Source organism: Solea senegalensis, linkage group LG6, assembly GCF_019176455.1.
Source record: "Solea senegalensis isolate Sse05_10M linkage group LG6, IFAPA_SoseM_1, whole genome shotgun sequence".
Lineage (NCBI taxonomy): Eukaryota > Metazoa > Chordata > Actinopteri > Pleuronectiformes > Soleidae > Solea > Solea senegalensis.
In genome coordinates, this window is record NC_058026.1 from 23,269,667 (window position 1) to 23,413,845 (window position 144,179).

The following is a 144,179-nucleotide window of genomic DNA, read 5'->3' on the forward strand; positions in this document are numbered from 1 at the left end:
CTGTGTTGTCCAAAACAAGAGTATGCCACTAACTGGATGGGAATGTTTTGCGCTACCGGAAGCATGTGCAATCAGGACAAATGGAATCAAACTGGAGGTGTGCACAGAATCAACTGCACAGATGGTCAGATGATGAAATTTGGACCTGAGCAGACCGCTAAGCACGTGGGGTGGGAAGTATGACCTAGCTCTCACACTACAGTTCCAGCGTGGACTGCTTTCAGTCACCATGCGCCTGACAAATTATGTATGTAAAAAAAAAAAAGGAGGGGACGATCAAAATTGGTATTTGATGACCAATGCTGTACTTGACAGTTATGTAAAACATAAGCCAACTTTAGATTCATGATAATCAAACAAATTCTATACAATAGTATCCTCAGGCTTGACCCTCATTCAAACAAATCACATAATACTAATTAAAGAAGGTCTAATGAATGCATGTAAATTAGGAGCCCAGATGAGGAAAAAAAACTTTTAGAGCATCAATTTCACTGTGTTAGTCTGTGCTTTCATGTCAGGACATTAAAGTGTGGATCTTTGTGCAGCACTGCTGTCATATGTAAATGATTTCATCATTTGGCTGATAGATTGCTGCAGGAATGATGTGGGGTTAGTAAAACAACTTTCCCACAAAAAAGCTAATGGGGATTAATATTATTAATATTGCAGGAAATCAGCTCTGTGACAAACAAAATGTACTTATACTTCGATTATATGATCACCAAATAACGCAGCATGCAGCCACTAACAACTTTCCTCACAAAACATCAATTTTAGAGCAAAATAGTGTAATTATTTCCGTGTTAGATGTTCCATTCCTGCAGCACTTAAAATCTTTTGAACAAGTCTATGGTTTGTGCTCTTAAAACAAAAACTGTGTCCAGAGAGGTATTTATAGAAACTAAAACTGTATTTTTAAGCTCTAAAGCAATACACATTTTTATTGAGTATTCATGGTGGTATATGGAACTGACTCAAAAAAGGGGGAAAAAAAACCACAAAGCTTGTGTTTATATGTACAACCAGCTAGAGCTGAAACGATTAATCGATGAATCGATTATTAATTGATTACTAAATTAATCGACAACTATTTTGATAATTGATGAATCGGTTTGAAGCTTTATTCATGATTAAAACAAGATTTTCAATTGTTTAAACTTCTTAAATATGAATATTTCCTTCATTTCTTTGCTCTGGATAACAAGTAAATCATTAAATGTCAATCATTTTGATTTGTGGACGAAACAAGACATTTGAGAACATCATCATTTCCAGGTTTTAAAAACACAGATCAACATTTTTTAAGGTTTTCTGATATTTTATGGACCAAATGATTAATCGAGAAAATAATCGACAGATTAGTCGATTATGAAAATAACAACCAGCCAATCCTTGTTAGTTGGAAACCCTCATTGTTTGTTTCTGTCTTTCTGTGTAATCTTTTAGCTTTTTTGAGTTTCACTGGATGTGCAAAGTAATCAATAAAATATAACAGCAGGACATAGTGAAAATGTTCTCACAAACCATTTAAAGTATGTCCTTATTTATTGAGCATAAGGCTTAGAATTCCGTTCACCCAGAGCACATACATTTATTATGCCTTATGGGACCTCAGCGCCATCGCACTAACAATCTATACAAGCTTATCAGTGCTGCTAACACGTCCACATAAACCTCTCTCCCTCTCTTTCTCTAACCACTCCTGTTTCCACGGCGATAATTAAGCCATCAAAGCGCGCAACCATGCCCATCCTCCGTCTCTAAGGTGAAAATACAGGCCCACATGTCAAGTGGAGCGCAGCCACCCGTGTGTCTCTTTAAAGGGGAAGACACAAGGGACAGGCAGAGAGGCGTGTGTGTGTGTGTGTGTGTGTTTGACTATCACCACGGCAGCTGCAGTGGGCTGGAAGACAGCACAGTGTGACGTAGGGTGGATGTGTGAAACCTGCTGCCACACGATGCTGGAGATCCACAGAGAAGTGAATTGCCTTTAGCTTGGAGTAAAATACAGCCAGAACGTACAGGTGTGATGTACACACACACACATCAGCGGTATATGCTGGTCTTTGAAGCAGGGGAAGCTCGTTTCAGGACAAGTTGTTTTTACAGAAACGTAAAACTGAAACAAGGAAACGCTCTAATGTTTTTACAGTGTATAATATGTAAAAACAAAGATGGGCTATATCACTGACTTTGTAGACTTCACTCGCAAAATCCGCATTGGGACTGAGACAGAAAAGACTCCAGTGCTACTGTCACTCAAAAAGTGGTTCCGCCTTTTAGGCAGTTCTTCCAATCATTATACATCAACCAAGCCGTGTCCACCCACTGCTCCATTGACTCCCAGAGAAGCTGAGCTTCCCTGGAAGTGATGTTTTGGCCACATTTGTCAAATCAGCGTCTCGCTCACAACAGTGGGAATGTGCAATTGAAGCTGAGCTTCTGCATTTCTTTAATATGTCGTGCTGATGCTGGGATGTATGAGAAGAAAATGGCGTCAGACGATCGTTGATAAACAGCTGATGCCTAACAAACTAGTCACATAGTTGATTGCATTTTAACGTACTGTTAGTAATGAAGTGTGAACACTACTGTACATATTTCACATTTTAAAAGGAGCACAGCTTCCCTTGCTGTCTTAAAGCAATCGCCTCTGTCTGACACACATACTCTATATCTCCATCTTTGTATTACACACAATAACCTGTCCCAATGTGTTTATAATGCACTTTCATAAAATTCCACCGACATACAGTATGCTCTTGCACCGCTGTGTGTAATCAATCACTAATGTTCAGTTCATCACAGAACTTGTATTTTTATTTCCTTGGATCAACAACCTGCCTTGTCTTTGTCACAGGGTTCACATGTGTATAAACATGACCAAATGCCATAATGTTCCACATTACAAACACCTGACACCTGAACACTGACATCTACTGAATGCTATAAGCACCCATTTATGAACCAACCATACAGTCGAGTAATCAATGCAGATTTTTCACTGTGACCTGTCTCTATTGTCAGACTAGCAGCTTGTTAAGGCTGAATTTAGACTAGACAAAGTTGAAAACGAAGTTAAAATGCTGTTTATCAGTGACCTTGGTCAATATCTTAGTTTGCACTACTAAGTACTGATTAGAGGTTGATCCCATTCAGTATTACCATTTCTAATGTTGTTGTTTTTTGTTTTTGGCACTGTCACAGATTACATACAGTCACTGTAATGCCATGGCTTGGAAAACAATGTCTTAGCACTGTTCACGCAACTCAATTGAAATACACTGGTCAAAAAAATGTAGGGAACACTTAATAATCAGTCTTTTTTGTAATATTGTATCCGGCCCCTTGGCCATGTTACCTCTTCAAACATGCAGTACCTTTAGTCACAGAGAGCTTACCTTGTTAAGGCTGAAATTTAAGGGTTGAAACACTTTCTGTAAATGACTAGTGGTGAATTTAACCCGGGATCTCTTGTAGACTAAGTAAGAATCATACCCCTAGACTAACAAGCCTCAAATTTTGGTACGATTTGGAACACATGGCTTCTAATTCCTTGTATTTTCATGAATCTGGCGAGTTGAAATCTACTTTAATGAGCACGACTAACAATCCAATCTCTTGGTTTGTTGTAACATTAATTTCTTGTCAAAAAATGTCAGTAAAGATTTGGATGTCTGATTTAGGTGTTTCCTTAATCCCTTACAGTTTTTGGAGCAGTACATTTGAATGTTGTGAAAGCCAAACGGTATTGGGACTGGGACAGAAATGGTGGAAAGAAATACCCTCCCTTTCTCCCATTTGCAGAAGCGAATGGATGAATATTCAGGAGTTGTTTTCTCACATTACTCCAATTGATAAAAGTATTACTTCTGGTTGGGTCATTTGTTTTTTTACTCACGAGTGTCTGTGCAAACTCCAAATTGCTACTGAAACTGTAAGTGTTTGCATTCATTGTATCTATTTACTGATTTGTCCAACATAATAACAGTGTATTAGCAAATAGCAAATGAAACTAACAATAATTAGATTTTCAAAACAGTCTCTTTTAATTTGAATATTCAGCACTGCTTCTGTGTGTGCCAGCTCCTTTTACCACACTTGTTTTTGTATTCAATGAACAGGTGCACACGTACAGCTCAGAACATCAGGAGCAGATCCAGCAACTCACCTGGCGTGTTGCCAGGTAGGTAAACTTCACCCCCATCCCAGCTGTGACACATCAGAGGGGACACAACCCCAAACAGCCTTCATATCCAGTCAACTACAGGCCAGGCAACAAGGGAACCATATGAAGACAGACAGGACATAGACACTGACCTCAAAACCAGGCCAAGTGTACAACGCCTGAACCAGGGTCTGTGGAATTTGTGGCAGACACAATAACAGAGCAAATTGCAATAAAAACAATTACACAGCAGTCTTGCTTAAGAAAGACTCCTTACCTATCTTTAAAACAGGTAGTTTTCATTTCTAAATGCATCAATTTTATTGTTTTTAAAAAAATGGTATTAGTTACGATCAGATCTGTATTTCACCACGTATTGTGCACAGAATGTTCACCTCTTTTCCCAAGGAGTGGGATGCTAAAACATTTGACAATGGCCAATATATAATTTTTATGTTATTTTACTTCTATTACTATTATCAAGTTCAAATTTATCTCTACAAAGAGCATTTAGCACTTGGGTGTGTTCCCCGTAAAGCCCAGGGGATAAAGGGAGTAATGGTGTAAAATAAAATGGTGCATTTAAAAGAAGAAAGAGGGAGACGAGGTTGACAGTATCCAACAAGTTCATTTTCAATCATTTCAATTAACTTAAAACAATTTGCTTCACAGGTAGCTGTTCAGCCTACACATACACAAACGATCAGGCAGTACTCAGCCAAAACAAAACTGAAAAGTCTATAGTGGAACCCTACAGAGAAGAACTGTATCACACAGAATATGTTGATCGTAGGCTAAAAACGTCAATTTTCTAAGGTCGTTTTCACACAAATAATCCGCCAGAGTCCATTGGGGAAGATGGAAGAGTTGCTGGTATGAATGCACTAAGCTGCGCACAGGATCACTGATCTTGGGCTCACTGGCTCACAGGCACTAGTCCCAGTTTCCCCCTCTCATTTTATCCGCACAACCTGATCGTGGCATGGGAGGCACCTGTGGAAAATCAACATGGACGGACCCATGACCCACACAAACTACAAAAAAAAGGGGCACAAAACTGCAAAAACACTCAAGAACAATACAATACTCTAAATAACTGATATTAAATCAAGATTTGACAGAACAAGACAAGATGAATGTGGGTTTTTATTTGTTAATATTAAATCCCAAGCGCAGACCTGAATACACTATACTGTACATGCAAACCTTGACAACCAACAAACCTGCAAATGTAAACTTCAATTCACAAGCATGTCTTCCTGGCTGCAATCAGAAAGATTCAATACTCAGCTTTAAAGATGTTTACCTGCAGTTCAAAATGCTGAATGACACAAATAAAAAAGTAATTTCAGGTCAAAGCCACAAATGATTTTATGTTGTTTTCAAACAGTACACACACACAAACAAACAGTCTACGTAAACTGTGGTAGACTCCAGTTTACTGGTTGCGTTCCCATGTTACTGACAGCTTCTAATGGCGGTGGTATACCTTGTGTAATTAGGCGACTGTAGTACGCCTGCCATTACACCTGTCTTTCAGAAGCCAGTTTTCCCTCATGTGGCCCCCCACACACACACGCGCGCGCACACACACACACAATGCCTCCTCCTCATTGCCCCCTGAATGGCTGCCGTCTGCTCTCCCTGGCGCAGTGCCCCCAATGGCAGTGCGTCTATGGTGTATCCCTGTGTTCCAGTACCTGGGGGATGTAATTATCGAGATGAGCAGCATGACTGAAGAGGGGCTACAGTTTGTTCGAGTGTGTGTGTGGATGTGGATGGGAGAAATCCTGTCTGCGTGTCTAAATCCTGTAACTCAGATATGTCCCATCAGGAGCCCGACACACGCAAGAGAAGATTTAGTTTTATTTCACTCCGCCCTCTCCATCTGCTTTGTCTCGCATTGCTTTAGTAAAATTTCTCCTGATTTAAGCACAACCATTTTCACTCGCCTGTCCCACCCCCTGCATTACAACAAAGACATGACGTTGCTTTACACCCAAATACCACTTTATAATTCCACCCTAAGGATTGGCATCAAGTGGTTTCACCAAGATTAGGTAATGCCTGATTTACAGAGAGGGAATAAAAGACTGGTAATTATTCTCATGGTATGGGTGCTCACACTCAGGGCAGTGGGCTTGCAATGCTTCAACAGAGAACAGGAGAGAGATGAGAAACCAAAGGTGAATGAAAGGAATTACTCACATTTCCAGGCCAGGCCATGTTCACTTCTATTGCTGAAGAAAGCAGCAAATAATGGTAATGATTACATCAAGAAATTTTAGGTAGGCATCTTAATATGATATCATTGTTTTCTCATTTGTCTCTAGATTAAAATGGTAACACGTGATGATTTTTTGAATAATTAAGGTCATCAGTGTGATAAATGGTCCACTACACGGGCTGATGATATGGTGATAATAGAGCAGGTTTGAGGTCTTGAGTCAACGCCTAGTGGTCTTGAAGGAGAGAGATATAACCTTTGTCTCAGGGACAGCAGATATACGAGGCAGGCAAGCGCCAAGGATTATACACAGAGGTCCTCGCCCGAAGATGGAGAGGGGGAAAAAAAGCCTGTGACCGTGGAATAATTTCAGCCTCCCTCCCTCCCCTGAGACCACACGCTGTCTGAGCCAGACAGCACCATCCCTCCACCCCCACCCTGCATCTCCTCTTCCTTCCTCACCCCCACCACCAACCGCCTATATGCCTGCCGATGCCGGATGTCTCTTCTTTTCCTCTTTAACGTGGAGGCGAGAAAGGCGGCAAGGTGATGTGCGAGGTGCGAGGTGGGCTGTAGGTGGCGGGGGGCAAAAACTAGAGTCAGGTTCCTGTGCTGTTAAAGCAGCAGCTAAGTGTTGCAGCAAATCATCCCTGTATTGGGAGTATGAGCAATTAGCACCGTGGCCCATCCACCCAGACACACCATGCACACGTACAGTATATAAGCACATACATATGTGTACTACCCAAGATATGACCTTTCACATCTCGATGTAAATCCTATGTGGCCACTTAGTGATTGTTGTTGTATATGTTCTTAAATTCTGTTTTTAATTACACAGCATAAAGAGGCAAAATTAAACACTGGTTGTTTAGTTTTCACTGATATTTTCTGACAATACTGACCTCAAAAACATTCACAACAGCAAAAACCTTTAAAATAATGCCGTTCAAATCTCAAAAGCATGTAGATATTTTTTTCCAATAACCACCCTTTAAACAATCCCATTAAATCTATCAAACTAACGTGTACTGTATATGGAGGAAGACTCAGAGCAGGAGTTACCGTTCCACCTTAAGAAAGGTACCTTAAAAGATTATCTCGGTTATTTCACCGCCACTGAGCCGGCACTAATAGTCCAAGGCAGATATTGAAGAGCAGCGCAGGGCCGCAGAGATCTATTAGAAATTCCCATCTACGCGCCTCATACATATTGATTTCTGACACCAAGCAGCAATGAAAGGCCCAGGGGAATAATATATTTAGCAGGGTGTGCAGTGAGGAGGTCACAGAGTGCATAAAGATTAGCTGCACAGACCCATGACAGGACGATGTGTGAGCCCAAATTGTAGACAGACAGGGACGCACTAATGCATGCAGCCAGACACACACCTTAAGATGCACATGCAAGCACACACAAATGGATATTTAAATGCATCCATCATGGGGGTGTGTGTGTGTGTGTATATCTATATATACATACATATATAACGTGGAAAGATTTTGTGCAATAGGGCAAACTGCTGCTGCTATACTTTTTAAAACTGTTGCCCTGCATTAGATGAAGAAACAACTACAAGAAAAACATGTGCTCTGTGTCAAACCTCAACAGCGCAAATTGTGATGACGCCAATAATCCATCTGGGGGTTTGCTTTCAATCTGTGTGTTTGTCTGACTGATTGTTTTTGGACCTATTTTTGGCAACAAAATGTTTCTGCTGGTCCATGAGTTTAGCATTTGCTTTGGTGATTTTTTTGTTCTGAATGATGGAAATGGCCAGAGCTTTAAATACTGTAAGAGATATGTGGCACATGTACAAGCACATCATATGTAGTATACAACATTCAGCTTTACAAGATGCTTCAATATGCAAAATTGCCACATTTACTTCAATGGACATTTGCATCATTATTTGCCAAGATCTTGTAATTAAGGTCTGAACACTGTGGTGGTCAAACCATGTGTGAAAATTAAGTCTCATGCTCAATGAAACAATCGCCACTTTCACAATTTGAGCTTAATGAATCCTGTCATTGTCATCTTGGAGTATTGAAAATACCTGGTCATACAGTATATTATGGTCAGCTGAACTAAAATGTTAGGTACATAACATTGCTGAAATTAGACCAGACCGATTGAAGCAACCTTAGATCGTAACGTTGTCCACAGGGTTGTACAAAGTACAAAGCAAAACATTAGTGTATGTGACTTTTCTTGTAGTACAAATGTCTTGAGCAGAGAGGGAAGTCACATACCTTCTATGTGTGTAGTAAGCTTCTGTTTTGGAAACTAAAAAGTGTGCCTGTTGCATTTGGGTAGCCATTAGAACCATTGACTTGTGTCATATATACAAATATGCTGTTTTCAAATGGAGTTCTTTCCCATGTTGAGGAGCCAATTTTAACAATGTCACAATGGTAACTCATACAACTCGGGATATCCTGTACATGACTTCCGATGATGCAGCAATTGAAAGTAAATGACCTAATTGTTGTAGCAGAAAAGCATCCATGTAATGGTAACAAGATCATTCTTCAAAAAGGAGAGATAATAGATCATTATTATTACTGGCATTTATGCGATGGAGACCCCAAGAATCATGAAAGGGCTCGATCTAACTCAGAGCTAACTCTTCTCCTCCTGGACTCATAAATAACATGAGGCATAATGTTACATATCTGTTTTTCTGGTCGGTTTTCATGTCATGCATAATTACGATCACACTTGTTTTGGTCCGACATGCTAGTGCTCAACTGTGTCGCTTACGGTTTGCATTTCACTTGTTCTGACCATACTGAATCACTGTTGGCATTGAGCAAAAGTAGGTTTCACTTCCTCACTGCTGGCTAAGCATACCATCACCTCAGATATGATACATAGTCCGTTACTTCACCATCAAAAGCCACAGAAACTGTCTATATTCTAAAAGCTTCCTATTGTTTATTTCTACACCTCTGCATGTGTCCAAGTTCATCTACATCAGCTTCTTCACTCGCTTGGCTTGGTTGGAGACCCATGTTACCGGAGTGGAGGAATGGTGGTGGTGATGACCAGAGTGATTCTGTGATGAGCTTGTCCAGGTGAAAGGGTAATTGCTTTAGAGAGGGTAAGACCACCGAGAGCGAGGCTGCGACCAGTGAGAGGGAGGCCTCGACTCTTTCACGAGAGCACTTAACACTGCCTCCCCATCCATCCATCTATCCTCCACACCCCTCCCTGCTCTCACCAAGCTCCTGCATGCTCAATGCCATTGCCATTACTGCCTTTTTTTTTTCTCCCGTACTGCTCTCCCCTTTTTCCTCCTTCCCTCCCACCCTCCTTCTAAGCACCACTCGGCAGCCTCTTCAGAAATTACAATTGCTCAGGGTTTAGGCAATTTTGACCAAATGCAGGGCCTGCATGCAAGGATTGGGAAAGGAAGGAGGGGGCGGTGAGGACTGCAGGGTGAGCCTTGGGGGGACTGGAATGAAATTACCAATTCAATGGCTGAAGCATCGCATGACAGTGGCAAACTGAGGACATAAAATGAGGATTATCCGGTTTAAGAAGGGGGCGAAAAGCACCGCAATGAGTCCCAAGTCCAGGAGAGCTAACGCCCCCAACTTTGTTTTGATAACTGTTGAAACCAAAATGTAAATTTCTGACAAAATCCAAACTCATTTTTGTGAAATTTGTGAGAATATTGTTCCTTGGGAATCTTATTCATCTTCCAATCCCAAGGAGTATAAGATTGTACTTGAATTGTTATGGGGAAGTGAGTAGGCAGTGAGAAAAATCTCTTTCTGGCTGATGACATTCGGCTATTTCAGGAAGAAATATAAAACAGAAGCAATGCTCTTTAGCTGGATTTCCACAATTCAAAACAGTGAAAAAAACCAGATCGTTATGGTGGGAAAATGTCTAAATTCCAAGATAAATGCATAACTTCCAGTGTAAAAACACAACATTCAATTCCATATGACACATACTGTACATAAAATGTGTTGCATTATGCCTGAATCATACCTGGTTCTCCATTCTATGCAAATAGAAAGCCTAGAGTCCAGAGTCCATCTCACTTAGGCATAAAAAAACTGGAGACAAACATATTTCCATCCAAAACGTGCAACAACATTTAGGCGTACACTGATCACAGATCACAGATAATATTTGTGACTTTCCTAAGATTTATAGCTTTGACATTGGTACATAATTGGAAGAATACCCCTTAAATTCAAATGTAGTAGACCATGGGGTTGTCTAAAAGTGCCAAGCAGAACCTAAATAAATTTCTGTCACTTGTCATTACCCGTCAAGGCAAAGTATGACAGTGTGATGAGGCCAGCCATCACACCTTGATGACAAGCCTCACAGTTCGAATGTCGTGAAAAACAAGCATAAGCTAATCCTAATGCAAACCTATGAATTTGATGAATCACAATCATTCTCGGTGCTATGATGAATGGCGATGATGCTAACTACAACCATTCATCAAGCCACCATCAGTTATCCTAAGGTGGCTTAATGTTTCATCCACTCAGACCTCAGAGAGATCGAACAGCCATCGCTCATCACAGGCAACGGGGGAGAGCTCCACACATATTTCAATCTTGTCTTGTCATCTCTGCCTCAGGTGCAGACACCCTCACTCCAAATCATCATTTTTATCAGCCCCAGTACACCTCGGACCCCAGAAAGCATTGAAAATGCAGATTTTTATGGACTAGAGAAAAATAAAAACTGTTCTACCTGAGTGAGCCTGGTCTGTTTGTGTGTTTATTTTTGGTGGGAGCAGTAATGGGGGACGGGCAAGACAGGGGGTAGCTGCAATGACAGGAGGTCTTTCAGTGTGTTGGTTACAGTAAATTAGCATTCGAGCCACACTGCGCGTTTAGCACTTTGCGATTGGGTTCAGCAGAGGCCTCGCCCAGACTGTCCCTGGGGGAAACGTTGGCAGCAGTACAGCGGCACGATGGGCGGGACCAGGCTGTCAAAATTAGATAATAAAGCACCAGAGCGCTGGCGGATAAATGCGTGTGAGAGGGCATCCATCTTGCAAGCGTGTTGCTGAAGAGGATGCTGCTAAATGACAGTGAGGGCTTGTGTGTGTGTGTGTGTGTGTGCATATACTTGCATGAGGTAACTGTGGGGAGTCAAAGGGAATCTTTTCGTTTTTGTGGCTCAGTTTAGCCTTCTTTAAAATCCTCATATAAGGAACTGTGATCTAAGGCTGAAGCAAATAGAGAAACGGAAAGGAGGGAAATTGTTTTGTTTTGGGGTTAAAAAAAAAGAGTGATGAGGGAGGGAGAGCGAGAGAGAGAGAGAGAGAGCGAGAGCGAGAGATGGAGGAAGGAAATGAAATGATGGCTTGGCACTTAACCTTTCCCTAATAATGTGTGGCCTGCTGAACCAGCAAAGTCTCTGATGTTTTATCAATACTCCTAATTAAAGCACAGCTGCCATATTTCTGACACTATTTATACAATATGGCTGACTAATATGATCGATAACATTCATATTCATACTCTATATCCACCTCACTTTAAAATGTACAAGCACTTTACTACCTCAGCAGTTGTGGCAAGTTTATCTGTGGTGATATTTTTTTTTTTCCTATGTAATTTAATCCCATGAAAGACCAAACCCAATGATGAAATGATCCCACAAACAATTCCAATCGTTGCACATTGCAGTGGGCGACATGACACTTATTTGTTGTAGCTGTTTTTGCTTATTGGTTCCAGAACAAAAGGATTCGGAATGACTGGGGTCAAAATGTGAGGGGAGTCTTTAGGATTACTGGCTGAAAACAACCCAAAAATTTGAATATAATGAATATCCACCAAGCAAAAAAAAACTCAATTTGAATGGAATTCTATGACGATTTATATAGGAAATGAGCATACTACAATAGAAAATTATGTCAAATGCAAATTACAAGATAAAGTATGGCATATACATGGACACCAGTGTCATTAATACCTACTATTGTCCTATAGGTGCCTGGTTGCAGGTGATGTTTGTGAATTTCCATTTGCAAAATTTAAACATGATGCCGTTAGATTGTGAATCTTAGGACTTCAAAGACTGGAGATAAGATTCTTATTGGTGACACGATGACAAAAATGATTGTGTGCCATAAACTGATCACTGTCCAGTTTACATAAATCTGTAGCTGGTCTTTTTTGGATCAGTGTGACTTGAAAATAAACCCAGCTTTATGTCTCTCTGTAGGGTAATAAAAAAAAAGGCTGTATTTCTTTTTGAAATTCCATTCCTTGTAACTAAATAATCAAAGCCCAAGAAGAAGTTTATTGTGTAATCAAGTCTGGCATTTACATGATTATTGGCAACACTGGAGAGACAAGTTGTGTATTAGTTCAAAACACACCTGCAGGCTCTTTAAGGTTATCAGGCAATTGTTTAATTTGCATCAAGATGTGGAGGTTGAGGCAGGAGGGAGTTAGTACAAGCAGGTTTAACTAACCAGCAGTTCCTACTCAGCGTAGAATTAAATTATTACACATATTCAATTTTCAACTGCAGGCCATCTGCCTGTGGACCTCTTCATCAATGCACGGCTCAACTGCGGTGACTTCGTTTTATAAGCGACACACACCCACGAGTGACTAGTGACTTTACACCAGACTTCTGTAGTTGTTGGAGATTAACCAACGTCTTTAGGATTGTTAAGTAGTTTTAACTTATCTACAATTCGGCACTGTTGGGCTTGATTTCTGTCCACACGTCTCCAGAGTACAGCCTCCTACTCCACAGACGGCAGCGGTCTGTGATGCCGCTCGCGATCGCCAGCGCTGTCCCTAAATACACCACTCCACTTTAAGAGACTCCTGTTAAATATAGAGGTTTCCCTGGTAGTTGTTGGAGATTAACCCACATTTTTAGGATCGTTAAGTAGTTTTAAGTGGTCTACAGTTCTGCGCTGTTCTACTGTTGTGTGTGAGAAGTCTCCTCCTGTGACCGGACTCTGGCCAGTCGGCGGCCAGTAGTCTGATCAATCATCGCATAGTACCTACTTAGCACAATTAGAACCTCGCCGGAGCAGGTACTAAAAATAGTACCTGGTACCAGGTACTATGCCAGTGAAAATGCTACTTAAATGGTGGCGTGGCGAGGCGAGTAGAGCCAGCGGAAATGCGCCATATGGGAGTTTGTGTCCATTCATTCTGTAGAGGACTTATGAGATCAGGCACTGACGTTGGACTAGAATGCCTGACTCACAATCTCTGTTCCAGTTCATCCCAAACTTGTTAAACCACATCTTTATAGTCCTTGCTTTGTACACTGGGACACACTCAAGTTGGAATTGATAAGGGTTTTCCTCAAAGTGTTGCCACAAAGTTGGAAACATAGCTTTGTCCAAAATGTCTTGGTATACTGAAGTGTTAAGATTGTCCTTCAGTGGAGATAAGGGACCTAACCCAAAGCCTGATGGAAACACCTGAATCCACTACTTAACAGGTGTGGTCAAACACTTTTGTCCATATAGTTTATGTTCAGATTTACCCTGTACTGACCTGTGAAATCAGAGTGAGCATACTGAGAGGGGGACTAATCCAATGTTAGTTTTGGTCTTTTTGTAAACTTTTATGACCATAAGATAAATGGTGAACATGAATATATTGTAAAAAAAAAAAAAGCTTCATTGTATAAATAGGCAGTGAGTGACTAATGAAACCATTTAAACTCCAAATGAAATCAATCAGTCTGTGGGAAACCATTCTGTCTCAGCTTCAGAAATCCTTATTACCCACTTTTTGGGAAAGTATATTTGAGTCAAGTTGTCCAAAACGTAGATGGTACTAATACTGTCTCTATATATTTATTTATCTGCATAAATACAACCACCATGTATAGTGTTCCAGCAGCATCTAGCCCAAAAACACACATTATAAATAAAGATATCTGTCATTTAATCATCAGTTGTTCATGTACTTTGTGCTTGCTTTTGCTTACCGCTTCTTTTTGATTAACTGATTTTTCAGAGGGGTGAAACACAAATTGATCTCCGATATACCTGTAGTCCACACTACCCAAAAACTTCGGAGTTGATGCAGATGGCTTGGTTAATTTTACTTTAAATTATTTTCTGCAATATGTTCACAAACCATCTTGACTTCACAACAACACTTACACAATTTACTTGCATTCACTCCCTGACTATTAGCTGTGAACAAAAAGCTCCATTAACACTTACTTTTAGTTTCCCTTTTAGTTATTAGTTTGTCGTCAGTCTGATAAAAGAAGTCCTAGCTCTTATATTTCACCATTGTTGTGTCTTGTTCACGTTCTGAAACAACTAAATAAAGGTGAGAATCAACACCTGAGTGGCAAAACTGAGCTAAGACATTCACCTGGACGTAGGTCATTTTTACCTGAAAAACAGTTTTTAAACAAAACAAGTAGAAGTATGCATGAAGCCTAAGTCCTTGTGTCCTCATACACAGGTTCTTCAGCTACAGCAGGCTTTCTACCTGTGCACTGATATGTCAGCCCTGCATCCGGATCTTGTGGTGATGCCTTTGGCACTGACATTGTCATCACGACGGTATCTGTACAACACCCTTGACCTCTTCAACCACTAGGGTGAGTTTGCACATTTGACCCCAAAGTCCTCTAGGGATCTTTTTCTTCAGCACTTGCTCTTCTTTCCCTTCTCAAATGTAAGATCTCTCCATCCCTCCTGTTGGGTGGTGTTCTAGGTGATCCACAGATGCCCGTCATCTTTTCTGTGCCTAAGTGTTTTCTGTCAATAATTAAGGCTGTCATGCTACTGGTTTTGTCTTTTGGCTGTTCCTACTTATGGCCCCTAAGATTCTGTCAAAGTTTTGGTCTAGCTGTTACTTACATGAGTTATAGTACCATTACCAACCAGTGTTGGCACAGCAGGGGTTCTGACACAAATTGATCAAGCTGAACACCACAATGATGTTCAATCTGACTGAACTTTTACAGCAGCATTACACAGCTTTACTGCAAAGCTTTGGCCAATCAACTCCACTAAAACACACACTGTATTCCACACTTACTGGATCATAAATCTCTGTTCAATCCATTGATATACTATAAAATGCCAGTGAATGGTTGGAAACAAACAATGTTTCCCACATTGTCTGTCAATAGCATTATCACCTGATGTCCTGGCTAGCTTCCTTACACAAATCTTACATCGGTCTTTTGTACAAATGTGGTAGCATTCCTCTTAGTTGACCACACTTGCAACCGTAGCTTATAACTTGCATTAGTGGAATAAATACTTTTCTCACCAAGGCTTCCGAGTTTATTAAAATACAATAAATAAAATATTTGTGAGAAAAATGTGGCTCCCATTTAAGACACAGCGGACTATAAAACTCAAAGAACCTCTTCTAAAGCCTTCCCAGTAACAATCACTGCTGTCTAAATTTGTCTCCGTGTCCTTTCAGTCCTGTTGTAATTGCAGACATCTCTGAGATAATGGCGACCCCTGACTCACTCATTGATTTACCTCATCTGTTGAGTTGTGACGTTTAGCCTGTGACTATCAAGGGCTTATGGACAATATTCTTTAAAGGTTGCTGTGAACAAAAACAATAACTAAAAATACTCTTTGTAACAAGGTTGTGTTGTAAGTTATTACCAGAATTATGGGAATATGAATTTGATTGTGGCAGTAATGAAAATTTGAAGAACAAAGCATAACACAATCTCACACTGTAGTTTCTCATTAATAATTTTGCCCTTTTGTGAAAATAACTTAAAGTGATTCAAATATTGTGTGGACAATACATTTTTAAGCAAGTGGTTTAAAATACCATCGTTATCACATGGTTAAATACATTGGATCAACAAATGAAGGTGTAAAATAACATGTATAAATTGAGGAATTGCTTTTTTTGTACAGTATGCATGAGTTACACCTACAGCCTCTGTACTGGTATAATTTTAATAAATAATGTTATCATATTTTCTGCAATATGTTTACAAACCATCTTGACTTCACAGAAAACAAAGAAAACCACATGTACATAGTATGCAACCACAACGGTATAAAAATAAAGGGAGTGCACAATAAATTCTCTATTTCTCAGTGGCCACAACGCCGGTGGCCGTTCATTTCTCCATTTCCATTTTGTGTGTGTGCGTGTGTGTGTAACAGGGGAGGTTCGGGTGGGCATATCGTTAATAACGGAATAGTGATTCATCATTTAATTATGATTTGACAAATGCTCGCGCCTTCCCCATTCTCGGCATCCTCCTCCCTTTCAATTCTCCGCTCTGCCAAACTGTCACGCACTCCCCCCGTGGGATTAATTCGAGCTGTCTGTCTTTGTGAGGCTGCCGGCGCTCTCGGGGCGGCGGGTGCACGACACTGTCAATGAACAGAGAGCCTGACACTTCCAGAGGAGCCGCACACAGACGCACGCTCCCCGCTCCCCTTGTTATTGTTTTCACCTTAACCCCTTCCCTCCCTGCTTCACCGCCTGAGTGTATGCACCATGTGCACCTTCCTCCCCTCCTATCTCTTCCTTTCCATCTCCTGTTTTCTCCCCTGGCTTCTCCTGTCTCTCTCTATTCTGTCTCTCTTCTTTCCTGTCTACCGCTCCTCATCCTCCCTCCCTCCCTCCTACTCACCCAGCCTTACAGAAAGAGGGACAACAGCACCAGGAGGAAATACGACACAAAGGAAACAGTGGCTGTTGCTCCATTGAAGAGACAAGGTGAGCAATATGGGAAAAAGTCAAATAAGTCAATTAAAATGCTAATCTACAACTATATAAAACTTCAGGGAGACATTATCTACATTTTAAGACTTTGTAACTCGCCTAAGCATGTGCAGGATGGAAACTAAAATTCTGTAGACGCTCTCTAAACCACATCAAGCTGCCTGGTAACAAGTAATGCTAATGGGAGGTCATTAAAACAAGGTGGGTTTGAGTTGAACTGGAGTGCCTGTGTAGCCAAATCCAGCAGGCCTTAGCCCCAGCTGGAGAGATAAGGTTTAATACCAGGCACAGGGCCCTGCCTTATCTCTTCTGCTGATAGGGAGAGCAAGGAGGAGGGAGGAGAGAAGAGGAGAGGAGAGGAGAGGAGAGAAAACAAGAGGGACAAAAACAAGTGTCTTGCAGGGACCCTGGCTGGCTGGCTGCGTGAGTGCGTCCTCCCGCCGTTGGCATAGAAACTAATCCACGTTCACATTTAGCACCTGATTTTTTTTTTTCTTCCCTTCCCGCTATCTGTGTCCGTGGTGTAGTGGGAGTTAGAGGGAGAAAGAGAGGGTATCCATGAGCTTTCTCCCTCTCATAATGAGGCCTGTAGGAGGTGGGGGGAGGTGGACTTTGAAGGAAGGTGGGTGAGCCGACTGGCTGACACTATTGGCCTAGAGAATCCAGCTGTGTCCCTCTATAGGACACATACATGCTCGCACACCTGCATTCACACTGCCACCACTGCTGCTGCTGTTCTGTATCCTCATGTTACACACCTGAAGGACAGTAGACGGTATCAGGAACAGCATCGATTGACCAGGCTAAACACACATGAACTAGCAACTGGGAATCATAAATTGGTTTTGAGCCAGTGTTTGATTTTTCTCCAGTGGTTTGTTTATTTGGCCATGTCTCACATTTATTCATTACAAAACACAGTAGGAATTGCTCCCAATCCATCTACTGTATTTTACACCCAACTTCTCTTTTTCTTCTCTATTCACACAGATGAAAGATTATTGTTGAGAGATGGATGAAGGTAATGGTTCAAAAACGGTACAAAAATTGCTCACAGTAACTTGATTTTCTCTGTAGTGCAGGTTCATATGATTTGTTTATAATCAAATAAATGTCTGAAGGTATATGTGGTAGGTCTTATTACTGCATAGGAATTTGTGTCAAAGTTGTGAGTGTTACACGTAGGGGTGTGCGATATTGATGAAAATCAATATCCCAACATTTCTTGGGATTTTGCCAATAATGATAATTGGCGATATTTTACAATCCTTCAAAAATGTGTTTGTAAAAGCATTGAAGGCCTGTTGTACCAGCTGGCTCTTGTTCATAGAGTATTAGATGTTAATGACGATAATATTGACAAAAACGACTTGTTCAAGAAAAACAGGTCTTATTTATTACCTTAAACCTACTTTATAAAATATTGCACAACGACCAACAAAAACAATCATGAGAGCATTTCAAACTGGCAATTCCCCCAATGTAAACAATACTCATCATATATGAACTACAAGGGATTAAAATGAAAATGTAGACACACATTTAACTGCTGCTGAAGTTTGTTGAGTACGTTTTCTTGACGGTACCTTAGCTGGCTGGTCTGTGCGGTGGTTAATTCACAGATGGTGAAACTAATTTGTTGTCGAGCCGTCTTTGACGGCAACTGCTTTATGTTATTGTTTGCAGATTGCCGTCTTTTGAGTGACATCAGTGTTTTCAAAGCGAAACCACCTCCATGCGAGTGAGGATGATCCACATTTAGCTATTAAATTTAACAACGTCGATTCCAAGGCTAGTAGAGTTTGTGTTTTGTCTCCTGGTGTTGTTTGTTCACTCCACTTATGTTTAACTTCAGCCATACATGCAGCTACATTAGCTTGGTTTGTTGTTGTAAAGCGTGGACACAGCATGTGTTCTCAATGCACATGCGCCTGCCCTACTAGGGCGCATGCAGTACATGTGTGGCCTCTCAAAAAGGCGTGTTTTGATTGGTTCTTGCAAAATGATTTCGACATACTCGATATTGAGACACATCGTTAACACAACAATTAAGATACTATCGTAGACGTTATATTTCGCACACCCCTAGTTACACGTCTTTGCAGTTTAATACAACCTCTTACGTTTAAAAAGGACTACATGCATAACAAATCAAGCTGCAATACATACATTGGTTGCCTTGACATGGTATTCTTGACCTCAATCATAACTCAAAATGCTGGACCCCAAACTTAAACACAGTGCATCTTGTCTTCCAACAGATTTTGAAGTTTTATGCTGAAAGCAACTTCAAGATCAACTCAACTTTCAGTCATTTTTAAACAAATTAGTCTTTAGGCTTTTTCACATCAACTTCTTCATTGGCTTTATTGGTGTAACTCTGTCTCTGATGTGAAAGCTACATTGACTGGAAAACATATGGAAACTATTAATAACATGCAAAGCAAATTGTAGCCCACCCACTCAATTAAGGACTGTTGTAACTAGGGCTGAACAATTGCAGCCTACAGCAATTTTCAAATCGAAGGAGGTGCAATATCTGTTAAATCCAAAATATGTGTCCAAAATGCAAGTTTAGATTAATTACTGTCTTGATCTATACACGTCTTATTCTACAGACTGAAGAGAACATCTTTCTTTCTCACAGATATCACACAGTAATCATTTTAAATGTGTTTTTCAAATGAAAATAAGAATAATGATGTAAAAATTTCCGTTCCCTCTGATATTGCAAATCAAATCGCAATCACAATTCCTGTCAAAATAATTGCAATTAGATATTTATTCAAAATCATTCAGCCCTAGTTATGACAAATTAACCTTTTTAACAGCTTTTGCATGGGAAATGAATTGGTGAGAGCAACAAAAATAGTTCTGGACAACTCTAGGCATAGAGGTATAATAGTGATCTCACTCAAGTGCAAAGAGGCCAAGTTGAATATAACTGTACTGATATTAAGTGTAAACTCCCAGGCTTTAGATTTAACAAACACTATAGTCCTTGTTTTAATCATTATCATATGAATTGCATTACTTCACACATTAAATAAAATAGCTGGGATCGTTATAGTTCAATTTTGTTTGGTACCATATGTTGGCACAAAGCAGGCGCTCATTTGAAATCTCAAAAAATATTCCTGTACTCACTGTTTATCTGGAAAGTAGAACGTTGTCAGTTCCAACTCCAAGAACTCCAGGGACCAAAGCAAGGCCATTAAGCACGACATGGCAGGAAAACGTGCCTCAGACATTCAGTTGGCTCCTTGTTAGCCGTCTCAGCTAGCTGGCTAACACTAGCTCGACAGCTACGTTAGGTAGTCAAGGCACCAATACTAATTAGCATTACTTAGAACAGAAACGTCTTTTTAAACGTGGCTCTTTCGCACATCTATACGGAACACAAACTCAAATGACTCACGGGATATTAACTTTTATGAATCAAAGTAACTGAACTGAAACTATTAACATAATTAACTTTTCTTTCAGTTTTACTGTCGCTCCCGTTGTCCAAGCGCGCTCCGCGTTTTAGTCCCACCCTTAATAGAATCTGGTTGGCTTACAGGATTGACTCCACCTGTGCTCTGATTGACTGCTAATGTCAAGAGTGACACCTGGTTAGCCAATACACATACGCGGTCAGACTGAGAAGTTCAAGGCCACTCCAAAACATGGGAAATTTCACCATTGTTACATTTCTCTTACCCATTTTTGCCATGGTAGGGAAAATAAGACTGTCTGCCATTTGCACTTTGTGAATTGTGAACTGAAATTAAAGACACAATATTAGTAGGGTACTACAAAACTGTGGTTTCCACACCAAGCTTTTTCCAAGTAGCTGGTATAATAGTCTCGAAATACGGATATTGTGCAACAACAAGCTATGCAATTTGTACTAGAAAAGACAGTGTGCTATCTTCTGTGGAGCTTTGTATTGTTGGAGTTTTACATTGTTCTATTTACATTGTGGTTGTACTTGTTGTAGGTGTCACTGTGTATCACTGTGGAAATTTGCCAGTGGCTAAAATCTGGCACGTTTACATGACAATGTGTACTGTCCCTTTAATAATTTACTGAATAAATTCAATTCAATTTAAAAAAAAAAAAAACTCTCAAAGCACTAATTTGTAGTGTGTCTGGAATAAATGGAAAGTGAAAGATAGTCTGTGTAGTATTCAGGATACAAAAATAATAATTAATTTTTGTTCCATCAACAAATATAAGCCTAGTTTAAAAGAAAAAAATGCATGGCTCACAAATGGAGCGAAATCTGCAGCTAAAATTGATGTGTCAGTCCACTCCTGGTTATAATTACATTCCCAGAACACTTGTAAACACAGTGCCATTTCTGCCTTAAATGGATCAGAACTGTCCAGTAGAATAAAACAAGTTTAAAATGTGAGTTTTAGATCAATTAGTGCACCTGAGGCAACATTTGTCTTTCAGCACTCTCCTCCTGGCACATGGTTTTATCGTCCGTCACAAAGACATATTTTCAAGTAAGCTGAAATATGGCAGAACAGAATGTGTCACTCACATAAACATACACCAATTTCATGTTGTGTATATACAACGGTAAACATACACACATAAACACACAGTCACAGCCTGATGGGCTTAGCGAGCAAGGTGTTTATTTTCTTCCCTTGACGTGGGTTGCACTCTCACGTCACTCAGTTTTTTTTTTTTCTTCAGTGGTGCAGCCCCCCACCACCACCACCACCACCACCACCTCCCCAGTCTCCCTGTGACATCAGTCAATGAGCTGAAAGAAGGAAGAGACAAGAAGAGGCAGCTGGAGCGCCATCTCGCTTCTACCCCCTTCTCCGTCCCACATCTTTTTCATTTGTATGTGTGTGAATACCCTGGTACGCTCACACAACAGTCTCTTATGGCTTTTGGAGGAGGCTGTGTGAGAGGAGTGTGGGGTGCGTTCCCGGGGCTGTCCTTCAACTCTCCACTTACTCCCCCCAGAAGAGCACTCTGCTTCTGTGCTGTTCATGTCACAGCCATTGTCCCTAATTAGAGATACAGGACGCAAACCCATTCAATTAATAGGTAGCCACAATGCACCACAGCTTCACCCTGCTCTTCACTCTTTCACCCCCTACCCCACTGTAAAAAGCCCTTTCCACCCTCTTTCTGCGAGTCTGGAATATAAAGAGCATCACTTTTGAGAGTACAAAGATGGTTTTAATACATTTCAAGGGCCAGCCTTGTGAAGAACAAGATTTCAAAAATGCTATATGTAAGAAATGTATGAAATGATTATGAGAGTCATTAGAAATTAAGGAAACATGTTTGAAATATTGGCGTCACTGCTAACAATGCTGCAGCCAGTGGCGGTTTCTCTAACGCTGTGTTCACACCGAACTCGTTGTGCCGCGTCACTCCGCACCAATCATGTCCGTCACGCTGCGGGGTTATTTTGTACATTTAGTGACGCGACGGGAGCGAGTCATGACAAGAATCAAAACCATCATTTTTAAACACCATTACATCAAGCATACATGGCTGCTGTCCACAAAAATACACGGTGGTCTAGAACAACAGAAAAGCTGATGTGTCGATGCATCGACGTCCACAAGTCAACAAGTCGAGTGAGGAGGTGACAAGTCGTGTATTTCTGTGTGTGTGCGCTTGTGTACACAACGCAATCTATCTCTGCAACCTCTCTGATTGAATTGGGAGTTGGGTACCCGGTCGGTGCACGGAGGGAGGCTGGGTCGTGGTCACCTCGCTGGTGTTAGAGGTTCCCGGTGTGGCAGCGGGCGAGTGTGTACCCAGGGGTGGAGGCGACACCATCGAGTCCATCGGCCGACGGGGACACTGAGCTTTGGTGGCCCAGACTAGAGCCGGGTGGGATAGAACGTAATCACTTAAAATGACCTGAAAATTCAAGGTATTGAATGTTTTGTTGCAATGTATTTTTAAAAAAGTGCGTTGACTGTTAATGTTACAGAGAACTTTAATGAAAATTGCTCAACGTTGTGTTTCCCCGCTGTGTCAATGTGATGACGTCATCAAACAACAAGTCATTATCAGCGCATCGATATGTGACACGATATGCAACGCACAGCGCGTGGCATGTGCGAGGAAGTATCAGTGCCTTTAACGCTAAATGTCACGGTTGTATAGGCTTTGCATTTATCACCTTTAAAAAATGGTATAGAGGTAAAACGATAAACGATAAAAAAACGATATAAAAAAAACAATAATCATGACTGACTGAGGAAAAAAAAGGGTTTAATTGAATAAAATCATCACCAATCATGCTTCTCCACCTGAACTGAAGGAAGATAATTACTTTGTCACATTTGTCACAGTGCATGATTATGACTTAATGAAGAGGACTGATCTGTGCAGTCATACTGTATTTGCATAAAGGCAGCTGAAGCCATGGGAGCACAAAAACTGCTCAGAAAGAGACAAATGGGCTCATATACAGTACATTACGTCACCAGTTTAAGTACCTGGACTGTTTGGGAAAATCTGGACAGGGCAATGAGAGTGAAAAGGTGCCCACAACTGCACCTTGCACCTGCCATCATTCCACCCTCAAGCAAGGCACTTAACCTCCAGCTGCTCCAATAGCGTAGGTCCAGTTTCATCCCCATGACTACAGTGTCATATGAAAATTATTATTTTCTTAACGGAGCCTCTCATTCACAGCTCATAGTGAAATGTGGTAGATTAGAACCAATAAGGAGGTGAATGTGTGTGTTTCAAAAGGTCTGCATTTTCACCCACACAGGCTAAAACACAGCACCGGGGGTTTTTTCTAACTGTAGCAGTATTTTAATACTCCTCCCTTTTAGGGACTCGGTGGTAAACGCAGTGGTAGTGTGGACAGCAGGCGTATCAGGAGCAGAATTTATACATTTTAAAAAGAAAAAGAAGAAGTGTGGATGTAGCCTACATTCATTTACACGCACAGTTTAATCACGCTAAGGCCATAGTCCGACTAAGACAGGCAATCGGACATGCAGAGTCTGAGTATAGTACATGCGGAGGAGAAAATCAATTCACATTTGACTGTACCGCTCTATAAGCTAGTGCATATTGAATGCAGTGACCTTTATGTCACTTTACGGTGAGATGACCAGGGAGATGGAAAGTGCTGTGGTTCTGTGTGTTTCATACCTGTTGTACTGTACATCCGTCCAAAAGTGGGTCTTTTCTGTAGCTCTCACTCTAGCCGGCACCATCATGTTGTTCTTTTATGGCAAAAGTACTGCAGTGTCTACGTCAGCTCCTTCGACTAACTGTTAACATGACATTAAGAAAACCTTAATGTTCCTTAAGCAAATACGGGAGTAAACATTAATATTGTATTATTTTAAATTCAAAGTTAATTCAAAGTTTCATGGGTGAGTTGAAGTCCAGCCACTTCTTATTTAACCCGTTCCTTGAGAGAGCAGGAATGGTTATTGAGTAGTAAAGATTCGCACCACAGTTTACAGAAAATCTTAAAATGTCAATATCCTTGAGATGTTGTCAAATTTAGCTATCGCAACCTGTGGTACGTGTACAACCAGTGGTACATGAGCTTCCTCTGGCGGTACATGGAGGTATATTTAGAAATACTGTTCTACTGGAAATACCATTTAGTCAGAATGGAGTTGAGGAATTTTGACTGCTGTGCGTAGAAAATGAAACAAATAATACATTATACAAAATGATGAGTTGAGACCATTGTCCCGACTTTTTTGTTCATCTTGGCCTATGACAAGTTCCAACCAAGTATTGTAATTTTGGCTTGCTCCGGCCCCGTTTCACCTTAGGGGGCGCCCTAGTGCAATGCATGGGCCTGAGCACTATGACAATATCGAATTTTTGCCACACCTGACCTCCACCTCCTTTTTATGCATGTTAACCCCCTCAAAAATGACCGGGAAACTAGAGACATAATAGTAATCTCAAGGAAAACAATAGATTCCTCGCACAAATTCGTGCCAGGAGCCTTTTTGGCATAATAATTTCACTATACCAGTGTGTGAAGTATATGTGAGGAGGAGGAGGAGGAGGATGAGAAGGCAAATGATCTTATAGGGAATAAATCTGCCTCCTGTGAAAAGTCGGTAGCTGACTGTATTTTAACGTTGGTGATAATGGTGTTAATTCGAGAGATGGTACTTGGCATAAAAAGTTTGAGAAGCACTGATCTACATCATTTAGAAGGTACAGAGAAGCTACAGAGACATTTCAGCATGGCGTTAAACAAATCAATATTTGCTAAACCATGGAATTAAACAGGTCTATACACTATTAGCCAAAATATCTCCTTTTACAAGAGTTCCTACATTTAAGTCTATTACCACAGCCTCCCAGACCCTGTGAGGACACAACCAACTGAGTGATACTTATCTTTCTTCTGTGTCAAATGATTCAATTATTTGCACTCACCCAGACAGGAAATTAGGGATTTTATGTATGAAGTATTTTGCAGCAGCAGCACCAGGCGTGAGCAGAGTTCTTAATGAAGCAAGTGCCTGGCTGAGGCCAAGATGAAGATATCTGAGGAGTGCGAGAATGACTGCAACCTGACGTGGAGACCTTCAACACACACACACACACACACACACACAACTTCAACCACAAACTTGTGTTGTTGAATGATTCTGTGATGTTTGAAATGATGTTATTTGTTGGATTACTCTTCACTTACAGGTAGCCTTTAATAAATAAATATAAATACATTTCACTGGGGGAAAAGAGACCAAACTGATGCATCCCACTGCTCTCTCTCCTCACAGCTCTGGAGGAAGAAGTGGTGTGAGGACAGCTTTTCTGAAACTGTCCGAATCACCTGTAACACACACTGTAAATACTAAACATGCTCATAATGACGTCAGCAAACCATTGTTGTGTTTGTTTATTGGCTTAAAGATAAGCCACACACATTAAAGGTACTGACTTAGTTACCATTTGTGCTGATCGGCGTAAGACCCCATTTTTTAACCCCAACAGTAAATGTTGTTTAATGAAGGCCATGAGCCTTTAGCAGCTGCTGCTAGAGGAGCAACAACATGCGGCTGTGTTTGCAGAAGGACCTTCAGCAGCACCTGTGGATAACAATGGTGCTGCGGAGAGTGGAGAGCGAGGAGACGAGGGCACACAATGAAACTTTACAGCACATAGAGACTAATCATGGGTTGGTTGACTGACTCAACAATATGTAATAAGAGAAGGTGATGATTAGTGTGTTAGCTAAGCTACTCTGGAGTACAGCAAAAAACTAGGGCCATTTATTTTGGTTTTATTTGCTTCACAAATAAGGAAATACCTCGTCTTTTGGTTCAGCAGCACCACGTTATCCTCAGCATCAGGACTTTGAAAAGATTGAGCAAGAAACTGAGTCTGTTATGAAGAAAGAATCACACAGACTTGGAGAAAATGGCTGCTAGTGGTTGACTGCAAGGATAACACTGGTTACATCTGTGTTCTGTTGCCATTTAATAATAATATATTAAAAAAATCTCATAATATTACGACTTTATTTTCATATTACGATTTTTTTATACTTTTACAACTCTTTTCTCATAATATGACTTTTTCTCATGATATTATGACTATAAATTACTATCATTTTATGAATTTTCTCTCATTATATTACAACTTTATTTTCACTTTGGCCCTAATTCTCCGTTGTACCCTAACAATGTAGTGTTTTGCAAAGTCGTGTTGAAAACATTACAGTAAAACAACTTCTGCATACCTTGTTCTCCTGTTACTGTTCTACAAATGTGGGTAGAATGTAATTATACCTGAAAGGCAATATCTTTGACAGCCAAGTTTTGTGTGGGTGTTGATGGACAATACATACAAATGAAATGGAATCATCCATGAATTTATGTATTTAAAGCATTTTTCTTGGGGTTGTTTTGCCCAGTTCTTTTTAGACAGTACACCACTTTATCAGGGAACACAAAATCATTGTAGATCACGTAAAACTAACACATTTCTGTTAGTGCTGTCAGTTAAACGCGTTATTAACAGCGTTAACGCAAACCCGTTTTAACGGCGTCAATTTTTTCAGCACGAGATTAACGTTCTTTTTGGCCTAGCAAACTTTGTAGTTTTTTTCACATGCTGTTGGAACAACTAGTAACGTTAGAAAAACTACAACACCACACCGGATCTAGCTAGACCGGAAACAAAACAACAGGTACACTGCACACACTCGTTTGGGCTTGCGAGCTGGCCAAAGAGTCGTAGGCTAACGTTACGTTTTGAGTGGATGGCGAGCGCTGTGCGCTTCTCCGTCTCCAAGCAGGCTCGCTGTATCCAACGCAGCCTGGATCATTTCTCGACGCACTCCCCACATCCAAGTCATGATGTATGCAGTGTTAACAACCAAGCTGGCAGACCCCCGAACCGTAGTAAGGAGACCTCCGAAAACCGCTAGTTCCTTTAGCTCGGATTAGCTCGTTACGGCAACAACACATTAAACCATGGGACTACGTTTGCGTTGAAGAACAGCACTTTATTCACAGCACTGCAGGGTGATACACAGCCTCTCTTATTATTAGGGATGTCCCGATGCAACTTTTTCACTTCCAATATGATACTGATATTGCAGCCTTGAGTGCTGGCCAATACCGATATCAATCCGATACGATATCAGCACGAATCATACACACTTTAATTACTTATTTCGTAGTGTGGAATGTTAGAATAGAGATTAATAGTCAGCAATAGTAGGTATGAGAAAAACGGACCCATTTATTATTAACCAGTGGGTTACATACATTTTAAACTTCAACATAAGAATATTGGATTTTTTGCCACATACTAATTTCATACTGTCTATGGTTAATTTCATCAGGAGGAAAGTACCAAGTGCTAATGGGGGTGTTTTCAGAGCACCCTTGTTTCACAGGTAACAGCGTGTCTTCAGGGAACATCCCCCTTGTTTTCACTATTATGGATTAGCCCAACCCACACAGGGTAAGTGACTCGTCCCGCAGGTAAACCCGGAGCCCGGCCCCGCAGACGTGCTTAGCTCTGTGTGTGGAGCTTCAGGACACATTTAAAATACAGAAAGTTCTTGGCATGGCTGGTTTTTGGGCTATAATTAACAAACGGAGGCTGTTGAAAGTGAACAGGTGGCACTGGTTTATGAAATAATGTTGTTTTAGCAGCTCTCCTCAGGATGAGCTACAGCGTGGTGCTAACGGCTAACTCGCGCTCGCTGTGCGGCCTCGTAGCCTCTGATTTCAGAGGTTAAAGGGGACATATTATACCGTATTTCCCCAATTAAAATAGTTCCCTGGTGTCCTAATGAACATGTCTGTGACATGCTTTGGTCAAAATACCATAAGGATGAAGCACCATAGCAGTTCATTCAATAACCCTGCTAAACCCGCCCCTTTCAGAACACTCTGTTTTGTGCGTAGTCCCTTTAAATGCAAATGAGACACAGGCAAACACACACCCATTTCCTAAAGGAGGTTTCTGAATAGTCCTCTTTACAGTGCTCACTCGCTCAGCTCCTGTTCCCTCAGCTCCATTCCTCTCCCCCTCCCTCCACTAGTTCTCTGACAATATCAACATGGTAGTGTGCGCAGAAAACAGCGAGATGCCGTCACAGGAAGAGACGTCCTACACAAGGATCAAGCTGAACACTGCATAACTGTAAATCAGTTAAAAACACTTAGGGACAGCACCGCTGATCGCCGGCGGCGCGCGAGGAGCTGCATAAACTGCCGCTGTATGTGACTGTATCAGACTGAGTCTGTGCTCCACACTGTGCTCCACTGTGCAGCCACGAACAGCAGACTTGTCCCTCCGCGTTGACATAATACTGCTCTTCCTCCCTCGCCTGCACTCTCGCAGGGACAAGGTGGAGCTAAGGTGGAGCTAAGGTGGAGCTAATGTGGAACTCTCTAAGTAAACTTACTGGCAAAAAGTTGATTTTGCATAATATGTTCCCTTTAAAGAAAAATGTTTAACCTCTCAAATAGCAGCAGCACTGCTGGACTGAAGTGCTGGAGCGGAATGGACCGCTTGTATCTGAGCTCTTATATCTGAGTTTTTAAAGGCAGTCCGATATAATCCGATTGTTTTTGGCTGATATCGCCGATATCCGACATCAGTATCGGATCGGGACATCCCTACTTATTATTGTGCGGCTCTCACAACAAGAGGAATAACTCAAAATATGCAGGGTGACAGAGATATTGTCTCAATACAAAAAAAATAGAAGCCGATCCACTTTTCTATGTTGATAAGAACATTAAAATGAGAAAAAATAATGTGACAAAAAGAAATCAAGGGACATTTAGAATAGATAAAAATGTGCGATTAATTTCGAGTTAACTACAGTATGACATTAATGCAATTCACGATTAAACATTTTAATCGTTTGAAAGCACTAGTTTCTGTCCATGTATAAGTGTTCCCAATCCGTCACAAACGTGTCATCTATCCATTTGCAAGGACCGGCAAATGTGCGACTTTATACTGAAGAGTCCTTACGTTTATTTGGGTACAGAGAAATGTTTAAAAGTATATTATTTGTGGCGATTTTCAAAGGCAAAGACAAAGGCAGACATGCTCCCTGTGTGTACAAAAGAAATGCACGAGATACCGCACATCAGTGACAAAGCCATCACGCGCCGCACACACATCTATTACTGGCAGTTTTCCCATTGTCTAAAATTAAATGAACTCTGACCATTAAGACTAAGGCCTCTCTTGTGGAAGTGCAGACAGAAACGTTCTCATTATACTTCTTTCTGCTCTGTTTGAAGAAGCGAGTGCCGTCTGTGTCCTTGTAACGTGTGACCATTATCAGCCTGTAGACACGTCTGCACGGACGGATGGATGGTAAAGATTGAGCCCTGAGATTCTCGGGACATGATAAACGCTGGAAATCAACACATATCTGCCCTCGCACATGCTCGGCGAGTACACACACACACACACACAACAGTGGAAACCACAAGTCAATATCATGAGTGGTAATTATGCATACATCAAAAGTCAGTACACGGCTATCGGAAATCAGTGGTGAAAAGTGTAATGTCAGCACGCTGAGTCCAAATTTCAAGTGTATTTAAATGGATTACAGCGGAATCTTTGACTAAAATATATTAAAATGGTCAATAATAAGCTTTATAATGAAAGGTGGAGAAAAACTCACCTCTCTCCTCTCATTTCCTTTATAAATACATGCCAACAACCTTATACTATACTTGAAAGTCTGAATGAGTTATACTGAGCATTTACTGTTTGCCGCCTTTATAACAATTAAAAAGGTTGCAGTAAAAAGGTCATTTTATTTTTCATTTATGTGTCGGCTTCGAAGACATCTTCTGCAGTTTTGATGTTTGTTAACCCTCAGTGCTCACGCGGCACGGATCTGTGCCGCAGGTGCACCCTTGGTAATTTGCCGTGGGAATAATACACAACTCCTTATATGGACATTGTGATGGCGTGTGTGCTTATAGGTCACATATTCAAGCTTTAAAAAAATGTGTTTTTTTCGTCTTCTTAAGTGTTATTGAATCTTGTTATGGTTCATTTAATGTCGCATTTTTAGTAGTGATATAAAGTAGCACAAATAGACCGTTTTTCTTTTCTTTTTGTTCATAAAAACGAGCCAAGTGAACTTTCCAAAAGGTATTTCCAAATTCCAAACTCAAGGTGTGTTTATATAGTTGTGATAGTGAAAAAAAAAGGATATAAGACTCTGTATTGCACTATATTCTCTGTATATACTGTATGTTTAAACATAGTAATGGGGAAAAAAAGCAGCTGAAATGCTTTGTGTTCTAAGGGTTAAGTTCGAACTGAATTGAGAAAGAAAAGCACTTTTTACAGTCTGATCTTCAAACTTCAAACCTTAATAACCCTAAACATGTTCAAAGCACTATTTAAGATTTGAGAGTCCAGGTTTTCTATGAGAAAGTTTTAATCGTATTAATTTGAGCGTCTCTGACTTTTACTGTAACTGTGCTGCTGCTAATCTTGGGCAGGTTTCCCTGATAAAAAGAGATCCATGATCTCAGTGGGAGTAACCTGGTTAAATTAAAGGTAAAAAAAAACAAAAAAAAAAACAAGCCTATGCATTATGCATTACTTAAAAAAAGTCAGTGTGGAACATGAAATATCCACTGTGTGCGGCTTAGTGTAAATACATGGCAGCTTTTCTGACTTCTACCTAAATTTGATAGCAAGCGCTGCAAAAGGGAACATGGCAGAACGTACAGTGTGTCCTCACAGTCATTACATTTTCCAGCTTATTTGTTTTGTTTTTCGCCATCTTAACTAGGAGAACTAATGGCTTTATTCTAAGTGGAATATATTTATCCATCACAAATGTCAAACTGTTGTTGTTGTCGTCGCAGGGCCGTTGCTACGACAGCCACGCGGCAGGTGTGTGTGGCAAACAATTGCCCCATGGGCATATCACACGGAGGCACATAGGCGCGGAAACAGCCACGCATGCCCGCACTCAAACACACCTGTAAACATATAGCGTGCGTTGGTATGTCATCGACTGTCTCCACCGCTCATCACATCCATATACACACATCTCCTCCTCCTCCTCCTCCTCCTCCACCCTTCAATCCACACACACACACACATACAGCCTCCCCAGTGTTGTAGCCTGCCCGTGACAGTAATTGAGGGAAGCTGGACGGAACAGTGCAGTTAGTGTTGGGGGGGAGGGGGGGTGAGAAGAGGAAGGGAGGGGGAAACCATTCATCTGAGACCCATGGATGTGGAATGGCATATTACAGGTCTAATATGTAATTAGATAGATAGGGAATAAGGTCAGTGTGCCCTGAGATGGGGGGAATCGCTGTTGGTACAGTGCCATCTAGTGGTAAAACGGGAAGCCTATCCCCATTCTCAGGTGGACAGTTGTGAAATACATTCAGTGAAAATGGACCAAATCCAAAGTTAACCCTTTAACGCCGACTTTTTGCTTATTTAATACATGCCTTTGCCCATTTTTCCAGTTATTTACTGCACGTTCAAATGGTGTATTAACAATTTAAAATGAAGAATAACCAAAGGTTTTATTTAGAAAAAAAACACCACTGTTGGACACCAGATTTTGCATGTTAAATTTGAAATAAGAACAGTATAACACATAATTAAAGTAACATTGGTTTGAGTTTTTGTCTCAATGTCCAAAAATGGGCCAGAAAAATGGAAACGTTTTTCCAACTCTCTCCTCTCTGGTGACAAAGACAAGTCAAATTACCGTAATAACATCTCAGCTGATGGTGTCGTCTGCGATTAATAATCATTAATAGCATTTTCAAACTTTATCCAGCAAAGTACTTTTGTTTAATTATAAGATTCTTGTCATTTTTTTTTTCCCGTGTAAAAGAAACAAGCAAATACGTATTTTTTACTTGAGGCGCGACATTGTTGTGTGTCTGCCTGTCTTTGCTTGTGTTTACGTGCCCGTTATGACAGCGTAGCTGTCTCTAATGAGGGATCCACACTAACCCCTTCCTGCTTCCTGACAACAGGTGTTTGGAGACAGGTTGGTCACATGACAGGAAGCTGCTGGAGCTCAGTAGTAAACAGAGAGAAAACGACCATCCTGAGGGCAGGGCGTCATTCACTCCCTGTATTTACCAGTCCCATATAATCTATGTTTTTGCAGCTCTGTCTGCAAAAGCTACTGATAACGTGTACGTTCAGAATTTGTTTTTTAAATTGATTTATTTGTTTGTTTGTTTCACATAGTAGTTTTTGTTTAGGCATCACTGCTGAGTGTGTGGACTGTGGCGTTACTTCACAGAGCTGATTTGACCGCGATGTTTACTCATTCAAGCATGAAATGTGACCATTTTCTTACTGGAGTTTGACTTTGTGTTTCACTACGGTACTTTCTGTTTCCTAAAACAACATGTGCTCACTCAGAAAATAGGAAAGTAAGTCGTAATTAGTAGTCACACTTTCATCTGCAATGCCTTTATTGTGGTGAAGTAAGAATACCTATACTGAAGAGAATATTGTTTTTCAAAATAAATAGACAAATAAAGTGCAGGTTGCAGTAATTAAGAATAGTGTTCAATGGATTCCAATTGACTGTCTTTTAAGATAAAGCAGAAAGCTCCCACTGAAATAAATGTTCATCATTTTAGTTCATATAAGAATAATAATAATAACAATAATAATAATAACCAGTCAATCATAGTGTGTCGTGTGTATCTAACTCTTTTGTCTCTTTTAAACCAATAAAAATTGTAGATATTTGCGTTGTTTGTACAGTAGGGTTGACAATATACCAATACAGATGTCACCTCGGGGCTCTAAAAAAATGTCCTATAATAAATTGTAATTAAAAAAGTAAGCGTCCAGAGCATTTGTTGCCTGGTCGTTGTGCTTTAATCATTTCCTGTTAAGCTGTATTTGCTGTGACAAAAACTTTTTTTTCTCAGCCAAATTAAAATAACGCCCCACACACACACACACACACACACAATATTTCTGACACAGACAAACAAAAGAAAGAATGTGATTATTGACGGCAAAATTAATGTTGGACTTTTGGTGTGTGTGTGTGTGTGTGGTCATGTGTGTGTGCCTCTTCATGTGTTGGCACACTCCTCTATCGTTCTATTACATGGGCCAGTGACTGCGCCATCTCTCTTGTTTCACCCCTCTGCTCTCCCAGACGTCTCATATTGCCCCGAGGGAGGGTGTTGATGTGGGGGAGGCAGGAGGAGGCGAGTGACTACACACATTATCTGTCTGAGAGCAACTTAAACTGCACAGCAGCAGCAACCTCATACTGCTCGGCCCTGACTTCAGTGCCTTCACCTTTATTTCCCCCAATATATCAGTGCACTGGCAATCATTCATTCTTATTATTAGTATCATTATTAGTATTAGTATTATTAGATACAAGTATCTGTAGCTCACATGCTTACACTACACTGCTTTATTTTAAATACGCTTCAGGAGGTTGACACACTTTGTTTTTGTACAACAAACGTGCATGTGACTGCTCAAGTGTCCCACAAAGATTCTGCTGCAGATTATTACATGATAAAAATTAACCTTTCTTCTCATTAACATATTATTGGTTTATAAAAACAAAACATACATTTACCATAGATGCAAATATTCTGTAGAGTGCACACAGGTGGTGGAAAAAAACTCTGTCTCAAGTTTAATTTACAACCAATCCTGCACCCTGGTGGTCACATGAAAAAGTCCACAAATTCAAATATAGTTGAACTCCAGGTCGGATTGGGTTTACTGCTGGTATTAAAATAATCAAGAAGATAATTACCATGTAATTACTGTTGTAAAGGCGTTTTGTGCACGTCTAGATGTGTGCAAAGGTTGATGTACCAGCTGTCGCCGTGTATGATGACTCGTGACTTATCATGTGTTTTTTTTTTTTATTATTTCACATTGGTAGGTTTCTCTTTTGGTTCATGTTGCTGCACGGCAGTAATCAGGTAATGAAACATAATGTCAGGTCTGATAAAAGCTGGGGATTGCAGTTTTTGGAATATGGTTGTGAGACCGTATTTCTATTTCCTCTTTTATAAATCTCTTTATCATCATCATCATCATCATCATCATCATCGTCCTCGTGATCATCTAGTGAGTATTAGTATTAGTAATCATTCTAAATCTGTTCAGTATACACCCACCACACACTTAGGAACCACACATACCATACTTGTGTATGCGTGGAGCTGGATTTCTCAGATCAGAGTCCAAAGTCACAGTGAGAATAACTGACGTTTCCTGATCATTATTCTAAAAGCCAGAGTGTCAGAAAAAGAAACTGTTGCTTATTTTTATTTATTTATTCAAGTAAAAATATTAAAAAAAAATAATAATAATAATAATAATAATAATACACAACTCCTTATATGTACATCCTGGTTGGTACCTAACCCTAACCCACCAATAAGCTTTTTAAAGAAAGGTGGAGAAAAACGCCCATGATTCATGTCTTTATTTACATATTTTTGTCTCCCTGCTCATTTCCTTTATTTATAAATACACAAACATGCCAACAACCTGGTATTATACTTGAAGGTTTGAGTTATCTGTTTGCTGCCAAAGTTGCAGTAAAAAAAGGAATATTCATTTAATATTTCTTTTATATGTCAGCTCTGAAGACATCTTCGGACATCTTAGCGCTCACGTGGCACGGATCTGCACCCACAGTAATTTGCTGTGGGAATAATACACAACTCCTTATATGGACATCCTGGTTGGAGTGTCTTTGTAGGTCACATATTCAGGTTTTAAAAGAAAAAAGGTTTTTTTGTCTTTAGGTTAGGGTTCAGGGAAGGATTAAGCACTGGTCTATGTGAGCAGAGAACTCATTGCAGCACAGTATGTACTTGTTTATTTATTGTAAGTCACGTTGTGTTCGCCTGCATATTATCTCTCCAGGCTATTTATTTATTCTGTGTTTATTTCAAAGTGACAGAGCATATTAATGAACTCCAGTATAGAAGCCTCAGCTGAAGCTGCTAATGCAGCAATACAAAACAACAATTCACATCGACATATTCACATATACGAGAATTTATATATAATTCAGGGTGTGTAATGTGAAACATAGCCTATGTTTTCTTATGTCTCTAATAAAGGATTAGAATTAGGCCTTACAGAAATGTGGAACATGGTGAAATCATGCACTTTCAGCTGCCTAATAAAGCTGTTTTTCTTGACTGAGCATGAAGGCGTTTTGTCTGCCCACACAAAAACCTGAGAGCAGACATGACTGGCATCGGCCGGAACTCTGATCTGATGTAATAAGCTGGAGATCCGTAGGACTGCGGAAGGAAATACTGGTTCCAAGCACTGCACTGATTTAACTGTGTTTGTGAGCTATAGCTATAAAAAGCAGAGGAAAAGCAGTAAGGAAGAAAATACACCTTGAAAAAATGGCATTCAGGCCACACAGTAAAACACAAGGCTAATGAAGTGTTGAGCCAACCCTAACCTTTGCTTTGACAAAGCTGTGTGATGATTCTCTGCTTACACTACAGTTTGGCCTCATGGATCTGTGACGCTTGTTCCACTATCTCAAATAAAAACTAAGAGAGCACTGTACATAAGACACAGGACATAATAATAATTTTAAAAAAAAACAAAGTCTTTTCACTATAGGTAATAAAATGCGATAAAACCACCACTTTTGTTTGTGTAAGCACAAGTTCAGGTGCTGCCAGTAATCGATGTCATAATAAGAAGCGATGATGTCACCTGCCAGTTAATCATTATCCATAACATGGAAGAACTACCCAGACTGGAGGTCTGGCTATCTGTTTCCATCCAGTGTCTTCATCTTGGAAATAAATCAACCGTGCAAAACATCTTAGTTTTTACTGTATGTCCCAACTCCGACCAACAGATTACGTCGAAGCACAATAGACTCCTTGTTTAGCATAAACTATTCAGCTGAGATAAAATCTTAAAAACGAAAGAACAACACTTGTTTTCGCAATCTTTCAGTTAGTCAATCCAATTCAGCACTTGTACAAAAGTGGCAGGGACAGTCATACAGTAATGTAGGTGGGTGGTGGCCGCTCCATGTGCATGTGACCGGCACAACAAGAAAACAGCAGCGGAAGCAGAGGCTGAGCACTTTTGGCTTCCTCCCACCACGCTCTGCTCATCTGCAGACGAATTCCTAATGTGGCCTCATATAACTCTGACACATTCACGAGCAGCTCATCACACACGCCCTGATAAAATCACAACCATACACCGGGATTTACCGTGCTTTTCATGTTTGACGAGCAAACGCTGCACAAACTGTACGAGTGTAAATACTATGAATTATTATGCATAAAAACAGTGCAGGTTTTTGTTTGTTTGTTTAAAAAAAAAATTAAACCTATTAATATTCAAGAAAGGATGACAAACAAAAATACAGCAGCTACCCATGAAAAAAACAGGTCAAACAGCTATTTATATACAATCAGAGACATTAAGGATTAAATGTACTAACAGCACATACACAGGACAATATAGGCTATACCAACATATAATTCAAGCCCCCAGTGGATCATAAGTTATTCGCTGTGATTTACACACTGAATTATCAGGCTGATTAGCCATAACGTCTCTCTCAATTATCATGTGATGAGAATGTTCAGCATGTGAAGGATCAAATTGAATTTTAATTAGACCAGTTTGTTTAGAGAATAACATATGACTGTATTTACAAATGCACTGCTTGTATATAGTCGTCAGTTACACCTAGTTTTGTATTTAGTAGGAACATTTTCAAGAGTCCAAAGCAGTAACCAGTGACAATGTCTCACTTTTGTCAAACAATAAACAAAACAGCTCCGGGTTTCATTCAGTTGAAACGGGATTAAGAAGATACGAAACAAAGCATTCACTGATCAGTGTAGATGAAGACACTTCCTCATAGACCAATAAAGCATCTTTTATATTGGTGTAAAATATTACATAACAATTGCTAGGGAAATTATTATTATATATTGGCTTAGACCTCTGGTACTCAAAATAAAAGCAATTGTAAAATTGTAAAAACAAGAACATTTTAATTTCATTAATTTTATTTATTCTTTTTTTGAAGGACTGCTTTAAATAAATGATAACATTATTTGGTTAAAAAATAAGTAAGTAAGGAAGTAGCACATTTTATTTGTATAGCACCTTTCCCAGATCTGGAATCACAGTGCTTCACAGGGTAAAGTAATATACATAAAATACAGTCAGGCTACATTATAAACATAGCTTTGTTTAATCAAACACAAAAAACACAATACACTTGTCTAACTAAAAGCCTTAAGTTTAAAATGTATCATTTGTAGGTGGTAAGACACTAATTATCTGTCTGTGTTTTAACTTTGTTGACATTTTGCACAGCACTTTGGGCAGTGATGGTTGTTGTGAACATGCTATATAAATAAATTTGACCTTGACCTTGACCTTGTCTTAAAGGAAGCACATATAAAAAGAAATAGTACTGGGCCCACGAAAGAGCCCTGAGGTACCCCACATGTAAGATGTCTCCATTTAGACATTAAGGGGTTATAAAACCTGGGTCAGTGAGATGAGCGTCATGCTTAAACCCAACCACATCTCAAAGTCTATTCATCAGAATCTTAAGATGGAATGTTGAATATTTCTAATGTGATTCACTCATAAGCACATGTGTAAGGTGAGCATTAGCTGCCTGTTATGACTGAATGAATATATTATTATGTGAACATTGAGAGAGTCACCTCAAATATGAAACAAAGCCTTCCTTCTGTCTGTCTGGCTGTTATGTGCCTGCACATGAATAAGTCTTCTTACCCAAGTGCTTCAAAGCAAAAATGCTAACATAGCAAAGGTTTTATCTGCAATACAGTACACTAAACTATGTGTGCTTAACCTCACGGTTTGTGATGTGCCTTTGATGTAATGTGCAGTCTGCAAATAGTGGAGGAAGAGCTGGATCAGTGCGAAGGCCGTCTCGGGTTACATGAGTCAAACTCAACCACAACATGGAATTTCATTGAATGCTGAGCAATTAATCTTGATGTGAACATCGCAGATGCACCACCAGTTAAAATTGTTTCTATTAATCATTTTAGTTTGCTGGAAAATGTCACAGAGGGATAACACATGCACACACACACACGCAAATAACGCCAGACAGACACAATTAAAAATAGGACAATGTGAAAGGGCAGCGTTTTAGTCGAGGGAAGGGCCTCTGCTCATCACAGCACAGTGAAATACCACACGCCGTGGAAAATTGCTCAGCAGCAACAAGAGGCGATCAGCAACCTTTTTTCATTTTGTGTGACACCACCAGCTGGAGACCAAACAATTAATGGTGTAGTTTCCATTATGTTTGCTGAATTTGTTCTCATACAACATCACCCGTCAGTGTGTGTAAACCTGAGATGGAGTTTTGGAGATGTATTAATTACTCTTTATTTTTTACTTCAGTGCAATAGAATGTAACTGCAGGCCAGTAAGTATTTAAACAGATTTAAACCCCTCCATTTTTTCACGACAGCGCCACTTAGTGCCTGGGCGGAGTAATTGCAGCAGTTTCAAGCCCGCAGAATTAGGCCCCTGCATTTGTTCACAGAGATAGCTTTGCTTCGTCACTTTTCCATGGATATATATATAACAACATTGAAGTCAACAGTGGAGCACAATTCCAATAATGGTCACACATTTGCAAACAAAAAAAAATTATATGTATTTTAATAATTATTTGAATTTAGACTGAATTTAGACTTTAGACAAGAAAAACACAGATAAGTATAATATGAAAAACAAAGCCACTGTTTAAATGACTTTACACGTTCACACTGTGACAATAATATAAGATATATTATAAGGCAATTTAGGTTGCTGCTATCAGTAATGTCAGTGTTATCTTATCAATAATGTGTAATAACAAAAGTGAAATAATGATTAAAAAATAACTGTAATTCACTCAGGGGCTTAATTCTAGAGGCTTAAGCCCGTAGCTACACCCTTCTCCTGAGCGTGAGCCCTTTATATCAGGAGCCTGGTTTTGGACCATCATGTTTTTACAATAGCCCATAATAGCTACACAGGTTCTTCAACACCCTTGGAAGGGAAAGGAAGACAAGGGAAGAGAAGGGTGAAGGATTTTCAGCTACAACAAACAACATCACCAATAAATGTCTCTTTAGAATCTACGTTCCTTTCATTACTTTAAGATTTCTGAGTGGCCCTCTGTGTGGTATTCTCGTACCGATCAGGTGTGTTTTAAAAACGAGACCTTGTGTCTCAATGAGTTTATGATTCATTTATCCTTCAAGCAGTCACAAGAGGAGACAATAAAACCAGACCAACAAGTCATAAAAAGGGGATTTCAGATGAGCAGTCAGTAGGGAGGACATTGTATTCAGCGGGAATCATAACATAAGTATTCCTCTTTCTCTGCGGTTTCACTAAAATTGACTCTTTAAGTGAAGTTTGATGAGGAAATTTTAAAAAAGCGACTGCCAAATCAGGGGAAATATTTCATTCATTCTTAAAATGATTGTGTTGTGACATCAAAATACCAAGCGTACAACTGCTATTCTCTGTAAAAGTCGTGTCCACATTTCAATCGACCTCGCTCCTCCGAACGAAGCAGCTAAATTTAGCAATGAAGAGGAGGACTTTGTTCCTCAGGCATTTTTCTGACCAAAGGAACGTTCCACATGCACTGATGTCATCAAGTCAAGACCTACAAAGAGAAACCGCCGAGCAAACCTTTTTTTTTTTTTGATGATGGTCTTGGTTGTTATTAAAAGCGAGCTTTGATTGTCCACTACAAAGTCTCGCTTTTACTGTGAAAAAATCGTTTACTCTTTCATACTTAAAACAGAACATAAAAAGCCATAATGTCTGTAATCACACACACACACACACACACACACACACACACATGCATGGGCACACAGGGGACTTCCAAACCAACACACCTCCACCCACACTCAGGCCTCCGTCGCTGCAGGCTGTGAACCCCCAGACAAACACACATTCCACACTTGTCTTCTCACCTTCATGAAGATAACCTGAGAATTAAGACGAAGCGCACATGCACAGAAACACACGCACACACACACACACACACACACACACACAGCAAAACAGGAAGCACGAGAGAAAATACTTTAGTGCTGCAACTACGTTTGAAAACTTTATGCTAATGACAAGTCGGCACAGAGAGCTGGGAAGTCATGTGATGATCGACATTTGCATAATGCCGCGCACACACACACACATGCAGTTGATTGGATGGACCGGATCGAGGCAAAACAGTGTCCATATCTGACACATATAATATTATTATTATTATTAGTAGTAGTAATTTGATATAATAAAATATTTCAATAGAGAACTTACATTGTGGGCCACACAGTGGTACAATGGCTAGCATTGTTGCACTGCTGGAGGAAGTTCAGTGGTTCAGATCCTGGTTACACCCACAAGCTGAAACTGACATCTGTACTTTATCACCTGTACCACATAGAGGTGTAGGTGTTTTTTAGCTCCTCCCACACTATGTAGATTGTGGAACTGGACACTATAAAGCAGAGGCCTCAAACTCACGGCTGGTGGGCCACATGTGGCCCCCCATTCAATTTCATGTGGCCCGCATTTTAACATCAAGTTATAATGAGGTTGTTTTGTTGTTTTTTTTCATTTTGCATTATTATTTTTCCATGTCAAAATAAACGTTTTTATTTTGAACTTATATGAAATATGACAGGGGCAACATGGTTAGCTCTCTTGCCTTTGCCTTAGCACTCTTAACACTTTCTGCATGGAGTTTGCATGTTCTCCCCGTGTGTGTGTGTGTGTGGGGTTCTCTCCGGGTTCTCTGGTTTCCTCCCACAGTCCAAAAACATGCAATATGGGGATTAGATAAATTGGACTGAAGGATAAAGCAGGAAAAGATGGATGGATTAATCAGATATGACCGTAAATGTTATTATTTTGATATCTTTTTCTCAGTTTGGACTTTTCTTTTTCACTTGACTGGCCCCCTGCTGACCAAACTGGATGCTCAGTTTGAGACCCCTGCTATAAACTGACCACAGGTGTGAATGCGAGACTGAATGGTTGTTTGTCTCTTTAAAGCCGGGAACCTTTATTACCAGGAATTTATTTGCCCGGGGGAAAAGAATTCCCAGTTAATCTGTGTGGTTTGCCTTTCCACCACACCTCAAAGTTACGGGAAACCCCACTCGGTCGTTTCGTGTCTACGCCTCAAAAAAATACGCTCAAAAGAGCCTGGACAGTGTCGTCCGTCCACTTGTCGTACGTCCTTTTCTTTTTTGCTTCATATTTCTGAAATGACCGATTGCGAAATGAATAAGTTCTTCTTTCTTCGTCTTCCTTTAAAGGTCAGAGTTGGTGAGCCGCACTGGCTTCAAAAGCTGCAAAATATGTTCCACCAATTGTTCACACACACAGCCCCGCCCCTCTAGAGTTCCTGGTCATCTGAAAAGTCCCGAGTCGCGAGTAAGTCCTTCTTTTGGTGAAAGTTTGGAGTCAAGGGAAAGTTGTTCCCCGGGTAATTTTGGTGGAAACGCGACAAGGTTTTACAAAATCCCGGGTAAATGAGAAAACCTGCGGTGGAAAATAGGGCTCCTGTGAACTCTTGAGAGAGTAAAGTGTGTTTACTTTTAGAAAAGGTTGGAAGTGCTTCCACTGCTGGCAAATAATGAATAAAATGGTAGCCTTCAAGACTTTAAGGATTTCAATTTGAACTTAAAGTGGGTTGAAAGTATTTTGGTATTTTATATTTTTAAGCGATTCATGGTCAGGGCTGAAAGGTTTTTGCTACATTCTAAAACTTAACTCCTGGCAATTCCAATTTTGTTTTGAAAATACGATTTTGGTGGCTGATTCTGTGCTTGTTTTTTTTTTTTTTTTAATGTTTCCGTTTGGTTATGTGTCAGCCTGAAAGCAGCATCACTCATATAAAGAATAAAATCAGGAAGCATAAGCCACAGCCGTGCTGAAAAATCATAATAAAACCTACGTGGAATCACAAGACTTTGTGACTACACACATGTGTCATGTGGACTTTTCATATTCCTCATAAGAATGAGTGTGTCAGCTTGTTGGGACAAAAAAGAGATAATAAATAACATGATAGGAAGACAGGAGACTCAAACAAGTGCTCATGCTGTGTGCGCAAAGGCTCGCCATTTACTGCACAAGCCTGTGCATGTTGGGATACAATGGGATGCTCACATTTTTGTCTCAAATCAGAACAGCGTTTAATCCTGTTTTAATTTAAAAACCAGGGAAAACGTCACAATGAAATATGTCAATAAATAGCCTTAAAATTCCAGCCTAAGCCCAGAGACATTCTCCATTCACTCCGATGACAAACCTGATGCGTCTTATTTTCACCAAGCATTGTTCCACCTACGACAACGCGTCTATTTATCCTCACCTCAGCCAACACAGGCCTTATTTACTCATGAATTATTGGTGACATTCCCAACACAGGCCTTGAATACACGGCTTGTATGTTTGTCTCTGCTCCATCGTTTACAACAGTCGTTAAGGAGTTTAAACGTGACATGAGTTTCTCTATGACTTGTCAACAGCAACATTTCTGATTTTTTTTCCCTTCCACTTACACAAATAGTGGCTGTTGTGTTACACATAACTGCTTCCATCTTGACGAGACACACCACCCAGAATCTCATCCTTCTGTCCAGCTGTCAGAAACAGCTGACTCAATTTATTTTTTGTCACTAATGACTAATACGGTAAAACAGTGACTCTGCTTCATATTTTTTTTAAAGAATGTTATCTATTATTTTGGATATTTATTCCTTTGTATTTAGTTTAGTGTTATCTTGAATCTAATTTCCATCTGTTGTCCCAGGGAAGGAAGCAGAGAGCAATATTTCCACTCACAACAAAGTCACAACAAATACAAAACATCAGAACTAAGAGTAACTTGTTGTAAAGACAACATTTCTTGTAACAAAGAAAGACAAAGAGAAACTATATCATAACAGAGTGAAATTTTCTCGTATATAAGAGAAACTTTCTCACAATATAGAGAAACTTTCTCGTATTAAAGTGAAACTTTCTCATAATAAAGTGAAACTTTCTAATAATAAAGTGAAGAGAAACTTTCTCATAATATAGAGAAACTTTCTCGTATTAAAGTGAAACTTTCTCATAATAAATTGAAACTGTCTCATAACAAAGTGACATTTTCTTGTATATAAGAGAAACTTTCTCACAATAAAGACAAACAAAAGTTTCTGGCTCTGATGTTTTTTCTCCCCTGCCTGCTTTGCCATCTCAGGGAGAAATAAACGTTTCCACAGATTAAATCATCTCCAGATTATCTTTGCATTATTGAATTATTGTAGGCGTCCTCAAGGGCTCGGCCTCATGCTGCAGCATGCGCATGCGCAAAGCTCACACTGCAACATGACGTCACCCCCATTCAAAACACAGACAGACAAGCCTAGACACACACCGAGCGAGAGCGCGCTGGACAGACGGGCGATGAACGAGCCGCTCATCGGCCCGGGAAAACAATAACAACAACCGAGCCAAACTGAGCAGCCGTGCGTGGACACACGGACGGACATACGGACAGACGGACTGCGGTGGACAAACGTCTCTCTCTGGTGCCTCAGCGCTGTCGCTTCTCCCCCAGTGACAGCATCACGTCCCCGAGCTACTGTACCTGTCAAAAGAAGCTGTCACGGAGGTCACGCGGACGATGACCGTCGTCGATGACCTGACAACGGCCGCAGCCACGGGGAACACCGCGCATGTGGAGCGTCTCCTGCGGGAAGGAGCCGAGGTTAACGCGGTGAACCGTTTTGGACGAAGCGCCATACAGGTTAGTTAGTGTCTGTTACAGAGGCTTCACTTGAACACATGATGCACTTTATGAACGATCCCTCACTTCGAACGTGACGGAATTTTACACCGGTTTAGAGAAAATGGCTTCACATACAAGGACAATTTCAATTTAAGACACGCAGTGACGCACAGTCCAGTGAGACTCTAATCACAAAGAACTACGAGAACATCATCTAAATGACAGATTCCACTGTGTGTGTATATATATATATAGATATAACTATATTTATATCTATATATATGTATATATATATATATATATATATATATATATATATATATTTATATACATTATATGCATTTAAATAATTAACGTATTTACCAATGTAGCTGAGTTCATAATGTTTCTGTACCTCAAACCGGATTAACCAGTTCACACACTAAACTCATCCAACTGAGAAATGACCATTTGTAATTTTTTTGTTGTTTTTTTTAAAGAATAAACCCAAAATGTTTGTAATTGGGCAGGAGGCCTCCACATCATTGTATTTCGTGTGACTGTTAAAACGCAGTTCAACTTCCCCCATAAAGTCAATGTAAGTAAATTAAAAGTAATGTTAGAATTGAAGAAAATTTAAATGAAGTTTTAATGCACCTTTTCCCCAAAAAAAAAAAATAATAATCTTATTACTGGCCTTCTTCAAAAATACTTCGATTGTTCATTTCCATTTAAAACTAGATGAGACACAGTTGTTTATGTGTGGTTATAATTCCACGCTACTGTTTTATGGTGTGTTTTATCAGCGTGGAGAGATTATTTAATGTGATTTTAACAGCATCGAAATAGTTCCTCCCGTTCATTTTTGAAACAAAACAAACTCATGTTGGATGATAATCCTATTTGAATAAAAATAACGATTGTTATTTTAAACTACACGTCACAGTCGCACGCGGTGTAATAAGACACGCGGATGTTATGATGACAATAATGACGTGGATGACTGTGTTTATGGTGGAGGTGATGATGATGGGGAGCACGCCGGTGGCGGAGCTGCTGCTGACGCACGGAGCGGACCCTAACGTCGCGGACACGAGCACCGGCAGGACGCCGCTGCACGACGCGGCCAGCGCGGGCTTCGTGGACACTGTGCGGCTGCTGGTCAAACACCTGGCGGACCCGCAGGTCCGGGACAAGGCAAACTGTCGACCCGCTGATTTGGCTCGAGAGAGAGGTCACAAAGAGGTGGTCGCTTTCCTGGAGTCTCTCTAAAGTAAACACTCAGAGGAACTGGGCCCGTGGAGGCCTGCGTGCGGCCTAAATCACGCAGTCCTAGCGCTGCAAAATGTGTTTTTTTATTCATTTATGTCACTTTATTTCTGACTATATAGGCATCATTATTTTTCCCCCTAACGAAGCCACTCTTCCCTACTGGCATGGCATGTAAATAAGCTTATAATACATCTACATGCAGTGTACAGCATTATGTTATTTATCTGTTTTAGTTTCTAAATATATATCCCTAAACATCTGTAAAAAATAATAATATCCATCCATCTTGGTCGTATTTTACAGCAGCCTGTGGTGTTTTCTAAGAAAAGCTGTGGTTAATAATGAGATAATGAGAGTCTTTTGTTTTTTTTGTTTGTTTGTTTGCAATTTAGAATATTTAAACCAAATATACAAAAAGCCATTGAGGATGTTTTGCACATTTTCTTTGCCCTCTTTCCAAAATCATGGATACTATGCACTTTAAAAAACACAACAAATGTCACCTCTTAAGATCTGGCATATTTATTTTGTGTTGCCCCGATTAAAGTCCTGTGGGAAAAAACTGTGTGTCGTCACAAAGTCTTGTGATTCGATGCAGGTTCGATGCTGATTCTTCAGCTCAGTTGTGGCTCATGCTTCCTGATTTTTATTCTTTATACGAGTGAGTGATGCTGCTTTCAGGCTGACACTGTTTTAATTAATACGTTTGATATTCTGTCTTTGTTTGTTTTTTTACTGGCACTATGGTGTATCCTGCGGTCATTAGTGTGGCATGTTTTTGCCCCTTCTTTAGAGAGTAGAAACAAATTCATTCTTGTATTCTTGCCATTTTTACATCCACTCTTACTGGACACAGCAGGGAGAAAAGTTGAATTTATTTATTGAGTAACATTTCCTTGGATTTGCTTTTGCTCATCTACTTTTTTTGGGGGGAATGTTAAATACAGGAGAAAAAAGGTTTTAGGCTGATGATCATTGTGTAATAGTGAAGCTCTGGGCTGATGTTAAACACACCAATCACATCAAGGCTGATGCAATCTTTCTTTTCTTTTTTTTGAGGGGATTTTCAAGTCATGTGGGACTAAAAACACATATTATAAATCAACGAGTGGACAGTATTTAACACGTTTGTTGACTTATCTCAAAGGTACAGATTAAGTAATGTATTCATATTTTTTCTCAAGTTAAATATTAGCTCATGGTAGTTTTATTCCAGTGCACCGAACATGGGATTTGGCACGACACAGAAAAGCCTCTGAAGCCTCAGCACTGTTTTAGTTCAACATCCTGCACTTTTCCAGGCCCGAGTTAACCGTTATTAAGTTTAGTTCATCCATTTTATGTCAGGCTTGTATTTAAAATTGTATTTATACAAATATATTACTGGTTAAACTTTTATTTATGCTACACAACCAGAAAACGTAAATGTGAACCATTAAAACACAATAAAAACGTCCTTTATATTTATTTTTAACTATTTAAAAATATGCCAGCTCAGATTCTATGGACTTTCTAACCTGAACTCTCTGTAGGATCCACTTGAGCCAAAAGGCAATTATTTTCAGATCCTGTGCAGAAAAACTTAAACACTATTTTCATTTTAATCTCACCCTCTGTCCACACGTGTGTTTGTCATGGCAAAAAAAACAAAAACATGTGATTATTTAAAGATAAATCAAAGATATAAATATTCCCAGTGGTGCGAGCAGGATTTAATCCATAATATATTTTAAATAAAATCTTAAATTGTATGCAAAAAATTTTTTTTTACTCGAGTAAATAATATTTTCAAGACATCAGATTCAACATTCAAAACGTGTATTTGTTATGACTTAGGCATGTATATGTATATATGTATATGTATATATATATATATATATATGTATATGTATACACACACGCATATATATATACACATATATATATACACATATATATATATACATATATATGTATATATATATATATATACACATATATATATATATATACATATATACATATATATATGTTTTACAGGCAACACAATTATAAAGCTGCAGAAATAAAAAAGTTGCTTTTAAGTGGCTTTGTACCTAAACATGTGATTGATATAGTGACTTGTGAACGAATGAGTATGAAGAGCAGTTTATTTTGAGTAGAGAAAAACAAAAAACAAACACGCCATCTCCAGCTAAAGACACAGCACATGCATGAGTCGTGCGAGGCACTTTCTTGTGATTCAATGATGAAGAATCCACAGGCAGAGTTCAGTCTGTTGTCCGGGGGTTGGAGTCAGTGCAGGTGGTGTCTGATTTCTTTTTTTCTTTTTTAACCCTTTCCACTTATTTGTTTTCTACGCCCTTTAATGTTTTGGTAACATTACGGAAGACTGTGCCATCGACTGCAACAGAAGGAAGAAAAGAGTCTTTTGTCAGTGACAACTACGCTTCAATCCCACAAAAGTCACCTCATGGTTGTTGTCTTTTGGTTTTTTTTTAGAAGAGAATATAGAACGGAAAGTTTACGGTTGTTGTATGAAACACAACAAGAAAGTAGTAAACTGCTGAGCCTGTCATTACCAAATATTATTCAGTTTTAATGGTAGACTTTTTCAAAAATTATGAATAAACCTTCTACTCTGGATACACCTGCCGTCCACCAACCATGGTATTTTAAAGCCCCTAAAAACACTAACGCCTCCATTTTACTTCGAAAACGCCGGAGCTGCATCTACGTGCAAATACATGAGACCCGTGGAAACAATGACGCAATTAACTTCCTGATCGGTACTCGATCAGCCATGACCTGACTGGTAGTATAGGAACAAAAAAAAATCTGTTCACTCTTACTTTCAGTTCCAGTTTCACCTCAACGTCTATTAAAAATCCCTCCTCTGACTTTATCGTTGTTGTAGTACTTAGTACTTTATGAAACTAAGGGGGAGACAACTAAAGACTAAAGAGAGAATCAGCTTCCTGTTTACACATGCGTGACCAGCGTCGATGCAGACGGCTACTGAACCAGAGCTGAAAGATAATTTTTAACTGAAAAGGGCATTTTTAAATGATGGTGTACACGGTCTTACTTCACCTCACTACAACCTTCATGTTCCTCAAACATGTTCAAAGTATTGTTGCTAATGGACGTGCACAGTGTAAAAACACTCATTAGACTTAACATACCTCTGAGGATTTCTTTTTAATACATGCAGTGCTTAACAAGTGCATTAGACCACCACCCAAGCTGCCCCTAAATTAACAGCATTGGTAATTATCAGTCATTTTTATCATTTTATGTTCCTGTAATGGTTAATAAATGTAGAAGCTCTTTAACCAAAATTACACCTAATGCTAAAATATAATTATTATTGTTGTCTATGAATTTTCAAATTTACTATAAAAAAAATAGTAAAGCACATTTTTATTTCTTGATTAAGATGTCAAATTATAGCTATTTTCTTGCATTCCTGGACAGAAAGTTAGATTTAGTTGTTCAATGTTTATGCTTCATTCATTTCCAACTTCTCCAAAAATGTGAATTCAGTTTGTTATTTGCCAAATAAATAACAATATCAAGTCTGATTTTTATGACATGTGGTCTAATAAATTTGTTCAAAAGTATGTTCATATGGTAACATACCTTTTCAGGATTTATTCATGCAGATGAAGCATTTTAATGAGCAATTCACTGATTTAAGACAGTGCTATGCATTACTGCATGTAATGTAATGTAGTGCATGCTAAAAGGCAAAGCATCATAGCAGCAGTGTCTCCTGTCCCTCCCCGACAGATGAAGGGAACACACACTGCACACTCCTATGGAAGGCAGACGGAGGGGTGGGTCCCATAAAGCTCGATCCAAGTGTGGTCCATTACTCCTGACACTTAAACCTCATTGTAAAAATATAAACTCTAGATGGTTTAATAAACAGACCCTCTTTCACATGTCTGAAGAAATGATGGAAATGAGTCACCGTAAAGTTGACAACTTACTTTCAAAGTCTTTATTGTCTGAGCCCAGTCCATCTGACTAATCTGCGGTATTGCAGTTAGCAGGATACTGCTGGCTTTGTTAGCGTTCTCCTTCATCGTCTTCAGTACGTTGTCAACACAGACCTAAGACAAGAGAGGGAGAGGGGGGAGGAAGCAGCCTGTGATTAATAAAAGTAACAGCAGTGCACTTTTTCCTTGCTTCACTGTAACTTGTGCATGATTTATTTCTTTATATCCATCCTTCTTTGTTGTTCTAAGACGAAATATTTGCACAAAATGTGGGATATTCTATATGAGGTCAAAGGTTTCTCCTCAAGTTTATTGTCTTTACTGTTAAAATAAGACATGCCGTTAAGTAAATGACAACGACAATTCCTATTTCACTCACATCACTTGAAGAATAAGGAAATACAAATCCATTTATCTACAGTATTTGCTGAGGTCACATGCTGAAACTAAGGCCACATTTTTTTGTGGTCAAGAATATGCGTTTATATCAAAATGAAATGATGTGATCGTGTCGTTCAGCACATTTTCTGTCCTGTGCTCGTGTTTTTCTCCTGCAACCTTCATTAACTCTCCCCGTGAGTGCTTTGTTTTCATGTCGCACTCATGCTGCTGTGGTGTTTGCGATTAAGACAGTCAAGCTGATGAGTCAGTGTGAGTCAACCTCCTCTGGCAACGCTTGAGTGCCATGGAGGCTGGCCAGTGTAGCTGGCCGGGGGTGGGGTGTGTGTGTGGTGGGTGGTGGTGTGTGTGTGTGTGGGGAATGGTGTTGTTTGGATGAAGCTGAGAGAGTGTGTGGTGGCGTGGAGGAGGCGGAAGGATGTGGCGAGCATTCGGCAACAGGAGGTGCAAAGAGGTCAGCTGCAGGAACTGGGAAGTGGAGTTGTTACTTTGGCTGGATCAGTGACAGAACTCGCCCACATGCTTTTTATCTACAGCATTATCCAGATTGTCTAACAAAGAGGAAGTTACTCAGAAACCATAAGAAGCCCCAGATACTCAAACGTAAACTAGTTCAATATCCTGGCCAAAACCGTTTTCAACAATGAAAAATGATGAGTCATTTTTATTTTTATTATTATTATTGACAGACAATGTCCTGTCCAAACACTCACTCGCATGCTGTAGTAAAAAGTGAGGACCTCATGAATCCAAACTTTGTTTGAATGTAGTTTTCATACAAAAATAAATACTAAAATAACAAACAAACAAAATAAAAATAAAAAAGGCATCTCAATATTCTTAATTTCACTGTGTTCAGTGGACGTGAATGTGTGGCTGGTATCTTTTTTAATCACTGTACAGTCAACTAGCACAGAGCTAATTGTAATTACTGTAAACTGTGATTCAATTAACTCTATATGATATTAGGGGAAGTCAAAAAATACCACTGTATTTTTTCTGAAGCACATTTTCTGTCTCCAGCAGAGGGAGGAGATCCAAGAGATCCAAACATCTACAAACAGCTTAACAACAGTGGAATGTTTGGCAACAGCTTTGTAAAACCCAAATACCTGTAATGACGACAAATATAGCTGATGATAAATACCACATTTAGCTCACAGAAGCATCCTAGTAAAGTGCTAATAGTCTTAAATCAAATGGTCTGATGATGAAAAACAAAGAAAACTAAAGTGGGATGTCGCTCAATATTTATGACGATTGTTGTACAACAAAACAAACAAAAGGTCAGGAAGGACGTGATATCACATCCTTTCAAAATAAAGTGCATCACCCATGACTAGCAGTAATTAACTCAAATACAAGGACACCAAACACAAAAGTAGCAAAACTGGCTGGACTTCCAGCCTGCCACTCACCGCCTCCTCATGTTCCTTCCAACAGTCATAGTCCGTCGCCATGGCGATGCTGGCATAGCAAATGCCAGCCTCTTTGGCGAGGACTACCTCAGGCACGGTCGTCATGTTGATGACATCAGCGCCCCACTGGCGAAACATCAGGCTCTCTGCCCTGGAGGAGAAGCGGGGCCCCTCGATCGTCATCATGGTCCCTCGCACGTGGCACTTGACGCCCAAACTCCTCGCCACCTCCACCAAGACCTGCACCAGGAGAGAGGAGCGAGTGTGTGGCTTCACTGAGCTAATGAAAGAAACGTTTATACGGTCGAGTTGGCCGAGAGAAACATGTTCAGCTCTGTTCCAAATAGAGAAGGACTGACAAGGACCAGATGGTTTAATATCATCATGAAAATAAACAAACCTGTGAATACATGGTTTTTAAAATAAAATATAAATAATTTACACTATGGTTTGATAAAAATTGTAATAATAATAATAAAAAAAGTAGAAAGCAAATGTAAAAATATAATGTAAAATAATAGTACAAAAAAGAACAAAATACTTTGACTGTTTAAACACATTTTAAGGTTTAATAAAAATATTAAAGACTGAATTATCCTGAACGTGCGCTTTAATCTTAACATTTCTTCTTTTGTCCAGCTCCAGAAATTTAGGATTTAACAATATGCAACAATTGTTTTCATGGACTCACCTCTCTAGTTCTGTTACAGAAAGGCTCAGCCATGGGGATGTGACACACGCCTGCAGGACTGGTGGGCTGTCCGTCATACAGTGTCTGAGCTCTCTTAGTAGTCCTAACAAACAACAAGTAATTAGAGAGTTATCAGGGCAACTAAGACAAAATTACAAAACACTTTCTGTAAATCAGCCAAATATGCAGATAAAATATGGGAAAAAAAATCAAAATTATACATGGTTAAAAGTAACTCAAATAACCACAAATTGCATATAGAAGATGTATAGAGAAGAACACACATGTTAAACCTTGGACCTGCAACTTAATTGCACGGTGTACCTAATAAAATGACTGGTTAGTGAGTGTATATGTACACCACACTATAAAAACAATCATTAGTTTATTTCAATATTCTACCAGGTGAATTAATAGATATTTTTTTTATTAATTTATCACAGGAAGTTTTAAATAATATAACATTTTTAAATACTGATTTATTTTAGGTTTAACTTTAACTTGTTCCATATGATAAAATATCAGCACGTATTTATTATTATTATTATTATTAATAATAATAATAATAATAACAACAATATTATTGTTATTATTATTATTGTGTGTTCTATTCAATTATTTTCAGTGAAAATGAGCTAAACCAATGTAAATGCAAAACTATGATATGGAAACTAAGAGGTTTAAGGCCCATGTGTGAGTGTAAAGCTTAAAAACTGGACACTGAAAGCCTGCTTATGGAGCCAAAGAAAAACAGAGGTGTTTGCCTAATTGTGGCATCGATAAAATGAAGCCTCAAGAAACAAGCTGTCACATGTGGGACAAGTCTGAGCATGTCTCAGCATGCTACTTCCTCATTTGTGATAAACAGATCTGGTCTGTGCTTGATACTGGTCTGGTAGTTGGCTCTATTCACAACCAGAGGCAATGTGATGAACACGTGTGCAACTACACCCAGGAAACACACTGCGGCAACACAATTAACTACTCCATTCAGCCTCAACTCAACCAGGCGTACGCCGACTCATTGTTGACGAATAACTGAGCCGTCCTGTTCCTGTACGTCTCACTGCATATATCAAGTTATTACATGGCATTTGTGCAGTCAGTCAACAGAGAGAGCACAAACACTCCCTCAGGGTCATGCTGGTACAACACTACACATAAGGACATATGCATGAGCCCTGAGGTCAGAGATACTTCTGAGAGAAAACGCTTTCTCGTGGGAAGATTTTCTCACGTTTTTTAACTCTGAAGGAAGAATTTGTTATCACCTATTGTAATATGAGCCACTGTAACAGAATACATGCTGTGTGTAAAAAAAAAAATCCTAAAGGGCATTATAGTATCTGTGATCACAAAAAAAAAAAAAAAAAAAAAACAAAAAAACTTGTACATCGCACTTATGACTAGCACTTAATAGTTTGTTCTACTTGAAGCTCTTACTTACTTCTAGCTCTTATATGTACCCAAATGTTTAAATGCACTTTTGTAAGTCGCTTTGGATAAAGAGCAATGTTGTTATTTATACGGAGAGGTGCTTATGGCCGCCTGATGAATGGAAGATGAACAATTTAAATCACTTTTATTTACATAGTCCAACATCACAAACACAGGTTTCACAGGAAAAACTTTAAATGGAACAAAACAAATGAGGGAAACTTCAGTAAGAGCCACAGAGAAGGAATTTCTCTCCTGGGATGGACAGGCGTGCAGTAGGTGTCAAACTGTGCACGACTATCTTTTAGTTATGAGCAGGGAAGCGTGCAGTAGGTTTTAATGGGATTGGCTGTATAGTACAGTTGCTAGTGGGACCTCTAGTGTCATGTAGCTGCCATATCAAGTTATAATAGTCGAGTAAAATACTTTCTTATTCAAATCCACCCATCTATTCATCCACTATCGACAGATGAATCCAGCAAACGGATAGTGTGTTCTCCCATCTAGTAAAGCTCCCATCAATGTGTTGCCAGGTCACAGTGATTCACTACCTGCTTCTGCCAGCTGACAGTGATGGAGAGCTGGATTAGGCTGTAGACCCCGTTACTGATAGAGGTTTTTCCCACTATAAGGGTTTCATCACGGCTCCTTGGAAATGTTGCATATTAACACACGTCTTGTCTTCTAAAATATACAGGTGTCTACTAAATGGAGTACAGGTACTATCACTAATGTAAAAGCAAAAAAAAACAAAAAACTGGTGATCCTTCAACTGTTGTTAGACAACTGCTCTGACAACAGCCAAAAAACAAAGAACCTTTGAAGAATGGGAAAAAAGCAGCAACAGTGTTGGCCCTCTGTGTGCCCTGGAAAACTGTACAGCATAGCTTACCATACTAAACACAAAGGTGAAATCAGATGTTCATTCTTGAGAGAGCTTGCATTTCAACTGATGGTAGATGACAGCACAGTAACAGTACTTAAAATACATCTATACTAAGCATCTCTTGTGGGTTGCAGGAGGAACTACGGCTGAACGATTTTGATTGATTTGGATTTTTTCGCTGAAACGCAGTTGATTACTGTGTGATATTTGTGCCGATCTGTGAGAAACAAAGATGTTTTCTTCAATCTGGAGAATACGATGTATATAGGTCAGGACAACATTTAATCTAAAATGGTAATTTGACACACATTTTTGGCTTTAAAGAAATATTGCGCCTCCTGCGATTGCAGTAGGCTATATTGCGATTGTTCAGGAACAGGATGAAGATCCAGCTGACACTGGGCATGAGGAAGTGTTTTCACCCTGGACAGATCACCAGTCTATTACAAGGCCAACATACAGAGACAAACGACCATTCACACTCACAATACCCTCGATGGGGCGATCTAAAGTCACCAGTTGACCTAAATTTAAATTGCGCATCTTTGGACTGTGGTACACTGACTGTGGTCGAGGCAGTGTGTTGCCATATTGGTGTAAGATGTTTCAATTGGTGGAATGTCACAGGCTACATTTTTAATTCTCACCACAGCCTGAAGCCAACTGTGACAGTTAAGAGCTCAAGAGTTTTCCCACTAGACAGGATAGTAAACAAATATTGGCTTTGACATTTGTGTCAACCAAAGCGAGTAAAGCTCTTCCTCCCGTTCTCACTCAGCTATCTGGATGTTCTTGTCACACAGTAACATGAATCCTGTCATTGAGATTTGTGGGAAGATGCTTGAATTGTACGGTAAAGCTCTTGTGCAATTTTTACTAAACGACGACTATTATCTTTTGAAAGCAGCACTGACTGATTTCAAAAGTAACAATAAGACAGCTGGTAGTCTAATCTAAGACAGGTTATTTAAGAAAAGCAAACAGTATAACCACTTTTATTTACATAGAATTTATGTAATCTTTTAATTTATTTGATAAAACACGAGCACAGTGTGTGGGACTGTGCAGTGATCTGGACTAGATTTAAGACGCTGTACTTTATTGTAATTGTACAAAATCCAAAACGGATGTTTCTGTTTTATCTGTAATATTTAATATCCGTTATGCAGATATTCTCAGGTACAACATGAAAAGGGGTTTGATGGGACCGTCTGAAAGTTCCCCTGAGTTAGCGGTGTCAACCACTCTCTCGTACATCTGGACAGGGGCTTTTCCTGGAACTGGCCATGTGTACACGGGTGTGTGAAAGCACAGCGTTTCAGCTGCTCAGCAAATAACTTCCCCAGCATTGCTCATCTTTTAACAGTGCCCACATTCATCCAGCTGAGTAGCACCGATTGTGCTGAAGCAGAATGGAGTTCGAGTGCAACTAAAATTAGGCTGAAGATCAGCTGAGCTCCCCAAACGCTTAAAAACAATGAACATTCAGGAAAAATGTGAAATGTATCTTTATTGTGACTCATCTACTGAGCACTGATCTATTCAATTTCTTCAATAACAGAATCAGAAAACAATAACACCTACTTTTTGGGGTAACTCCACCAAATTACTAGTCTGAGTGAACATGAATTCACCAAGCACTTTACTAGGAACACTTAAAGAATACTGGGTAGAGCCTCCCTTTGTCTCCAAGACTTGGAGATTCGGGTCCATGGTAGCATGACTGCTTCACATCATTTCTGGATTTGCTCATCTTCCATTAAACCACATCCTAAAGATTTTCTATTCCGGTGACTTGGGAGGCCAAAGAAATACACTGAAGTCATTGTCATGTTATTAAAAAGCAGTTTGAGAAAACTTTTGCTTTCTGACATGGTGTGTTATCATGGCGGAAGTAGCCATGAGAAAATTGGCTAATTGCAGCCACAGAGAGATGCACAAGGTCACAGACGACTCTCAGATACTGTGGGCTGTGGCATTCAAGCAATGACTGACTGGGATTTCAAGGGTTCAAAATATGGCAGGAAAATATCCAGTGTGTCATTAAACAACCAGCAGCCTTGGTGATGACACATGGTGAGAGAGATCCACAGATAACGCTGCCATTTGAATGTCTCAGCAGAAATTTCTCAGAATTGTCAACTCAAACCCGTTCTCCATGGTCCTTTTTTAATTTGGCACTATACAGTTTCCATGAATTATGCACAACATTTTCAAAAATACTCTGAGAATTAAGCAAGTGACTTCCTCTCTAGTATATGACCTCATCTTTAAGGATTTTAAATGAAGTGGCAGACCCCGTCTGCATGCTTTTGCATCAAGGTAAGACTCATTTTCAGGACAATGTCATCTCAGTTAGCTGGCAAAACAAAGGCAGTAGTGTAGGAGCAGGTGCAGTTACCTGCGAGTGAACAGGTAAACTACTGTTGATGCGGTCTGAGGATTTTTGAAATCATTACAGTCATTGTTTGAGGAGGACTTATGCTTAATATGGCTCCTGTGACTAATCCAACCAAAGAAAATCAGGCCACTGGAGAGGAACGTTTTTCAGACTGTCTTCCATAGTTCAAGCTCATAGTAACAATACATCAGACTAGCATAAGTAATGGGACATTTCGATTGGCAATTGGCCCAACTTTTTTAGGGAAAGTTCGATGAGTAATGGATTTCCAACTGGATCAAGGTCAGGGTTCATTCCAGGCCACTACAGAACAATCTAATGTTTCCTTCTCATTCAGCTGAACTGCTTTTACATGTATATTCTGAATCATTAACCTGTCGGAGGTGCCGTTAGGCCTGTGAATAAAACAGGGCAGTACGTTTTGCTTCGGTTTGTTGAGCCTTACAGAGATTCATGGCATCATATGCAGACAACACTATAATCCCAACAAATCTATCATATTAAGAGACAAGTTCCGTGAGTACAGAAGAAGAGAAAAGAAAAAAAACAATGTGATATGCATGTCATAACCTGCTGATTTGGTCTTGCCACACTCACCTGTCAATGAACTGATCAATGATTACAATGTCTCCTGGCTGAATCTCCTCCCGAAGTGAGCCACATGCCGTGGTAACCAGCAGGTGTGTGCAGCCCTGTTCTCTCAGTGCCCAAATGTTGGCCCGGAAATTCACATTGGATGGCATTATGGTGTGTTGCCTTCCATGTCTAAGATTTTAAAATGGAGTTAAAAAAAAAGAAAAAAAAAGATGTGAGGACATCTTCAGTGCTTTTGACAAGAGCAAAGTTTGTCCACTAGATGGTGCTAGTGGAGGAAAAATGAATGCACGCACTTACCTCGCAAGGAGCACACACTCCACATTTTTTATTTTCCCCAGTATCAGAGCATCAGACGGCTGTACAAGAAGAGAGGGACAATCAGGTTTTAGGAAAGGAAATAAGCGTGTCAGTTGAGCTTTTGTTCCAGGCTGCTCCTTTAAACTAGTCATTTTAAAGTAACTTTAGCCTTAAATTTCACCAACCTTTCCATACGGTGTATCAACATAAAGCTCAGTCCTTCCCTCCAAGATGTCTGGATCATCAAGTCCCGAACCCCCAATTATACCAATCTAGATGGGAAAAAAAGTAGTACTGCTTCATTAGAATAAATAACTGACTCTGACACACAAATATTACATTGTAGATTCATCAGAGTAGAACTATGTTATTAACATTAACACTGTTGCACAGTTAGGTAGCCTAGAGTAAGTGCAGTGGAATTCTATTACTTCTATTATTTCTCCTTCACATCTTTTGTTGATATGGTGAAGTTTTTCAAGGAGAAGTGGTAAGGAAAGGATTTAAGCGATACATTTTTGGACTTTTATGGATTCACCTGCAGTGTCAATGGAATATTAACCTAAAACATACTACTTAAACTGAATGTAAGATAACAAAAACAAATGTAATGTGAGTATCCATGACATAATTGCTCAAAATATCAATAAAAAACAAATCTAACTTGTAATTACAGAGATAGACTAAATTATTTTTGTTTGCTATTTCATCTACATTCATTCGTACTGGACAATTAATATTCGGTATTCCATCCATCCATTATCTACCACTTTATCCTCCACCGGAGGGTCGTGGGGGGTGCTGTGCCAATCTCAGCTGACACAGGAAGATAGGCAAGGTACACCCTGGACAGCTCACCAGTCCATCACAGCTACCATTCACCAATTCACCTAATCCCCATATTGCATGTTTTTGGACTGTGGGAGGAAGCCAGAGAACCCGGAGAAAACCCCCACACATACAGGGAGAACAGGCAAACTCCATGAAGAAAGGCCTTTGTTCCAACCGGGGCTTGAACCCAGGTCTTCTTGCAAAGGCAAGAGTGCTAACCACTACACCTGTGTGGCTAATATTCAGTATTAATATTAATATTAATTAATCATTTGATTGTTGCTCAGTTATGCAAGTTTAGACATTTCTGTTACCAGAAACTTGATAAATGCAGCGCTAACACTATATTCTTCCCCCCATTGCATAGCTTATTTGATAAAGTTCATTTTTTTCCAAGACCTATTTCATGTTTTTCAGCAAAGAAGATTGAAAACACTGCAAACACCTGACAAACCCCACTCCTCAGAGGAGCCTGCAGTGCTTTTCTGCCCTTCCATCTAGTTTTACCAGCATAACATGTTTAGTCAGTCTCTCTGTATTACAGGTATACGTGACAGCATTTTGACTAGTCGCAATTTCGTTGTGACTAGTACAAATTGTAGTAGATATCTGTGATGTCTTTCTTACTAGTCAAAACTACAGTTTCAGATATCTGCAATTCAGTTTTACTATTCAGAATAAAGTCACTTTTGCCATTTATGTGTATGGGGTTTGTCATTATAGGTATCTACAGTTCAGTTACAGATATCCTCAACTGAATTGTAGATATCTATAATTCCTCTTTGAGATATCTACAACTCCAGTCTGACTATCTGAAAATTAATCCAAGATATCTAGAGACAGAATAGATATCTTCAACTGAGGATAACTAAAGATATCTTGAAATTTAATTATGAATAGTCATAAAGACATGGTCATCGTGATACAAATAACATCAAGCATGACTCTTGCGGTTGCTGTGTTGTCCTGAGATAGACGACAACAACACCACTCTGTGATTATGACCGGGGAGGACATTTTGGTGCATGAGCAGAACACCAAGTCTGACTCCAGTCCGACTAAGCATATACATACAGGAATAATAGGACTATGAACCACATTATCCAGGTATGTTGGCGTGACTAAGGCCGCATTTACACCAGGACAGTCCTGGGGACTCGGTCCGATTGGGTGAGGAATGCCAAAAAATGTGATTTGGTTCACACTGAACTTTTGTAAACTGATCAAACCGCCTGCAGTACGTCATTCAGTTTCAACAGCTGCGGTATCACACCGGCCCAAATGAAGCGGATTAACCAAGGAAACAAACTCAGGTTCATTTAAAGTGGACCAAAGAGCTCTGGTGTGGAAAGCACCCTAAGACTAGCACGTTTTTAGTCACACTAACGTGTTTACATGACATTAAGAAAACCGAATGATTGTCTTAGTCTGACTAAAATCTGACATTTACCCAGCTTGTAAACGCACTGACAGACAGAATCGTGTGGCACTTCATCTGCATTGTGTGAACTCACTTAATGATATGAATGCAACACACATTTGTCCACATTTAAAAGTTATGGTCCGTAGCTTTAATGTTTAACTTATACATTAGTTTTAATTAAATTATGTGAGTGTATTGCTGTATAAATATAAAATAAAGATAGGAGAGCCAACCTATAAGTTTGTTCAGGTTAAGCAGTTTAGTGTATCATTTGAGAATTATATTGATATTAATAGGCAAAACTAGCAGCCAAATAACAGCTGCATATATTGCCCATCGACTGTCCTGATTTAAAAGAGTCAGCAGAGTGACCTATTGGTCGACGCTTAGTTTTCAGTCTTGTGAGCAGTTTGGACTTGGATATTTTCTCAACCACTGATAATCAGCCTGTCTGCAGTTGTCACAGTGTGCAGTAGCTCAGAGCTGCCGGGTGAACACGTGCTAAAAACACTGCACTTGAGACGGTTTATCCAAAAAGGTCCTACACAGTACACCTCTAAATCAACACTGGAGTTTGCCTGTAATACAGTTTAGCTTGTCTTTTTTTGCTGTCGCTATTCCCACTAGTCTGCAGAGTCCGAGTACAGCTTTGCCCAAATGATGCTATGAGCTTTAGGTCGCAGTTCAGAATGGTCTTACCTAGCTATGCTCACATTGATTCATGGAGCGAATTCAAACACAAAGTGTGAAGGGAGCAAAGTTTTCGCGACATTACGTTTCAGATTATTACCTTGATGGGAACAGTGGAAGCCATGACAATGAGCGGCCGGTGAGAGATTATACCAAATCTTGCATTAAACGGTTTATAACTATTGCTAACAACATCCGGCAGAATCAAGAACAAACGTATATCTTCCTGTTTGTTTACTTTCAGAATAAAAGCATACATACAAACATGCTTTTAACTCGTTTTGGGGCATAACTGTACTGTCAGTTTTTACAAAGCAAACTATTAATTTGCAATTCCTGCTATCTTCTACATTTAACATGTGTCGGTGATGTTTAAAATTCTTTGTAAATATGATCTGCTGAATAACAGAATTCGCAGAATTTCAAAACAAAAGTGTCTGTATTGATATGGAACAATATATCATAAAAAATAAAATAAAAAGTGATTCATGATGTATAATGAATCTTTACATTAAAGTAAACATGCAGAAGTAACAAATTGTCACTTGATTTTATGGATGTTGGGCTACATAAATAAATGTGACTTGATTTGACTAGACTATTTATTTACATATTTACTTATCAGTATTAAATACACCCAGTGATTATTTTGTGTCAGTGTAATTGAGTGATTTCCCAAAATATTTTGTATTTCCAGCATTACTTACAATAATACTTAATTCTAGTGTCCTGTTTTTCCTGTCTCAACGAAGACTGTAAAATGACTAGATTTCATAGAACTCACAAGTTGGACCCCAATGGAAGGAGCTCAAACTCCAGTTCCTGTAAAATGAGGTGCAAAGCAGAGAGAGACCTTTGTGTATTGTAATATTGACAATCATAAACCAGAGGAGTGTCCAGGCAGTTATGTGGTTGCTTGTAAAAAAAGAGTAACACACTCATCAGAGCTTAGAAACAAATAGACAGAACGTGGAGGGGAGTCAACAAAAGAAACAGACACCTGTGAAAATTAGAGTTACAGTATGGAGGTCAGAGAAGGACAATCTTGTGGTTTGTTCTCAAAGGACTGTTGAATATTTTAAAGCTGTGGTACATATGGTTGGCCACTGATTGAAAATGTTCTATTCTGCATCATAATCAATATCTTGACTTCCTTACTGATTCCTGAACAATACTTTTTTGATACCAATTTAAAAAATGTTGACAAAATAATGACATCCCACATCGCAGTAAAATTGGCGACACTCCCACGCTGTACACAAGGGGGATGCATTTTATATCACGACTCACAGAGTGAAGGTGAAAGCATAACAGCTACATTAGTAGAGACAGCAGTGAATATTTGGATAAAATGGACCTTAAGATACTTACACACATTTAACACACTGCACTTTTCACTTGTACTTTCAGAAGGGGAGTGCATTGAGAGTTAGTCTCAGTAGTTTTGCTGTAGTCCTACTAAAATCATTTATTTATTCAAGAGACCAGGAACAACACGATCTGTGGGGTTTAATCAGAGGAACAGCTTACAGAAAAGGGATCACCTGTTTAATTTACTGCAGAGTGAGCAACTAGGTGGCAATTATTTCAGTTTCTTAAGAGCTAAACATACGAGGCAAAGTTACGTATAACTTTGATTAGAATGACATCGAGTACTTTAATCTTTAACAACTTTAGAATGCTCGTCTTGTTGGTTAGTTGCTACTTCGTCTTGCTACTTTTATTATGACAAATGCCTTTATTTTTAACTCACGCACTTTATTAACTAACTTAACTTTAAAATTCACTTAATAAAATAAAACATTTTATGTTTATTTTCATTTGTTTGGTGAGTTCAAACATTGACATAGAAAAGACGTTCTCATCTTCTCGAAACATGATTAAAAAAGAGAAGAAACTAAGAGCACGTCTTGAAACTTAAAATACAGCTGAGCTTGTAATGGGTCAGGGGAGGACTCAAATGCAGTACACGGAGGCAGGCCGACAGTTGGTAATGACGTTTATTTAACACAAAGTTCAGCAATAGTTCAATGAAAACCCTGCAAGGGGAAGTGGGGTTCACTGGAGATCTCTGGTTGTCTGAGGAGGACAGTGTGTCTGCTGTAGACCTATGTGGACGGGGAAGCAGACAGGTGTGTGATGCACAGGTACACACACCTGTCATAGTTCGTAGGTTAAGCTCCATACCGTGAAATTCAGAGGGAACTTGAGCCCAAGACAACAAGTCCACACAAGGGAGATGACAGGTCCAGTGCAGGGCTGTTCTGACACAGGAACAAGCAGACAGAAGTCAGGCAGGGAGGGGGCAGAATTCATTGTTATGGGGAAGAAGGCAGAGTAGATCACCAGACAGGTCAGGAACAGGCAGGGCCAGTACCGGGGAATCAAACGTGAAAACCACGGAGAGACTAGTACAGAACAATGTGGCACTGTGTGACCTGAGAGGTGAGTTTATATACCAGGTTGATTGGTGATCAGAGGCAGCTGAGTGCAACAGGTGGGGAGAGTTGGACTAATGAGTGGCTGGCAGGTGAGGGGAAGGAGGGGCTGGTGGAAACACTGGGAGCTGAGGTGAATGAGATGACTGAGAGGGAAGATCATGACAGAGCTGGGCAATGGGCTGACACTTGGGGTGTTTAGATTTGTTCTGTCCCATAAGCTCACACTTGTCATTTCTGTGCTACTATCAGTCCAGATCTTTCCTTGTCAGAGAGGGGGAAACCTTGGGGGTGGGGGGATTGAAATTGACCTCAGGAGGCGGGGCAACCTAGGATGAGTGAGTCACATACTGTTGGTTCAGGGTCTTGAATAAGCTTGGGCTGGTAATCAATAGTAGGAGGAGCAATATGGCCAGGGTCAAATACGTACATACCAGTAGGACTGTAGGGTTGTAGTAAGAGTTGGGCCGGATGTAAATATGATGGATGTGGAGTTGGAGTCACCAGTGTCTTCTTTCCCCTCTGTGACTGTGGCGAGTCATTTACTCATGACCTAATAGAGCAGGGAAACAGTTTTTCCATCCATCCCTCTTCTACTGCTTTATCCTCCACATGAGGGTCACGGGTGTTGCTGTGCTAATCTCAGCTGACATAGGGTGATAGGCGGGGTACACCAATTTGCCTAATCCCCATATTGCATGTTTTTGGACTGTGGGAGGAAACCGGAGAATCCGTAGAGTTGAACCTCCTTAAATTATCTCAACAATTCCAGTCACCATTCAATATGTGCCTGCTTTTTTGAGAGATATAGTTGATGATATCTCTTACATTCCTTATTAAACAATGTCAAAGTCGACACTGGCGCGCTCAGTAAGTCAGTAAGACAGCTGTGTCATTAACCGACAGACAGACAGACAGACGTCCCTTGCGTGTATAGATTTATAGAATATAGAAGATGAAAAAGAACGTCAACATCAAAACGCATCCATGTGAAGATGGTTACCTGAAGCTTTAAATCTGCAGCTGACTCCATGCATGTGAAGCATTCCTCTGAGTTCAACAAGAAAACCCAGACACCTGGAAGAAAACAGTCCTTATTTAGTTGTGTTGAGTTAGCAAGTAGTTTGTTTTGACGACCAGAGCATTACAGAAATAAGAACTCACAGTGATCGCAGAAGCTGGTTCCGCAGCATGATGTGAGCGTAGCATTTCTAAGCAGCTCGTTGCATATTGGACAGAGGAAATAATCAGGGATTGTGTGTGAATCGTCCCAGACAGTCTCCATCTGAGAGAAATACAAGGCATTTTTTCTATTACTCAGGTAAAAGTGTAAAAAGTCTTCAAAGTTAGTAAGTGTATAATGGCAGTTGGCATCTGTAACGTTGCATTTCTGCCATCTCCTGAATTTTCAATCACCTATTCTTAAATCCTTTTGGGGTTTTTTTGTAGGTTCTTTGTCTCTTCTCCCTTTTCACCCAACTTTTTATCTTATTTTTATCTTTTTAATTATTTTTATCAATGTCTCTTCCTCTTCATTTCTGGTCCTCTGCTCCTCTCTCTCACTATAGCTAAGCTATATCCAGACTGTCCCATTTCAGAGGATCAAAGCTTAGCAGCTAATAAGCAATCATGGAACATCTTAATATGTTGTTGTCTGATTGTCCCTGGCTGTCCGCAATGGCACACACCAACTTCAAACTGTGGAGGGCAGCATGTACACCCCTCATTGGACAGCCTATCGCAAATTATTATTAGAACAACAATATACAACTTCAATTCTAAATGGAAAACAGAGTAACCCTGTGTTAGATATGGGTTATACAGTACGTACATTAGTAGTAAAAGCATGTCTGACTGGATCTGGCTGGTTTGTCTGTCTGGACTGCAGTAGAAGATGGCAACACAAGATGGCGGCCCTCGGTAAAGCCAGACCCTTGCTTATAGTACATACAAAGGTCTCTCAGAAGCAAACAAATACTAGTTATACTAGTAAATACGTATAGTTATAGTAGTAAATACTAGTTAAACGTAGATTTAATTAACTTTTTATACCAAACCTATGCCAGGAGGTCTATTTCCTCCCTGACAGCAACGACAGGTCAAAGTGAAGTTTGCATTAAAACACAAGGATGTGCCCATAGCTGTTAGTAACCTGGTTCATGTTGAGCAGCTACGACAGCAGCAAGGTACTTCTCAAATCTTCAGTTTTGAGAAGCAAATATAAATAATATAACAATATATATATATATAATAAAAATATAATAAAATATTGACAATTGGCCGTCATGAAACAATGTCACTACCCCCACACCCTTAGACACTCCATACACGATTGGTAACAAACAAGTGAACAATCTTATGTATGTAGATTACCTTACATACATAGATTATTAATCCAGGTAGGTCTCCATCAGATGTTGTTTATGGGGTTAAAATGAGATAAAAGTAAGTATAATGCCAATAAGCATGCTGTGATGATCTGTCTCACCAAAGAGGATTAAACACTTAACTTTTCAGTTTTTAAATTAGTGATCACTGATCATCGGTAATAATCTGTAAGAAATGAAATGTCTGGAGCATTTTATTACTGATAACTGATAATGAAGACATGTACAGACAGTGTTGCAATTAAGTCGTGTAAACACAGGTTTAGCAAATTATTATGTTGTGAAAATATCTCTTTAAAGCATATGGTACACTGTCGATAAGTGCTAGCATGCAGACTGATGAACATCTTTCACAGTCTTGCAGAACTGGCCTAGATGGTGCAGTGCCAGTAAGTGAATACTTGCTTTGAACTATATTTTTAAATGTATTTGCCTATTTTGATGCTCCCATTAATTGCACACTTTTGGTCCTAACATGACATTTAGTACTTTCCATTATTTGTTTTAGACATAGTTATATAATAGTTATTACTTTTTTAGATACTGTAAATTAATTTGGATGTTTTTGTGCTTTTGGAATATTCTTTGTATATTTTGCTGTTTTAATAAATAGTTCAAATTATTTTAATAAATTATTGGCTTATAGGCAATTTTAAAGAATCTTTGGGTTATTCAAGCGTATATACCTAAAATGAACAATAAAAATGAAGAAAAAAAAAAAGTTGACCAATGCAATTTATTACCAATACAAAAGCCCCCATATTTATCTCCATACACTGCAGATAGTGATCTGTTCTCCATGAGCAGAAGGTACAGCTCTGTTTGTGTCAAAACAAATGCAGTCACTGTACTCAACATTATCCCTGAGAGCACTTTTTAAAATAAAATGCATTCATTGAAGAAAATTGAAGTCCAGAATAATAAGTGGCACTTGTTCAACAATGGCACACTGCACATAAAATAGCATTGTTTTAATGCGTTGGTAACACCACCAGCAACATAAACAGTCATTTGTCCACTGATCACTAGTCCACAGCTCAACACCAACATCTCTGCGTGTCATTATGTCACAGTCCAATTAGCAATCAAAATATAAAGGGGATATCTGTATTCACTTTATCCATCACGGTCTGATATGATGAATACAGTTTAGATCTTCAATACTGCTGACCGGTATTAAAGGCAAACACAGCAGGAATCTGGACACAATTATGATAGCGACGTCAGAGAGGCAGGGTCTACTAGGTCATCTGTGGTACTGTCAACAGGGTTGTCCTTATGTGTGCTGCTGCTGGCCTGGGTGACACAGATATTAGCAAAATGATCGCTGTCGCTGTCAATGGTGATGACAGTGGGTGAGTGCTTTTCTGTGCGTTCATGACTCTTGTGCCTTTTGCTCCTTTTCTTGTGTTTCTTCTTTTTCTTATGATGGCGTCTGCCTCGTTCGTGTGCGTTTTCCTCATTGATTAGCTCCACACTGAGGCTCCTGCTAGTCTTTCTAGACCTTTCTTTAGATTTTTTTCTGCGCTTCTCTTTGCTCTTTTTCTTGTGTTTTGATGAGATCGTGGAGGAGTCCCCTTCACATGATTTGGAAAGTGTGTCTTTGGACGGTTCCTCCAAATGTCTCGTCTTGTATTTCCTCTTCCCACCCGGCTTGTCGTGGTGAGATCTACCTTTTAATGAAGGAGAGCGACTCCTGGAATAAGACCGAGAATACCTCCTGTCATGTCTCCGTGAATCTATGCTACGGCTCCTAGAGCGAGAGCGCGACAAGTGCCTATCTGGGTACTTGCGACTACTGTAATAGTAAGACCGTTTCTCTGTATAATGCATCCCGCCTTCATTTCTCTCTTTGCTGTAATGACTATAGGACTGATAATTTCGATAATTGTCCCTCCTTTTGTAATTACTGTCACATTTTACAGGCGAGTCCCTGCTGCTTAAGTAAGAATGACATTTCTCCCTGGATAGAGCGCTGACACTGCTCTGCAGGATGGCTGGGCTCCTGCTTGAATGTCTGCGTTCTCTACTACCAGATCTCCGTCTTCTCCTGTGGTCTTTGTCCTTTGACCAGTGCCTCTCTTTTCTATCTGACTTACTGGATGTCTTGTGTCTATCCGATCTTTTTTTTGAATCAAGCTGATGATGGTGGTCTGTTTCTATGTTACCTGACTGTTCTGCATCACCCCGATTGCTATTCTGTGAAACTGGGGGACTGAGACTGCTGAAACGGATGTGTTGAGGTAAAAGAGGCACTTCCTTGGTTTCTTCAGTGTCAAACTCATCAGAGTCAGAAGACAGCTGAACCAGCTCTGGAGTCCTGTCAGCTGTTGGCTTGACAAAGCCTATGATGAGACAATCATCATTGTCAGAATACAGACAGACAGACTCTTCATTGTTAGCGCCGCGAAGAGCCATGTCTGTTTGGCTATGAGAGCACATGTGCTGCAGAGAAGTTCCAAACTCTTGTGTCTCCTCTTCTAGACTGCTGTCAGATTCCGAGTCCGACTCGGAGTCCAGGACTGATAGATGCTCCACCCTGCTCTGCTCTGCTGTCGTAGAATACGATGGCCCTGGCGTTTCATCATCCCAAACAGAATGACTCAAATTAGACATGGAATCTCCTGGGAGGTCCAACCCCATGGACTGTTCCTCATCCTCTGAGATGGCTATTACAGATGAGTTGGAGCTGCTGTCTTCGTTTGACGAAGCAGCTGGGCAGTCGTACACTGCATGCTGGTCATAGGCTTCCATATTAAATGGGGATTTTGCAAAGCTGATGAACTCATGTAAAAAGTGTTCAGTGCGCCCCTGGATGAATGGCCTGAGCTCTTCCTGAATGGCTCCATCCTCCATGTCAAAACGTGTAATGCGTGACATGATGACGTGCTGAACTATGTTGACCAAAGAGCCATGAGACCCATATAGCACAATGAGTTCTCTCTTAAGCCATGGGACCAATCTATGAAGGCAGGCAGGATTTCTGCGGTAAAACTCTGCTGAGTTGTCGCGCAAGCGTCCACCATCTCGGACAGTCCGAACCTTAACCCCTTGCCGATACAGCTCTCTTCTGAAGTTGATCATTTCCTGCTCTCTGACGTTGCTCACGGCCCGGCCTTCCCTTGCAGCTCTCCTCTTGGCTGCCAACCTCGTCATCATGCGTTGTATGTAACGGTCCTGGTGTTGTTGGGAAGACATTGTTGAGCCTTCAAACATTACTCCATTGTCCGGAGGTGGAGAGGTTCTTCCACGCATCTGCCCGTGGACTCCAGTAAGAGTTGTGCGGTACCTAAAACGCACTCCCCCAAAGGTCCCAAAAGAGCCATTATTTAACGGTTGCAAGTCATATTTCTTAAAGTCTTGCTCTGATTTTATGCTGTGATAGATAGAATTGAATGGCTGTTTGCATAATGGACACTCCGCTTTGTTCTTCGACCACTCATGAATACAACGGAAGCAGAACTTGTGCAGACAGAGATCCAGATATGAAATGTTGTTAAATGTGTCCAAACAGATTGGACACTTAGAGTCTGGCGACACCTCTGCAGACATGGCTTCAGATTTTTTCCTTCTGCCACTCTTCTGGTTCTGCTGCAGGGCAATCTTGATTGCAGACATGATCTGTTGTAATAAAAAGATGATTAAAATTAGTTTTAAATTGGCCAAATGGGGTACTTTCCCCATTTCAATTTGCCTTTGATCTGTTACTGTCATGATTGCAGTGGTAAGTGGTGACAGACAGGTGAGAGCAGCATTTTTCTGAAACTATTAGTTGGGAATGCTTAATTACCATTTTCAATTACAATATTTTTGTTTTCTTTACAGTAACTAGTACTTGAACTTGCATGCATGGCACATTGCCTTGTGTATCTTCTCTATTGGCACATCTGTCTTTGGGCATGCAAGTGCAGCAGCAATATTGACTTAGGGTGCAATTACCTTTTCATGCACACCTACAATAAACCTGTTAGAAGGCACCGCTTTTCTCTACTTTGTTCAAATATTGAACTTGAACAGAACTTTCGCTTTTTCACTTTTCGCGTGATTCAGATGGTCAGCTAGTCAACAAGCTCTGCAGAAGCCTGTTAACGAGCTGTTCATCTGAATCAGGTGTGTTGAAGCAGGGCAACATCTAAAACATGCAGGGCAGCGTTCTCTGAGGATCAGGTTTGGGAAACACTGACTTAAGTACTACCTTTTATACCTGCAACTAACAATTATTTTCATAATAAATTAAACTGTTGATTTTTCTCAAATTGAGTAATTGTTTGGTCCCTAAAAACATGTTGATAGTGTTTCCCAAACCTCAACATGGTGATGTTGATATGAACTAAATATTCAGTTTATTGATTTCTTTTTTTATCTGGATAGAGTTAGTGCACAAAATTAATGTAGAATTATACTGCTCAGTAGCGTCTTTGAACAAAGATATGAACCGCATATACAATTTTAACGTACTTACACACTACATTAACAAAACAAAACACAGGCCAAACTTTAAATACATGACGAATAAATGTGCAGAAGAAAATATTTCCATAATTGTTCTCACATTAAAACGATTACAATGTTCAGTGTTTGTCAATACTGTAAGAGAGACGTCAGTCCAGTCCTATGCATGTTTTAGCAATGAGGTGTTGTACTGTTTATACTAAACGGTGCCAGTCCACAACTACGACGACTTTTGAAGATACAAAAAAAAGAAATTATAAGTATCTTTAGCTAGATAGTTAAAGTAAAGTGCCGAATGGTATTTTGGTTTATTCGGCTTCTTTACATTCGATTGTTTTTCTTGTTTTCGGTGTGTTAGCTTAGCAAGTTAAGCTACATCATCACAACGCCCTCTGCCAAGTGGACTGTTTAACAATCCGTCAATTGAGCGACTGACATGTTGACCACCTTAGAAAATGCTGTCAGATACATATTGATGTTCAAATGACCAAAACGACTGAGTCCAGTTACATTTACAAACACACTGACTTGGTTAGATGAAGTTAGCAGGCTGGCTAACTCAACGAGACGCTAGTTAGCTAGCATATTTGAGAAAAGTTGTATAATATTTACCTATGCCTTCCCCAAGCACGTTTATGGATGATAAATAACTACTCAATCCGTCTTGAAGAAACACAACAATTTTGACGTGATTGTTTTACGGTGGTAAGCGGTTACGAAGCCCAACTGACTGGCTTCGTAACAGTCGAGTCCTCTGCTCTCGCAGGTCTTCTTCTTTGAATTTAAGCAGACAGGAAGCTGGCACTTTGTTGCCTCCTAGTGACTTAAGTTTAATTCCCATTTATTATTAAACCTCTTCTTCCTGGTAGCCCCCAAAAATACGCAAAAATACGCACCGCGACGCACATTAATCAAAGATTTGATCAATGCTGCATACCCACAGAAAGCTCAGAAACTCGACTAAAAGCTCATAAAAACCATTCCTATGTTAACCAAACACAGACTAAACGCCAACTAATCTAACCAACATGAGCTGAAAACACCATAACAGCATAAACATTTAAAAGTGGCACCGGAGAATCAGCGCCGTCATGTTGAAAAAAAACAACATGTCTGCTCGACAGTAGAGACTACACAGACTCCAACGGTGTTATTTATTCACTCTACGACCAAAACTCAAGGATCCAGCCGCAAAATAAGAGCAAAACAACAATTCACTTTCAAGAAATACAACCAGAAATGTTGTCTTACCTTTGTTGTTGAGCAAAACACACTATTTTCACCGGAACAAAGCCGGAAGTAAAAGAGAACTTCTTCTTCTTTGGTATGGCAGGCTAGACGCAGCTATGGCGTATTGCTGCCCCTACTGGTTGTAATTTAGACCTACATCAAATCCTTTTGAACACTCCTGTTTTATGAAGATAATCCATCAATGTTTTTGTTTTAATCCAAGAATCCAGATTTATAAGCGTGCTCATACTGAAAACTGTTTCCCCTTCTGCTCCAAGTTTCCTGAAAAGATTCCTCCTTTGACTGAGGTATAGTTTGCACTGAAGAATAACATGTTTCACTGTCTCACTGTCTCACTGTCTCCACACTCACATTTGCCCTCAGGATGCTTACCAATCAGAGCCAGCCCACTTCTCAGCCCACAGTGTCCAAGCCTTAATCTCAATCATCCAGATTGGCCGGAGCTACGGCGCTGAACAGGCTGAGGCTCAGAGTTGTAAAATGCCCCAAATATATAGATTTTTTAATCTTTTTTTTATTTATTTTTTAATTCAAAACAAGTTTTTATTAGACCAACAGTGACATGTAAATAAAATTAAATTGGTTTAATAATTGTTTTTCATATATTTTCATAGATAGTGAAACCAGACTAAACTAGTCGCCTTGGCATCTCTTCACTAAAACCTCTGTAATTTCACTCTGCCTCACTTCAGCATCATCAGACTTTGCACAGCTAATGTCCACATGTTGTTACATGACTTCCATGAGTTTTTAAGCTCCCAATACACATTTTAAAGGTGATATTTATTTTAAAATGCAATATTTCTTTGGGCGAGGGAAAAAATCCTTCATTTATTGTGGGTACCATCTGCATTTACTCTGGCACAGTGGTATCTACAGTGAAACTTACTCTTCTGGTGTATCTCACCAGTGTTATCTTTATTTTGAGACCAAGATCATTCACATAGAGCTTGTAATTGCAAAGATATACTCTATTTAGTTTGGGCATTTCAATTTCAAACAGGGACCCAAAAAGAGGGTCAGGGAAGAAGAGGTTAATGTGTTGTTTATTATTGTCCAATATTCAACAGACAATCCTCCAGTACTCATCTGTGGACCATTTATCCCAGTTAAGTAATAACAAATCATTAATAGTTTCTCCCGTAACCCTGTCACAATCTTGCATATGATATTACTGTGAGTTTTTTATTTAAAAATTCAAAGCCTCATCATTTCGGTCCTTCAAAATAAAATACATCCTCTGAAACAAATACCACACATAACACAAACAATCAAGTAATTAAGTGTATTTTTTACACAACTACAATAAAATGAATGTAACTAAATAATTCCTGGTCAGTGGTGTGTAGAATATAATAAATGCCTGATTCTAAAGATACTTTGGACATTACACTATAGGTACAAATGTACATTTGGACTTCATCAACACTACACGGTACAGTTGTTTGCTCATCTGTTCATGTTTTACAGTTTTTGTCCTTCAGCTACTTCATCTCTAGTAGCTGCCACAGCAGATGGTCCTTGTATTTGGTATGGCAGCTATTTTTACACTGGATGGCCTTCCTGATGCAACCTTCCAATTTATCTTTATATGGACTGGAACATGAAGATCCTGTGGGTAGGATCAATTTACAATGTCCAATCAACAATGAGGATAGGGTACCTTGCTCAGGGGTACCCCAGCTCATGACCTGGTGGGGACTTGAACCAGCAATTCTTTGGTTTGGGCTGTCCCTGTTTATACTGTTTTTTTTTACATGTCTTTCCATTACGTCTGGCAGACAAATTTCCTCACATCAAGATCAACACACAATCTTTATTTCACATGAGCTTAACACTCAAACAACATCAAGTTAAATAACTCAAAAATGTAAAGTAATGATTAAGAATTTGATTGAACAAATTTCTTTTCTCTACACTAATGTGATCTGCATGTTTTTCTCAGAAGGCCTGAAGCCTCTCACAGTTGACATCAAAATGTAAACATCTAATTCATGGTCATACACAATGTGACAATGTAATATTTTATTGGCATATAAACAGTTTTTACAAGAGAACCTCAAAGAAATTCTTGATTTCAACTTCAGTGATGACCATGGGTCTCAGGGAGATCTGGAACCATTTCGCCTGTCTCCAGAATGGTGTCACCCTAGACACAAAATCAAACACAGAAAGCAACTCATGTAGGATCTCTGGGTCTTAAAAGGATACTTTAGGTTTTTTGAAGTGTCCTTAAATGAGGTACTGTTCCTGCCTGAAAGCTGTGGCCAAGTCTATATTACCATCCATCCATCCATCATCTACCGCTTTATCCTCCACCAGAGGGTCGCGGGGGGTGCTGTGCCAATCTCAGCTGCCATAACGCGATAGGCGGGGCGATAGCCAGTTCGCCAGTCCAAGTCTATATTTATTATATTTTTTTTTTTTTCCGTTTTCATTAGGAATAGCACCAAAATAACCATTTCCTTTTTCGGTACTGAAAAACCCATACCATACCCATACCTCCACCCATACCGTAATGTTTCTTTAATGCCCACAGTCTATTCTCATACAAAGCTACAGCTACAGACACTTTGGACACCCACTGTCACTGAGACATGGATTCTGTGATAGAGTGGGGGATTTACCAATTCCAGCCAAAAAAGTCTGTCGAACTGAGGAAAGGCAGGGGGAACATATTCTACAGAAATCATAGATTTTTTTATCAGGTCAGCCTTTTGTTCAGTGTCTTATGTTTGTTTTTCATTGTGGCAGCCATGTCATTAATGAGAGTGACTGCATGGGTCCCAGGCTGGTCTATGGAAATGATAGTGCCATTGGCGAAGTCAGTATTGATAATATGTCAGTACCTCATTGCACCATACTTCAAAAAAAACAGAACTATCCCTAAAGAAAGCTCACAATAGGCTGTACATACAATACACATGTATTGATTACAAGATACACAGTGGTACAATAAGACATACTTACAGGGAACAGCTTGGGTTTCAGCGCCACGATACCATAAGGCCTTTGCTGTGGGAGACAATGACACTTATTCGGTATTCTGAGTGATTAATGCATCTGCTCTCATATTAAATCTATTGCTCCTTTTGCAATATAACATTACAAATAATGTGAAACATATCTGTTTACTTACAGCAATATGGTATTTCACACAGTAGTGAACAATCCAAGCAGGTATCAACAGTCGAGTTATTGTGAAAACTCCACCTCTATATGCTTTGTAGGTCTGTAAGGAAATAAACAAATAATACATATATGCAAAGAGGTACACAATACATCAAAACATGTTCTCACACTCAGAATTCAATATATGGCTTTGTCCATAGCAGATGCCAATCCCAATTTTTCCAGGCATCCTAATGCTGGTAATTGATGTTGACTTTGTTGGCCTATATAAACTCCTCGAAAGAAGTTTGGAAATATAATTTCAGTCAATTATTTCTCTCCTTTAATACCAACTGGTGTTGTATTATATAGCATTGGAAAGCCCGATTAGTCACCTTTACAACGAGATATGACAAAGCGACACACATTGGCCATTTTTAAACTTTATTAATTTTACACTGTCAGGGACCTCAGTAACATGTGGAAGATCCATACGCAGCCACAACAGCTTGGCAGGACTTGAAGCTCAAAGCAAGAGTGAAAACCAACTGCAGGATATTGCAGGGGATTTTGGCAAATATTTTGGGGTGCTATGCACATGTTTAGCTATGTTGCTCATTCCACAAATGCACAATCCTTACAAGTTGTACCTCACTGTAAAGGTGACTAATCAGGCTTTCCAACACTATAAAATACCAATTGGTATTAATAAAGGAGATAAATATATCCATGTCTGCGCTGCAATGCAGTACTATACAGTTTCAATAAGGACAATGTATAACTAAATATCAAATAAACAAAGCAAAAAAAGCTTAAGTTACTAAGCAACATTTTTCAAGTTTCTGAGAGGAAAAATGCATAATTTGTAATAAATGGCCAACAAATAAATACGTATGGACTGATGCTATTTACTAAAAACTTAAAATACATATTAATCCTGATGTACCTCTTATACAAGGTAATATTCAAGGAACATTATGTTAAGGTTAATGAAGGGAACCTCAACTTTGTGTTAGTAATAACATTAAACAATTCCTGCTTAAAGTTTTTCACTATCTTACATAATAATGTCAATTTTAGAGAATACAGTATATCTTTCTCGTGTAACATACAAAGGAACTGCAAATTTTGCTTAAACCATGAAGAAATGTTTATGGAAAGTAAAAAAAAATCAATATACATCAGTAAATTCTGGAATAACCGGAAAATGCAGGCTACCCATTGTATATCATTAGGACTGAGGACTGTTATGCGGACTAGACAACATTTACAAATCAACCACGTGAAATGTTATTTTGTACATTCACGACTATCCCGCAGATGAAATACACCACGTATCCACTTATCGTGACTTGCAGTGACACTTAACGTGACGCTACGAAACACTTTCCCGTTCCTCACTAACGTTTGTCGTGTAAACTGTTTTGCAGGTGTATGTTTTGACGGCTGTCGTCAGTTGACGAGGACTCACGTAAAGCCTCCACAGGCTCTTGGGCTCCAGAAAACCAGCCCAGAACCTGGCGACGGGGCCGGGAGCTTTGGCTTGTACCACGGGCTCCCTCGGGCTGAGCTCCTGGTCCTTCAGCCATTGCCTGCGGAGCTTAGAAAGCTGCTCGAAACGGAGCTTCTCGTCCGGCGTGTACCCAGACATATCTTAATTTTTGAATAGCCAACCTCAAAAGGACCTACAATGACACCATGGAGGACAGAGAAACAAGCGAAGAAGACGAGGAACAGGAAGTTGGTCTTCTTCCTCGGTTGGCAACCAACGTTAGTTGTATTACCACCACCTTCTGCACCGGAGTGTGCATACAACTTTCCTATTTATTCTGTCTGCTAAGGAAGCTCAGTTTACTGAGCGGATTCATCAAAGCTTTAATGAGTTCGTTTTTTTGTTTAAGTGTAGTTGTCTGAAGCATCTATCTATCTATCAATTTGGAGCAGTTGGAAAAAAAAAACAACAACAGTAAACGTGGGGAAAGTGGTAGGGATTAGCTCAAACCAGAAGATGGCAGTAATGGAACCACATGAACGCAAGCTACCGTTAAACCCCAAAGAAGAAGAAGAAGGACGTTCACCGGAACTTATGCCATTTAAAGTAGTCCCACTCCGGTTCGGCCAGAGCGTCCACGGTGCTCATCATGTCACCGTGTCAAGAACGTTGCTTTTTATTAACTAACGTTAGTAAATTTGTCAGCTAGCGGTAAAGCAGACTGAACATTTATGAGCCTGCTTTTTAATTCACAGTGACTTCAGGTAAGAGCTGTCTTGTTTCTCACAGCGTTTGTCACCTCTGCCTAATTAGCCTTAATGCTATCTGACTAAACTTACTCTGTATTGGTGTTGTTTTTCTCGCATTAAAACCCACACATTATGATGTGAAACATAGATAGTAACGGGTTTGCACACGATGCCACTTACACCTTTGAATGTCAACTTGCTGAATTAGACTTTGAAGCTAACCAGTTAGCTGCTGGCTGATAGCCAGCTTACTGACAGTAAACCACAACCTTAAGCTGAGCATCCCAAACTTCACAGGGTTTCAGCCCCTGGAACTTCAGGTCCACGGCCCACACCCAGATTAGTAAATGATAAAGACTATCTAAATTAAATTGAATTAAATTAAATTAAATTAAATTAAATTTAATTTAATTTAATTTAATTTAATTTAATTAGATCCTACCAATGTATAATCATCATTAGGAGTGGGTCCAAATATCGATTTGGTGATATGGCAAATATCGGTATTTTAATTAACAAATGAAGGAACTCTAAAGTAAATTATTTCTGCCAGTCTTTTCAAGGCAACGCTGATCTGATGAATGAGGGAATCTTGGGCTGAAATTACCTGGCTAAAGAAGAGGGAGTTTAGACTTAAAGCATTTTGTTGTCTGTATGTTCTCTACAAAGTTGTGAATAAATGGAAAAATCTTTCATTTTGAAATGTTCACATTGTATTTTCTTGTTAGAAAAATATTGTGATGTTTCACTATATGATCATCTTACATTATGTTGATTATCACAGAGTCATTGTATTGTGATATTATTGGCATCATGGACCACATATTGCATATTGTATTCTGAAGTACCCTCTGATTCCCACCCCTAATCATTATTAGGAATGCACAATAATATTAACGGCAAGATATCAATTTCAGCTGATATTGGCTTCAAAATGTATTATTGGATATCGGCAATCACGCTAAGCAAGTCGATATGACTAATGACTAAGACAGTAGACTGTTCCTAACTCCTTCACTTTTATTAATGATTATTTTTATTAGTAGTGTTAATTGTGATTACTCTTTTGGTAATAATTGAGAAGCCTAATGTCATGTTTACAAACAGATGCTCACAAAACAACATTCAAATGAAACAAGTGCATGAGTCTTTGTGCACTTGTAATGTCTTATGATCTATTCTTTTTATCATCAGAGAAATATATTTATACTGTATGTTTCTATGACTTTCATAAATGGACAAATCTGACGCCAACCAGCAATATCTCTAAGGCCCACAAGTGGGCTGAACCCCACACTTTGGGAAGCACTGCTATAAAGGCTTAAATGGCTTCCTCTTAAGAATAATAACATATGGATGGTGACATATTATTATAAAGATGCTGCCACAATTATTCAATACGGACCTTTTCAGTAAATTAGATCAATTCATAAAACGCAGCAGGAACAATTGCATTCTGCTGTAAAATTACGTATTAAGTATGCCAGAAAACTAGTTTGAAAATAACTAATGCAGACAGAAATCAACAATAACAACCATAAAGAAATATAAACACAGCTATCATGTAGGTTAGTATAACAATATATGTGCTGAAAACACAATGGACAGGTACCATATGCGCTGATGAATATTATGCTAAACTCTATACACAAGGTTAACACTGGTAGTGCTGTGTTAATCATGGCACATGACGGCAGTTTAAGAATTAAATTGATTGATTGATAAAATAAGTTAACATTTAGGAAAGAAGGTTTCATGTGGCCATTGATGGATATGCAATGAATGGCTATATTGAGGAGTAAAAATATTTGATGTGATCTTATTTAACCAGTCAATTTTAGTGACATAAAAGGCTTTGATTATCCTGAGAAGGTTGCTACCACTGTGTTCTAAAAAGATGACAAAGTTGAAGGTTGATAAGTTATTTAAGAAATAAACATAATTTGACCTTGTTATTGTGCTTCCTAATGATGGCTCTCTTCAATCTTGCAGGACCTTTTCAAACTTTGGATGGAGTCAGCGTCCAGCTTCTCAGTTTTTTTCGTAGTCACTGCAGGGAACCTCAGGGTTTGGGATTCAGGACATCCTGCCCATCGTCGGTGAGGGAAGAATGGTCAAGTACTTCTCTAATAAGACGGACATCAGGAGCACATGGGACCTTGTCGCCTCTGCTTTCTGGCAGAGGTATCCAAACCCATTCAGGTATCTTAACATTGTCATATTCAGTAGTATTTAAAAACATAAAGCATGTGATGGCAATGTATTCTCCCCTTTTTGGGTTGAGCATCAAAATAAAAACAAGAATATAAAATAAACTGCTCACTTTTATTTTGTTTTGGTGATATTGATATTTAACATTCTTTAGTAATATGCAGCCAAAGTCATAAACGTGATGGGATGTTATTAGTTATCATGTTAAAATGTGCATTGCAGCTGTCACTGTATCGTATTTTTCAAGACACTAATGGCACATTGCAATATAGTTCAAAAATTATGTTATGCATACATTTCCTTGAGGAAGTTTGTGATGGAACTATTAAAATTACTGGGGTGTTTGCAGACCTGCTGGAATCTTGTTTTTGTATTAAAGTATTATAAATGCTACTAAACAATTCGAGAATCTTCACAATAGCATTGAATTGCTTCACATTTTTAATGCTACAACAAAAAAAGTGCTTCGTCATGATTAAGATAGAGAAGCAAGAAACACACCAGGGAAGTAAAACAAAGGTTTGTCTATTCTTGGCTTCATGTTTCTGTTGTATTTGCATTATGAGTTCACCTGACTGCTTCAGAAACTAGCGATCTTGGTCCTGCAATGACCGGGCTTTTCTTTCTTTTCTTGTCTTCTTTTTTTTTTTCATTTATAAAGAGGACCATTGTTTTTGACAGAACGGATGTGTTATGAAACCTTTAAATTAAACCACCTGTTTGCCCTAAATGTATGTTTTATTGTGTGTGTGTGTGTGTGTGTTTATCTACTAGCACCCATGTTCTAACAGAGGATGTTGTGTACCGGGAGGTGACTGCGGACAACCAGCTCTTCTCCAGACGTCTCCTGACGAAGACCAATCGGCTGCCTCGCTGGGCAGAGCGGTTCTTCCCTTCTGGCATGTCTCGCTCTGTGTACATCATTGAGGACTCCATTGTGGACCCTGTCAATAGAAACCTCATCACTTACACCTGGAACCTTAACCACACAACTATCATGGTGAGTTTTACATGCAACGTGTAAACATTTATGTCGTTGTTTGTTGTTGGCGCACTGGTACAACATCACTCTATGTATGTTGCTGATGCAGCCATTGAGCACAGCGCCCACGCTGTCAGTCGAATCCCAAGCCTGACCCAGTGCTTTATCGTTCCAAACCGTACCATACTGTACTAAACCACACCATGATGGAAACAAGACTTGATTTTCTCTTGTCCCTTATTCTTCTTCTCTATTATTATTGACATCTGTTTGGTTGCTGTTTGGTTCTGGATTCTATTTCTTCTTTGCCGTTTTCCACATAACTCGTCTTCATTGTCACATTTCCTTTGATGGAAGATTTAACTCGTCTTGATCACTATTTCCTTTTTTCTCACGGACTATTTGTATGGAGTCTACATTTAAGAAAGCTCTGAATTTATTTTGATTCTGTCAAGACTGTTTCTTTGAAAGTAAATTATATTCAAGCTGAATATTTTATTACTTATTTCACAGTTCACACCTTGCTACATTGATGCTGCAGAGTCTACTTAACTGTTGGTCACTGTCTTAATGCTGGATGCTGTTTTGTTAGTTCCTATTGCTGTATAAAACACAGCATTCATTTATTTTGTCCTTTTATGTCTGTTCCCAAGTGACATGATTGCTATTACTAAAAATAAAAATGGTTCCATAGCCTTGTCTTTTACCTTAACCTGAAATAATCTTTGACTCTCCTTTTGTAGTCAGTTGAAGAACGTTGCATTTTTCAAGACTCGGCAGAAGAACCGGCCACCACCCTGCTCAAACGGGAGGCCTGGATTTCCTCGAGCATTTTTGGCTTCTCTAGACCAATTCAGGTACTTTTGACCCTGTTATGAAATCAGAGAATGCACTGCACTAAAACATTGTATCATTGTGTCATTCTGAGTGTAATACATAATAGATCTTGGTACATCTTTTCAAAGCCTGCCTTCCTGCTTATTTGCCCTATAGTGAAAAAACTCATCATACTGTTTCAGGAGATACGATTTTTAATACAAACAATGAAGTATGTTCTGTGGGTTAATGTACCTGTGTAACAAAATGAAAAAAAAGTTTTGTGGGGGAAGTAAAATTTGGCAACAAAAATAAATTAGACAACAATTCTTATTATTAGTTGTAGGAGATGCCAAGCTATTCTGAAAATCCCCAGACTCGGTGAGAGTGAAGACGTCTGGCGAAGTGTTGTTTTTCAGGCAACTTTCCTATTTTCAGCCTTTTCATGTTGTGTCATGTTTCATGTTTTCCCAGGAGTTTGGATTGGCTCGCTTCAAGAGCAACCAGGTGAAGGCCATGAAGGGACTGGAATACGCACTGTCCAATTTACAAGGTATGTGAACTCACCAACATAACCAAGTATGTATAAACCAAATATATATATGTATGTATACTGTATACTGTATACTGTACATATGTGTTTATGTGTGTGTATATATATGTATATGTATGTACAGTATATATATATATATATATATATATTTATTTATATATATTTTGCAAAATCTTCAAGATTGCTGAAGAGAAATAGTTTCTAATTTATGTTTGTGCAGATGGACTATCAGTTCTAATAAAAAAAACCTTATTTATCATTGATAAAGTTTCTTTTAAGTCAGCCTACATATATCTTTATGATATATTACTGGAGACAGATTGAAAACATCAGTTTTAATTGTCACTATTATGCACAGTATTTTGTGGTGGTAGCTGTTACATGAGATAGGTGGTGCTTTATTTGGCATTGAATCACAATCCCTGGGTTTTGTGTGTTGTGCAAATGCAGCAAGCAAACTGTTGTCTGAAAAAGCTTTTCCCACTGTTGCAATTCTGTCCCACTGATGGCACTGCAGGGATTGGCATCAGGCTGAGTGTTGCGGTGAGTATGTTAGCAGTGAGGCATCAATCTGCCATCCCAGGCCTGGCCTCGGGCTGTCACATGATGTTGTACTTGAGCCTCACACAGTAGTTTGTGTAGTTGAGGTAGTGACGGTTGCAGAATGTCTGAGGAGTGAAATTGAGAAGAGTGACTCAGATAGTTTAGTGTGGTTATAGATCATAGACCCCACATAGTTGACCATAGTGTTAGTTTTTTCAGAGATAAAATCTGAACCCTTTTATTGAGGGAAAACTGGTTGAAGTGGTGTTTTCAAATAAATGTTTTCTTGCCATACATTCTGTCTGGGTCTTCTAATATCACTGCTGCCCACAGAAAGATTACTTATCTCATCATTGAATGCATTTTCTTTGTCATTGTTTACAATCGAAACATTGTCTTGCTATCTTGGTTTGAAAATAAATTTAATTGGAAAGTTTATTTTTGTATTAAATCAAACAGTTATTAATATATTTTACATGTTGCTACAAGAGCTACATAGAGAGCAGTGAAAATTGTACTTAAATGCAAACAAGTACTTTTGCATTTCTACTCTTTTTTTTGCTTTTTTTTCCCTGGGTCTCTGTGCCTTACAGAATACAGATCCTGCTGAAATGCACTTAATGTTTTTATTTTCTAGTTTGACTGTGAGACGTAAAACTTTCAGCTACACACACCTTTATACACTGACCTCACATCTCTTACTGCTTGCTGTGAATTAAGTGTCAGTGAGTTAGCATTGCCTAAGTTTAATTGGACGCAGCCCCTTATGGAATCATTATCACCTATATTGCTTGTTGACAGCATTTATTCTGCATTAATATTCAGATCAATTCAACACATTTTACTTAATTATTCACCTCTTAATCTCTTACACATCAGTGTGACTTCAGTAATGTGGAGATAAAATTTCGTAACTTCGAACATGATAAATATCAGTATTCTGAAATAAACTAAGTCGAGGTCAATTACAGGTGATAACACTGAAACTGAGTGAATGTGAGAATTTAAAAATATCACTGTCAGACTTCTTTGAAGACATAGTCTGCTTCACAAGTTCAATTCACAGTTCGTGTCAGCATCTGGCTCGTGAGTCAGATCTTCCTCTTCATGCAAACGGAAAGCTTGGGTGCGTAATTATATCTGAAACGCTTTTTAACCTATTTATAGAAATCCATTTCATTTCGCTTACAGTCAATTAATGAAATGGTCTGGAAAAAAAGAAATATGGTGTCTGTAGCACTTGCAATGCTAGTAATTTGTTACCTGGAAATGAACGTTTAAAATTTTAATTTATTACCATACCATTTATCATTTATACTAACTACGTTGTGCAAATTTGATATTGTCTGACAAACCACCTGAAATAAGTGATCAGATGGACAGAGAGACATGTGCCACCTCATTTCGAGGACTGCTGCCCGTTATAGCAACATTGTCCTTAACAGTCCAATGTGCAATAGTTGAGCGCCACCTATTGTCACAAATACGCCTATTCTAGCTGCCATGCATCCCATGAACACTGCATATTTAGACTTTATACACTTTGTTCTCTGTGTTGTGTATAAATGGAGAAATCCTGCACTTTTTACTTTTTCAGACACTTTGTTTTCTTCAGTTAGACGCATATCGAGATGTATTCGCTACTTGATTGCCTTGCAATATTGATCGTCACAGAATATTATTGGTGTCAGTGACCATGTAGTCGGTTCATGTTTGTTTCCTGGTATCATGTGAGGCACAATGTTGCATATCAACCTTTTTATACAGGTACCTGCAGGTGGATTCTCTGCTGTCAGACATGGTGAACACAGTCAGTGAAGCAAGCAGACACGCGAGTAACTCGACTGAAGGAAAGGGAATGTGTTTAAAACCCTACGTCGTAACATCAGTCTGCAGCATGTGCTGAAACTCAGGCAGTGTTGTGTTAGTTAATGACTGGAGTCACCTTTTAAAATATGCATGATGACCATTAGATTTCTGTAGTTTAAAACATGACATGATGTTGAAGTCGTATGTTAAATTTGTTTTCGGCACCCGTGAATGCTTTTAAGAAGAATTTCCTCTCCAACACATGAAGAGGTTTCTCTCTTGCTGTCAGCCTGAAGCTGCCGCACTAATCTGTATCTGTGTCTGCCGAGTATATGTCTATAAAAGTACGTAAAAGTGAAGGAAACTGCTTGTCACTGCTCTTTCCATCTCTGCCACTGTTTAGGGAAAGCGCGCTGTTGTCGTTCAGGTTGCTGCTCTCACGTGAGGTACTGCATGTGTGAGGGTTCAAAGTGAGGTCAGATACAAATAGACTCTGCAGCCCATGGCAGTGGAAGCAGTGTGAGGCAGTTCCCAACTAATGAGGGTGAGCTCACTTCAAGACGTTTTCAAAAATATAACATCTGAGAAGTATTTCAATTTAGTTTTCTTGTCACGTTGTTTTTAGACAAAAATCACAAATTCAGTCAGAGTTATTAATATTTCTCGCCATGAATCTGACGTAACAGTTTAACAGTAGAACCTGTGAATTTAAAGACAAGTAAATTAGCTTTATTTCTTTGTTAGTAAGCCTTTTCTAGCCCTTTTAACCAAACCTTAATCATCTCAACTTAATGCCTTCACCCAATTCTTCCCTAAACCTAAACATGACCTAAAAACTGGTCCTTCTATGGAGCAGTCATTATTCTAGCATCAGTGTCAACGATAACACTGCAAAGCAACCTAAAAATAACAGTCAGGGATAGGCTGAGGGCAGAGGAACATTAGTGTTATGGAAACCTGGGGATGAGACTCAACAATCTACTATATTTCCAGAGATTCTGTCTACTGCGGCATTTATTTATGAACCTCAGGACCATGAAGGACAGCCACTCTCACCTCTCCAGTGAGTCTTCTCTCACTGGTTTCAAAAAAGATTTTTTTCGTGATTTGTAATTTGTCACCGCGCTGCTTTAAAGGGGTTTTCTAAGGAGTTAACACTAACCAGAGCTCAGATCACTTGAATTTCATTATGCTGAAAGGCTAATGTGGAATAAATATGTGTTTCCATCAGTCTCTTAAAAATAAAATTACAGCTTTTTCGCATGGAGGAGTTGGAAAAGTTGTCGTATCACTAAAGGAAGGGATGATACAATCCAAAAATCTCATATATGGCATGCTTCACTATATCTATATATGTATATATGTATATGTATATATATATATATATATATATACATATATAGTATATATATAAGATTATATATATATATATATATATATATATATATATATATATATATATATATATATATATATATATATATATATATATATACATATATACATATATACATAATAAGATATAATAAGATAGTCATTGTGTGGGCTGTTTATTTCTTCTTTATGGGAGCAGAATATTGAAATTGCATCAGTGCATCAGCACATATGTGCTGTGAACACCTTTGTAGTGTAAAAGAAAATGACTGAAGCCGTCCCTAATGAAAGGTACATGCAAGTGAGTGTAATGGAAACAGTTTTAGCGAATTAAAGAGGACGTTTAGTGAATCGTGTGACTGACGTTTCCGCCCTGCTTCCACATTTCTCTGTAGTGAAAACATACAGTGGGTGAGAGGAGGAGTGTGTGGACTGATGAGGAAACCACAACATTTCTCCATTAACCCTTGAAGCAGATATTACTATTTTTTATTTATTTAACCAGGTAGAACCCATTGAGATCGAAATCCCTTTTCCAAGGGTGACCTGACCAAGAGGTCAGCAGCACATGTCATTACTACAATAATTAATAAAAGCAATAACAAAACGCCATCATATATCAGCGGCTTTTAGTCTTGTCTTCACTCTCTTGTCTGAATTGTTCTGGACATGTCTCTCCTCTTCTCAGGAGAGGCAACACCGTGGCTGCTCAGGGACTCAGTGAAAGATGCATCGGGAAAGGCCAAAGAAGCAGCAAAGAACCTGGCTTCAGCTGCGGCTAACCCACAGAAACCCCAGCAGTACATCTGACAGGATTGTGCGTGTGTGTGTGTGACATTTCAGACCAGTGACATCAGTGCTACACAAAGCCTTTTGATCACTGTGAACATGTCAGCTCGCCTGAAGTTTTCTCTGCACTGCTTCTCCGTCTTATGAAGGAGCCTCTGTGTGATTGTGTCTGTTCTCCTCAGTCAGACTGACTTTTCTTTTTTTTGTCTGTCTGTCTGTCTGTCTGTCTGTCTATTTCTCAACTTTCACTTAACCTCAGGTTGTTTTGTCAGGCCTTTGAATGAAATGTATTGCCTTTCTGTCAGTGTCAATGCTTTAACTAAGACTCCATTCAGACCTGGTATTGTCATCTGTCCTGAGTGATACAATCGCGTGCACATCGCGCAAAGTACGGATCTGAGCAGTTCCCAATCCGCCCTCAGATCTGATCACATAAACCACATTCTGAGGTAGTTTGAGGACACACGTGGCCACATTCCTGAACTATCAGGATGGATGACAGACCACCTGCTCAATTTACGTCATCTGAGTCACTGAGGTTTCCCGGTGGATAAGATCTTATTTCATGTCGCAGCAGCACTAGTAGTGCTTGACTTCATTCAGCTCCTTCTCCTACTTTCATTTTTCCCTCTAACTCTGTCACTCGTGTAGACACACACACACACACACACAACATAGAGCAGACGTCTGGTTTGCTGCTTGAGGCCAACCAGGAAGTAAGGATATATTAAATATCCAACAGAGGGCGACTCTGCTATTTGCAAAACGAACTCTATAAGTGCCTCCACACAGTTCTGGTTCCGGCTCTGGAACCTTGTTTCTGGCGAACCAGCCCATGTTCACACCAGTTTAAGAGGAACCAAAGTGGGAGGACACATCTCCGTACTTCCTCTAATTCCCAGTGGTCTTCTTAACCCAGAGTAGGAAAATGATCCTACTTTCCCCTTGGTCTATCACAGAAGTGCAACACTTTCCTGAGGAGTTAATGATCTCAAACACTAGTTCCAGCTCTTCTTAAGGAGAACATGAGAAAAAGCACAGCACAAATTTACGTCGAGACACATCTGTACAGTTACTAACAGACGGGAGAAGACGGGTCTAATCATGTGACCACACATCTTAATACCAGGTGTAAACAGGCACTTGGTGAGCTGTCGATCACAGGACAGATGTTCACACCAGGTCTGAGCAGGAAGTTGGTCAGTGTGTTCTTGGCCTCTTGTATATAATGACACAGTGAAGTCAACTGCAGAATGTCAATGAATAATTATATATTTATTAGTACGTATGCTTTTCGGTTTTTTTCACTGTGCATTTCCAGCACAGTGTTATCACAATATCTCAATGCTGTGAATACATACATTTGGATTATAATGTAATGTTTTAATATTTTAACCATTTAATGTAATGGTTTCCTATTGACTTTTTCTTTTTTCCATTTTGTAGCATTAAGTTAAGTGTCCTACTTTGAAACATAGCACACACTGAAGTGTTAGAAGAGTCACATAGCAATTGTATTCTGTGACCTGAACAGAAGGTTTGGTGTAAACACTAACAGTGAGTTGTTAGTTTCTTGCCGGCACAGATTGTGCCAAAGCTCTAAACTATCGCACGACAACACTGTCAGGTGCAGATTCATGATGCAAAGTGATGAGACTTGAACTATGTGACTGTGTCACAGACGTGCATTAGAGTGATAGTAGATCGATCTTCAGGTCGGTGTGAAGTTCACTGACTACATTCCATTGTAGATGGAGATGACTGGATTATCTTTTGTGCTGTAAGACTTGAATTATAGTCGAGGAATGAGTTAATGTGATGCATTTTGAAGGATTATTTAAGACTGTGGTACTTGTTTCATGCAGATTTATTTTAAGCAGGCACCGAGATGTTCAAATATATGTCAAACTGATGATTTGCAACATATCAACAATGCATTTAAAGTCACTTTAATTTCTTTTGTCCAAGTGAGCTTCATTAAAATTTTACAAGTTTTAATTTTGCCTCATGCTCCTCTGAGTGTCTTTTCCTCTGCCATAACAGGAGTAAAGCATGAACTCTGACCTTTAAAAAAGAGCAGTTGAGTGTCTCAGACGGCAGATCACAGTTATGTCGCTGCACAAACCAAACAGGAAGCCCCACATCACTGAACATCTGCCAATTCCTACTGCTCTTTTGTTGGTGTGTTTTCACCCCGCCCACCCAAAAATAAGTCCTCCTTCAAGCAATAATATGTATAAAACATTTTAATTATATTACAATGAGAGAATACACAATACCTTCAAGTGTTTGCTGAAAATGTAGCCAGCACCAGGTACTCATGTGCATGCACTCACACGCAAAAACAAACAAACAAACAAACAAAAGGAACTTGTATAACATTTTCTGAATGCATATTAAAAAAGGAACATATTCACAGGTCTCTGGCACAGAACTCTCCCTACTCTGCACAGTGTGTCAGCCCAAACAAACAAACAAACAAACAAACAAACAAACAAACTCCCCACCACCTCCTTTTGCTCCTCTATGGTGGGAACAAAAGATGAGCCTTCGATACATAAAAGGAAGGAAGAAAGGAAGTAAAAGGCCGGGGTCTGGAAAGCAATGAGCTGACCTGAAGCCTACAAGTAATTAAAGCTATTCTGCTGGAATTACATCTACTCCTACAAATCATTCAGCACGGAAAGTTTAAAAGTGACTATTCATTTGGCAGGAATATCATTTCATGGAAGTGACTTGTGTTTGATTTCTGCGTTCGTCAGCAGGCGTCCGAACCCTGTATCCTGTCCTCCGTTTGTGCTTCACACTGATTTCATCCATCCGCTCTGTCTCCGCCTGCTGACTTTCCTAAACACACACACACACACCGAGTGTTTTTGTGCTCTTTGAAAAAACACGCTTAGAGTAGAATCTCTGTGCAACAGCAAAAGAAAGGAATTATCAAACCAAGTCCGCATCGAGGAGCCTCTTCCACTTCATACATGTCTACCCTCTTTTTCTTTTTCTTTTTCTTGCAATATGAAAGAAGCAGTAACATCTTCTGTTGCGTCTGCATGGGTTTAAACATATGAACATCTGCGACTGATTTAACAGTCATCGCTTCTTCTATTTTTTTGTGTTTTAAAGAAAACAACTTTGTCCAAGGCACGTCAATATTTCAGGATTTCACACTAAACACATCTTTCCAGCATTCGATCAAAACTGTTTCACCACGTCCAGTCAATTGTTCAAAAATGTGTGCTAGATATGTTTGTCGGTGACTCCATGAGAAAAAGAAAATCACATTACAGTACAGTAACGACACGGTAATAGTAGCAATATTGGAATAGTGAAGTACTATGATCATACTTCCCTGTTTCTGCAGCATTAACTAAGTCATATCTTGGTAATAACAGTGGAACAAAGTGTGTGTGACATATGAAAGGATGGATTTCAACATTACTATCTGGTAATTAACAAATCTAATTCCCAAAATGTTGAACTTGTAGGTTACAGTAATTCTTATTGCCACACTAATATCACTGTTATTAACGAGCTGCACGTTGCATTAGAAATAAGATATTACATGCACTTTGCCACATGTGTTACTGCACTGTAATGTTAAGTGTTCCCCCCCCCCAAAAAAACCCCAATAATCTCACATCTGGCCCTCAGCTCATCCCATTCACTCCATCTCTGCCCGTCAATCTTTTTACAGGGAGGTTCTGTGCAAGAGAATCATCAAATGATTTTACTCAGTTGTTCATCTGACCAACAAACTGAAGAAAGGACTTTTTTTTTTTTTTTTACCTCAGACAGTCATGTACAAAATCCTTTTGACATGAATGTAAAATACGTTTTGCTTCTTGACTTTTCGTTTTTGCTCTCCTGCAGTATGTGGAGAGAGTGCAGATCAGATGTAAAATTCATCAAAACAAAACAAAAGAGTTGGTCACCAAAAAAAAAAAAATGCACCACAGAGTTAAAAGCAAAACCACCTGCTTGTCTTAAAACCCTGCCCTCCCCCCCCCCCGCCCCCCCACACACTCACAAAGCACAAGATGGTAATATTGCTGTGTCTCAAAGAGAGGTCCCCTGATCAGCGGGTAACACTATTTTTTGGGAGCGGACCTCTGGGAGAGCGGAGCATAACACCTGAAGCTGCCATCAATTGGATTATTCTTTAATTGCTCCTCTCCCAGGGACTCCCGCTAAAACAAACACAACGTCAACATAACACAATCATAGTAAAATGACGAAAGGAAAAAAAAAGATGAACATGCCTTAAGCCCAAAAGTTTTGAACCCTGTTGGTAACCATGTTAGGGGCGACTGGAAGCTGCCATGGGAGATCACCAGTGTGTGTGTGTGTGTGTGTGTGTTTTTTCTTCTTCTTCTTTTTAGCGACAGTGGCGGCACTGGCAGATAGTTGGGCGTCAAGAGGTGGGGGAGTGCCTGGACAAGGCCAAGTACAACAGCGGCTTCTCAGTAGAGACAGAAGGGGCTTTCTTTACTTTGTTATTCGTCAGAGGGTCTTCCCTTCACATGCCCCTCGCCCGTGGAAGTATTTTGGCATGGTGAGGGTCGAAATCAACGTTTTCAGCCCCGTCAGAAGAGGAGGAGGGGGAGGAGGAGGAGGGGGTTTGTGACCTGAGCAGGGACCGGAGGAGGAGGAGGAGGAGGGGGAGGCGGGAGGATGATGAAGGCTCACCAAGGCACAGAATGACAGCAGGAGAGTCTAAGAAGGGAGAGGGGCCAGTGTATCAGCTCCTCTGCCCCCACTCTCCCTTTAACAAGCCTTTCTTCGAGTCTGTCTGTCTCTCACACACACACACATACATGCATGCGCACACACTCACTCACACACACACACACACATACATATATATATATTTATATATAGTTAGATATAGTCACTCTTTTTTTGTTTTTTCATTACAAGAGAACATTTAGGAAAATATAATACAAAATTTAATACAAGAAATATAGACTACACTGGCTAGAATCACTTTTAGTGACGAGTAGTTTTTTTTGTTTTGTGCACAGTTTTTCTTTTTCTTTTTCTTTTTTTTGGTCAGACCTGCCACGGCGGATTGGCCCTTTTTCGTGTTTGCAGTGTCGGGACGTGGAGCCCTAAAGACTGCCGGAGAATGATTATTAAAATGGTCAGAGAGCAACAGAAAGTGCCTCCTCTGTCAATAGTGAGTCGAAGGAGAGTTTGGTCTGCACTGGTTTTCTGCCGTGCCGACAAAGCTCCAGAAAAAAGGAACATTTAGCAGAGAGAGAGAGAGAAAAGAAGTTGGTTCATTTTGTCTTTTTCTTTTTTTTTTTTGTCCCTAGAAATTAGAAGTTTAACTGAATGTTAGTTTTATACTTTCTACGAACCTCTATAGAGAATAATTGGTAAGAGATTTGCATGTTTACAGCTTTGACTTGTTAATCAGACACATTTGTTTACAGGTCTATTCTCTGTGGCTGCTTTTAGACCGTAGCTGCACTGAAGTCTGGACACTCTCTGGAGATTGTCCTGCCAGCTCCCTCCACATAATGTCTGAGTGAGATCATGTGAGAGCGCAGAAGGAGACAGTCCAGATCATCCGCAGTGAGTAAACAGACAAGTGTCCCCTTTTTAAGCTGGGAGGACATGTCCTCAGGACTTTCTCCTGCTGCGTTCATCAAATGCCTCGAGTCCATGTCTGAAAACAGCTCACAATTGCCCACTCGTCATCTCAAGGGTATAAGTAAAGAATAAACTCTCCCGTAACTCATTATGCTTCACAGGAGTCTCCAAGGAAGCACCTGCCACCTGTATTTATTTATTGCTACATCAATTAGCTACTGAGACACAAGATAAGGAGCAATCTATAAGGAATAGAGTTTTAGTTTTTCAGGCAACTCCTTGCTTTTCTTGGCATAGTAGTTCATCCACACCATAGGTTGGTATAGTGTAGTGGTCAGTAGTGTGGAGTAGTGGTCAGGCGAGCAAACAGAAGGGGAGAAAGCTGCTTCCAGACATTTTCTTGAAACTGCAGATCTTCTGCCAGCTCCTAAGAGTCCTAAGTCACTTGTCACCTCTCGCGCGGTTTGTTGTGGAAAGTCTCCTGCAGCAAACTCTGGACTTTGCTGTCTAAAAACAGCTGAACTTTCCTCAGTGTGTTTGTTTTGTTTTTTTTTTAGCCAAAGAATTGGCTGCATTTGGTTGTGAATGTGTTCATCACGTATAAAGGTAGCTGTTAAACTCGTCCTATTTTTGGAGGCGCTCTTGCAGGAGCACTGTATTGCGTTGAGAGCCTTCTAAAGAAGTGTAAACCAAGGGAATATTCACAATAATCTTCAGCCTTCAGCAGATTATCCTAGTTTAGCAAAAAAGACTGTGAATGGAGGAAACAGCTAACAAATCACAATCTTGTTTTGTTGTTTTTAGCTGTAAACTTAATGTTTTACACTTGAGTTCAAACAAGAGCTGCAGAAGTGCTGTTAGCAGATAAATAGTTTTTAACAGTCCCTTTTGTGTCCCCTCATTTTCAGGCTTTATGCTAAACTACGCTAACTGGCTGCTTTTTCTCATGTCGACCATCGACAAGTTAAATCAAAAAGTTCCTTAAAGCGTTTCTTTAGCAGTCCAATGATATTTTTTTTTGGAAATAAGCAGAAACTCTGCATTAGCAACTCGTGTAGATCTCTTTGTGTAAAGGGACGATGTGTGACTGTTTGAGAGGTGCTGATGTGGCACATAACGCAGAACAAGCAGTAGAACTTTGGCATTAACGTCACAAACCTAGTGCAAAGCCTCGTCTGTGAATTATTGCCAACCTGTACCTCTCTCAAACGACCTTGCTTGTTTTTTTTCTTTCTCTCCTGCACAAGCACATACACAAAAAGCACAACAGAAAATCCTGATCAACAAATCAAAGCTGACCACCACACCACAGACATCCCCCATAAAAACCACTAACTCTGCTCTTGTCTGAGCCTGCGGCAACACTAGGTAGGGCTGGTGAGGGCAGGGCATGTAAGGAGGGGCGGGGTCAGGCAGGATACAGTTGGGTGAGGTAGGGTCAGTGGTCAGGGATTGGAGGTGGGAGGGGTGGGTAGTTTGATTCAGGAAGGCTTGAGTGGCATTTCAGCCCCATGTGCTTCCTGGAGACCCGGGGGCCAGGAAAGGAGGAACTTGTTCAGGGTGTACCGCCTTCGTGGACCGGTCTGATGTCGGTAGTGTGTGGCGGTGTGTTGGCGATGGCAAAGCGGTCAGGGAAGGTAAGGTGAGCGGAGGGAAGGCATGGGCTGGGAAGCTGGTGTCTAACAGTGGTGCGGCTGCAGTCTGTGGGAATGTGTGGCTGTGTAGCTGGTGTCGCTGGAGCTGCTCTGGAGGCTGTAGTGGTCCTCTTCCTCGCCGTCGCTGATGCTGTCCACACTGTCCGCCTCACCGGGAGTGAACTCCACGCCCTCGATGTCCACCTCTGCACACAAAAAAGAGAAAAGAGTATACGTGGTTATTTCGAGCTCGGTTTCCCCCAAAGCATTATAGCATATTAGATCAAATGTTTTCCAGAGGCAAACCCTTTAAAAAATAAACAAACAGTCCATTATAAGTTAAAATTAAAATGCTCCTTGAAAAAAATAAAACAAATCTCTTTCCTGCATGACAATAATATACAGTCATTAATTCAAAAATACAACACCGTTACAATTTTTAACAGAAATTAAAACGGACTTAATAAAATTGGAACAAACATGACTAATAAAATAATAATTGTATCTGTGAAAATGAATGCTTAATTGGGTTTGAACATTTTTCTCAATTATTTCACATGTTGATATGATAGTTAAATAATGTCTTATATTTTATTATCAATATTTACAACTGTGGGCTTTCATATGTCCAAAACTGACTGACAGTAATGGAAAATAAGGCAAAACTCTGTTAGTGTGTGAACTATGAACCAGCTAGGTCCCGCCTCCTCAGCACGAGCTGAACAATAAATCTAACACACCAAGAGAGGCGGGACTTAAGGCAGAACAGCCAATCATCAGCCGGTCACACTCAAACTCACTCGGTGTCATGTTTGAGGCAACGAGGGGAGAGGGAGGGGGAGAGGAGGCAGCCGCAGAAACGAAGCGGCAAATGTAGTGAGGTGTTTGTGCAAAACTGAGGAAAAACTGCAGAAAAAGTGTCGACGTTGAACCCTCTCACCGGGAAAAGTGTGGAATTTAAAACACCCACCTCCCCCACGGGTGCGACGCCCCGGTGTGTGTGTGTGTGTAGGGACGCAGGGAGAGGGGGAGGAGAAATCGGTGCAAACTTGCGGCTCATGTATTGTCATTTTAACGCAAAATTAATTATATCGATACAAGCGATATTGGCCCGTGTTATATCTCGTTACAGAAATATAACGATATATATTAAAATATCGATATATATCGCCCAGCCCTAATCACAGCTAATCCGCGTCCACTGATAAACTGTGTTTGTGATGACCTCATCCAGAATAAGTGCACCAGTCCAGATGAAGCATGTCATGGGAAGCTAAGTCTGACGCTCGCGTCGCCACTTGAAAAAAGCTGAATGTTTCTCAACAGGAGCAGAGCAACGGACCCACAGTTCATTTCTGCAACGCTCCGTTCGAAGCGAATGGGAAGGGATTCTGTTGACGTGTGATTCTGTTGACTTAATGGCTCACCTACACACAGCCGTGACCGTTACTTGAATGTGTGAAAAGGCTGTATCTGATCTGAAAACCACATCAGTGTTGAAGGTAATGAGGGTTGAAAGTGAACCTGCGGCGGTGGAAGGGGACCGACACATTGGTGTTTGTGTCACTCGTGCAGAATGAAAGCTGTTGAGCTCTACACACCACAGCTAAGCTCAAGAAGACAGCTATCTTTACCGGCGCTACAGCCAAGGGTGTCACCCTTTAACCCCGGAGCATCACCTGCAAACAAGGTCGGAGCTTATCATCGTGTGGCTTTTCTCTCTAATCACAGTGTGGCTCAGAGTAAGAGGAATGCAAACAGCCAAACAAACAGCTGAGCCAACGACAGCAACGTGTCAGCACCTCACTCGTTATTCATGTGCATACAGTAGATGTGGAATTAATCTGTGTTTTAGGCACTGGTTAAATAACAGTACAGTCTGTACTGTACAACTCATTTAGATAAATATGTGTATTATCACGTACAGACCTGCTTTTCAACTCAACTTAAATTCCCAAAAGGAAAACTGCGCATTACATCGTAGATCAGTCCCTTCAGATTCAATCCCACTGGTTTACTGACGCACCTTGCTCAGAGTCGGTGGAGATGGTGGAGCCCATGCTGTCAGTGCGGATGCGCTCAACGGAGCCTGACACCGAGAGCTGCTCCAGGCGGCGTTTGAGGTAGCGGTGCTCTCTCTGCAGCTGCTCCTTCACATTCAGAGCCTTCCTGTCCTGCTCCTCAAGCTTCTGCAGAAACACAGACATCACGAGCATCTGTGATCATGTTCACCGGAGCCAAAAATCTCACACTGTAAAAGGGTGGTTGACCACTGAGGGAATTTTACTTGAGAACATTCAGCATCATTTAAACATGTCGTGGAGAAGTGGCAAAAATGACTGTGTGAGGTTTGTTACCTAAGAGAGTAAAACTAAACTAAACTCATTCAACTTTGCACTTATTTGCATGTTAAAGTTCTCGTGGTGAATCAAAGAGAAGCCAAACACGTGTGACGTGATAATAAGCGCGGCTCATCTGAGCATGGAGGACATGCACGGTAAACAGGAAATGAAGGGTTAAAACTCGCTCGGTCTGGATTTTCCACCGACCACACTGTTGCTGCTTGTCAACACCAACATGAGCACAGCATTTCCTAAACTCTTCTCACCCTTGACCAGGTTTCAGATCAAATGACAGTCTGCAAACGTGGATGTTTTTAGGTTTTGTGAGGATTTCTCTCTGTCACTGCTCCTGTTCTGCAGTACACACACACACACACATGCACACGTGTGTGTGTGTGTGTGTGTGTACTGCAGAACAGTTAATGAACCGTTGACGAGGAGTTGACTTTAAACAAACCAAACGTGCAGTTGTCTTAAGATCAGCCATCGAATGTCCCTTTGTTTACTCATTTGTTAATTTGTTCTTGTCTTGGGACTTGAAGGGAGGCGAGGGAGAAAACCAAACAGCTAGAGGAAACGGTAGAAACAGAGCAGAAGTTTGAGTCAATACTAGAACTGTGGCATTTTATTATTTTCACTACTCATTCATCTTGAATCTAGTATGTTGAATATTACAATTTGAGAATATAATATATATATATATATATATATAAATGATTTGCTGGTGATGTCTCCTCGGGTTGCTGTTTTTTTTGTGAGGAAATTTTCTTTGATAAATAAATGATGGCTGTGAAAAGCCAATCAAAGCCAAAAAGGTTCTTTCATGCAGCAGTTTTTTTTTTTTAGTACCTTGATGTGCATCTTGGCCCTTTTCAGTAAGCTCAGTGTGGTGTGTCTGGTGCTGTCTGGACCCAAAGGCACCAGCTTCTTCAGCTGCTCCAAGTACAGCCGTAGTTTCGCACGTCTGCAAACACACAAGCACACGATGACTTAGCAAATAAGTCAGAAGGTTCAAACACATGCAGGCTGAAAGAGTTTATCCACATATGATCATGTGTTCCTCATATACTTTGACTCCAGTGTTGTGAGGATGAGGGTTTATTGAATAGACTACTCAGAAGTATGTTGTGTAGTAAGTGTATTATCACTTTGAAATAAAAATAATTTAGTTTTTATAGCCATAGAATAAGCCTTTAAGATGTATTTTAGGCCAGCGCCTTGCTCTACAGAGGTCGCCATGTTTCTACAGCAGCAGATGTTTACTTTGGGAGAGGAGAGAAAGACTATTTGCATATTTCTGGTATGCCCAGGCCACCGTAGTTCCTTGACTCACTTGAGAAAGGGAGAGTGAGTGAGTAGAGGAGTCCACTCCTACCATTAGATGTCACTACATCTCACACTCTGGACTTTTTCCATGACAGGACTGTTTTAGTCATGACTTGGGCCTTGCGTGTATAACCATGCATGCATGTTGAAGTATTAACATGGTGCACAGTCTGTGGTGACACAAGTGCAAAGTTTCCAGAGGCTCCAGGAAATGACTTTCATATCGACACACGGCAATGCAAATGTCCTCATGTCAGTAAATGTGTAAAAGTATATATGACAGTATACGTCTCTAACCAGCACAGACTCACTCTCACAGTTTCCACTACATAAATAGTCTCAATTCCATGCTCTGCTCTGCAATGTGCACTGCAATGTTCAATAAACCAATCAGCCCAAAGTCCATTACAGAGGCCCATGATAACACAACGCGACAACATGACAGCGAAAAGAGGAAACGTCGATACAAAACACAGACACATGTGGCACACATTCAAAGATTCACACGAGTCCTCGGCACGTAGCCTTCATTTTTATGTAACTCTAACTTTACACCAGCAATTACTCACTCTTTCTAACAAGCATGCACAATACATTACTGCAACATCATGATATATATATGTATACATATATATATATGTATATATATATATATATGTGTGTATATATATATACATATATATATATATATATATATATATATACATATATATATATATATATATATATATATATATATATATATATATATATATATATATATATATATATATATATATATATATATATATATATATACATATATATATATACATATACATATATATATATATATATATATATATATATACATATATATATAAAGACAAAGTTTGCAGATGCCACCTCTCAGCTGAAATGCTCATGACAACATCCTGTTGACCCGGACAATCTGCAGTCCAGACCCACTTGATTTAGCCTGATTTTCACATTTCCCTGTGGTGTCCTCACTCCTGCTTCGTTTACAGCTTATTTAACAGCCTCTGTGTCTTGTGCCCCCAAAACTGAGAGAAGCGTCTTCACCTCAGTCAACAGGTGCAAAAAAAACAATACTCACCGAGATTGAGTTGAACAGAAATGTGTTCTGACACAACACTGTGACCTCAGAAGCACTGCCTCTTTGCCAAAAGCCTTCAGGCCAGCGACCCTGGACCAGCAAGTAAATACACACTAGATGCAGCATTTAGTGTTGGGACAGTGGCAATGAAACAAAGTTAATCTCCGTATGGGTCACACAGTGACTTTGTATGATTAATGTTAAGAACTAGTTTTATTCACAACATTTTTATCAGCAGATTACACCCCCTCTCTGTCCTTGGTCCATTCAACTTTGTTCATAAAGGCCTTTCAATCCTCCATTAGTTAGGCTAGTCCATGAACAGTTTCTTTGTTCTGGACTAGCCTTCCCCCTTTTCTCTGGTTCCTTTGGCTAACTCTGGCTGAACAGTAAACAAACTCCAACAATGCAAGGTCTCCCCTGGCCATCACTGCAACCACAATAAACCTGATTAGAGAAATGAAGCTCTCTGAGTCGAGCACACGGGGGACCACGGCTAATTCACAAGACCACAATCTTAACACACACAGTCCCTGTTTGTTTATTTTTACCCCGTTTTTGAGGAAGGGTGTCACCTGTGTTTATCACATGGCGTACAGTAAGACGTAAGAAGAATGGCCTTTTGTCACAATAAGAGTTTCGAGGACTTAGCATAGTATAGTCGTCCTAAATGATTTAAGCATCTTTTGAGGGATCGGTTGCAGCTATAGAAGCACAACAGTTTCTCTGAATAATCGATTAAACGATTTCTCAACTTCAAATTCATCGCTACCTCTCTACAGGTGCGTTTGAATTTCCCCAAAAAGGGCGTGTGAAAGTGCACTCATTCCTTTATTTCCTCTCCTCCCAGGAGGCAGCTCCCCCCCGCCTCCCCCATCCGCTGAACCCTCCACCTCCACCCTTCTGCTCCACCCTGCCAACATCAACACACCCTCATCCCACTGGAAAACAAGTGTCTTCTGAGGGCCGGGGCGGGGGTCCACCTCCAACCTGCCCCAGTCTAGCCACATGAAGCACTTGGAGTCCAGCCAGGGGAAGCAAGCAGGAAGGAGCTGGGGGTCTGCAGCACGGTGGGGAGAGGGGTGTTTTTTTGGAAGGGAGTGGGGTCCGAGCAAGTGGATGACTTTCTCTTGGGTTGAAAAAAGGGCTCTTTGAGTGCAGTGTGCTCAGCTGCACTAGGCAGTACTCCATACACATGATCCAAAGGGTAACTTGAGCCAATGGGCAACCATCTTGTACCCCCTCCCTCCCTCTCCCTGTCTTGTAATGAAAAACAAAAACAAGGCGTTGCCCTCAATATTCTGCCTGACTACCCCCCAACACCCCAAGAAAACTCTGGCTGTTCTCAGACGTATTCATCACGGGCCCCACCTGTATGCTCACCACATATTTTACCTGGCACGCAACAGCCGTAATGTGCACAGATGCACTTTCTCCATCGCTTTTACCACATGAAAAATAAAAGTGAACGCCTCCACTGCTTGGTATTAAAGCCCCCCAGATATACTGCTTCTTTTCATCAAACGTAGACAACTTGTCACGCCACAGCCAGGTGATGCGCAGTCTTCCGGGAACTATGTATATATTATATATTTTTGGGGACGATATGAGAGAAAATGGACTGACTAAATAGACTGATTTAAATCAGCCTGTTTTCATGCCCTCAAAACACCTGAATTTCTACTAAATATTTACAATTGAGGGCAGTGGGGCAATAAAAATTTGGTGCAATGAAATCAATTCCAGTGAACTTAACTTCCCTCCCACTTCCAGTGGCTCGAGGAGGAATGTGGACTGATGAGGAAACTACAACATCATTTACAATAATAATTTTAACAGCAATGAAATGTCACCATGTATCAACGGCTATTGGTGCTCTTTATTTTCATCATCAACTTGTGCCTTGTTATTCTTTTCTCTGTGGTGCACGTTGCTGCCTCATATTTACACAACAAACAGCACATTTCATTTTTCCGGCAAATGAGTGCTTTCCCCTAAGCTAAAAAATGTCCATATGACGGTTCACAGAGAATATGATCTTCACATCACACTATCTCCTCCCTTTAATGGTGATAATAATCCAATGTACACCTGTCAGTTGAGCTTCTATATCATCTGGGCAGAGCCTCTCTGGCACTAACATGAACTGAACACATCTTCCTTCTATCTGTGCCCTGCCTGAGGAAAGCTTCATGTTTCAGATGCATATCGATGAGATGTGTCCTGGTGTGTGTCCCTGCAGCACGTGTTCCCCATACCACAAGACACCCACTCACTTATTTTTCTTCAGCGTGCACAGCTGATTTGGAGTTAGGGCCCTCCCCTCACTCACATTTGTTATTCCTCAGCCCAGCCCCGGTCATGCAGTGTTTATCAAATTGGCTCAAACAGCCGTGCAAAGTGCCGCGCCAGACGAATGCCGCGCATACAGTTTGCATGGTTTCGATTCACATGAAATTTGTCTGGATTGAAAATAGAACCCTCTTTTGATATTCCAGTCATGAATAGTGTCACAGTCTGAGACTATTGGTGTGCTTGTCACTTCAGAGTTAAAGGCACATTTCATGTTTGTGAGTCAGCACGTGCACAAGTTCAGCTTTTCACAGTGGAGCGCATGCAACTCGACACCTTAAATAACAATAATAATAATACATTCTGGCAATGAAACTCGCTAAGACTGCAAAATTGAAGTTGCATGTTATTTCTCTGCATGGACGGACGTAATATTATCTTATTTGCTCTGGAGTCATGTCTGCAGAGACATGACCACCTGACTGTTCTCACGTGTGGAGCACCACGGGATGATTTGTGTCTGATCTCTGGCCTTCCCTCCCCTCCTCTTCCCTCTCCACCGAGGGCTCGGTGCCAAAACAAAGCAGAGACAGAGGAGAAAATAAAAGGAACTTTTGCTCAGAAAGCTGCGCGCTGCTGAAAGTGGAACGAGCTATTTTAACTGCTGACTTAGCTCCAAGGTTACTGGGTACAAACCAGGCCTTTCTCACACATATGGCCAAACTTTGCGACTCGGAAAAGGAAAAAGAGACGATGAGATGTGTCACTTCGCTATCCACAGCAGCCTGTGTACGACTGATGGATGCAAATGAAAGCATGTGCACAAGCTACAGCTTTACTGTTTCTAACACACACTGTTCCGGTGATTGCAGTCTTGCTCACTCGCTGCTCTGTCTTAATGAGCGTGCTGCAGCCCGGCACATTCCTCAACCCATATGCACACCACAGAGTGACTTGTCTGGCACAGAGCCAAACCTGCTAAACTAAGGTCAAGGGTCGTCAGAGCACAACACAGCCAGAGCTGACTCGGTTTGTTCGCCGTCGAAGTTAAGGAAAAGAGTGGTGTTGTTTTGACTTACACCCTGGCTGGTCGTCTGTGATTAAAGCACAAAGCAAATATTTATCCTCAAAATGCAATTTGGAAGTTGTGTCTCTAATAAGGCTGCAAAAATGTTCCCATAATTCCCATGGGATGTTTCCCATTTGGAATGTTTTCAAAATTCCCAAAAAAGTTTCTGGACATTTACCGGGCATCTTCCACCCCTTTGCAACCATAGTCTCTAAATTAAATTGTTAAGTGTGACATGACAACAGCATCTAATTAGATTTTCAATCAGATTGTTCAGCTTTAGCCATCACGCTCATCAGTATTAATGACTCTTTACTAAAATGTGGAAATACGACAACAGAAAAATAAACAAAATCGCAATCATGGATTAATACCATCGTTTTTGGAAACGCTCCCTTTCAGTTTTAGTTACCAATAAAGTGGCACAGTTAAAACAGGAACTGGGTTTATAATTCAACTATTCCCCTTTTTGAAATTCGAAAGGGTTCTAACTAACTTTAAATTAGTCTCTCAGTCTTTTACTTTGTCAAAGCAGAAACCTTGTGCGTGTCGTCGGTCTGTTTACAGCACAGCTCTGTTTGGTGCAGCGAAAGTGGGGGCTGCATTGCGTGAGTGTGCATCACCATGGTGAGGTGGTGGAATTCGGGGTTGCCAGTGGAGTGGCTCAACATCTGGCGGGCAGGTTTCTGGGGAGTAACGAGGCAGATGGCGGGAGGTTTGAGGGCCGCGGGGGGCCTGATGCAGAGACCAGCCGACAAACACGACGCGCACCAACACTGGCTCTTTCAGCAGCTCACTTCATCAGGCCCGCTGTCACCTTCACGCCCCCTGCCCTCGACATGTTTACATTTAACAGATCTCTGATGTGATGTCTCAGAAAAAAACAACGTTAAAGTGGCTCATATGAAACCATGCCAGTGAAACACGAGACGCACAACGAGACACGCAGCGAGACATGAGAGGCTTTTATCACCGTGCTATGAAATGTCAGTCGTCTGGGACAAGCTGAGTTTGTTTTCTGTCATTGAGGAGGCCACACCCACCCACTGTGTGGTGTGGCAACGGCGAGGTGACACAGAAGGATACAAGTCCCCCCATAAACACATTTTCCTGACAGCAGGATCATGGAGCTCATGTAACTCTGCACTCACACGCAAGCAGAAATTTGAGCACACGGCATTAGAACAGTCCGACTTACACTACTTAGAGATTTACTCCAAAAGAAAGAGGAGCACGCGTAACTGGTGATTAAACAACAGGAAACCACAGAATTAGGTAGTGTGCTGTTCACACATATCGTCGTAGTCCCCTATTATAACAAAGTGGAGTTTCCACTGGGTGTGCTAGGGAATGCCAGGCCACTGAAACTGTTCACCATGTGGACATGGATCTTTACAAAACCCCTTCCTCAGCTGAGACATCTGACCAGAAAAACAGACGTCAAAGAGAAACAGGAGAGAGTGTGAGCAAGAAGACAGGACGGGGGGGTTAAATAAAGGCGTCCCTCTCCATCTCCAAACCATTTCAATACAATGCCAAATGACAGACCCGGACGTTATCGCCGCTGCATGCATTGAACAGTGCATCAGCGGGGACAAGTTCAGTGAGCCCGATAACACATTCCTCCTGACAGTGCTTTTATAATGAGTCCTCGTCAATGATTAACACAGGAATGAGAGGGGATTCCAGCTTCCATGTCGACTGTAAAGGTTTGGTCCGATCTGAGGATCGGGATCCGCCCACAGGGGTCGCAAGATCGATCTGACAGTTTAAGAGAGGATAAACACAAAAAGTTAATCTTCCACATCCTCAAAAGTTATTAGACAGAAAAACAAGCGCGAAAAAGTCTCTGAAGATAATTACGACCCAGGGACTTATACAAGTTCTGACAGTGGTCAAAAGAAAAGAAAAAAAATAAGTCTGCAGCTCGGAGCCACTGCATTATTGCATTATCAAATATTCAATTATGATCCTCTGCTTGCAAACAAAACAAGCAATAGCCAATGTGGATGCAGCTGTTGAGCATTCTAGTAATGCTCGGGCCGCTAGTTTTGTGTACCCCCCTCCACCCACAAGCTCTTCCCCCTAAACCGCCTCTCTTACTTAACTCTACATTCCAGCGTATGTGTGTATTCTCTGCTGACCTGAATGTCCTGCTCGACACATAAAGTCGTCTGTCTGTCATATAGAGCAGCCACGTCCTGCACTGCCTCCCGTCTCTCCCTTTGACAGCACACAAAAACATCTTCACCTCCTCCTCCCCACCACCACCACCGCCCCACCCTCATCCTCAGGCACACAGGGCCCAGGCCCAAAACCATGAATGGTTCAGTCAGCGCTCTTTCCTTCTTGCTCTTCTTGTTTTCATTCTTGTCTTTTAGTAGTTTAGTAGTAATAGTGCATAACTTATGTCTGTTACATTCAAACATCAGTATATTGGTGTTCAGATCATCGACATTCTTATACTGTACAAAGAAAGTGATGTTTTAGGTCAAGACAGATGGAGGTTTTGAGGAGAATTCTTCTTCTTGTCCTCGCCTGCCCCTGCGCTGCTGCTGAACACACAAACGCTTCCTCAGTCAGGTCCAGTAGCGATTGCTCTCAGACAGCAAGGGAAGCTCAACTTCCTCTAAAATGTGTTAAAAAATGTTCTGTGTCGTGTTTACCTTTCAATACTAAAACGTGCGCTAGAACGCGATTAGCTGTTTATCACAGACGACGGATCGTCTTACGTGATTTTTTGTCTTCGAACCATTCGAAGCTCAACTTCAGCTGTTCTCTATGGGACGACACGGAGTAGTTTTTTTCACTGCGGTGAGCTCGACTTCCACTGAAGCTCAGCTTCTCTCAGAGTCAATGGAGCAGTGGGTGGGCCTCAGTCCTGTGTGGAGAAGTCTGGAGACAAATAGCTGGTCGTTGTGCGTTATTTGCTCGGCGATGTAGCCGAGTACAGTTAGTTTGTACTTGTACACTGTACTGTATACACTGTGTTTCTTGTTCTAGTTGTTCGTTTGCGTGGGTTTATGTAAGTATGAAATGAGCTTCCCCAGTTTCAAACACCCGCAACCTCCACTGGTCTGGTCTGACAGTGTATCCTGTTTCCAGATGAAGAACGTGGCATACAAATGATGTTACATTGTTGCTGTTCACAGAGGCCAAACGGAGGCAGAATCATAATATCAACAACACTGCAGCGTTAAAGCTATTCACACACCTCACACACAGACACACACACACCCCGTTTAATTGCATTCTGCACAGTTGTTTTTACGAGCATCAGCTGCTCCGCGGCGATGAGCCGTGTTTACTGACACAGAAACGTAGTGTAGCCTGCAGCAGCGACACCTGAGAGGGAGAAGGAATGTTCTCACCCAAATGTAGGTCTACGCTCACTAGACTCAAATGTCTCCGTGCATGTGTGTAACAAACACCCACCAAAAAACCTACTGCATGCAAACACAGTCATCCGCGGATCTCCTACGTGCAGCGACCACAGCTGGTTATGACGACAGAGTGAGTGTCCGGTGACCTCTGGGCGGAGCGGTCTTGTGTGACCGCTGTTGCTAACCAACATGTTTGTTATTCTTTGTGCACGGTTCTTTCAGCAGTTACAACCAAGACTGCGCTGTGTCCATACTGACTTCAGTAATACATGTGACACAATTTGGACAGATCCTGTTATTGGCAAACTGGACAATGATGCAAAAGGTTATGAGGAGAATCTTAAGGTGATACCAGTAAGCAGGACTTCATTGGAATTATAGTGCATTGTTAATTTATTGCATTAACTGTATTTTTGCATCAAATTGTTTAACAATCCAAGAATTTATTAGTTGGCAGGCCAAATTTTACTCTGTATCTCCTCTGGTAGTAAATTTGTAAATGGAGCAACTTTCTAAATTCTAAACACTCTCTTGTTCCAGCCTCTTAACTGTGAGGATTAGACATCTTTCTCCCTCGTGTTACACTAAACTGCTTTCTCCTTCATTCATATTTTTAACGATCTACTGACATTACAGCTAAATAAAATATTAAAAAATACTCCACTTTAATGTAGCTCTGATTTCATGTCGAAATTTAAATGTTGCTGTAAACGCCAATTACGGCCAACATGAGAGCAGATACGGTGCGTCACTCATTAGTCATTAGGCTGGAATGATGAGCTGGTAAATCAGTTGTGAGGAATGTAACTGACAGAGTGACATTTGAGGAAGTTAAGGAAGAAAAAAAAAAGTCACATGCAATCATGTGAGCATGTGATAAACCACGCTAAACACCAAAAACTGTCAAGAGTAAAGACACAATTTGTTTAATAGGCAGAATGTACGAGGCAAACAAGGCATTTAATTAATTCACATTTGAAAGCAGGAGGTGGACATTAATATGACCTTGACTTCACAGTGACTGTGGAGTTTACACTCCACATTAAAATGTCCTTCAACACCTCTGCACATTAATTCTCGGTCACGGAGGAAGATTTACTCCTGAAAGGACTGAGCATGGGCACAAGAGGACCTTTCTCCTCCTTTACTGCCTCAGGTTTCTGCTGACTCAGACACATTTATGGAAAAAAAAACCAGAGGCACAAGACTGAGTCTAAAGGAAAAAAGATAACAGAAAAACAGATGTGGTCTCTGGAGAAAGAGGAGAAGGTACAAGGGTGAAGTAACATGGGCTGTGTTGCTGCCATAACTCAAACAGTTCAGTTAAGTGCTGCTTCTCCCCAGCTGGGCTTAAGCCTCTTTCACACTAAAATTGGCAGGTAATTTTGAACCTGGGTTAACGTGCTAAAAGAAAAAAAAAAAGCACCATCCCTGTGTGTGTTTTTTTCTCACCCATGCATGAAATGTGGCTTCACTAAATGCACCAGAAACAAAATGAGTCAGAGGAAGGAGAAAACAACAACAGCAGTGCGAGCAATGAAGCTCAGTAACATTCTATCAAACTCAGTGGCAAGTAAATCTGTTATAAAGCTATAATAAAAGTAAGTTTTACTGAAAACATTCATCGCAAACAGCTGGAAGAAGAAGGTGTGTCTTAACATCGCACCGAAAATGACACCGGAATTTGCATTGTCTTGAATTAGCCACTACTGCTAATCGATCTTGGCCAAAGCCAATAAAAACCTGCGTGCAGAGCAGAGTCTTTTGACCCAGAATTGCATCCCAGTTAAACACATTCCCACTGGCCAGAATGGGCTGTAACAGACACATTCTCACACAAATACAGGCAGGTTTTACTTCAAACAAAGGCTCCACAAAACTAATAAGTCATTCATTACAGCTGGAAGGAGAAGACACAGAGTAAATTTAATTAGGGAGAGCATTGGACCATGACAAACTGAGAACCTGCTCCTGTGTCCATGAAGTAGACACATTTAGAGTTAAGTTCAACAGGTATCATTCAGCTGTATGTGCTGTTTGTTTGAATCAATCTACAAATGCTGAGCAAAAATGAAACTAAGATCACCTGACTGTCATGGGTGGCGTCTGGACTGATAAAAATAGAACTGTAAATCTTTTTTTTTCGACTGAGGTAAGCACCACTAACGCACCAGTTGCCCTGCCCCGTGCTACTTGATTTCCAGTAAACAAATGCTACGTGGGAAACGAAACGTCTGCAGTTTAAACCCACAAAAAAACAAAGCTTGTGGCATGAGCAAGTCGTCATAGGTGTCAGAAATGGGAAGGAAGCAATGCCATCAGAGGCCGACCACAGTTTCACAGAAACGTCAAGATGATGCTCTGCAGCTCTGTCCTGTGTCGTGCAATGAGAGAGAAAAAAAAGTTACCCACGATGGTGGATGGTCTTCGCCGAGCTGTCACAGCAGCGCTCAACCTGCAGCAGAGAAGCAGGTTGTGTGAGGACGAACAATCCTGAGGGACCAGGCTGGCATCCGGCCAGCCTGGAGATTAAGGCCCTGCTCAAACCTGGCATTAACATGCATCTCAGGTGATCTGATCCCTTGTGCACACAGCTCTAACTTCTCTAACTGCATAAGTTCCCACGTGCCTCTTATACATCTCGACGTGTCTGTGACCACCTGTGATCAGACCGTACTTCCTCTCTGTGTGCAAATAAATGTACTGTATCGCATTTACCGTTTCTGTTTCCAGGAAAACAAAACCGTGTTGTTGTTGTTGTTGTTTTCATTTGGCGGGCAGGTAGTTATACACTTCCAATGTCTAGTCTGCTGGAATTTAAAAATAGAAACCACAACAATTCAGGCTTGGTCTATTACTCATCATGCTCCGGGTCAACCAGTACACCCAAGATGATGTTTGATGTTTGATGATGTTTTTCAGATGTCCTGGACTAAGTCAGCTTCAAGCTACTTACAAAAGAGAACTTCCTTTAAAGCACAGGATGTCACTAGAGTAGGCGCCTCATTATTAAAACAATATAATATAGTTATGGCTATATCTGTTGTTAGTATAGTTCCGTGAACTCCGCTGCCACCCTGAGCCTCCAACCAGAAATCTGGCTCTTCAAAATGACATTAATCCTTTAATATTCATACTGAACAGCCAAGTCGGATTCGACTGATTAAAGTCTTACAGCGAACGACAGCCATCGCCCGTCTAGCTTGTGCACATACAATGAAAGGGTGTCTCTCTGCCACGACAAACACACACGTCACGTGACCAAACAAAGACAGTGAGTCAGTGCTTCGAACAACAACAGCGGAACCTCCCTGGAGTTTGCGAGGAACGCGAAACTCAACTCAACTCATGATATATGACGCAGTACTTTGAACCAGAGGCCACAAACTAGTCACACGGTCAATAAACTAGTTGAACTGGACAGCTGGAGACTTTTGGTTTTCCTATGAATCAGCAGACAGACAGACAAGAGATCAACTGAGGACACTGAAAACACTGGATCTAGTTTTGGTTTCGATCAAGTAGCACAACCACAGCGGTCGTAAATGAATGTTTAGTTTCTAGGTGTTGTTTCGCTTAATCGTACGTTTGGTCTGTGAAATTTGAGGAAAAAGTAAATCAGTCGATTATTAATGGATTGCTAGATTAATCATCCAATCGTCTTTTTTTTAAATAATGAAATCCAGCTTCAAGACTTTTCAGTGTCTTCTTTTGTTCCATGAAACTAAGAAATCGTGAATAATTGTGGTTGGAAGACAAAACAAGACATTTAAGAACATCATCATTTCAAGGTTTGGGAATTCATGGACCAAATAACTATTCTTTATCCAACCAGTAGCTTAAAAACCAAGAAATAATGAATATGTGAATATTTGCACATCGGAATGTCTAAATAATTACCGTATAGTATCAGAACTGGTTTTAAATCAACGTTCTGACAACACTATTATTTAGTGGAACAGCTATAGTAGGTGAACATACAGTATGTACTGCACTGTAGGTGATTGTGCCGAGGCCTGAAGTCCCCGTTTCACCCTTTAACACCTGTATGTTGGAGTAATGACAATGTAATTTGACGCCACAAGCCCAGACAGGGATTGAATTTTTAAGGGCTTTGTGTTGCAAACGATCAGAGTGATACCTTGTCACAGCAGAGCTGTCATTACAAATAAGTAGGTGGAAATGTATCCTTAAAAAGCATTCATGAGTGGAAAAGCAAGCAGGGAAAATAAGGAGGTGTTCTTGATACAGTTTTTTTTTTTAACCCCACCCGTCCCGATAAAGAGTCCAAAACAACAACTTAAATGTGGCGTTGAATCGATGCAATGATTCATATCTTAATATGACATAATGTATATATATAGAATATAGCATGACAACAGAGCAGAGGGAGAATTAAAAGCAGAATTTCCCTTACAAATGTTTTTCTTTGGCATAGTAACAAGCAGAAGTCACATGTATTAACATTGCAGTCATGACGCTGCAAACGGGGCTTTTTTTAGAATCCTGAGGAAATTGTGATAACAAGGGAAGTGAGTAAACTGATTATGGAACACTTTACTGGCAGTGTCAGTTTGACTGGTCGTCACTTTATTGGTAACCGGCGACGCCCCGTCACTGGTAACTGATGTGTCTCAACACACCTGCAGTGTAATCAGCTCAGGGCCTCCTCGGTGTCTCGGGTCAGAGAGGAATATGTCTGCACTTGTCCCTCTCTGCTCTGTGCACAGCCATTACTCACACTATCAGACATGTGACTGGCAAAAGCCAATCCCTCACAGTGGCTGAAAGTGTGTCACGCACATGCAGCCTAACACACCCATCTGAGCCTCGGCTCACATGCCTTCGGTCACATCAGCTGTTTTCGAAATCCTCGGGTTGGCAGTTTTTAAAGAGTGAGCTGGCGTGGCACTGGTGACCGATCCAAACTGAGACGACGGACAAACTGCTTTGCCTTTTCTACCAAGTTTGTGTTTCACCACAATGCGGACTTGCGTCCCTTTGGATGTGTTAATGAAGTCAAAGCAGATGTGTGTGCCTCTAATGAGCAACCGCATCACATTAGCGCGAGCCGAGCGCTGTACCCTTGTGGGAGGAACGTGAACAGTATGTTTCTGAGTTGCAGTGGGACAAGTGTGTCAAAGTGAGTCTCACGTTGGACAAATGAGCATCAAAGGCCAGATTCAACCCGCCTCCTTTCACAGCAGCAGTTTAGGCAGAATTATCACATTACTGACAGGATTCCCTTCCACACAAGGTAACAAGTTTCAATCCCAGCAATGGAAACAGATGTCATCAACATGAAGGCTCTCTTTGAAATGAGCTTATTATCCATTTTCAGACACGAGGAAGTAATTGATTAAATCTGTGGCCCTTTGAAGATGACCTCTGATCCAATCTCGTGCTTTTGACAGAGCGAAATCTATCTGACATTTCCCTGTAGAGCGTAAACCCCTCATTTGATATGTTAGGAATTCAACAGTGCAAGGTAAAGTCATGCATGCAAATCAGATAATCACGAGAGCTGCAGTGTAGGTCAAAGAAGTGTCACCTTACCTGTGTTTCTCTAGCTCGTTGTGCGACGACCTGAAAGAGCAACAAGACAAAAGGTAAAGAGGAGCGTCATGATAGCACTAATGTAACGACGTCGTGAACAATCCGAGGGTGATCGCTTGGGTTAGTGAATGCAAGATATTTGAAAGACAGTGCCAAGCAACAGCAGTCAGGGAAATGTGCCAAGAGATTAGTAGTGTAATACTTTAATAGAGCAAAAATGAAGCCCAGTGCGGAAAATTGTTTTCCCCCTTGTCTGTGTGACATTAGTCAGCGATTGTGGAGCAGGCACACGCACACGCACACCCCCTCGTATCCATACTAACAGCGTGCACGCACTGCTGCTGTTGCTACACGCTGACTGAAGTGCAGCATGGACATAGGATAAGAACACAGCCAGACGTCTGGAGGCCTAGACGCTACAGAATTCCTCTGCGTGTGGGCTATTCTGAGGAGAGTATCTATTATGATGCGCAGCTGGGAGCGAGGAGGACACTGTAGTCCATCTGACACAGGCCCTCTGTTCACAAGGCTGTCATGGATACCATGGCAATAAAAACAAAAACAGCAACAACAAAAGACCAGACTGACAACAAGCTTTTTCCGATTTTCCACTGTTCGAGAGCCCTCCAGCTCATGAAAGCAGCAGTTCTCGCAGCTGTGACAGGAAAGGCCAAGGCATCTGCACCAACGGGGATACAGTTGACCTTGCAACTGGGATAATGTGGCGCCTTCACAGAATCATTCAAGAGCAAGCAGAGGAAGCTGAACTGCCACGGATATGTTGATGCAAAAGACCAACACACAGCTTTTCTTCGCCGTGAAGGAAGTTTGACTGAGGGAATATCCCAGGCAAAGACCAGGAAATCATGCAGCAGTGATAATAGCAAGTTAACACTCACACCTTTACATGTTATGTAAGAGGACGGTGTGGTATGCAAACGTCTGTGTTGTCTGATGTTATAAACCCGGGATATAAAACTGCCAAAGCTCAGTCAGGAAGAGATTTCAAAAATTTAGTGTGACGAGGATGTGAAGCAGGAAAACTCTCTTCAGTTGTGTTTTAATGTCACAACAGCCGACGAATAAACCAGGAAACTTCACCAGGGTTTTTACCTTCTGTGTAAGGAAATAAGCTCTCAGCTGATTTTTTTAAACACAAAGAATAACGCTCTCGGTAACAAACACCAGTTTTTGTTCTATGCGACAAGAAATGAACAAGCTTCTGTTCAACTGGAGACACGGTTTCAGTTCAACTTGTTTTTTTTGTTTCTTTTTTAACTTCACTGTCCCCTTAAGCATCCTGTTGTTGCTTGAAAAAACTAGTAGAGCGATTGGAGAGTATGAGGGAAACGCAGGTCTGGTGCATGAAACCCTGTCTTTGTCGCAATGTGTAGGTGCCTGTTTTAGCCACCACACCTACCTGCCACACACACACACGCACACACACTTACTATATCATTCTGTGTATTAACGGTATGTGAAGAAGGCAAGTGCATACAGAGAATGTTTTAAACAAAACCACATGCTTTAAAAAGGAGTGTAATTACAACAGTGCTACCATGGGTTAACATGCTGTGTGTGCAATGATGTAACTCTCAGACTCATTACTGAGGAAATAAGACTGACTAGGGTTCCCTACGCTACCGTTACACCCAATAGTTTTGGTTTTATTTTATCAGATGTCGTGTTCTCGTTCTTGCAAATGAAAGTGGACTGACATCACGCAGCACAATCACTTGACTTGAGTTCAAAATCCTAAACACGAGGGTGAGGACAGTAAAGGGTCCGTCCAGTGTGTCAACTATCTCAATAAAGACTGGTGCTGACTCAATTATTATTCAGTATCAATCGAAAAACAGATTAAATCACATTGAAGAGCCTGAAAGATAATGTGTTTGTTTGTTTTTGGGCTTATTCCAAGAAAATGGCAGATTGGTTGACAATGTTAGTATATAATATATTAATGCTAGGCTGGTGTCTCAACAGAAACATGCCAAAAACTCTTGTTTTGATCATGAAAATCATCTGAATGTCTTGATTAGAAGCTTTGACCTTCATGAGCACTTCATGTGTGTGTGTATGTGTGTGCTGTGCATGTCATGTCATAAATATGCTGTGTGGACCAACTGTCAAACAACTCTGTCTTTGTGAGGACATTAACTTTAACTGGCTTTTTGAGGGTTAAGACTGTAGTGATGGTTAAGGTTAGGCTACGTGAGTGTCCGCAAAAAGAATGCAAAGTGACAAAATCACGCACACCACATGAACATGGAGCAAATCCTAGTGTTGCACAGGTGAGACAGACAGTAAGGGTTGTGTGCGTGTGTTGGGTGTGATGTCTATCAGCATGAGGCGTGTTTTAGAACTATGTGTGTGTGTGTGTGTGTGTGTGTGGGAGAGAGAGAGAGAGAGAGAGAGAGAGCAGAGTTGACAGTGTACGCGTGGCAGTGTTTATTGGAGAGACCAAAACAGAGAGCCCAGCCCAGGCAGCAAGAAAGATGGCAGTGTGCATGAAAACAGCAGCTCTGTGTGCATGTGTGTGTGTGTGCGTGTGTGTGTCATGAGCTGACACGGACACAGTCAAATAGAAGGAAAGAAACGAAGAAGAAGAAGAAGAAAAAAAACAGAAATATTTACCTATTGTTCTGAGTTTTTCTGGAAATTGGCGATGCTTTCGTTTTCTTTCGGGAAAAGTCGCTACTGAACGGCAAAACAGACGCATAACCATGTTCCGCCTCTGTACACACAAACACATATGAATTAAAGTTAGTTTCACGCGTTGACGCCACATTGCTCCAAGAGACATGCATGTCAACACAAGCCCCGTGTAGCCATGTAATTATCTGCCATTATCATACCATTTCAATGTCATTCTTGTTTACACACATAAACACCGCGCTGTGTAAAATAATGCTGCAAAACACGGTCAACAACAACAACAACAACAACAACACACACACGCGCGTGCACACACCATTCACATCACGAGCTGCAGTTATTCTGTGTAAGCATAAAGGCTGTGTAGTGTCCACTGTGTCCCATTGTCTACAAAGTGACATCATACCTGCACTGTGGCAGGACACGTTCAAAACTTCACGTCTCAGTATTTTACACCGTCCGCGAAACAATCACGACAACATAATCACTGTCAACTTGAAATACCTCTGTCTCTTCTTTCCAAATACTCTGCAGCCTCCAGCAGAATGAGAAGAGAATTAAGTTCCATGTCCTTGTTATTTATATATATATATATATTTTAAAAAATGGGGAAAAAAATAACCTATTTACACGGATGTCATAAAGTAATAAAAGTGAAAATAACTGTTTCGGGGAGATGTGTTTCTCCCTGCTATATTCACTTCTGAGTCTTGGTGACTCCAAACTACACTATCAACAGCGGCGAACCTCAACTCAGCCAAGTGACTGACGGCACCGCTGACTAATGAGAGGAGACTGTGACCGGGCTCTTTGACGTGTATCAGCCAATCAGCAGCCTGATAAGCAGTGAGGCGTGATTTGATTGGTGTAACACGGTGAGAGCCGTCAGGGACATACCCTAGCAACAGTCCGAGCGACCCGCCTCTTGAATCCGCTGATTGGTCTAACGGGGGAAAGTCGCGCTCTGATTGGTTGGAACAATTCTGGGCGGTGTCGCTGTGTGGTTGCCAAATTTGATAAGTTCGACTAAGAACGCCTTTCGGATTAGAATCGTGTTACGGCCGTGTCATCAGCGTCCTGTTATACTCGTCAGCTATTTGTCATACTCTTACTGTGGCGTAAGGAGAACTACCCACAGCAATTGTGTTCCTCATTTCCTGTCCAAATCATTGTGAAAGTGTTGTATGAGGCTGCAGAATATTGCAAGCCTTATTTATTTTATTGCTGGTCTAGATACGTTTTACAAATATCTGTCAAAATCAGTATTGTCACTCCTTCTATCTACAAGTGTACTTTCAGTCCTCAATGTCACTTTTCAATGTGGGTCACAGCTCATTTCCACTAAATTATGACTATCCATGAGACAGCTTGAGATATCTACAATTTAATGCTTCAGTGTGAGAAACTGAATATGCTGCCCCTACGTATGTTTGGATAAGTGTATAATCACTTTGAAATATAAACCATTTGGTTTTCATAGCCTTAGATTAAGCCTTTTGTATGTGCCTAAAGTAGGGTGGCCATACATCCAGATTTAGGCCGCTCAGTTGTCCTGGAACACAGCATAACTTTCAATCCCCTAAGATCTAACAAATAAATGGCCGGTGGAAAACCGGTGTCGATCAAATACGTCTGATATGTCATTGTTTAAAAACTTAAACAAGGCTTCCATGTGCTTCCTGTTGTGACACAAATGCTGAAACACAAAACACAAACACCTTTCCCTGCACTACATTGCACCAGAAGTTCCGTTTTGTTTAGTACTGTTTAGTTAAGTACTGTTTTCCCTGTTCTCTTACACATACATCATAAATCAAATGGTCTTGCAATGAACACAGTATCTCAGAATCACTGTATCATCATACAGTGATCAAGGTGTATTGCAGTGTCGAATTTCCAGTGTAATATGCCTTTCATGCAACATGGACATCAATTATAATGAGTCAAATTAACATTTGAACTATTTTTTTTACTTTTCTTTTGCTTAGTTAAATATGAATTACATATGAGATGAGTGTTGAGTTGTTTTTCTCTCTAACTGTCATTATTACTAGTAAACTAGTGATTACTACTTGACTATTGTGACTGGACAAATACACATTTTTCTTCTTCATTTTTCATTTGGTCAAACCTTTAGTTTTTAGAAGAAGAAAAACCATGGAGCGCTCACCCTCAGCTTTGTATTACTGTGTGGCTGCAGCTGAACTGTGGGAGTGAACAAGGTGTCACGACTGCTGGAGCAAAGGAAGAATTGTGAATATCTCAGCAGGTGTGCCTGCAGATTGTAAATGTGGGTTGCCCTGCATGGCAAGCAGTTATATACCAGCAGCCAGATGTTTGCGCATAATACTCTTGGAGTATATTCTGAAGAAATCATGAAGGCGTAACAGTGAAGCAAATGACTTTCAAAGTGACTGATGAGGAAAAGTCCCCAGAGGACTAAAACCACAACGATTGTTGTAATTTATTGGCAATACGTGTCGACTGGATACTTATAGGGAGCTTGCAATGCAAACTGTTTATTATAGCTTGTATGAATTCACCTCACTCTTTCAGTCTGTTGATGTCGGCTTTGCAGATTTAAAAATAAAACATATTTTGAGACAATTGCTAAATTACTGCATAAGTCAACGTGCAAATATGAGTATATTTCAGAAATGCAATTATGTGGGGGAAAATAAAGACTCAAAATTGTAAGTACAAAATGTTTGGGTGGCATAGGACTGTAAATGTGTCAAATTAATTAAAATTATATTTGTTTTACTAAGGTGAAGCAGAAAACCACACTCAGCTGCAAATGAAACTGGATGAATTTAAGTATGTCAAAGAGCTTTTATTTCCTGTGTTTTGCCTGATGTCACTCTGCATGAATCAGTTGCTCTCAAATTCATATTTATTGCAATCATTTCACTGTGTTTCTGTTACAAATGCATTGTTGCCATGATGCAGACAGCTTAAAAGGCCATAATGATGTTGATGGGTTGTATGTTGTGTTAACAATCTGGCTCCTCGCCAGTGTTCCGTATAATTTACTATGTACAGATCAGAACAGAGGGAGCCATTCATTGTTTAGTGTCGCTGCTTTAAGCTGAATAGAACACAACTATTTGTTTATGATTTGATTTGGTAGCTTCTCACCGGAAAACAACGCTACCCGTCTGGTCTGTGTAAGGACACAGTAAACAAGAGACCACATTACATTCCAATATACCTCTGCATACTTAACTGAAACTGCACAGACATGGCGTACACTCATAGTAAGAATATAATTCAGTCACACACACACGGAACCCAGCGCGTGTCACCACAACTAAGCCGTTGCGATTTCTCTGGTCAAACCTGGTGTTACATGTTTGCACTCTCATTACTATTCCTTGGGTAATTATAGAGAAGTTATGTAACTTGTGCACTTCTTGTCATGGGCCCGCATACTGTACAGTACGCAGTCATGTCCGCATACTGTGCCACTGAACTCTGTACATGTATTGTGTCTGATTATGGGAGTCACACGGGGTGTTTGCCCTCTTTAGCTTTTGTTATGTGAAAGACTCACATCAGCAAGAAAGTTGTCCTTGACCTTGCAAGGATCTTTTATGTAAGAAAGCATTCATCAACGTGTGCATGTTCACGTTTCAGTCAGAAGTATTTTAGTCCTATCTGCCCCCTGTGGACTCAAGTGGCATTGTTGCTGCTACATTTGCAATTATTCAATATCATGGTTTGAAACTAATTCTAGTTACAGCAACAACAGTTATTTCTTTTTATTATCATTATTATTATTACAGCATGTCAAGCAACCCATTGGACAGTTATGCAAGGAACAGAAAGATGTGCTCATGTTAATCCTGTATATTTTTTTATCCAAACACTGTTAAAGTGGGCACTGCACACACTGGTGTGTTCTTTTAAAAAACGATAATGGTTGCATACAGGTCAACCATGAAGATGAGAGTGGCATCTGTCCGCCATATATCAGCGATACGCTCAGTTTTAAAGGGTTCAATTAAAGGCACAGTGTGTAAGATTTAGCACCATCTATTGGTCATCGCAGTTGAATACCTCTCATGTCACCCGTTCCTTCCAGCTATGTCGTGAACCAGCTGTCTCCTTCAGTTAACTATATCAACTAATTATAATGATTTAACTAATTGTAATGATTCAAATTGACATTTGCAACATCTTTAACTTTTCTCCCGCCGCGTTAAATATGAATTACACATATCTCTAATTGCCATTTCGATGAGTGTCGAGTTGCTCTTGCAGATGTCTGTAATTGTGACGAGTCAAGTATTTGCGGACAGCGACAGACATTCCTTGAATTAATAGAAAGGATAACCAAACTATAGACACATGGCTATATAAATATTTTTTCTACGAACTCATAAAAAATGGGCTGTAACCTAAATTGTAAGGTATCTGCTTTTATGATTGCAAATGCAAGTAAAAGTCTTTCATTGCCATTCAGTCTGTGAGTGGGAATAACCGACGCTTTTCTAAAGTGCTGTTTACGGCACAGAAATTCAACCATCCTTTTGCATCATATTAAAGGAAATAGCCTTTGTCCCTCCCATTGCGTGCTTCTATATTTAGACTTATCATCTGCTCTCTGGTCATAGTGGCTCAGGCCTTGCATTGCTTATTGCCTTAAGCCTGTCGGCGAAAACACTCCTCTCGCTGCTCCGTCTTTGTTGTCTTGCATTTTCACAGAGACATCTTGATCCTGTTGACACAGCAGTAAGCAGCTGCCCTCAACACATCGTCACCGACCAAAAAAGCATCGCTCATTATATCGCACTGGATTATCAGTTAATTAAAAGCCGCTGGCACCGTTTCTTCTTGCTCTTTCCCCATGTTTGCTTGTATATTATTGGAGTCCCATTTATGCCACGTCAGGACCCGTGCTGCAGCTTTCTCGCGAGAACCCCACGCGTACAATCGCGTCAAACTGAGTTGACAGTGACGCTTCTTTCCTTAAATGTCATTTTCCGTCAGTTGTCCGTCATCAACTCAAATTGGCGAAAAGAGAATGGAAGGTTTTAATTCTCTTGTTTGTGTCAGTATCTATTTTTAGACATGACTGAGGAACCAAATTTCAGCAACATGTGTTTTCTGCTTCGTCCGCAGCAGCAGCAGCAGCAGCAGCAGCAGGTCGTCTCAACGTGATAGACCCCCAATCAAAGTGATGTTTTCAGGAAATGACCCAAATGTTTTCAATATGTGACTGGAGGGTGGTTGTTGTTTACATGAGACTCGTCTGCCGTTCGTGCTGCATTTACCGTCGTGTGTGTGTCTAATAAAACCTCTTACCTCGATGATTTCTTAGCCCAACAAAGGACTATAGTTGCTCAACATCAAAATCGCAAAAACACCCTTTTTCTGTAGTGTTAACCATTATTGTGAGGGTCCATGACATCATCTCTGCTACAGTGTGATGAGCAGCTAATGGGAGAGCAGAGTTGTTTTTATCTTGTTTACAGACCACCTTCCTGCCGTTTACATATAGGCCAAAGGTCATTAACTGCTGTTAAAGGTCCAGTGTGTAAGATTATTTACATTTGGCAAACATGGACTATTACATATTTATAACGTATTTATACTGGTTTGTTTAGTTTTTTTTTTCAGTGTACAATCATCTGAATGTATGAACTATTGTTTTCATTACCACAGAATGAGCCCTTTTGCATCATTTACACCAGGAGTGAGTCTGTTGGACCGCTGTTTTCATGGTCAAGGTAACTTTATTTATACCTATACAGTACATAAAGTAGATTTGATGTACAATAAAGTGAGTGGGCTTCCTCCACACACACATACTGTACAACACTTGTGATAACAGTGCTTCATACTAAAACATGGGGATTAGAAAAATTGTGCAAATAAAAATGGATAAAAAAGATACAATACAAGATACAAAAACCATCAAAGCAAGATCAAAATAGTTTAGATTCACAACTGCTGAGTTTTGTTTTCACTCTGATGGCTGCAGGAACAAAGCTATCCACTTGCAATGCGGCCTGATGGGAGAGGCTGAAATTCACCATGTCGTGATAATAACAACAACTATAATAATAATAATAACAGGAAGAAGAAGAAGACATTTTGTTTCGAGGCACCTTTCAGAGCTCTCAAGGTCACCGCGCATCAAGAAAAACAACATGCTGTGTAGTGGAATGTGAGCCATCTTTCAAAATGGAACCAGCCGTCCTTTGTGACTGTCTGGTAAACATGGATTCTGTGTTAAACTGTGGGTCGCCGCCAATCAGCCTACTAAACCACTTGGATTGGGGTTTTTTTAGGGAAAGGTTGCTGAACCAAGACATCAAACTAAATGATAAAACAGATTTATCTACTAACTAAACACAAACTAAACACCCTTTGAATGTTAATGATAACAGAAGGATACAATAGGTTCTCCCATGAGAGATATCCAGCTGCAATATGCAACTTCATCAATAGATAGTGCTAAATCCTTCACACTGTGCTTTAACATCCGTTAATGCGACTTTTGTCTAATGTGGAAAGAGAGTCAAAGTCTACGGACACACTTTTCACGTTCAGATTATTATCAAAGACCTAAAAGCATTTTTTTAATTACTGCATTATGTGCCTTGACATTACAAAGCCAAGGTCTGAAATCCAAGATTCAGGCCCACACTGATCGAACGTCACATCACACTAGCACGACTGCGCCCTGATTGGTCTCGAGCCGCATCTTACGTTCATCACGCTTAGTGAGTAATGATGTGTAAAAAGGCACTCCTGCGTGTGTGACGCCATACCTGCAAGCTGCAGTTTTTTCCACTGAGCTCCAACTTGATGCACTACACCACGTGATTTCCACAGCAGACACAATAGTGTTAGTCACTGAAATAACACGTTCCAGCTCCCCCCGCCACCTTGTGCATTTTCAGGAGTATCCGGTGTGTAATAGTTGTTGACGAAATGTGCACATCACTGGAAATAGTTCAGAGTGGATGGGGCGGTGTGTTGTGGGTGTGGTGTGCACTCATCACACGGACTCATGTAATCCAAACATCCAGTTGCGTGTTGCAGCGTTTGTCACTTCTTTGCCCGACAGAGCTACGAGAACCGATACTGAACATTGGCAGACGGTCGAGACTAAAGCAACGTCCAAATCAAAACATGTGGGCGTCTTTCTTACAGTGAGAATATCTCAGCTGTCAAACAGTGCGGTTTCCATGACTTCACAGGGCTTTACATTGACTTATGATAATAACCTGACTTACTCTAACCTAACCATACAACAACTTTACCTTAATCAGCGTTTTGTCCCCATAATGTAACATTGTAAACAGATTTAAGTCCCCATAACATGAGAAAAACCTACACACACACACACACCCACATTTGTGCATCTATCGTCTAGACATTTTCCTTCCACAATGGACAATCATTGTGCTTCATCTTTATGTTTACATCTCGTAGCAGCTTTCAGAAGCATTTGGGAAGGAACATATTTACACATATTTATGTTCGTTAAATAGGCTTTGTCCCTTTTAAATATAATAAATAATAAATTACATTTCAAATGCTTTTTTATTCACTGTGCTCGCCATGTTTTACAGTTCAGCTGCCTGAGTGATATTTAATCACGCTTATCTCAGCATGAGTAATGAGCATATGATGTATACGCTCGAGGGGGAATTTGATGAAAAAGAAAGAAAGCAAAAACATTGCTCATGTATCATGACAATGCTCATAATCAACATCAGAATATGTCGTGTATTAAAGTCGTTACCTGGTCAGATTGTTTTATGGGTGGGAACAAGTCAAGACAAAAATGTAAGCGGCTGAAAACCGAGTCTGAGAAGTTACACAATATTCAAATATGTTAAACCTTTTTAGCTCTATCACCAATCGAAATATCTGGGTTGCTTTCCTCTCAGCAGTAATCAGCAGCACAAATGCATATATGCGTTTAGTTTTCATTATTTATTATTTATCTCAGTGCAAGAGCTAATTAAGCTCATGAGTCACCTGGTCCATAACGACCATCTAGATCCCACCCATGCGTTCACCCATCTGTGTCCCATCATGTGTCTTGCTTTCTCTGTTGCTCTCTGTGTCCCTCTGTCCACAGAGCTGACAAAGGTGGCAAACTATTTGGTTGTCATTTTGCATTTCAGGCTTGTGGCCTCAGAACCACGTCCCCTGAAGCATCACCTGGCAGTGTTTATCGGGACTATGGGGTGGGCTGTGAGCGGAATGGCTGTCATTTAGCTCTTGTGCCCAGTGCTGATAGCACCATGGCGCTCTGGCATATGTCCTCCGTGGGACTTCCAGGTTCTGAAGCATGAGTGCGCAGTCTGTCGCACTCCGAAAACCACAAGGGACATCACAGAAAACGGTGACATTTACAAAGACACTGTGATTTTTTTCTCTTTTCTGCTTCATTTCCTTTAAAGTTTGCTCCTGTGACTAGTCAGCAACAAGGGCACCGACGGGGTGTAAAACAAGCAGACGCACGGGAACTCAAGGAAGCCTAAGTGGGGGCAGGGGATGTGTGCATGTGAGGTTGAATGGGCTCAAATAAAACAACTATATCCGTGGCCATGGCAACTGGCGAACTTAAGCTAATTCATACTCTCAAACAGTGGGTCTCCAACAACAAACATCCTCCCTATAAATATGCAAACCAGGCCTATCTTCACGTGTGGGTGGGCAGCGGAGAAGGACGGTGACAGACCGCACACCAATGGATGTGATCTTGCCCTGCGAACAGATGAATATTGGAACATGAGGGAGGTCTCCTTATTAAAACAAGTAAGGCTTATGTCTCATGGTTTTCAGATTTAAGTTTTATCTCCCGCTGAGATTCCAGGGATGATTTAGAGAACCCGGAGAAAACCCCCACACACACACATGCAAACTCCATGCAGAAACCCCAACCAGAGCAACATCAACCCTTGTTTGACGTTTGGTAAAATGTAATTATAAGAAGAAACAACTGGTCAGATCTTTAGAAATTGTCTCCTTGTAGTACTCACAAATCTCATCTATTTTTGTTCAACGCAGGCAAAATTTGTATAACAAGTACATTGTGTGTGGAGTCATGTGCTGTCCTGTCTCCAGTCCCCTTCCTGTTAGTAACATACTGTACATGAGACTTTTAACGATCTCCTCATCTATCTAAGTCAAACTAAAAGGTTTACAGAAACTGTGTCTACAGCATAATCCACCATAATCCAAATAGTCAACCCACCGCCGTCCAAAATATGACTAAATACTGTATGATAAAGACGTGACAACACGTAATGCAAACAACTTGAGTATCATGTAGCACTTTATAGTTTGGCTTACTTGAAGCACTTATTTACTTCTAGCTCTTGTTTGTACCCAAATGTTTGAGTGCACGTATAGTAAGTCGCTTTGGATAAAAGCGACTGCCAAATGACATGTAATGTAATGTAATGTACATTTCTTGTAAAAAAAAAAACAAAACATAAGCAGCTGTCAGCTTTCTAAGCTTTGGGAAAGAAAGCACATGCTCCACTGATAGTTAGCTGTGTGCGTGTGTACGTGAATACCTGGTTTGCTGAAATGTTTTTCTTGAGCTTTTCATCAGCCAGCTCAAAGGGCGTGGCAGGGACAAATGTCAGAGACAACATGCCACTGTAATTATTGCTACCAGCTAACATGAGTGATACGACTCGTGACTGAACCTCTGTTTATATTCTGTGTGCTTGCACGCACACTGGCTTTGTGAGCGAGCGACATGTGGACGTGTGTTTGTGTGCGAGTGTGTTTGGGTGTCTGCGTTTCTCTGTGTGCATTAGTTTGTCCATCTGGCATTTTAGGCCCACAGCTGCAAGGTACAGGGGTTGGCTCATATCCGATGCTGAGCTGGCAGTGGAGGGAGGGAGTGGTGATTAAAAAAAAAAAAGGGTTCAACGTGTGAGGAGTCATTTCTGTTTCTGTTGTCCCGCTCCTCACTCACAACTTCAGCGGTGTGTTTTCGTGTTGTTTTCTCTTCAACTTTGGGGACGCGGTGGTGGTGGTGGTGTTGTTTTATGGCGGTCGCAGTCTGTAAAGTGGCATTACTGCCTCGTTCTGTTGTTGTGTAATTTGCATACATACATGTTCCTCTCCTCAAAAATGAAGTCATCTCTCTTCTCCACATTCAGCTGAGGCCCCTAACAGCTGATATCCTCCAGTGCCTCGACAGGTAATTACCCCATGGTGCACTGGCAATGAGGGCAATGAGGGCAGATCTAGGGGGGCACCAAGGGACTAATCCAGACATGTTAGTACTATGGTGTCACCTTCCAGGCTACAGCAGGTTTTGATTCAGCGGAGGCTCCCTCTAGTTAAGTCATGCTATATATCAGTTCCTTTTCAGAGCAGCGGGAGGGAAACACGCTCTTCAGTTGAGCAATGTTTTCATCTGAAAACAATAGGCAGAACCACAGATATGCCCTGCGTGGAGAGAAGGAGGGCACTCAACCTCCAGGGGTCTTTTTTTATGAGACAACCAAAAGAGCAACAAGACAGGAACTATGTTATGGCATGTTAGGAAAGATAAAAACACATTTTTATTTTTGTGCATGCACATAGATCAGCAGGACACCAGTTATTAGGATGATTTACAATATATATATATATATACATACATATGTATATATATATATATATATATATATATATATATATATATATATATATATATATGTTCTTTTTTTTTCATTGAGGCACAGCTCTTTATGGCACACCAGAACTGAAGTGCTCATGCAATCACCTTATTCATCATTTTTAAGAGTGGAGAGTGGAACAAAGTACAGGAGATTCAGAGAAGGGGGTGCATGTGGAGTTATTGCCCAGTGCAGCGCTGCAATGACTGCTGGCCTCAGCAGACAGAAAGAATAGCCCACAAATGCACAGCTGTTTCTAATCGGTAACTCAGCACCAATGGCTGACCTACATTCTGGTGCTTGCACGTCTTTGAACCCATGGCCCTGTTAGACTCAGCCATGGGGGAAGGTAGAGGGAACCAGGGAGAAAAACAAGAGGGAGGAGAGGCCGGAGTCAAGAGGGGTAAAAGAAACAACAGAGAAAGAAACAGAGAAAGAAACAGAGAAAGAAAGAAAGAAAGAAAGAGAGAAAGAAACTGCTTTATATGTCTGTCACAGGTTGCATAGAGTGCATGCATGTTTAATGACACAGTACATCAGGCAGAGTCAGTATGAGTGCCTGAAAATGTTTCCACAGTCCCGAAGTGCAGCTGTGCACACCTAAAAAAGGAAAAAAAAAGATGTGTCTCATAAAAACTCTTGACAGTCAATTTTAAGCTCCTTGGGTCAGGCGTGTTATGCTTGGAAAATCTTCATTTTTCAGAAAAAGTGAGTTTGTCTTTGTCAACACCAGGCTGTCTGTCAAACTTTAATAAAGTTCTGCTGTCTGCATCTGAATGAACGTTCCCCTTTCATTAAGGCTCAAGTGTATCTCGCTAACATTCCTTGCATGCAGAGGAGGGGTACAGCTAAGTGCCAGGGGTCCCCCTGGTAATGACTCATGGCAAAGATCCCTATCCAGTGGGAGAGAAAGAAAGGAGGGCTTGCAAAAATGCTGCAAAACCAAAAACTGTTAGCTTTGACATTTGCACACACATGCTCTGTCTTGGAGAGAGAGGAAGGAACTGGAAGTGGGTTACTGTGTCTCATACCTCCTGATAAAACACCCCCCAGAGATCAGAGCTGGGGACAAGGGGAAAAATAAGAGACAGCCAGTGGCGAAGTCAGGCCAGCCAAGAATCCGCTGGACTGAAATGTGCAGCAAAAAGCAACAGCAATGAAAACCCTGCATGCGAAGAGGGTGCAGGGCAAAGAAGTGTGAATTGTAATGAGCGGAAAAAATAACAAATGAGTGATGTTTGCAGAAGTGTTACACCTAACGGTCACGCGATCATCTTGTGTTACATAAAAAGCAAGAGTGCAAACTTCAAACACTATTTGAAATATGGCACAAAGATGCACATTTCACTCAGTTTCTTTCTGCAGATATCGCCATGTTCCGTGTCAGCTGATACAGTATCATGGCAATGCAGACGTGTTTATCTTTTTGTCCTTCTCTGTGCACGTCCATGTGCTGCCACAGCGTGTTTTCTATCAAAACGTGGTGACAGCAGTCGGTCAGTCCTCCTATTAGAAAGTGTCATTGACCCCAAGTCAGACATGCAGCTGGGGAAACACGTTGACATGTCGCAGACGTACACAGGGAACCAGCTTTTCTGCTTGTGCAGGAGTTTCCTCTGCTGACAGGTTTACATCAGAGTCGGTGGTGGAGCATAGCTCGGTGCACTTGTTGTGTGTGTGTGTGTGTTTGTGTGCTTCTCTGGGCCACGACGGTCCACAGGGTTCCTCTTGTGTTTGTGCCTGACTGAGACAAAAGCCTTGTGTCAGCAGCAGTGATGCCAAACACTGAAGAAAGTCATCAAAGTTTAGAAACTTTTACTTAACATATTCATGCTTTCCCCTCTGATTTCCATACACACTCCTTTCATTTCCTTTCCTCCCTGTGTTTTTCCATTTATTCTCTCATCATCAAATCCAACAGTGATTTTAGCCACGTATTTATTTCACGGTTCATTCGTTTGCATGTTTTAGAGGCTTTGGATGTTGTTGTTCATCTTGATTTATTCTATTTTTCCATTGCTCAACAGGGTTAGCCACTGTATACTAGTGTACCACTCTGTAATATTTGTTTTTCTACATTTTGCATGCAACCACTCTTCATAAGAAGAACTTAACGGACCTGGATGCACAAGACTCAGTAGTTAATCCCTTTTAACCTGCCTGACAAGAACAAAATATCCAAAGTTAAGTCTTTGGATCATGATATACAACACTGTGTGTTGCGATGTGTAGCTATGGATTTGTTACCTAATGCAAGTCCTCTCACATGATGTTTTGGTTGTTTCACTCAGCAGCATTATAATCATGTGTGTCATGGTCTCCACTACCCTCATTAAGTTAACTGTGGTTGACTTGCCAGGACTTGTCATGGACCTCTGTTAAGCCTGTGGTTCCGGGCTGTGTGTGTGTGTGTGTGTGTGTGTGTGTGTGTTTTTAATCCGCTGTCAGAGAGCGACGAGCAGTAGAGTTAGAGGTTCATCACAGCCTGTCAGTCACATGCACCCTCTCTCCGTATGTAACCAGAGTTTGAGCTCCTTTTGAGCTCGGAGTTACAGTGTAATACATTGTTTCCCTCAACTGCCTTCATGTGGAAACAATACTTTCATTAACAAAAGCATGCAGGGGAGGAAAAAGAAACGTTAGAACAGGCAGCTATTTGTGTCTGTGATGAGCAGCGAGATGAAGTTTGGGCCCAAATACAAAAGAGGAGAGAAGAGGAAAAACAAGTCTTTACCACCGGCTCATTATTTAACAGAGGCTGTGTTCTCTTTCAAAGAGGTGGTGAGTCACATGAACACAACGGTCGCACGTCTGCAGAACAAATACCACACAAGAGCAGCAAAAAAAATAATTCTGTATGTTTCCACACTGAAACTCACACAACATGGACTCACATGGAGACATGAGGACGCGGGGTGACACGGCAATAAGACCATTTGGTGCTATAGGCATTGACATATAATGTGATGATTTGTGTCTCGCTGTGTTTGCATGTGGGCTGCACGGCGACACTGACTGACAAATGTTTGCGTCCAGATCCTTTGACAAACATCCCGGGAATAGTTTTTGTCTCTGTCTCCTCTTGTTTGACAGCTGTGGGGATATTAGCACAGGGACAGCTGATTTACAGTGCTGATGACAACGCGGTGATACTTCAATTAAAGAGGCCACAGACAGAGGCACTTATCCAGTAAATAAGGTTGGTTCAACCAGTGACAGGTGGGGGATAATCTGAAGGCCTCACGCTCGACGTCAGGTACCACTCACATGTAAAAAGAGAGAGAAACATTTGAAGCATCTAAAAAATGTTAAGCCATGTCTCTCATCTGATAATGGGCTCTGTCAAGCGGTACTATCAGACCTGACTGAGGGAGCGTTTGTGTGTATACAGCAGCAGCACAGAGGCGGGCGGGTACAAGAGGCAGACAAGTTCACCTCTGACATGTTTTGTGGGCCTTATTGTGTCAAAGTATTGCGTTAATTGCGATTAATTAATTACAGTCATATTTAATTTTCAATCTCTAACTTTACTGTGTCTTTTTTTCATTAGATCAATTAATTACAGATCATAATTAATTAATCGCACAATTTGTGAGCTCAATTTACTAGCTCAATTTTGCTGTTGCTTCCATCCGTCTTGACATAAAATGAATCACCAGGTGATATGAGAACGAAGAGAATGTTGAGGGGAGCTGTTAGATTTAATCAGCGCTGTGTAATGTCATGTGACAGTGGTTATTTATAAGCTATATTTAAACGTTACGTTCATTATTAGCCATTACTGAAAGAAATGACCAGAGATAAAGTTGGGATAAAAACATTCCTTAGATGAACAAATATGTGTTTTCAAGAGTGCTAATGTGCTTCTTTAGGGCTGTGGGGGTCGGGGTTAAATGTGATTCTGCAAATGACACTGACGTCTCCATGGAAACACAGGCAACAGACCCAAACAAAAGTGTCCCTCGTTCGTGGTAAACTTCCAAACATGGAGGAAATAAAACAACAAAGTTTTCTACAATATATTTCACTGCTCACTCAAGTATTGAGTGTATTTCCATAAGTCAACGGTGAACTAACAATATATACATTGATGTATTTGAGATTGTTTATTTATTTTCCCTCAGATTCATGTTGGGATTTGGGAAACACTGATATCAGGTTGAGCGAATGAGCTATTTCTGCTATAGCCATAGTTTTATATTGTTGAATCCTGGAGGTATATAATACGGACTGTTTTAATAAACCTGACGTGCATGGAGTTTGCATGTTCTCCCTGTGTGTGTGTGTGTGTGTTTTCTCCAGGTTCTCCAGTTCCCTCCCACAGTCCCAAAACATGCAGATTTGGGGATTAGGTAAATTGATCGTAGGTGTGAATGTGAGAGTGAGTGGTTGTTTATCTCTATGTGGCCCTGTGATGGACTGTTGACCTGTCCAGGGTGTACAGGCTGTACCCCGCCTATTGCCCTATGTCACCTGGGATTGACTCCAGTGAACCTCCGACCCTCATGTGGAGGATAAAGCCGTAGAAGATTGAGTGAGTGATGAAATATAACATGTGAAATTGATCATATTTGCAGGCATGTCAGTGAAAAAAAGAGCCCAGTGAGAGATGCACATGCTACTCGAAAAAGAAAAAGCTCTGTGTTTCTTCTTCAGTTTGGAAAATGACACGTTTTGCGTTGCCTTCGGGGACTCGTGGTGCTCTGCGTTGTCATTTACAGTGGCATTTGCAAATATCACATGCGCATGAGGCACAGGATGTGACTTGACAGTTTAGTGAGCGCAGGCACTTGCGTGTTGTGGTTGCAGCACCTGGCCACTCTGCATTTCCCAGACAGCAAATGATTAAAAGTATTCGTTTGTGGACGTTAAGAAGGAGAAAAGGGAAGCTTAAAGTTGAATCACATGTGTTTTTTTGTGCTTATCTACTTTCACTGTCATGACACCTGACTGTCAGTTTAAGAGTAGGCTTTATCATAACACAGTGACCGTGTGGATACTGGAAGCATTCCTTGCTGTCATATAAAAAACTCTATTTTTGACATCTATGCGTCAAAGTCTACAGCATGAACCATTGTGTTTGAAGCACGTAACACACTGTGTGTGTAAGAGAGTTCTGAGAATATGTGAGTGCGTGACAGTGGAAGTTTCCATTCAAGCATTTACAAATGGATAAAATGATTTGTTGTCAACGTGTGTCACCATAAAACATCACCACCCATATCAGAAAAGATGCAGAAATATGATTATTGAAGAAAACAATTGTCCTTGTGTCGAGAAAGTGGTTCTCACGATGTTATTTGAACATCACATGAGGACGAAATATTCATGTTTTCCTTGAGAAAACTACAAAAACTGTTTTGTTTAGGATGTGTTGTCTCTGCTTTGTACCGTAACTACTCCCCTTCTGTGGAAAGGGTGGACGACTCGGGTGATGAGATAAAAGAGAAGTAGCGAGAGAGAGAAAGAGAGAGAGAGTAAGAGAGACATGCTCCAAAAGCCACGTACTTCATGGCAGGTCGTTGGTTATGTAACCTACAAGTGTCCTGATTAGGGAGAATGTGTAAAGTCACTGTCATGACTGCGTCTAACATACTGTAAATCACATGTCTAACCTTTTAGTGGGAAATACACACAAACTCCCTGTGAGTTTCATTTTGTATTTCCTGTAAATCATTAGTTTCCAAACGCTGGGTCAGGACCTACAGAGGAGAAACCCTAACATTCAATCTTAGATGTATGCAGATGTGATTTAAATAGAACTGTTTTTTTTTTTGCTGATATTTCTTTGGGCTTTTGTGGTTGAATTTGTTTGGCAGCCTGCTTACAATATTTTGTGGTCTGTCTTGTGTCCTTATGTCTCGTGTCCAGTCTTGTGTCTTTTTAACCACCGACACAAACAGCATTTCCCCCCCTGAGGGACAACAAAGGTCTGACCTGAAATAACATGCATAAAAAAATGGAAGTTTTAATTCATTTACCAAACATCTCTTGGAAATGATTTGTTTACCAATTCAAAAATGATATTAGGGGTTACAGACATGGTTGTAACTTAGTCGATAACCAGATTGAAAGTTGGGAAACAGTGCTCTAAATGATGTTGCACATGCCCACGCTTCACTTTTGTGCATACAGTAGTGTGACATAGATGTTGTTCTGTATTAAATCCTTCTTAGATTAGTAGATACATGTATGTGCAGAAAATGATGAATTCTCACAAAACTTAAAGACATTATTTCCCATCTCTGCTTCGCTGGGTCAGAGGAAGCGTGTTTTGTATTTGAGTGAACACAGCAGCTGACCAAACACCTTCTCCATCATGCTTTAGAAAATCATAATGACTCTGTACACATTCTGTACGATGGACACATTTATATGTAAACAGTATAGAGCTGTTTAAACAAAGGCAGACTTTACAAAGAGATCACATTCACCTTTTATTTCCCAGCCAATTCTATTCATTTTGACAGACTAAACAAAGTGTTATCTCTCACCATAATCATAACCAGCTGATGTCTAATCCTAATCTTAATCTGTCCACAATAAATATCTTGGCCCTAAAGTTAACTGGTTCCTCAGAAATGAGGTTCTGGCTCATTAGGACCAGGTTCCAGTCTCTATGGGTACTACTGGTCCTGAAAAGGACTTAGAGAAGTAACAATATTATTTTTCGGCTCCAAAACAACGATGTTCCGCCTTCATGTTCAGAAATGACTCAGAATGTGAAAACATGTAGTCTGCTGCTCTCTGGTGACGCCGGACACAAACTGTCTGTCATTGTTTCTCGTTCATGTTCTTATTTTACAGGCATATCAACTGCTCACACAAATTAACATACTACGCACAATAAATCAAATAATAATATTCACGGAATTGTATAATCCTTTGACATAAAAAAGAAGAACATCAAACAAGAGTGATGATAAAGTTGTCCCTTATTTGTATTTCTTTGTTTTCAAAAGCTCTTTATTCACAAAGTAAAAAAAGCTATGTGCTCATTTAGTTTGGAAAACAACAGGTAATAATGCAGATTGCTGGGAGATTTAATCTATCTTTCGTTGTGTTTCCAGTCATTGGAGAGTGCCATAATTATGACAAAAAAAATCACAGACTTCGAGAATAAAGTCGTGAATTTACAAGAATAAAGTTGTGAATTTATGAGAATAAAAAAAACAAAACCCTTTTAAGTGGTCACAGAATATGAGGACCAGTCAAAATGTCCTCACAAAGACACCCATACAGAAACACACACTCTCTGCGTCACACACACGCACACGTGTGTATGTTTTGGTGCTCTGGTGTGACGGGTCACCGGCTGACTGAAGCAGCCTCTGTGCGCCTGTTGCTGGGAGCTCCGGCCAATCAAAGCCGCTGCTGCTGCTGCTGCTGCTGCTGGTGCAAGAAGAAGAAGAAGAAGAAGGAGAAGAAGAAGAAGAAGAAGGAGAAGCATGACATCATGCTCAGCTCTGAGCGTCTCTGCAAAAAACAGCGGCTGAAACATCTCCGTTCGTCCCACGACTGCAAAGCGCGGTCGACGGCAGGGCGACGCGTCTGCGCTGTGTGAAAACAGCGTCCCTGTCTGTGCTACGCTTTCGATCCGGGAGACTGGAGCTCTGACTGGAGCCCGGTGTGCGCGAGCGGAGGCAAGGAGGGGCATCCGTCTGTCCGTCCGTCCGTCTGTCTGTCAGTCAGTCAGTCTGTCCACACGTCCATCCGACAGACCGGGGGGAATGGCGGATGGCGAGGCTGGCGCGACTGTGGAGTGCAGAGGGACAGTGGTGATGGAGGTTTAGCAGAATAACATCCGCAGTCTTATTTCCGTGCATAGCTTGGTTTTTCATCATTGACCATGGATCCTGAGAATAAGCTGACATTCTGCCTCGGGCTGAAGGCGGAGGAGGTAATACACCACACTACCACACTACTACACCACTCTTCACTACACTACACTACACTACACACACACTGCATTGACTTCACCCTTCACTAAAACATGATCCCTGCCCATGATCATAATACAACATTACACACGATTCACATCCCAAATCCTCACTTTATCAGAGCCTCAGATGAAATGAAATCAAAACAAGTACACACACACACACACACACACACACGCACACGGACACACAGGTAGCTGTCAACAGCTGGTCTTCAGTGACTGCAGCAGAGTTTCCCCCTCTGCCTGTGTTGTTTGTGTTATTGAGACACTGTTTCCATCCTTTATTCTTTCTACTGTGCACAATGTTGCTCCATGACAAAAAAAACAAAACAAACCCCAACAACATCTGCTCCACTGCAGTGAATGGTTTGTCTCCAGGAAAGTCAGTCATGGTTCCCATGTGTTTGTTTATCAGTGCCAAAGATTGCCTGCAGGGCAAAGCATGTGATGCTGAGGTCAGTGGACAACATCCAGTGACACTGTCTTTCACTTCAGAAAGTAAGGAATCGAAGGCCATCATGTAGAATACATCTGTATAATCACATGCAAACCACAATAGTAAATGTTTAATACTCAAAAATACTTGATGCCTGTTGCTCCCTTGCCAATGGCTGTTTTTTGTGAGGTCATTATTCTGTATTGTTTGAGTGTGTGATGAGATTTTATTAAAGTGTGATTTAAAGAGTCTGGTTCTTGCTGTTTCACTGTTGGCAGACATGTTCTAATTATCTTGAATTCAGTCTGTCAATAAGTTATATTGAGTTGCACCCTGGTCCACATGATGAGCGCAGTTTGAATCCTTTATTTAAAATATATGTGAATACTATAGCTGAGTTTTTGTAAGTGTTATTGATACATTAGGAACACTGACCTCACCGTGAACCCCCACACTCATTGCTGTTCCCATAGACCCTACATGGGAGCTGGATACTGGCTCTCAGTGACAACATGGATGGCACCATGGACAGAAAGACTCAGATTTTAGCCACTTACAAACAGCACTCTTGCTTGCCATTAGATACCCTCTAAAAACAGCTCACACCAAAGTCCTTAGAGAAAATCATCAATTTTACACCAAAGCACATTGCAGTTGTTGCTCCACGGCTGGTTTCATGAGTAAATTAAAATATGTTATCTTGTGACTTTGGTGTTTGAAATCCTTTGTACAGATTTGCCTTACTGACACAGACTTTTGAAACATGGCAGCAGTAGTTCAACAGCTTCTGCATCTCTGCATGCTGACAACACAGATGTTCTCTATGGACTTTGGTGTGCGAGAGTGAGTGGCTTCTAAACTTCAAGTTTCGAGTGTGAAAGGGCAACACCCCCCAACACCCTCCAATACACATCATATAAAATACTCCATATGATAAATATTCAAGTTACACACGGTCCACAAATTTGCATCACTTAGTCAGAAGTATACAGACTATGTGTAGAATATACACATGTGTGTGCACACTCACACACACACACACAACCAGTTCTTCCAGTGCATTGGCGCCCCCCCCCCTTCCCCCCCATCACTTCCTGTTAAGTCGCAGCAGTACCACGCCACCGGGGTCTATGGAAACAGTGATGATGATTGTGGGGGTGCACTTGTTGAGGTCATGTTATCAGCGAGGTGTCAATATACAACCACAATTTAAAAAAACTTAAAATAACTCTATAATCTTACAACTTTCGCAAATATATAGTGTTTTTTATAGGCGTCGTAGGCAGGAAGCAGGCGAGCAACTGACAGGAAGTTCGCCTGAAGTTAGTTATTCTGACGACATCTTATGTAACATCATGCAACATATGCATGTATCCAAGCTTTTTTCTCTTGATAATCTGTTTAGTGCAGTTCTGTTGGGAGCTTCAGGGGCGTCGGGTGGAAATCATTGGTGGTTAGTTTGTGGTCTCAGGGGAAACCTGAATGAGCTCTTCACACTCGCACACATATAGTCAATGATGTGTGGTGGGCTTACCACAGGAACTCCACATCCATGCCAGAGCATTTCCCCTCCTGACTATGACTTTCATTGCAGCATAGAAACTCTATTATATGTGACAGCTGCTTTGATCTGGTGCCTCGCACATATTGGGGCATACAGAGTTCAGGAGGTCTTAAATGGATTCAGCGTGAAGTGTGAAACATTCAGTCGATCACCCTCCCCTTTTTTTTTGGCCTTATTTTGTTGGGTTCTTGAATATTTACGTTGTGTGTTAATATAGCACACAACGAGTGGTTTCCTAATGACCTTTGACCATGTCCATGTTTATATAGCAATAGTGGATTCTGAAAGTTAATATAAAAGGGCAATGTGTGGCTCATACAATTGCCTTGCAAATCTAAGGGCAGTACAATGAGAGCAATTTATCTCACAAAAGCTATGTGCAATACATTAAGCACTTTAGCAACAGTAACTTTAAATTAGGTTTATTTATTAGACCACCTGTCATAAAAACATAAATGTTTTATGTTAAGTCCTTCAAAAACGTGTTTAAAACTTAAAATGTTATAGTTATTTATTTGGCAAATAAACTGAATTCACCTTTTTTTATACTCACATTTGACCTGACTCACTAAACTTCACTGTGAAGTCAGAAATTAATCAAGTATAACATTTAACCGTTAAAACTCATTTTTCAGGAATGCAAGTAAATAACTATAATTTGACATTTTAATCAAGAAATAATAATGTGCTTTACTATTTTTTCAAGTCAATTTAATAATTCACAGTTAACAATTATTATTATTATTATTATTATTTTAGCATTAGAAATATAATTTTGGTTAAAGCGCTTCTACATACCAGTGTATTAACCATTACAGAAACATGATTGAAAAAATATTTTGATAATATTCAGTGCTGTTAATGTAGGGCTGCTGTGGCTTTGGATGGTGATAATAAACCTGTTAAACACTGTAAATTAAATTAGAAAATGGGTTTAATCTTACATATTGATGTTCATGCAATGTTCCCACTCAAGTAAATAATAATAAAAAATAATAATAATAATAAAAAAAACATCTATAAGCCAAGAGATACTTCAGTCTCAGAGCAGCATGTGGAACTGGCTGCTTTATGAAATTTGGCTTCAAATTTTGGTATTTTGTCAATTAATGGCTGTTCACATACACACACGTGTGTGCATTGGTTGCCATGACTTCAGAGGACATTGCATTGACTTACATTAATTTCCTGGAGACTCACTCTAACCTTAACCACAAGTACTACTGGTCTAATCCTAACCCTGACCTCAGCCTTACTTGAAAACATGATATTTGATAATCAAACCCAGCCCCCTTCTTGCTATGAGGCAACATTGCTGACCCACTACCCCACCATGCATTTGTGTCTACAGACTGTTGTTCATATAGCATAAACTATTTTTAAAATAGATAAAGTTTTTACAGTAATACATGCACTGAGCACATGACTGATTCGTTATGAAAATAAATAAATAATAAATACTGAAATGTGTTGAAATTTGCTGTGTTGAAGGGCTGAGAACATATACACGAGAGTTTCTGGGCATTGGTGTCTCACAGAGAAACAAAAACCCGGTTATTCTATGCCATTGACCTTCCCATCTTCTGTGTGGCAGTCAGCGTCGTCGGATTGGAACATTTAGTTGCTCGAAAATGGTGTGGGAACACATCATTCGGTGCTGCAGATCTCTGTTCTTTGTATTTGCGTCGTCTCTCATGTCTCTTTCTGCCTCACTGCTCCATCTTAACCAGTGTCTGTCCCATGTCTGTGTCTCTGCAGATGACCATGTCCCTGCAGGGGCTGCACGGCACCGAAACAGCTACGGTACGGAGCTCGACCTTCATCCGCTACTCAGTCTGTGATTCCCCTGGATAATGTAACACTGACAGCATGAGTGAGAAAAGCCTCGGAGCGTAACCACTGTGGTTGCTATGGCAATTCATAATTATTTGTTAGCACTCCAGAGTCTTGTGTGTGGTAACTATGTACATAGAACAGATTTAGCAGCCTCCTCTTGCTGCATTACTGCGAGTTATGATTCTGCCGAAGAGCCTGAGCTTGTCCACGCACATCTTTCTTCCTGAGCATTGTCATGTCTCATCCTTTTTTAATGATGTGTCAAACACCTAATATTTAATGTCTGCGTCGTGTCCTTCACGGTGACTCGCTAATTGACTATAGGATGGAAGTGTAAAATTCACCGAGGTGTTTTCATTTCTCGTTTTAGACTGCTGTTTCTCAGAAGGAGGCAGACACTCGCACAGTTAATAAGGTGAGATTTGTTTCTCCAAACTTGTAGCTGATAAAATAATCTCACAGATTTTCACGGTAATCAATATTACGGATTCATGTGAAAAAAAATGCATTTATCACCCTCAACAAAGCATGTAAGCATCTTTCAGTCGTCCATTGTTTTGTTTATGTTTAAGCTCACACCAAACCTGTTAGTTGGTAGTTTGTTTATATTAAAATTAATTTGGGCTCCGTTCCATTTAGCTTTCACACTTTCAGGGCCAGCGCCACCACTAATATGATCAGTAACACCTGTGCATCTCCTGCTAAAACATGTCAAAATGTTGATCAGTTAATTAAAACCAAGATTATTCCAGCCAAGGTCTCATGTAAGTGTATGTGTACACTTAGCGGCCACTTTATTAGGCACACATGATATCTATCAGAAGCAGGTGGCAGGGGTGGCACCTGCAGAGTTCTTCTGCTGCTGCAGCAAATTTGTTGTGATTATATGATTTTGACCTCTGACACTAACCCAGCCTGTTGCTCGCTGGTCATTTTCTCTCACATGTGAAAATCCCAGTCGATCCGAAGTTTCTGAAATACTCTGACCAGCCTGTCTGGCACCAGTAACACTCTCCACGTAGTTCCCCATTCTGATGCATGGTGTGACCCTCAGCACGTTGCCATGGCCACGTCTATAGGTGTCATATATATCATGATGTGATCAGTAAGTATGAATATTCAGTCAGGTAATAGCAGAGATTCTTTCATGAGTCAATCCTCTGTTTAAAAGCTCAGAATTCAGCTTCTCTGAGTAACTGAGTCGTCCACCGAAGGGAAAACAACACCAACCGTGACAGCTTCAGTTGTGCAGGAACACACGATATGTCATATCAGCTGTGGATATGTGTTGTCATGTGGTGTTTTGTCCACTAGGTGGTGAAGCAGCACCCGGGGTCTGGTAGCCAGCCTGTAGTCAGCCCCAAGTACTGTCCCGGTGTGAACAATAACCCAGGTTACCTGTGTGAAACCGGACACTGCTGTGGAGAGACGGGCTGCTGTACCTACTATTATGAACTCTGGTGTGAGTCAACTAATTGATTTCTGTGTCACTGCCATAAACTGGGACAGAGAAGTAGACAACAGAAATGTGATTTCTGCTTTTCCCTTAAATACATTTGAACTTATAGAACATTAAATCTTACTTATTTAATATTTTATGTTTAATGTTGACCTTTATTGCAATATAATATTTTTTTTTTACCTTCCACATGTATGATATATTGTATTATAAATACAATAGAATTGTTTAACTCCACAAGGAGATAATATTTTTTAGCCATATTTGACTTTCTGGGATCAGCATAACTCAAAAGTTAAAAGAGGGATTTGGGTGAAATATTCTGGGGATTTAACCCATTAGAAGAAACATTTCTGGATGTGGATTAAGAATTTCTGACAGCGTTTGTTAACCCTGCGAGATGTGGGAGTGTATTGACAGTAGGTGATGCATAACATAAGCACCTACTTTAGCCCACCTATTGTTATGTAGTTAAAATAGAATTCTTATTTAAATAAATTGACATAAAACACTGGGCAAATATCAATGATGTACATATTTTGGTACAGTATCTCTCAAAAAAATGTTAAAATGTGTTTGTTCTGAGGTGAAATATTTAAAACCACAGATTATAGATGAGAACCTTGATGTTTGTATTCATAGTTCTAAATATTTGAGTTCATTCTCTGTTTCTCCTCAGGGTTTTGGCTCTTGTGGACGGCGCTGATCCTCTTCAGTTGTTTCTGCGCTTACCGCCACCGCAGAGCCAAGCTGAGGATCCAGCAGCAGCAGAGACAGAGGGAGATCAACCTGATCGCCTACAACGGAGCCTGCAACTACCCGTCCTCAATGCTCGACCTCAGTATGTTGACTTCAGCACACATTTCAGTCAAAGTTGTAGAAGGCGTAGTTCTACACACAGGTAGCTGCAAATGTCTGCAAGTGTTTCCAGTTAAAAAGACACATTAGATAATAAATGTCTGTTATACAGAAAAGAAATCTGTAAAAAACGAGTGAACTCTGAATCCCTTCATACACGTGAAGTGATACAAAACCCACCTGAATGCAGCATATTTATGTACAGTGACAAGACATGACTCTGCTACTATGTGTGTGTGTCTATACACAGTTAATATTTGTCTCCTGATTTCTTGTGTTGCATAATGTTGCATGTTGCTTTTTAAAAAATGTACGACAAAGATATTTTTTTCGTTTAAAAATATGAGGTTCAGTAAAACAGCTGGTTGCTTGTTGGTTCAAATTTTCAGCTAAGGATTGATACACATTTTGTACTTTATTACCTTTTTAACCAGCCTGTGGCTCAAAATGATATATTTTAATATATAGTGGGGGGTGTGAATGAGATATATTTGATATGTCATTATTTCTTTTAGGGAGATTTGAAAGTATCAGTTGCCAATTTCCAAAAGTATTTGAAGTTCTGTTTCACTGTTTTCTGCAATCCAGGGATTTGAAAAGACAAACAAATGTTAATTTGAACGCTCACATTTGTGCTGTGTCCTGTTTTGAAAGTGAACCAAACTAAAACACTTTATTTTTTGTATTTATTATCAATTTTCTATATCTGTATCTCTATTTGGCCTGATAGTATTTATTTTTCATCAGCAGGGGGCGCCATATGTAGCAGTTATCTAAGAACAAACACACCGATGTGCATGTAATGTACTGCTGTCCCATTTAACACACATAATATACGTATGACTCATGGGTTAATGTTTCAAGAAATGTATCATTTGCTTTTGGTTTAATCAAGAAAAGAATATCACAGTTAATTATACTATCAAATACATGCAATACTTCAGATAATAGCATATAGTATAAAAATGCTATATATATTATAGTATAATATAAAACACTATATATATTAATAAAATGGTATATGTTATACGAATAAGCAATATCAGGATTTATACTGTAGTTTCACAGTTAATACTTCTTCTTTTTTCCTTCTAGTGTTTTAAAGTGATTTGTTTTCTGTTAAAAAGTGTAGCATCTCTACAGTCTTATGAGGAGCTGCTGTCTCATCTGAGCTGATGTTTCTTTCGCTGCAGGTTTTCTGGCTTCCTTCAAGTTGCCGTCCTACGAGGAGGTGGCTGCGCAGCCCTGCACCCCTCCTCCGCCTTACAGCTCTGTCTTTGCTCTGCAGGCTGGTACCATGGGGGGGCCTAGCTCCTCTTTCCCCCACTATCACCATCACCGTAACCCCTGCCCCCCCTATCCGGACCCCGGCCCCAGTGGCATGACTTCTTCCCAGAGCTCTGACAACTACACCAGCTGCTCCTGCGAGTCGTGCTCCCTCACCTCCCCCTCAAGCACCTCCTTCTCCGTGCAGGTGACCGACGAGACTTACGACAGCAGCCACATCTCCACACCCAGTGAGGTAGGAGGCGACTGTGCCATTATTCCAAGACTAGGGGCCACTTACACACCAACACCCTCCCCCCCACTTCCATCACAACCTGATGTCATACCTGCAGCCAGACCAGATTTCCTCCCCGTGCAGACACGTCCCTCTAATGGCAGTGAAGGAATCTCACCTCCAGCTTCATCCCTTTCTCTTCCATTACACTCTCATTGTTCACCTTCTTGCCTGCCGCTTTCTCCCCTCATCCTCTTATCTTCCCTCCCGTCTGGTCAAGTCCATCCTCTTGTCCTCTCAGACCCGCTTGGACCCACCGCAGTCCAGAGCGAGAAAGGAGATGCGGCCTCACCTCACGGTCCGACACCCAGGGCCACGCTGCTGCCCCCTAAGCATGTTCTCCTCTCCTCAAATATGGCTGTGTTCACGCGTTGCAACAGCAAAGAAGAGCAGAAGCAAGAGAAAGAAGAGGAGGAGGAGGAGGAGGAAGACGAAGATGACGAGGAGGATCATTTCCGGCACCGGCGACTCACAGGTGACTCAGGCATTGAGGTGTGTCGCTGTCATGTGAAGAGAGAGGATCTGGAAGAAGAGGAACTGCAGAAGGGGCATTTGGGGAGAGGAGAGAAAGAGGCCGTGAAGGGGGAGGAGATGGAGGACGTGCTACACGACAGCATGGACTGTTCCCGTCGAGTGAAGGCCAGCGGGCAGCTGCCTCTGCTGGACGACTGAGCTGAGCAGCGTGGCAGCATCTCCTCATCCTCTGGTGCAAAGCCATTGTCACTGTGGAGGCCTCGTACACTGACGGCCAATGAGAAGTATTAAAACAAGAGGGGGGGGGGGCTACTGTAGAAAGGTTACAAATCAAAAGACAGGATGAATGGAGCCTCTTGTTTTCTTTGGGTTCTGTTTCAGAACTTAGAGAGGAAGGTTTTGTTTATTTTAGTTGGCTGAGTTGTTTAGAGGTTCGGGAGAAAGTCTCTTCTCTTTCTCTTTCTCCATCATTTTCCTGCATGTTAATCAAAACAAATCTTTTACACGTAGCTTAGTGTCAGTGTACCACCAGCCCTCCACCGTTGACTTTGTATCTCTCTGCTTGCTAAATATTAGCTTTTTTTTCCCCAGAGAAATTCCTCAAAGTTGGTGGTTGTCAACGGTTGATATATCAGAAACGGAATGAAAGTAGGATAATGACAAATGGAATCTACCTTATAGACTTAAAAGCTACTTTTCTAGTTGCTTTCTATATTTATATATATATATATATATATATATATATAAATACAGATTGTTTCACAGTTAGTGCCGATTGAATTTCAACAATCTGAGAAGCTGATAAGTCAATCTTTGGTTGAACAACATATGCAAAGTAAGATATTCTTTCACTTTGAGGTGTTTGGAACCACAACTGTGTATATATATAGTGTAGCAACAGCAGGATAACGGTGTACTCAGCATTATTTCCGTCATCCCACACTGTTTGATCAGCACTTGTTATCACAAAATACACTGATTATCACCAATAGATATTTTCTTTTATTTTGAAAGGAGCAGCTTCAACAATATACATATGTATGTATATATAAATATACATATATATGTATATATATACATATATATATATATCATTTCACTCTACTGTCTTTTAACTTCTTGAAAAACTTTGGCAAGTTTGCATCCACAAAATATTAAGATTCCTTTGTTGTAGAGTGACTTTTTTTCATTCACCAGCTCACTTCTCTCTGTTAATCGGAGGAAATATTGACAGAAGGAAACTATAGTGATTGATTTAAGACGTGTGTGACTTTTTTTACAGCGTGTCTCCTGTTGTTCTCTTAATGGAAGGTGATGTAAACATCGATCAAAATGTATGGGTGGCAAAGCTTTACCGTGATATGATGACGATATATATATGTAGATGTTTCAGACTGTTAAAGGTCCAGCGTGTAAGAATTGGTGACATCTAACGGCGAGACTGCAGATTGTGATAGCATAACAGAGAGGATGCAATCTTCTCTAATTGTGTAGCAAGTTTCTGCCTCAAAATGCCCGCTCTAGCAGGTTTGTGGTTTCAAGTTTCAATTTCTGCCATCAAACCCTCCTAGATCTTACACACGGGACCTTTAAATAAATATACTGTGTAATTAGCAGACTGTTTGACCTTGGATGTAAAGTGTTTGAACTGTTTCCTGGTTGGTCACTGCCAAGTTTGCAAGGCAGTGTAGGTCAGACATGGACGGACTGTTAAGTTTTTATAAGGCAGGAACTTTAAACCTCATCATGGATCATGAAAATGCCTGGAAAAGTGTCCAAAAACTGCAGCAAGGCAGATTTGATGGGGTGTTTTTTTTTTTGATGAGGTGTTAAATATACATAGAGTGATGGTTTAAAGCCACCGTTATGACGCATTTGTTTGAGTACCGCTGTGTGGGACTGCTTTTCTCCAAATGTGTCCTGTGTTTGTATAGTCTCTGCCTCAGAAGGTGGAGTGTGATACCGTTGACTGGTGCTCTGTTAGGATTACACGGATTTAGTCTCAGTGTTTTGAAGGCATGACACACGTGCGCGCACATTTCAGATGTATTTGTCTCGCTGTGGTTTGTGTGAGACAAACGTCTCTGAAGGTTCTTGACTAGAGGAGCCGTCGCTGTGTCCTTCGAGAAGTCTTTATTTAAGACCTTTATTTGTCAAAGACAGCTCATGCGTGTTTGTGGACTCTGAGAAGAGAGTGTCTCTGGGGTGTGAGTAGGTTTCTATTGCAGTTTGCTCTTTTTTCATCTGGGTCTTCTCTGTCCAAAGTGACTCACAGGTGTGTTTCAGAGGAGACGCCGTTGTCCTCTCTGCGCTGTACATATTTATCTTAGAGCTGCTGTCAGGGATGTTGTCATTTTGACTGATGGATACACAGTATGCACGTGGACGCTGCATTAGCTGCTGGAGAATGCGTCAATGTTGCTGCCATCTTGGGAGTGGAGGTAGGAATGAGAAGGATGCAGACATAGCTGCCCTTTTTAAACAAGAATCTGGGGAATTAGTAGCCTACTGCACTTATTTTATACAATAAAATGATTGTAATTTTCTGTCATTGAGTATGAGATGAATAACAAATGTATTAGACACCATCCAAAGCCACATCTGCCCTAAACTAACACCTTTGGTTATTATCAAACTCACTGTGATGCTTCTGTAATGGTTAATACACCAGTGTGTCGAAGCTCTTTAACCTAAATGATATTTTTAATGCTGAAATATAGTTATTGTTGTTATTCATGATCATCCAAAACGATTGTTTTTCAAAAAAAAAAAACAACAGAAAAACAAATTCAGGTTTAAAAAGGTGAATTCAGTTTGTTATTTGCCAAATAACTTATCAAAAATGGTTTTGTTTTAATCATGTTTTTAAAAGATTTCTAACATGGCGTAATACATGTGTCAAGCACATGATTAAACATATACAAGATTCATCCAGATCAGATAAATGTCAAAGTTAGTGTGTTTTATTCTGAAAAACCACACTTTCCTCATCTGCTTGCACTGGTTTATAGGGCGGACTTGCCCTTACCAAGATGGCGGACGCACTGACGCGTCACTTCTTGTCTGTATGTCGCCCCACGAGCACGTTTAGTGAGGCTTCACGTTTATTAATGGACACATGGCCTAAAGTCACAAGCAGAGAGGACACACACACAGAGAGAGGGAGGCCATTTTGTGCTTTTTGTGGTGCTCTGTCTCCTGATTGGATAAAATGTGATAACTATCAAGTTTCTCCCAGATTAAGAGACTGAGACTGAGAGTGTTGTGTCACTGAGTAAATCCTCTAGATTTAAAATGACTGTTGGAATATAGAGCTATTTAACACATATTTTTAATGAAAGTACTTCACTGACAGCAGCTTTATTGAATTAGATTCAAATAATATTTTTACATTCAAAGTATATGGTGCCTATAGGTGAAATAAAAACAATTAGACTTTAACTTTGGGTTTGGCATTCTCTCGTTTAATGCTGCTATGTGAACGTTGTGTGTGTTTCCTGTAAATGATGTACATAGCCATACGTCAACATGGGCAGACATTTTCTAACAGTGCTTGGCAATCTCTGCATAAAATATTTACAGTACATGTGAGACTTGCAACAATAGTATTTAGCAATAGTATTCACACTTTTTTCCTTATTCTAGTTAAGGCTGGTTGACAGGAAATTAACTGTTGTGAAAAAGACATTTACCTCTTCATTAGTAATCGATGAGCTGTGCTGGGCAGAGGCCCTTGATTGTACATGACACAGCATTTTTGATGCCTTTGGCTTAAGGTTTCTCCCAAGTGCAAACTCAGAATTTCTGATTTTTACCGTAGCGATGGTTTGTGCCTCTTGTGTTTTTACATTACATTCAACGATACTTCCATATTCTTAAAATTCCCTTCTGTCTATCGGGATAATTGAATTAAATATAAAATAAACACCCTGATGCATTATATAAAAGATATTTAGACCTTTTTTTTCCAGCTTAAATTTTTTCCTGCACCAATATGGTAGAAATTAGGCGTGCCTATGCTCTAAAAACAATTTTTTATTTGAAAATATTGACATTTGCCACAGATTTATACATCCCAGCTTGGGAAACAAATCTTGAAAGGACATTCACACACAAAATATACAATTTTTCTTTAATAATTTCCGGAAATAAATGTGTTATTCGATCATCAGATAGTGGATCTGGGACACATGTCTCATTCCCACAACAACAGAGGAAGTTGGGATTGTAAAAAAGAAAAAAAGAAATAAAATTGACAAGAAGTCGATGTCAGAGTCACTTCCTTCAAAGAAAATAAAAGCCCTACTCTGCTCTTCACTATTTCTGTCAAGTTTTATCAATAAAAGATTTGAATTTTTTTTTTAAATAGTAAATAGTAATAGTAAACAAACGACAGCATCGTAATGATTTTAAGTTTATTCTTCATTTGACCAAGTGGGGAGAAAAATGGGTGATAACATTTGGTATCCTCTTGAGTATTTAGGTTTGTGATAATATTCAGGAGCAAAATTCTCATCTTTTTTTTGAGAAAGTTCCAACAAATGTGGTTTGCCTTGAACTAAAAGGTGGAATGAATTGCTGTGGTGTTTTGCAGCTCGTGCTTTTTTTCCCTTTATTGATTTATTGAACTGGATCCGGCCTTGTATTATAGTTTAAGCCCATGTTTGTTGGCCATAATTGCATGTGTCACTATACAAATCTAAATTCATTCACATATTTTAATGACAGGGAAGAGAGTTGTGACTTTGGAAAACAGCTAAA

The 144,179-nt window shown here is 40.4% G+C and overlaps 7 protein-coding genes across 10 annotated transcripts; 3 read left to right on the forward strand and 4 right to left on the reverse strand.

Annotated features, from left to right (window-relative positions):
* The first annotated feature begins 44,038 nt into the window (after positions 1 to 44,038).
* cdkn2a/b (cyclin-dependent kinase inhibitor 2A/B (p15, inhibits CDK4)) lies at positions 44,039 to 47,426 on the forward strand. The gene is made up of 2 exons (XM_044027447.1): positions 44,039 to 44,442; positions 45,424 to 47,426. The coding sequence occupies exons 1-2, from the start codon at positions 44,320 to 44,322 to the stop codon at positions 45,673 to 45,675; spliced, it is 375 nt and encodes a 124-aa protein (XP_043883382.1). The 5' UTR covers positions 44,039 to 44,319; the 3' UTR covers positions 45,676 to 47,426.
* Positions 47,427 to 47,786: 360 nt separating this feature from the next.
* On the reverse strand, positions 47,787 to 60,942 carry LOC122770477 (methylthioadenosine phosphorylase). Its single transcript, XM_044027349.1, has 8 exons — positions 60,829 to 60,942; positions 57,970 to 58,056; positions 57,785 to 57,843; positions 57,488 to 57,655; positions 52,167 to 52,269; positions 51,476 to 51,715; positions 49,650 to 49,772; positions 47,787 to 48,058 (listed from the first exon to the last, which is right to left on the reverse strand). The coding sequence occupies exons 1-8, from the start codon at positions 60,850 to 60,852 to the stop codon at positions 48,020 to 48,022; spliced, it is 843 nt and encodes a 280-aa protein (XP_043883284.1). The 5' UTR covers positions 60,853 to 60,942; the 3' UTR covers positions 47,787 to 48,019.
* A 5,328-nt stretch (positions 60,943 to 66,270) lies between these two features.
* On the reverse strand, positions 66,271 to 71,310 carry toporsa (topoisomerase I binding, arginine/serine-rich a). 2 transcript variants are annotated; one of them, XM_044029380.1, is made up of 2 exons: positions 71,257 to 71,310; positions 66,271 to 69,174 (listed from the first exon to the last, which is right to left on the reverse strand). In XM_044029380.1, exon 2 carries the CDS (start codon positions 69,169 to 69,171, stop codon positions 66,763 to 66,765), a length of 2,409 nt encoding a protein of 802 aa, XP_043885315.1. In that variant the 5' UTR covers positions 69,172 to 69,174; positions 71,257 to 71,310; the 3' UTR covers positions 66,271 to 66,762. The 2 variants fall into 2 exon arrangements, with proteins under 2 accessions (XP_043885315.1, XP_043885316.1); XM_044029381.1 differs by lacking the exon at positions 71,257 to 71,310 and adding an exon at positions 70,618 to 71,152.
* A 1,956-nt stretch (positions 71,311 to 73,266) lies between these two features.
* On the reverse strand, positions 73,267 to 76,104 carry ndufb6 (NADH:ubiquinone oxidoreductase subunit B). Its single transcript, XM_044027417.1, has 4 exons — positions 75,839 to 76,104; positions 74,396 to 74,488; positions 74,227 to 74,271; positions 73,267 to 73,405 (listed from the first exon to the last, which is right to left on the reverse strand). The coding sequence occupies exons 1-4, from the start codon at positions 76,016 to 76,018 to the stop codon at positions 73,340 to 73,342; spliced, it is 384 nt and encodes a 127-aa protein (XP_043883352.1). The 5' UTR covers positions 76,019 to 76,104; the 3' UTR covers positions 73,267 to 73,339.
* A 356-nt stretch (positions 76,105 to 76,460) lies between these two features.
* On the forward strand, positions 76,461 to 87,688 carry LOC122770649 (PRELI domain-containing protein 1, mitochondrial-like). Of its 3 annotated transcripts, XR_006360536.1 has the most exons (7): positions 76,461 to 76,623; positions 78,601 to 78,810; positions 79,594 to 79,819; positions 80,545 to 80,658; positions 81,092 to 81,170; positions 83,926 to 84,066; positions 85,585 to 85,647. XR_006360536.1 is itself a non-coding variant. In XM_044027619.1 (6 exons), the coding sequence occupies exons 2-6, from the start codon at positions 78,719 to 78,721 to the stop codon at positions 85,704 to 85,706; spliced, it is 633 nt and encodes a 210-aa protein (XP_043883554.1). In that variant the 5' UTR covers positions 76,461 to 76,623; positions 78,601 to 78,718; the 3' UTR covers positions 85,707 to 87,688. The 3 variants fall into 3 exon arrangements, 2 of the variants coding, with proteins under 2 accessions (XP_043883554.1, XP_043883555.1); XM_044027619.1 differs by lacking the exon at positions 83,926 to 84,066 and having other exon boundaries at positions 85,585 to 87,688; XM_044027620.1 differs by lacking the exons at positions 83,926 to 84,066; positions 85,585 to 85,647 and adding an exon at positions 81,688 to 82,007.
* A 4,400-nt stretch (positions 87,689 to 92,088) lies between these two features.
* On the reverse strand, positions 92,089 to 113,392 carry mxd4 (MAX dimerization protein 4). Its single transcript, XM_044027618.1, has 6 exons — positions 113,144 to 113,392; positions 112,619 to 112,718; positions 109,982 to 110,011; positions 96,109 to 96,223; positions 94,944 to 95,106; positions 92,089 to 93,123 (listed from the first exon to the last, which is right to left on the reverse strand). Exons 1-6 carry the CDS (start codon positions 113,205 to 113,207, stop codon positions 92,963 to 92,965), a joined length of 633 nt encoding a protein of 210 aa, XP_043883553.1. The 5' UTR covers positions 113,208 to 113,392; the 3' UTR covers positions 92,089 to 92,962.
* A 17,296-nt stretch (positions 113,393 to 130,688) lies between these two features.
* LOC122770578 (WW domain binding protein 1-like) lies at positions 130,689 to 140,444 on the forward strand. Its single transcript, XM_044027517.1, has 6 exons — positions 130,689 to 131,188; positions 134,989 to 135,033; positions 135,437 to 135,481; positions 136,381 to 136,528; positions 137,205 to 137,366; positions 138,577 to 140,444. The coding sequence occupies exons 1-6, from the start codon at positions 131,138 to 131,140 to the stop codon at positions 139,614 to 139,616; spliced, it is 1,491 nt and encodes a 496-aa protein (XP_043883452.1). The 5' UTR covers positions 130,689 to 131,137; the 3' UTR covers positions 139,617 to 140,444.
* The last annotated feature ends 3,735 nt before the right edge of the window (positions 140,445 to 144,179 follow it).

Coding starts and splice junctions, on each gene's coding strand:
- cdkn2a/b (XM_044027447.1), top strand. CDS start 44,320: ATGACCGTCGTCGATGACCTGACAACGGCCGCAGCCACGGGGAACACC. Junction 44,443..45,423: donor TTGGACGAAGCGCCATACAG/GTTAGTTAGTGT, acceptor TTTATGGTGGAG/GTGATGATGATGGGGAGCAC.
- LOC122770649 (XM_044027619.1), top strand. CDS start 78,719: ATGGTCAAGTACTTCTCTAATAAGACGGACATCAGGAGCACATGGGAC. Junction 78,811..79,593: donor AGGTATCCAAACCCATTCAG/GTATCTTAACAT, acceptor TTTATCTACTAG/CACCCATGTTCTAACAGAGG. Junction 81,171..85,584: donor CGCACTGTCCAATTTACAAG/GTATGTGAACTC, acceptor TCCTCTTCTCAG/GAGAGGCAACACCGTGGCTG.
- LOC122770477 (XM_044027349.1), bottom strand. CDS start 60,852: ATGGCTTCCACTGTTCCCATCAAG. Junction 52,270..57,487: donor ATTGATCAGTTCATTGACAG/GTGAGTGTGGCA, acceptor GTTGTTTGTTAG/GACTACTAAGAGAGCTCAGA. Junction 48,059..49,649: donor AGACAATAAAGACTTTGAAA/GTAAGTTGTCAA, acceptor CTTCTGTTGCAG/TCGATGGCACAGTCTTCCGT.
- LOC122770578 (XM_044027517.1), top strand. CDS start 131,138: ATGGATCCTGAGAATAAGCTGACATTCTGCCTCGGGCTGAAGGCGGAG. Junction 135,034..135,436: donor ACGGCACCGAAACAGCTACG/GTACGGAGCTCG, acceptor TTCTCGTTTTAG/ACTGCTGTTTCTCAGAAGGA. Junction 137,367..138,576: donor GTCCTCAATGCTCGACCTCA/GTATGTTGACTT, acceptor CTTTCGCTGCAG/GTTTTCTGGCTTCCTTCAAG.
- ndufb6 (XM_044027417.1), bottom strand. CDS start 76,018: ATGTCTGGGTACACGCCGGACGAGAAGCTCCGTTTCGAGCAGCTTTCT. Junction 74,489..75,838: donor AGAGCCTGTGGAGGCTTTAC/GTGAGTCCTCGT, acceptor ATTTCCTTACAG/ACCTACAAAGCATATAGAGG. Junction 74,272..74,395: donor GTGTGAAATACCATATTGCT/GTAAGTAAACAG, acceptor TGTCTCCCACAG/CAAAGGCCTTATGGTATCGT.
- mxd4 (XM_044027618.1), bottom strand. CDS start 113,207: ATGGAACTTAATTCTCTTCTCATTCTGCTGGAGGCTGCAGAGTATTTG. Junction 112,719..113,143: donor TTTGGAAAGAAGAGACAGAG/GTATTTCAAGTT, acceptor TTGTGTGTACAG/AGGCGGAACATGGTTATGCG. Junction 110,012..112,618: donor AGAAAAACTCAGAACAATAG/GTAAATATTTCT, acceptor TTGCTCTTTCAG/GTCGTCGCACAACGAGCTAG.
- toporsa (XM_044029380.1), bottom strand. CDS start 69,171: ATGTCTGCAATCAAGATTGCCCTGCAGCAGAACCAGAAGAGTGGCAGA.